Below are 143,820 nucleotides of genomic sequence, written 5' to 3'. Positions count from 1 at the left end.
CGGCGAACTAGAGCCTGCCGGAGACCCTAGCACGAGGATGCAGACTAATCATTCTTGTGAAATAAACGCAGATTGCGGCTTTAACCCTTGCTTTCCGCGTTATTCCTACCGGGTATCTGACACTTGGGGAAACGGGCTGCCACAATATGCAGTTTAGTGGATGCACTTATTACAGTTTTTCTCGATTGTATACACACAAAAAATGGAACTACACAATTCTGAAAACTTGAAGCTCATGTATCAAATGCAAGACTCCAGATGGCTAAACTCTAAGCACAATTCCACTGTTTTTACATTTTTGCTAAGCTCTAAGCACATATCTCATCATTTAGCACACTTGATTCACATGGATCACAATGGCCTTCAAAACGCAACAACTAATTACCAATAAGTCTAACTCACTTCTCGCCTATTCAAACTCAACTGGCAAAACACTTCAATCATGTGTCAGAGCATTAAAGAGGACACAGTGAGCTCTACTGTGTTAATTTATATTTGTCTTTAGGAGGTTGTCTCATATCTGGCTGTAGGTGAGTCTTGAACCTAAGAACTCTAGTGTTTAGCATTGCAATTGGTTGTACTAACTTTAACCCTGCCCAGTCGGTAATGCTAGTTTCAGTTACAAGGTGACAACAATAGGCTGGATTGCTGGGTGGAGCTAAGGCTGCATTTAAAGGCTATCAACGTCAGCTGTAGCGTCAGGACCCTGCAAACGAAGACCCGGGAAACAAAGACTAAGGGAGTCTCTCTGTGGGAGTCCCTCAAGGAAGACTAGGGAAGCCTGGTCTGGTCACATAGTATTGTAGCTATGTGTCGTACTTCACTCATCGTCAGGATTCCCACTCATAGACGACGCCACTATAGATCCTCTGCTCGGCGCAGCAACCCATCCAATCTGTGCCATCCACCGACCCTTGCCTACACTGACCTTGAAGTGATGGGAGGACTCTGAAACTGCCAATCAGCGGGAAAGAAGGCAGACTCCATTTCGGCCTACGCATCCCTTATGACCCTCCACTTCCTGGCCTGACAGAGACTTGGATCACTCCAGATAACTCTGCTACTCCTGCTGCCCTCTCCACCATCTACTCATTCTCACATGCCCCAAGACCATCAGGGCGGGGAGGAGGGACCGGACTCCTCATCTCGCCGAAGTGGTCCTACCAGGTCCTTCCACAAGAACACATGGCCAGATCGGCATTTGAACTCCACGCTGTCACTGTCACCATTCCCATCAAGCTCTTCATTGTGGTGATCTACTGTCCTCCAGGTCCCCTTCGTGAATTCTACGACGAGATGGATGCCCTTCTTAGCTGCTTTCCTGAAAATGGCACACCACTCGTTATCCTTGGCGACTTCAACATCCTGCCAGAGAAGTTGCACTCACCTGATTTAACCAACTTTTTTGGCACCTTTGACTTAACACTATCCCCTTCTCCTCCCACACACAGGGCCGGGAACCTACTTGACCTGATATTCACAAGGTCCTGAGAAACCTCTGCTCTCTCTGTTACCCCGCTCCCCGTGTCTGATCATCACTTTGTTGCTTTTTCTCTCCCCATGAAGTCCTCTCCCCCCTCCCCTCTAGTCCCCACATGTCACCACCCGCCGTAACCTCAAATCTCTCTCTCCCTCTACGTTTGCCTCAACTGTTCTATCTTCTCTATCTTCTGTCGAACGATTCTCTCACCTTTCCACCGAGACATCCTCCACTCTGCTATCCTCCCTCTCATCCTCTTTGGACTCCCTCTGTCCCTTCCACTCCAGACCTGCGCAATCCTCACCCCCGCCTCCTTGGCTGTCCGAATCTCTGCAGACTTATAGAGCAGAGTTGCGGGAAGCTGAGAGGAAATGGAAGAGATCAAACTGTCCTAATGACCTATCTCACTATCTTTTACTTCTCTCTGATTTCACCTCCACTGTGTCAACAGCCAAATCTGCCTTCTACCGGACCAAAATCAACTCCTCCGCCTCAAACCCCAGGAAACTGTTTTCCATGTTCTCTTCCCTCCTCACCCCTCCCTCCCCTCCACCTCCTTCCTGCCTCACTGCTGATGACTTTGTTACCTACTTTACCCAGAAGGTAAAGGACATTAGCTCCTCTTTCATCCCTGCCACCATCCTCCCTCCTCCCATCTCCCCCACTGTCTTTACCCAATTTATCCCTCTCACCTCCGATGTGGTCAACAGAATAATAACATCTAACCATGCCACCACCTGCCCCCTTGACACTATCCCTTCCTCTCTCCTCCAGGCTGCCTCGAGCGACATCCTGCCATTTCTCACCACGCTCATCAACTCCTCCCTCACTTCAGGCATTGTTCCAGCGATTTTCAAGACTGCCAGAATAAAGCCTCTCCTCAAAAAACCGACCCTTGATACCACCGACATCCAGAACTACAGACCGGTATCTCTTCTTTCATTCCTCTCTAAAACACTGGAACGTGCCATCGCTAACCAACTGTCCTCCTATCTCTCATCTAACAACCTGCTTGACCCTCACCAGTCAGGCTTCAAGAAGGCACAGTCCACTGAGACGGCTCTCCTCGCGGTGACTGAGTCCCTCCGTGCTGCCAGAGCCTCGTCTCTCTCATTGGTTCTCATTGTCCCTGACCTGTCCGCAGCATTTGACACGGTGAACCACCAGATCCACCTTGCCACTCTCACCGAACTTGGCATTGCTGAATCTGCCCTTTCCTGGTTCACATCCTACCTGACGAATCGCACTTATCAGGTAACATGGAATGGCTCCTTGTCCAAACCTTGCACACTTGAAACTGGTGTCCCTCAAGGCTCTGTACTGGGGCCTCTTCTGTTCTCCGTCTATACCAGATCTCTGGGCTCTGTAATTACAACACACAGCTTTTCCTATCACTGCTACGCTGATGACACTCAGCTATTTCTCTCTTACCCCTCATCTGACAAAGCCCTGATTGTAACACACATATCTGAATGTCTGGAAGATGTCAGCACTTGGACAACTGCCCATCACCTGAGGCTTAACCTTAACAAGACTGAGCTCCATCTAATGCCAGGGAAAGATTGCCCACACATGGACTTACTGGGTACTGTTGAGAACATCACTGTATCTCCTTCTCCAACTGCCAGAAACCTCAGTGTGGTACTGGACAATCAGTTTTGCTGCACCGCAAACATCACGCGGTGGCCCGATCCTGCAGATTTGCACTTTACAAGATCTGCAGGATCCGGCCCTTCCTCACAAGGGAAGCAGCTCAGCTTCTAGTCCAATCACTGGTCATCTCCCGCCTCGACTACTGCAACTCGCTCCTGGCTGGACTCCCTGCCACTGCGACTAAACCTTGCAGCGCATCCAGATGCGGCAGCGCGCCTTGTGTTCAACCTACCTAAGTTCTCCCATGTGACCCCCCTCTTCCGGGACCTCCACTGGCTCCCTGTAGTAGCTCGCATCAGATTCAAGATGATGGTACTGACATACAAGGCAGTCAATGGAACTGCCCCTGCCTAGCTCCAAGCGTTGGTCAAGCCACACACCCCAGCTCGATCCCTCCACTCAACTACCTCAGCTGGACGTCTGGTACCGCCATCGCTAAGAGAAAGCAAAGGTCGGTCAGCAAAGTCACAACTTTTCTCTGTTTTGGGACTTCAGTGGTGGAACAAGCTTCCTGCCGATGTCAGGATCGCAGAGTCGCTCACCAGCTTCCGCAAAAGACTCAAAACTCACCTGTTCAGAGTTCACCTCGACTCTGCATAGCCACCCAGCCCCCTCCGGCCACCATTGTATGTTGTACGTCCTGGCACTTAATGTACGCACTTATTGTACACACTTATTTATAGTACTTAATTGTGTAGCATCTGCAGTAGCTGCTATCACTGCTGTACACGGGGAATGGGTTGGCTTAGCGATTGTTCACTTCTTATGACAAATGTACTTATTGTAAGTCGCTTTGGATAAAAGTGTCTGCTAAATGCCCTAAATGTAGATATGGTCCTTTGGCCTGATCAGGATTGGAGGTGGGATACATACTGATTTACATGTAGATCTGTTTCACCTCATTTATATTCTTTTTTTTTTTTTTTGGCCTACGAAAAGCTTTTTATGCAGACAGTTCAGCTGAACATTTTACTATATTACAGTAAAACAAAATATATTTGCTTTGTTACCTTTTTGTACTTGTTTCGAACTGATTTCATCATTAAATCCCCCGAAAGACAGTCTGAACATTTTTTTACTGTAGTGTTTTTCATTTTACTTATCAGTGCAATTGCTGTACTGTAAAATATTTAACATTGATGTATTGTCAGAACAATGTTGCAGCATCAACTATAGGTGTACAGTATGACTCTAGGAAGCTGGAATTGGAGTTTAGCCCATTGGAGCTCATTGGATAGACAAATATGCATTGTATCCTATTCTGATATGATTGTGTCAATGCAATACAGTTTTTCTCAATCGTTTCGAAACTATAGCTCAATTTCTCAAAACTCTAAACACAAACATGAGAAGAGTTAACCATTTTGTCAAAATTACACAAATTCTTCTCTAAACTGTTTTTTCCCACCAAACAATAAACTCAGCTATCAAATGAATATCTCTTAGAGAGCATCAATTAAACACTGGTGTGATCAATTTAAAACACTTCCATCAAAATACTATTTACATATGTTTTGACTTTATGAGGCCATGTTACATATTCCAATGTATACAATGGTTTTGAAATAGCTTTATTTTTAAAAGTTGCAATTAGGTGGTACATAAAGTATAAAGACTGCTGCCATATTGTAATACAATACTGTGAATATATCATATAAATATTGCATTGACACAATTATATCAGAATAGAATACAATGCATATTTGTCTATCCAATGAGCTCAAATGGGCTGAACTCACAATCCCAGCTTCCCAGAGTCATACTGTACACCTATAGTTGATGCTGCAACATTGTTCTGACAATACACCAATGTTACCTATTTTGGTAAATTACAGTACAGTACAAAAAGGTACAAGTACAAGTAAAAAAAGGTAACAAAGCAAATACATATTTTTTTATTGGAATACAGTAAAATGTTCAGCTGAACTGATGCATCAAAAGCTTTTCGTAGGCCAACAAAATAAAAAATTAATGAGGTGAAACAGATCTACATGCAAATCAGTATGTATCCCACCTCCAATCTTGATCAGGCCAAATGACCACTTCTACAACACAGTAGAGCTCACAGAGCCCTCTTTAATGCTCTGACACATGATTGAAGTGTTTTGCCAGTTGAGTTTGAACAGGTGAGAAGTGAGTTAGACTTATTGGTATTTAGTTGTTGCGTTTTGAAGGCCAGTGTGATTCAGGTGAACCAAGTGTGCTAAATTATGAGATTTGTGAGAGTTTAGCAAAAATGTGAAAACAATGGAATTGTGCTTAGAGTTTAACAGTCTGGAGTCTTGTATTTGATACATGAGCTTCAAGTTTACAGAATTGTGTGCATAGTTCCATTTTTTGTGTGTATACATTCAAGAAAAACTGTATTTATATGATATATTCACAGTATTGTATTACAATATGGCAACAGTCTTTATACTCTATGTACCACCTAATTGCAACTTTAAAAATAAAGCTATTTCGAAACAATTGTATACATTGGAATATGTAACATGGCCTCATAAAGCCAAAACATATGTAAATAGTATTTTGATGGAAGTGTTTTGAATTGATCACATCAGTGTTTAATTGATGCTCTCATTTGATAGCTGTGTGATACTGGTGGAAAAAAACAGTTTTGAGAAGAATTTGTGTAGTTTTGACAAAATGATTAACTCTTCTCAGGTTTGTGTTTAGAGTTTTGAGAAATTGTACTATAGTTTCAGAAACTGTATTTAAACTATTGAGAAAAACTGTAATTGATAGTTCATTTGTTATTTTCATGACCTCTTACGTAAGAGTAGCACATTAGCAGTAGTAGTACTACTGTCTATTTCTATACATATTGTAAAGGTCAAAAAATGTTTTACTGTGTGAACAATTAATTAAGCAGATATGTAAGTCTGCAGGAGGAGGAACCAGTAAGGACCAGTAAGGACCAGTAAAGACCAGTAACGACCAGTAAGGACCAGTAAGAACTAGTGGAATCACTGTAACACCTGCACTCAAAAACTGCCTCCATCGGTGTGTGTGTGTGTGTGTGTGTGTGTGTGTGTGTGTGTGTGTGTGTGTGTGTGTGTTAGTGTGTGTGTGTGTGTGTTTGTGTGTCTTGTGTGTGTGTGTGTGTGTGTGTGTGTGTGTGTGTGTGTGTGTGTGTGTGTGTGTGTGTGTGTGTGTGTGTGTGTGTGAACGCGTGCATGTGTGTGTGTTTGTGTGTGTCTGTATGTGTGTCGTCACCCGATCACCACGGAGAGGTTGTTCTTGGCTAATTTGCCGCTGGACCAGGGAGCTTATCCTTCTGTGTTTGTGGTTGCGTTTACTCTGCACTCTCCACCAGTACCACCAGCATGTCTGTGCACGTGCACAGGGCCTGTGGTGCTGCTGTCAGCGCTTTGACTGACAGCCCCGACACACAAGAAACCTGGGATTAAAGTTGGACGAGTGTAAACAAACACCGCTGCTTTAAGACGAGGAGAAGCCACCATTTTGCCTATGTTCAGAAGCAACACCACTTTACACAGCAGAATTTCTGGCCCAAGCACTGCCGCCTGTTTGAATCTTTCATGACTCGTGTGTATAGTAATACCAGCTTAGCGTGGAGTAGCTGAATTTATTTCTGAGTAGAAAACCAAAAGATTCTGCTCCCGCCCCTTTCAGCCTGTTGTTCCATCATTTAAGTACAAGGGCGATGGCGCTATCCTTTTTCTTCTGTTGGTGGTTCAAACTCTCTCATAAAGCAGGACTCGGTGGGCATAGCCCTTGCGTTGCGTCAAGACAAGGGAGAGGAGGGCGTTGGATGGCCATGACGTTAACCAAGTGTCAGGTACAAACCAAGGCATGGATCAGAGGGATGGATGGTGCGGACCAACTGGGAGCAAGCAGCTCTACCGGGTCACAGCAGAACCCCTGGGGTTGGCGACACAGAGCCCGCGTGGGGAACCAGCAACCCAAGGGCCGGAGTACAGCCTGTTTCCTGTTCTTCTACTGAGGCGTTTTCATCCTTCCCAACTTGCTTCAATAGCAGCCCTCAGACGGAGCTTCAGAGGGGGTTTAGAGCGTGTTCCTCCAGGGGCTGCTGCTATTCAGTAGGGCCAGCCCAGTGTGGGTTAGATGTTCACTAGGGCCAGTGTGATTTAGATGTACACTAGAACCGGCCCAGTCTGAGTTAGATGTTCACTAGGGCCAGTTTGGATTAAATGTTCACTTGGGCCGGTTTGGGTTAGATGTTCACTAGGGCCGGCCGAATGTGGGTTAGATGCTCACTAGGGCCGGTTTGGGTTAGATGTTCACTAGGGCTGGCCCAGTGTGGGATGGATGTTCACTAGGGCCTGTTTGGGTTAGATGTTCACTAGGGCCGGCCAAGTGTGGGATGGATGTTCACTAGGGCCAGTGTGGGTTAGATGCTCACTAGGGCCAGTATGATTTAGATGTACACTAGAACCGGCCCAGTCTGAGTTAGATGTTCACTAGGGCCAGTTTGGATTAGAAGTTCACTAGGGCCAGTTTGGGTTAGATGTTCACTAGGGCCAGTGTGAGTTAGATATTAACTAGAGGTAGACGTTTACTAGTTAGACGTTCACACACTGACATGTCCCCTCTTCCAGACAGATGATTGTTCCAAGCGAAAATGAACCAAAGGAAAGAAAGACGAGGAAGGTGAGCCAGATTTGAGGTCGTCTGCAGCAGCTTTGAGATTAGAGATCTAGTGTGTGATTGGTGGGAACGCGGGAAGCCCTATAGGGAGAGAGGGTGAGCAGAGGAAGTGTTGGAGTGGACAGGGAGGAGAGCTGATGGTAATGCAGATATGATAGAGTGCTCTCATTCACCAAGGTAACACGGGATATGCACTAATCTCATTTATTAAAGAGCTTTAAGGGCTCAGAATTAGAGGCTTTAGCCTGAGGAGGGATCTAACCTTATCCGTAGTGGAGGAGCGGCAACAGGGAGATTAGAGAGGAATTTATTAAAACAAAGCATTAAATCCACGCTTCATCTAGATGAGAGTTAAATGGTATCGATTTGAAATGCGGCGCCGACGTCTGTCAGGCACTGGTAGCATACTGGGATGGGCTCCTCTGAGTAAAGGAGGGAGGAGGAGGGGGGATTATAGCCAGGACCAGCAGAAAGAGGGTGGTAGCGGGGGAATTTTATTAACATTTCATGAAGCACATAAAACAATTAGGGTTGTCTGTGTGTGCGCCTGCGTGTTTGTGTGAGTGTGTGTACGTGTGCGTGTGTGTGTGTGTGTGTGTGTGTGTGTGTGTGTGTGTCTGTGTGTGTGTGTGGGTGTGTGTGTGTTTGTGTGGGAATGTATGTGTGCATGCGGCGTGTTTGCGTGCGTGCGTGCATGCATGTGCGTGTGTGTTTTTGTGTGTGTTTGTGCCTGTGTGTATGTGCGTGTGAGTGTGCATGTGTGTGTGTGTGTGTGTGCGATCACGGGTTCGTCCCCAAAGGTGTTATGTTTGCCTCATTGGCTAATTAAAGAAGTGACTGGCCCCCACTGGGGGAAATGTCAATGGACCCCCTCAACCCACTCCCCACAGCACCACCCCCACGTCACACCACCCCCCATAGCACCACCTCTACCCTTTAACGCCACCCCCCCCCCTACCCACGAGCCCCCTTTTCGCTGCCTCTCCTTTGTCATCTCTAAAGTGACCGCAGAACTGTTAATAATTTGTCAGTCTCTGTTCGCTTCTTTAAGTGCCCCCCCCCTACACACACACACACACACACACACACGCATGCATGCACGCACACAGACACACACACACACACACACACACAGACTATTCTCTCATGCCTTAAGTGATGGGGATGGGGGGGTCCTTCTTGTAAGGGTCTGCCCCTCCTTGTCTCTCCATTCAGGCCCCCTCCACCTGTCCTCTTTGTGTTCTTCTCTGCTTCTATCCTCTTTCACGCTCCAGGGCCCGCGCTCCGCCTTTTCAATTTGGCCGGCCCAGCAGTGGCCCTTGGAGCCGGAGGGCCGAGGGCCCCCTGAACCCAGCGCTCTCCCTGTGATGTGGTGCCACGTCCGCTGGGCTGCGACGGGGGGCCAGTGTCTGCCAAAGTGAAAGTAAAGGTATCTCTGGGGACCCATCTCTGTAGCAGGACTAGGGGCAGCCTGTCTCCTTATCCTGCTTCCTTCTGCACTCCATTCTTTCCTCTTTTACCTCTCCTTCTCCCTCTCTCCTCCTCCCTCTCACCTCCTCCATCTCTCCTCCTCCCTCACTCCTCCCCCCTGTCTCCTCCTCCCTCTCTCCTCCTCCTGTCTCCTCTTATCTCTTTCCTCCTCCCTCTCTCCTCCTCCCTCTCTCCTCCCCCCTCTCTTTTCCTCCCTCTCTCTTCCCCCCTGTCTCCTCTTCCCTCTCTCCTCCTCCTTCTTTCCTCCCCCCTGTCTCCTCTTCCCTCTCTCCTCCTCCCTCTCTCCTCTTCCCTCTTTCCTATTCCCGCTCTCCTCCTTACTCTCTCCTCCTTCTTCCTGTACCTCCTTATTTTCCAGCATCTTGGCCCGTTGCCATGCAGGTAACACCCTGCAACACATTCACTACTTCCTCTTCTCCCCTTCCTCCACCCTCCTTTCTTCGTCTCCTGGCACCTGGCCAGGCATAGTGTCATGGATGGGTAGGAGGGGGACCTGATTCCTTGGTGCCAAATATGGAATGAAGTCAGGTTGCGGTGCAGCAGGCTGAATAAGGAATAGGATCCTCTTCCTGCTCTGTTATCCCTCTGGACCAGATCCTGCTGTCCCAGGCTGGGGGAAGGTATGTGTGTGTGCAGGTGTGTGTGTTTGTGTGTGTGTGTGTGTGTGTGTGTGTGTTTGTGTGTGTGTGTGTGTGTGTGTGTGCGTGTGTGTGCAGGGTAGAAGTTGAGGTGCAGGTGGTACACCACTAACAGCAAAGCGGGGGGCTTAAAGACTCAGAGACTACCGATCAGCAGAGGAGCCCAAACCACGACTCTCCTGTCTCCTTAAAGGGGCGATATTATGCCTCCAGGTGTGAGTGTGATTAGCCATTACATTACTTTCCCTGTGTTTCAGTGGTAGTCTCCATCTAGATGTATGCTTGATATATCAGTCTACCCAGTGGACCTGAACAAATGTTGCTCATCATACATCTAGGTGGACACATCCATTTGTGATGTCACTAAGGCACAGGTAAGGGCAGATTTTCAAAAAGCTTGTAATGGCTAATCACACTAACACTTGGTGGCATGATATCACCCCTTTAAAGGACATATAACGCAACACATGTTGGTCCTGACAGGCAACTTGTTACCTCACTGTTGACCTAATGTGTCGTCTCTGTCTCTGTTCTCTATGTCCGTGTCTCTGTCTCTGTGTCTGTGTGTCTGTGTGTCTCAGTGTCTCTTTGTCTGTGTCTCTGTGTCTGTGTGGTATCAACATAGCAGTGATGCTGTGTGTTTCCCCCTCTAGACACATAGGGTCCTGGGACATGACCCCCTCGTGGCTCTGCTGGACGGGCCCCTCATAGATCCACATCATTAGGATCATCAGGATCTCCAGCCAGGCCTTTCCTGTGCTCCGTGTTTAGGTCCTGCTCGGTCGTCACCATGGTGACGCACGGTCTGTTAACACTAGAACCGAACATGTTCAAAATGGCGTGCAGTATGGTGTATGGATGAAAAGCTTGATCTCATAAACTCATTCTGAGGTTGTCTTAATGTTGGCATCTGCACATTAATCCATCAAATCAAATAGAATTTGAATCAAATTCAAAAAATGTATTCAAGCGTGGCCAATGGCAACAACCGTTTGTGTAGCAATAGGTGTTCTTGTCCTTTTTCTGTTTTCTTCTGAACCAAATGAAAGTCATTATGACCGTGAGAGTGACGGACCCTCAGAGAAACATCTCCTCTTCTCTGTTCTCCTTCATTCCCTTCAGTCACTGAGCTGGCGTCCCGTCATTCTCTCAAGGAAGAGTTTGGAATTTAAAGTCCCTTATAATTAGGGCTATATTCCCCCTGTCTGCCAGGCGCTGGGGCTGGTGCTTATCAGCAAGAGGTAGGAATTAAGACCACATAGGGAACTAAATAAAAAAATGTTAAGGCTCAGAGACTTAAGTAGAAAATTGGCTTAGCATGCAGATAGAAGAGTCAACAATAGGAACATATACCGCAGCTCTGGTGTGATTGAAGTCCCTGTCTTCCTGATGAACAAAGTGTTTGATTTTGGCCACGGCTTTTACATAAACTGCTAACTTCATTTCACACCTCGGATCTGAGGGTGACAACAAACACTTTAATTAGAGGAAGAGACGGGGGTTGGGTGTGAGTGTGTGTGTGCGTTACTTTAATGTTTCTGAAGTGAAGAAGAGAGTGATAGACGGTAACAAATCCCTCCGCCCGATCCAGACAGCTGAGACAACATGCAGCCAAAATGGCCAGAAATATTAATTCCCCCCTCATGCTGCCATCATATCTCCTCCTCTCCTGTATAGCTCACTTATTCTGCAGCTTAGAATTGTGAATATTTTTGCATATCTTAAAGGGAGAGTGATATCTCGTCCAAACTTACGCATACATTTAGTATGCATCTAAGGTGGATGAGGGTTATGAGAAGGATGTGTGTGTGTGCGTTTGCGTGTGTGTGTGTGTGTGTGTGTGTGTGTGTGTGTGTGTGTGTGTGTGTGTGTGTGTGTGTGCATGTATGCCTGTGTGTGTGTTTGTGTGTGTGTGTGTGTGTGTGTGTGTGTGTGTGTGTGTGTGTGTGTGTGTGTGTGTGTGTGTGTGTGTGTGTGCATGTGTGTGTGTGCCCGTGTGTGTGTATGCATGTTTGTGGGTGTGTTTGTGGGTGTCACTGTTACTGTAGATTGGCCCTAATTAGGTCTGCATGGTGAATCCTTCCATGATGGCGTTGGTAGGATTTGGTTTCTGTGTCTTTATGTTTGAAGAGAAGATACAGGTTACCTAAACCCACCCCACCCTCTCTTGTTTTGGAGGATCACCCTACCTGCCCCTACCTCCTCCTACCACCCCCTACCTGTCACATCCCGCCCTCTTCATTGATTACTTCACTCCCTGTCCTTGTGTTTCCTGATTGTACTCCCTCACCTTGATAGTCTTCACCTTGTTCTTTGTTACAAGCGTTTCCTGAGATATTCACGGTTCCTGGTTTTGTTTCCTGCCCATTTACTCCCGATTACACCATCATCTTATCTTATCCCTGCCGCATTGTTTGCCTGATCTGATTCACTTTGCCTTCAGCAAATAATTGTTAAATATATACAGTATGTATTTATATCTCTCTCTCTTCTAGTGAAGACCCTTACTTACTTACTTAGTTACTACCTAGACCTTGGCCTCCACGTCGTGCCATTGAGTCCTATTGTCCCTGTGGTTCACCCAGCCCTGAACCCACCACCTCCTCCGCCGACCATCAGTATCACTAGTGGTGGTGGTGGAGGTGGAGTGAGGGGTGAGGGGGAGAGGGGGTGAGGGGGATACTATGAAGGGGTGAGGGGGACACTGTGAGGGGTGAGGGGGGACACTTTGAGGGGTGAGGGGGTGAGGGGGACACTGTGAGGGGTGAGGGGGGACACTTTGAGGGGTGAGGGGGTGAGACGGACACTGTGAGGGGTGAGGGGGTGAGGGGGGACACTGTCAGGGGGGGAGGGGGACACTGTGAGGGGTGAGGGGGTGAGGGGGGACACTGTCAGGGGGGGAGGGGGACACTGTAAGGGGTGAGGGGGTGAGGGGATGAGGAGCGAGGGGGAGCTTTATGTTTTCATTAGGATCAGTATCGGGATCAAGCCCTATCCCTTCATCTCCGTCCTCCATCACCCGGGTTCACTCCCCCCTTCCTACCCTCTTTCTCCAACCATCTGTTCTTGTTCAAAAGGGTTCAGTTCTTCACCTGATGGTTGTACGGTGTCTGTGTGTGTGTGTGTGTGTGTGTGTGTGTGTGTGTGTGTGTGTGTGTGTGTGTGTGTGTGTGTGTGTGTGTGTGCGCGCATGCGTGTGTGTGTGTATGTCTGTGTGTGTCTGTGTGTGTGTGTGTGTGTGTGTGTGTGTGTGTGTGTGTGTGTGTGTGTGTGTGTGTTTGTGTGTGTGCGACCCACAGTTTCTCACATATCTAAAGTATCTCTATTCCTCCTAAATAATGCCGTGGTAGTCGGGGCCATGAATTATATTTTCCTTGAGCTTCAATAGTGTCTACCAGGGCAAACATAATTATAATAAAGTAATAATAATAAAGCTATTGCATAACAACTCCTGCAGTCCCGCCAGTGTTGGGAGTAACGCATGACAAAAGTAATGCATTACTGTAATGCATTACTTTTTGCTGTAACGCGGTAATGTAAGGCATTACAAAAAAAGAAAGGTAATATTTTACTCTGTAAAAATCTCAGTAACAGGCGTTACAATGCATTTTAAACCCGAAATTAACGTGTGTTGTTTTTATACAAATTCTCCAACACCACGTGATTCGCTGAGGAGAAATCTGCGCAAATGTTCCTTCCTCTTACTGCTAAAGGAGAAGATCACGGCAGCATCAGAGTTACAGCTACAACCAGCCCGCCTTTCCGTTTCCGGTCAAGGAGCAATGAGTCTTCCAACCGAAATCGATGGATTTACAAAATGCCAAATAAAACACGACAGAAAATGTATTCCGCTACGATACTTACTTGATTTGGAACAACGAACACTACCACTCGATGAGTTAAACATTTCTGAAAACGAACGTTTAGGGTTCTTTTAAGGACACTTTTGTGAATACCCATTGCCAGCCATTGTGAAGCAGGCAGGGGCGATTCGAAATGAGCCAAATACCCGAGACAGGACCAATAGTCAAAATTTCGGTGTCAACCACTCTATTTCATCCTAGACAAATCAGAAAGGGGGCTCAATGTTTTTTTTTATTTTTTTTTTACAATCTACCGTAGTAGGCTCTAGCTCTATTGATTTAAATATGAATACCTAAAGTTCTTTCTATTATAAGATGTATTGCACCATGACCCAAAATTGCGACCATAATATTGTACTTGTGTTAGCCTTAAGCCTAGCTCAGTCAGTATGCCATACCACATCATCTCCTGCTGTTTAATGAGCTGCATTGAACACAAGAAGATCTATTGAGAACACCAAATCCGTATTTCCTTTCCATTTTATTTTGGTGAAAGTAATGTAAAAGTAGTGTAATGCCTTACAATTCAAAGACAGTAATATTGTAATGTAACTACTTTGACAGTAACAAGTAATAAATAATGCATTTCTCTTTTGAAGTAACTTGCCCAACACTGAGTCCTGTACACCAGCTTACACTACAACAACTTGTTTGTTGGTTGTTGAGTTTAGAGCTAGATCTCTAAACTCAACCCAGAGGAATTCAGCCTCCGAGATGCAGTGTATTTGGTTTCTCCTTAGCGTTGGACTTAAAGCGCTGTGACTGCAAAACTTTGTTTACTAAACTGCTGATGGGAACTAAACTGGTCGGTTCAATTCCTCTGGAGATTCCTCCCGGTGAATTGATATAATCTCTATCGACTCATCACGTCCAGACGCCCCCTAGTGGCCAGAGTCCTTATAAGGCACTGAGAGAAAAAACGGGCTCAGAATTAGAAAAGGATGACGTCAAATGGCCCTGTAAATAACAGGACGCTTTTACCGCGAGTTCCTCTCTCTCCCTCTATATAGATATACTCTGTGCTGCAAACGTTCAGACAGCAGTCAACCAAATATTAGGGAAGCAAATCAAGCAATGATAATACTGCTTCTAATTGCAGTTAACAATGTGTATGCCCAAAGGGACGTTCTCTCTCGCTCACAACATCCATAATGCGCTACGTAATCGACTTTAAAGAGGACAAATCAAACCACCAGGTGTGAGTGTGATTAGCCATTTCAAGCAGTTTTCAAAATGTGCAGCATTGTGACATCACAGGTGGACGTGTCTACCTAGATGTGGGACGGGTAGGCTGGTAGACTGATCTATCCAGCACACATCTAGGTGGACGCGCCCACCTGTGATGTCACAATGCTGCACATTTTCAAACCTGCTTGTAATGGCTAATCACACTCACACCTGGTGCATGATATGTCCCCTTTAAGATTCGCTGTGTGTGTGCAGGGCCCTTTCTGGGCCCTGTATACAATTGGTACTGATGGGCCCCCCCGAATTCCTCCTACCAGCCCCCTGCGCTGAATTGTTGGGGGGGGGGAGACGATTGTTAGGGGGGGGGGGGGGGGAGAGAGACGTGGCCTGGCGACAATTGGCCACTGAGAGCAGTGTGCGGCTCCTACCACTAAGGGGTGGTAGGAAATTTGAAAGGAATATATTTTTATTTTGTGTGTGTGTGTGTGTGTGTCTGGTTCTCTGTGCGTACGTGTGTGTATCTGTGTGTGTGTGTGTGTGCGTGCATGTGTGTGAGTGTGTCTGTGTGTGTGTGTGTGTGTGTGTGTGTGTGTGTGTGTGTGTGCGTGAGACTGTGTGTGTGAGTGTGTGTGTGTGTGTGTGTGTGTTGTGAGTGAGTGTGTGTGTTTGCGTGTGTGGGTGTGTGTGTGTGTCTGTGTACCTGGATGTGTGTCTGGATGTGTGTGTTTGCGTGTGTGTGTGCGTGTCTGTCTGTCTGTGTGCACCAGTTAGCATGTCCTTTCTTTTGTGTTCTGTCTGTTTGAGTTCCCTCACCCAACAGAGCTCACAGGTAGATATCACCTAACTACCTGTGGGAGGTGATTCATACATACGTGTGTATAAATAAATATATGTGGATTGAGTGAACATGTTTGTGTCTGTGTGACAGTGTGTAAATAATTGTGTCAACATACATAACACATCTCATATGAGTGAGAGCATCTGTGTGTTTGTGTGTGTGTCTTTGTGTTTGAGTGTCTGAGATTGTGAGTGAGTGTGAGAGTGTATGTGTGTTGTGTGTATGTGTGTCACATGTCTGTGTAAGTGTGTGCATCTATTATGCCATGTCTTTATGTAACACGGTTTGTGGAAGAAGTGACAGGAACTGGCCATTGTACCTGCTAAACACTAGCTTAAATGCTCTCTCGCCGGCGGCCATGTTGTAGCCCCTCTCTCTCTGTTGTCACTGCGAAGAAAAAGCTGACATCTAACCCCAATTTGCGTCACACTAAATACCAGTTTTAAATTACAGCGGTCTCTCCTTACTTTTCCTCTTTCTCTGGTTCTCCCCCCGCGTCTGACTTCCCTCTCAGAACTCTTTGCTCTGTCCTGTGCTCTCATCTCTCCATTTCACTTTCTATTTACCTCCCCCATCTTTCTCTCTTTTACTCTCTTTGCCCACCACCAAGTCCGACCCCATGTTAGACCTTAACACTCCCTCTCGCTGTCCCTCCCTCTCTCTGTCGCTCTCTGTCTCTCTCTGTCTCAGTCTTTCTTTCTTTCTTTCTTTCTTTCTTTCTTTCTTTCTTTCTTTCTTTCTTTCTATCTTTCTCTCTTGCTGTCTCTCTCTCTCTCTCTCTCTCTCTCTCTCTCTCGTGTATATTGACACATCCCAAGGCTGTGGCGCAATTCAAGCGATAGGAGACAGGAGAGAGAGGGAGGGAGAGAGACAGACAAAGAGAGAGAGAGATAATGTGGAGAAGGGAGGTCCCGCGAGCGAGACAACATGCTCGGGTGGCGGAGATGGTGGCGATTGCGAGTTGCTTATTAAGCTGTGTGTGTGTGTGCGTGTGTGTGTGTGTGTGTGTGTGTGTGTGTGTGTGTGTGTGTGTGTGTGTGTGTGTGTGTGTTGTGTGTGTGTGTGTGTGTGTGTGTGTGTGTGTGTGTGTGTGTGTGTGTGTGTGTCTGTGTGTGTGTGTGTGTGTGTGTGTGTGTCTGTGTGTGTGCCTACACCTGCGTGTATGTGTGTGTGCCTACATCCGTGTGTGTATGCATGTGTGTCTGTGTATGTATGTCTGTGTATGTGTGTGTGTTGGGGGGGTTGTCGGGCTGTGACAGGACAGAGTGGCGCCAGGCTGGAGGGAAGACACACATACACAGTGCATACAGACACTCAGACAGACACACAGACAAAAGAGAGCCCTGCTGAACTTCACACACAGGAGCTCGCTGTGGAGGAGGTGACTTACGACACATATTCATGCATAGAGTCTGAACTTATGTCTGCCTTGGTTGGGAAGTCTTTAATATCAAAGTATCTCGAGAGTGAGACTCTGAGGTCCTGAACAACCAGCAAGGCATACAGACCAGAAGAAAGACTTCCATAATTCAGCCTGTGATTTAGATATCCACATGACTCCTCCATCAGACTTCCTAGACAACCACCTTATGTTCTGGTCTGTTCAAGATCAGCCGGGGAACAAAGTTACAGTACAGAATTAGCAAGCTGCAATGTACCTGTCTTTAATGTTACAATGAGTCCTTGTCTGTAAACATGTCGATAAAAACATACAACAAAGACCAGCAACAAAGATTGTTGCTGGGCTGATCTCCTTTGTTGGTGGGAGTCCCAGTATGTCCATCTGTCCGTCCGTCCTGCTGTCAGTCGCTGGGGGGGGACCCAGCGGGGAGGGGTATCTCTCCCATGGCTGCAGGACCGCCAGACAGGCAAGAACTGTCATGACAGGTAGGGCATATCTGACTATGCAGCATGACAGCCTCAAAGGTCAGCGGGGGAGCAGGAGAAAGAGAGAGTGACAGGGACAGAGAAGAAAAGAAAAAAAAGAAAGAAGTAGGGAGAGAGAGGAGAGGAAGAATCTGAGGTACGAGGGCAGGGTTGAGGGGTTGAAAAGTTCAGCGTTGGGCTGGGGTGAGGAGGGGGTCTAGGAAGCTGAACTAGAAGGTGAGCAGAGGGAGGAAGTGGTGGCTGACGACAGAGCGGTGGTGCTCCGGTGCTTTGTGTTTCCCTTCGGGCGGAGTCACCCGAGCTGAGGTGGAGCTCAGAGCTTTCAGACACTTCTCCAAAGCATGTGTCAACCATGTACCCTTTGATCTTCCAGACAGAGGTCCAGGCTCATCGACACAGGGGCTCTGCTGCTGTTATGAACAGGAGAACTGTAATGATTAACATTTGGAGCACTCCAGTTCAAATGTCTAATGTCAAATGATGTTGTTCTGTGTGTTATGGTTTACCTACACAGCTATGGCTGGCAGGATGAGACATCAGTAATAACTCTATGGTTGGAAGGCCCTCCTGAAACAAATCCCTCTTGGTCCATATTCAAATGTGTGCTACATTGGCGCTGCCTCCTCCTCACCTGATGCTCTCTGCAGGTTCACTCATCTAAAAGTCCTTTAAACCATGAAGCAAACTCATGGAGCAGTCTAACGTAAGGAAAGGAGGAGACTGGGGGAGTAGGAGAGGAGTAGAGGAGGAGTAGAGGAGTAGAGGAGGAGTAGAGGAGGATTAGAGGTGTAGAGGAGGAGTAGAGGATGAGTAGAGGAGACCATGAAGAAGAGGAGGAGTAGAGGAGAACATGAAGAAGAGGAGGAGTAGAGGAGGAGTAGAGGAGACCATGAAGAAGAGGAGGAGTAGAGGAGGAGTAGAGGTGACCATTAAGAAGAGGAGGAGTAGAGGAGAAGTAGAGGAGTAGAGGAGGATGCAGAGTAGAGGAGGAGTAGAGGAGGAGTAGAGGTGACCATGAAGAAGAGGAGGAGTAGAGGAGAAGTAGAGGAGTAGAGAAGGATGCAGAGTAGAGGAGGAGTAGAGGAGGAGTAGAGGGGGAGTAGAGAAGGAGTCGAGGTGGAGTAGAGGAAGAGAAGAGGAGTAGAGGAGGAGTCGAGGAGTAGGGGGGAGAAGAGGAGTAGAGGATGAGTAGAGGAGACCATGAAGAAGAGGAGGAGTAGAGGAGAACATGAAGAAGAGGAGGAGCAGAGGAGGAGTAGAGGAGACCATGAAGAAGAGGAGGAGTAGAGGAGGAGTAGAGGTGAACATGAAGAAGAGGAGGAGTAGAGGAGAAGTAGAGGAGTAGAGGAGGATGCAGAGTAGAGGAGGAGTAGAGGAGGAGTAGAGGAGTAGAGGGGGAGTAGAAAAGGAGTAGAGGTGGAGTAGAGGAGGAGAAGAGGAGTAGAGGAGGAGTCGAGGAGTAGAGGGGGAGGAGAGGAGTAGAGGAGGAGTCGAGGAGTAGAGGGGGAGAAGAGGAGTAGAGGAGGACGCAGAATAGAGGAGGAGTAGAGGAGTAGTAGAGGAGGAGTGGGAGGCGCACCGAGGAAGGTAGCAACCTCTATCCAAGCCCTCGGATGAATCCAGCAGCAAGCCCCTCACCTAGGCATCAGCCCAGCCAAGTCCGTCCGAGGCGACTGGACTGTGGACTAATTCCCCATGTTGTTCTATTTCATCCATCGCAGAACAAAGGCATTCTGCTCGTCGGCTGTATGGACTGGAACGCCGGTACGGGCACCTATAACCCCTACGATGGCGAGCTCCTCCTCGCCTCCCTTACCTTCTTTGTTTTGTCGGCTTCCAACCGCTACGTAGCATATTAGCCAGCTAGCTCCTGGCCCGGCCCCAGCACTCCAGGGCACTCTCTATCGGAGGCGTTCCAGGCAGATGGCACTCAGTGTGATTGGCAGAGGGGAGAGAAGCAGGGAGAGAGGAGAGAGAGAGGCAGGGCGAGAGGAGGAAGAGAGGCAGGGAGAGAGGAGAGAGAGAGGCAGGGAGAGAGGAGGGAGAGAGGCAGGGAGAGAAGCAGGGGGAGAGGCAGGGAGAGAGGAGGGAGAGAGGCAGGGAGAGAGGCAGAGAGAGAGGAGGGAGGGAGGCAGGGTAAGGGGCAGGGAGAGAGGAGGGAGAGAGGCAGGGAGAGAGGCAGAGAGAGAGGAGGGAGAGAGGCAGGGTGAGAGGCAGGGAGAGAGGAGGGAGAGAGGCAGGGAGAGGGGAGAGAGAAAGGAGGGAGAGGGGCAGGGAGAGAAGCAGGGGGAGAGGCAGGGAGAGAGGAGGGAGAGAGGAGGGAGAGAGGCAGGGTGAGAGGCAGGGAGAGAGGAGGGAGAGAGGCAGGGAGAGGGGAGAGAGAAAGGAGGGAGAGGGGCAGGGAGAGAGGCGGGGGGGAGAAGCAGGGAGAGAGGCAGGGAGAGAGGCAGGGGGAAAGGCAGGGAGAGAGGAGGGAGAGAGGCAGGGGGAGAGGCAGAGAGGGAGGAGGAGAGGCAGGGAGAGAGGAGGGAGAGAGGCAAGGAGAGAGGAAGGGAGAGAGGATGGAGAGAGGCAGGGAGAGAGGTAGGGACTGCCACAGTGATTGAACATGTGAGGTTGCCAAGGAAGGGCTTGGGGGAGGGAGGATTGGGTCTGGGTCGGGTTGGGGCGGCAGAGGGGGCAAGAGGGCTTCTCTGAATTTTCTGAAAGGGGGTTGCCAGGCATTGACACGCTGGCAAGTTATCCAAGCCGAGTAACGAGCCCTCCAGCTCAATAAATAGTGAGCCAATAGGTGTCTGCTTGGATCAGGGCGAAGGAGGGGAGGGGAGCAACGGTAAACTCTGAGGTGACTGACGGCTCTCTGGAAACCACACAGGGTGGGTTCCCCTTCTCTGAGAAGCAACAGCAGCTCTTGAGATGGAACAGAAGCACGACACAACCCACACCACAACACAACCCACACTGCAATACAACCAACACTGCAACACAACCAGCACAGTGTAGCCGGGGCCGAGTTCATCCAGGGGATATCTGATGGCAAAGGGTGAGAGTTTAACTATCTTTAGACGCATCTGACATTTGGCTGTTTGACATTTTAATCCTTGTTTTAGAATAATGTCCCACGATCAAATCTATGTAAATCCTTGTAGGAATGTATATCGGGTGTATGGTGCTCTGGTGTAGATGGAAAACTAGTTGCAATCAAGTCTCAAAGTGCAGCTTTGCGGTGCTTGGATGAACCAACCGAGTTCTAGGTAGAAGAACTATCGCTGTCATGGTCGCTGCTGAGGAGCCAAGGTTTCTGTGGAGTTCTGAGTTCTGCAGAACCAAAACAGGCGTCAGTAGCACCCCAGGGTGTCGGGGGCTCCTCGTCCACGTCTACTGCCAGGACAACGTGCCATCTGAGGTGAGATCTACGGAGCACGGTTCACGGTGAGTTCACAAACTCCAGAGACTGGGATTGTGCAGAGAAACGGACACGGTGATACCATCGCACTTTGCACAATGTTGTGTGTCATGCTGTGTTGATGTTGACATTGTGGAGAACCAAAGGATATTTATAATCCCCACATTGTCTGGTCAACCAGACAAAACAAGGAGCCACCAGCTCCTGTACCGACGCGTGGCGCCCAGCCCGAGACTTCTCCCCGTTGGCACCTCCGCTGCGATGGACTCTTTGTCTGTAGAGGTTCAACATGGAGTCATCACAGGCTAATGCTAACTGCCAGCCTACCCATCAGAAAACTGAATTCCTAGCATTCCCGGCTCTCCCTCATCAACCTCTAAGCCGTTCTTGCTGACAGAGAGCTTCACTGAGCGATCTAATAACCAGCTGATGCACGCTGTCATGCCACGACTACACTCTAGAAATTCAGTTAAAATGCAACTTATTTGATTTCTTTGTAACATATCTGTGGATGTATTTATATCGTGTGATTTGTTTTAATTTTAATGTTTGCAAATTGGTGAGTGTGTAGTTGTGTGTGTATGTGTTTGTGTACTTATGCATGTGTACCTGTGTGTGTGTGTGTGTGTGTGTGTGTGTGTGTGTGTGTGTGTGTGTGTGTGTGTGTGTTTGTGTGTGTCTGTGTCTGTGTGTGTGTGTGTGTCTTTGTGTGTGTCTGTGTGTGTCTGCATTAATGCCCAGGCTTACTCTATGTGTTGACTTCTCAAAACAGAACATAAAGCATAAGTCAGGAGCGACCAGGGGATAATTGGCAAACACATGAAATCCAAGCAGAGGGTTTGTGTGGGCGGCTGGCGGCTTGGGGAGCAGCCCAATGGGAGCACTGTTTTTTAGCTGTAGTTTTGCTTGAATTATACAGAGTGGCTGGGAAGGAAGTTAAGGCTGTGAGTACCTGCTGTGACCTATCAGCTGGCTTTGGGCTGTCATCTTGGCATCCTGGCCTGGGATGCTCGTTTGAAAACTCTTCAGCCTTCAGATACTCAGCACCTCAAACCAAAGTGGAATGTTGAATTCCAGAAACGTTGAGGGCTGTGCATCGCAGCGTGTGTTCCTCTAAGTGTATTTTTAGCTTTGCTTTTGACTTGCAAGCGCCTCCTGGTAGCTGCAGCCAGCAGAACGTCTTTAAGAACACAATACAGTTCATACATTACAGGTACATTGCAGCTAGTGATTGGATTCACACTCATGTTCGATAGAGAGTCTGCAAAGCAAGGGTTTGTGTGAAAAAAAAATTTTTGTGTCTGTTTGGTTGTGTTTGATCAGTGAGTGTGTGAGAATGTGTGAGTCTATGTTTGAGTATAAGCATGTGTAATTCGTTTCCCTCCCCTGTCCCGGGTTGTGTGTCGGCAAGTGATTGACAGCTAAAGCGTAGTGCAGGCAGGAGAAACAATGTGGAGGAGGTAAGGCGAGACGCGGGGAACAGGCCCAGGCCGCGCCGGTCCTGCCTGGCTGGGCGGGCTGAACGGGGCGGGGTGGAACCCGCTCTTTGTTGAGCCGCGGCTCTGACAGGTCCGTGACGTCAGCTGTCAGCCTGGAGAGCCATGTAAAGTGGCGCCGGTGGTCTCAATGGACCTTCATTATTATTTCCAGCTGATGGGGCGTCCCGTGTGGGGGAAGGGGCCTTCACCCTATTATTCATTATCCACACGGAGACGCAGAAGTGCGCTTGTGTGTTGGTGTCTTTTTTATTATGAGTGTGTGTTTGTTTGTTGGTATCTGTGTGCTTGTTTGTGTGTTTATGTCTTTGTGAGTGTGTATGTCTGTTTGTGTGTTTGTGTGTATTTATTTATGTTTGTGTGTGTATGTGTGTTTGTGTCTGTTTGTGTGTGTGTGTGTGTGTGTGTGTGTCTGTTTGTGTGTGTATGTCTCTCTTTCTATGTGTTTTATGTCCACAATGTCGAGTGGTGCTAAACATCAGGCCGCTGCTGGCTGACCAACTGGTTGTTGTTGGCAGGCTGGGGCCCGCTCAGCCCAGGCTCAGAGCTGCCTAATCACGCATTGTCTGTGGCAGTGAGGACTTCATGAAGGAACGCTCAAATATTCCTCAGGGTCTAAAGAGTTAGAAGCACCAAACTCAGTGCACACAAGAGAGCACAAGTTGACAAGGTCAGCGTTTGACACGTTTCCCCTCTCTACCCGATCTCTAGAATTACATTACATACATACACATTATATATTAGTTTTCTCAAGGACCATCCACATCTCCTGTTTAATGGATGTTCATTGTTTTTAATGCCATAGCTTAAGAGATAAGCGGCAGGGTTAGGGGTTCAACTCCCCGCCGTAGATTAGTGTGTTACAAGTCATAATACATCGATCACACTCACAGCAGATGGAGGGGCTGAATGTGGAAAATAAAATGGTCTCATGGTGATAAGTTGATCTTCACGTCGCAACACCTTCACTCGGAAAATTAGGAATCATTTTCTTAATGTTTGAAGTCTGTATAGTGATAGGGACGACACCACATCAACGCGGTGCGTGTCTTATGGCGCGTTCATCTCGTCGGGAATTATTGGGAAAACATTTTCGCGACATCGGAAAGTTCTCGTCAACGACACCTCATGATGCTCTGATGATTCTACTTCCGTTCCGCAACTTGGGCCAGATCTTTATAACAGAGTTGCCCAGTTTGTGATGTATGGTTTACTAGTGATGCGCAAGAACATTGCGGAACATGAAAGTTTTACTCAATATAAAATAATCCACCATTATATCACATACTTTACTATTGATTGACTTTGTAACCGTCTGTTGACATCGACTTTGCTCAGTATTAAACGTTGTGTACTGGTAAACCAGCACTAGATAAGATCAAGTGTAGCCTTCCTTACAGTGGCAATACAATGTGCTTCTCATAAAAGCAAAAGGATAGTGGGGACAGCTGGGTCCAGTTTAATGTCTTTTTCAAAGATGACATTAAGTATACAAATAATTTCATCATGTGATTAACAACTAACATGTGTATTCTCTTAGTTACAAGTGTAATTTAATACATATGTTGGATGATCGCTCTGTTTTTTAACTTTGAACCTAAGTTGACATTTGTTTCAAACTCCCCGCCTAGTCGGGACGTTTGAAACACATATGCAGGATGAATGAAACAGCATATTTTAAACAGAATCTATTGACCTTACTCTTGTTTATATGCAACATACCGGACAACATACTAGTGTACTCGTCATTGCTAAAATTTCACATAATTTCTCATAATATAAATAGGTCAAAAAATATTTTTGTCCTGTGCGTAATTGTCAAGATACACATTTCGATTAAAACTCACCTTTCTTCTTTTATACCAGTTGGACGACTACATTTTCATTTAATTTACTTATTTCCCTGTCCTAAGTCATATTTAGGGATACATAGTTGAACATCCTGTTATTTATTTGAAACAAACTGGTGACGTGCGGGACGTCGTCCCGACAGCGACTACTGGCACTTAAACTTTTTTTGCCTCTTAACTTCAAAACTCTGACATTGCACACTTTTGGACAGGTTTAAGTACTAATTTATCTGTTGTATTTTCATATTATTATGCCATGAAACAAAAAACACAACTGTTTATTACAAAAAAACTACTGACAGAAGATTTTTCTTGCCGCACTCAAAAACAGGTTCGCGGGGTTAAGAAAATTTAAGAAACTATAGAAATTTGATCTGAAAGACTTGCGTGTTTTTTGAGGAAATCGCTGTGTTTCAATCGTCCCATGTTTCAATCGTCCCGTGTTTCAATCGACCCGGCTCTCCCCTAGGTGAAAGGCTACAAGAAAATAAAGGCGTGCAAACTTGAAACTGATCCTACTAAGTTCTGTTTAGTTCTGACTATTTTTTATCGTATAAAAAAATCCTGCTGTGAAGAACTTTTAGATTCCGAACGCAGTGCACATGAACGGTCAATGTCGGGATCAGGCGTAAGCGTGAGCGTCATCACTGAGGAGGCGTGTCGTTATTACCAGGATCGTGAACGCGCCTTTAGACATATCAGCAGGCTCGGGGCATGTTGGTATATTCATTGGGCATATAGCTCCCTCCAGTGGCCAGACCAAGAACGGAGGGGATCTCTGTTCCTCTGGGGCAGGACTTAAAAAACATCATTAGTAAACTACAGATGGATGCTCAAGTACCTTTTGTAACCTCGTTTGGTCGATCTTTTATCCTTCATTTGTCTTTATGTAAGGCTGAAATGGGAGAGAAGTCCCCCTAAACGTGTTGGTTGAAGCTTGTTCTCATTCATCGCCACATCCTTGTAGTATTACGTGCTGATGTTTACACAATAACTAGGCAGCAGGTGGCCATTGTGCCACTGAAACCGACCATAATAAGCCATATCACGCACTGCCTTTCTTGTATTGCAGCAAACCACAAAAATACAAATATATTTGGGGTGTATATAATTGACAATTCTAATTTGAATCTGAAGGTTCAGATCCAGCCACTAGAGCAACTTTTGGAACAAATACCTGGACTACCTACTTTATTTTTGTGTACACACACACACACACACACACACACACACACACACACACACACACACACACACACACACACACACACACACACACACACACATACAAGTCGTTTTCTGGAGATTCCTTTACACATACCTGCATGTTGGTCTGAAGGTGCAGAAGGGGAGATAAAGCACTTGGTAAAGGTCCATCCTTGTGTTGTTCCCTCCTTCTGTCTGGCCAGGGTTAGGAGCCAGGCCCTGATCACACATCTAACGTGCCACTGCCAGACTCTTTAAGTACCACCGCGGGCTGGGCGCCACGTCGCTATATTCCCTCTCCAGTTCACAGAATCCCTGCCGACACCCTCACTACCACCAACGCCAGCCCCCCCGCCAGCACACTCTCTGCTCCATCGGGGCCCAGACTTCACGGCCCCCACATGCTGGTCAGTAATGACACAATAAACAGGCTGCCCGTTGGCTGATGTGGGAGCTGTCATTAAACAAGGGGAACGCAGCGGAACGCACCCACTGACATTACAGTCTGGAGCAGAAGACAGGAGCACAGATGTTCTTATTACGACTATTGTTAGTGTTTACTGTCAACACTCGCCTTCTATGAAGGATGGGCTTCTTTTGTGGAAATTGTTTTCACATGGAAGTCTTATTATGGGCAGCAATACTGGAATCGGTTTATAGGTTGTAATCTAATATTTACACCCTGATTAAGACACGATATGAGGGGTCGTTCACACCCGATAGCACTAGTCTAAACAAAAGGTAAGCATTCCCTCTAACCCGGTGACCAGGTTCATCCATTCGCTCATGTGATCATGTATGTAAAACAGATTAGAATCCGTGTCTATTCACGTCCTCTTAATCGCATTAGCAGACTAGACCGCGGCGTGGGGCGGAGGGGGGTGAGTCCAGGTGAGAGAGTGAGAGGTAACGGTGTGGCCCGTTTAACTGCGAGGGAGCAGCGTGTGCACCTGCCCACCAGCTCCAATAGCATCGAGCCCCCGTGTTCCGCAAAGCTGCTGGTTCTGCAGAGCTTCTGGGTTCGCAGAGCTGCTGGGTTCTGCAGAGTTGCTGGTTCTGAAGAGCTGCCGGGTTCTCCACGCCAACCCCACTCAGGGTTATCCAGTCAAGCTGCACCGTTGGACATTATAGTTGACCAGCATAGCCGGGAAGATGTTGACTCTGCTGACCGCGATGTATTTGGTGGTGCGGGCGGCGAACTCGGAGGTAAGAGCGGTTCGCTCGTGAGCAGGGCGAAGCATGCACGACACCCGGAGGAACTGCGCAACGCGCCAACTCCGCGTTTCAAAGGAGGAACCGCAGAGTGGCCGTTGAACGGTACCCGAAATGTAGGCTGTGTTTGAATGAGGCCTGTTTCGTCAGCGGACGCCGAATGCGAACAAACGGCCGAGGTTTCAGTGTCATGTATTATATATAAGTGTTGCAGTGTCATGTGGTTCTGAAACGGGTGCAGACTGAGCGGGGCGGGGAGAGCAGGGGGCGGACGGGGGGAGGCTGTGGGGGCCCCGTCGGGGCTGCAGAGGCGCAGGACCCTGGACAGCTCCTCGGCCGGGGGGCCCCTGGCCCCCCTCGCGCCTGAAGCAGCAGGACACATTAGCTCTCTCGACGTTGCATAACCTTGACGCAGTAGCCTGCTAGAGGCCAAGGCTAACAGAGGGTTAGCGAGCGGCCATTAGCATGAGAGCAGCAGGGGTCAGTGACCATGACCCCAGGAACCAGTCTGAGCCTCTGACCTGCCTATGTCCTGGACTGGGAACTGCTACACAGAATATAAATAGGTCAGCATTACTGATCAGAAATAGAATAGAAATGTGAAAGAAGGTTAAGAATGATAATGTCCAGCAGGACCAGTGCTTCCTCCCAGCAGTGAAAGCTTGATTCAGTCTCCAATGATCGAGATAACTTAGCTACGCTGCTGACTAAAGATAGCATTCCTTTGCAGACATTTTGTTGGCAAAAACATGTGGTCTAATAAATAACATCCTTCTTAGGATCCAAGCCTTTAGGATTAAGGCTAATAAATTAGACCGCATTGCAATACGAGTGTTTACACATAAAAAACATTTCAATGAAGCAGAAATAATGAAGGAAACTGGGCGAGGCACGGGAGATGTCATACAACGACACATCATAATATAAACACTCCTACACAGAAGGACGCTAGTCATCTGGAAGAACGTCTTTATATTGATCAAAACAGCAAAATTATGCTTTAACAATGAGTGAAATAGTATTGAAGCACTGAGAGGCTGAGGCCAGTTGACGGTGCTCCCAACCAGGGGGCAGTAGAGGCTGAGGCCAGTTCACGGTGCTCCCCACCAGGGGCAGTAGTGGCTCTGCTCTCAAGCTTCTGCAGAATCTGCGCTATCAGAACACACGTACCAAATATGGTGATGTGGGTGTGACGTAGCAGAGGAAGATGGGCGGCCGCTGGAGCGGTGCTTCATGGGTGAATGTGTTCATTTCACCAACTGTAGCTTTTAAAAGGGCCTGGTCGGTAGCAATAGGGACTACATATCCCACCAGGAGGCGGCCCTGGGCTGATCCACCGCATGACATTTCAATAGAAGCATAGAGGTGACCCTGTTTTAGTCCGCCAACAGACAACAGCTTTTGCAGACCTTCCCAGCTCTTCGACTTCTTGCAAAATGGTAAAATGATTTTCATTACTTGACCTGTTCGACTGTTACAGCTGTGTGTGAGGACATTGAGGCATCATGCGGTGATGTTTCTCGTGGTTGTATTCTGAGGAGAAGGGGTCACATTGGTGGAAGAGCTGCTAGCCATAGCCGTGAGCATCACTTCATCACCCGCAGCCTTCTTAGATCGGCTCTGCTCGGTGTAGTGATGCGATCAACTGTGTGTTGAGCTGATCGATACCAGGGGCCGCAGTACGGCGGAGGGGAACGAGCGGGTAATGAACCTGAACCTTGAAGATCCAATATCATGACGTGATGCACTAACATCATGCAACCTTCATGTTATAGTGCATGCCTCACGTCGTGTACTATAACATGCAGCCTCTTTCCTGCGGTCCTGCAGCGTCCTGCTCATCCAATATTCAGAAAATAAAGGATTGATTTGGTCACAGATTTGATTATGCCATCGTGGCAGGTGTCGTGGCATAATTGATGTTTTGATTGATGTGAATCAACCCTATCTTTTTTTTTAGGAACATTGCATTATCCAATCACAGTGGCAGCTGGCTAACTGCCGCTCACTGCAGCTTCCGCAAACTGTCTCAGCCTGTTCTCGATTGTAGTCACCTCGAAAGTAGGCTTCCGTCCAACGATGCCTGTATTTTAACCTCCGCAGTTGGGTAGGACATTGTATTGTTTGATTTGACAATGGGTCTGTTTTTATAATTTATTTCAAGGCCGAACCCATCCGTGTCGTGGTGACTGGCGCAGCCGGCCAGATCGCCTACTCCTTGCTGTACAGCATCGCCAAGGGAGATGTCTTCGGCAAAGACCAGGTACGAGTGTGGAATAAGCATCAATGACTACTCATCCCAACCACTGTTTGTGTGCTGCGCCTAACAACAGGCCTTTCCCTCCAACTTGTTTATATATGTTTGGGTCTGTGTTACCATCACCAGCCCATCATCTTGGTCCTTCTCGACATCCCCCCCATGCTGCCGGTCCTGGATGGGGTCGTCATGGAGCTTCAAGACTGTGCCCTGCCACTGCTGAGGGGTGAGCCTGTCTGTCCCTCTAAGGGGGGAGCCTATCTATCTCTCTGTTCCCTTTGTTTTCTGTCTGTCCTCCCTCTGCTGAGGAGGGAGCCTGTCTGTTGCCTGTCTGTCTGGTGTTGTCCCCCTGCTGTGCTCAGGAAACCTTTTCTTTTTATCTAACAAAACTAGAGTTCATGTGTGTTGGTAGACTGTTCCTGGTCTTGTGTGTGTTGTTTAACCTCCACTACAAGGTCTCCCTCTAATGGGCTGTGATGGTGCTTTGGAGGGAGTTTCTGCCAGAGGGCTTCCCATTGGCTGGTTGACATTGCTCTGTGGGTGCAGAAGGCCAATGGCATTGTTATGGTGTGGAATAACAATGGAGGGAGATTTCAGGGGAATCTCCTTCACCACTGAACCCTAACTAAAGTCCATGCTGATTGTAGCCTGGCTCAACAGCTAATATTACAGTGTTTATTACCACTGCAACTAGCAGGTATTGAAAGACTTTTCAATCTTGTTGTATGTTATCTGAAAGATAGTGCATTTAGTGACTGAGTCATGTTATTGGACATGACATTGGAGTGAAAGTAGAAAAATAAAACCTAGGCCATTTAAGATAAGTGGAGATAGGAAAGTGTATATGTCCATACTTACGCGGGGTTTGCATTGAATGTATTAGGATTGTAGGACTCCAGATGTCCTGAGGATAAACGACTTGTTAATGAACGTATGAACAAATTGAATGCTCATAACATTGTATATATAGTTTGACTCCATTGTAGAAGTGTATATTTACACATTAAAACTTCATTAGCCTGATATCGAGTCTCAGCTGACAACATCTCTCCTATCCCCTCCCCCCCAACAGAAGTCATCCCCACTGACAAAGTGGAGGTCGGATTCAAGGACTTGGACGCGGCCATCTTGGTTGGCTCCATGCCCAGGAAGGAGGGCATGGAGAGGAAGGACCTGCTGAAGGCCAACGTGGCCATCTTCAAGGCCCAGGGGGCGGCGTTGGATAAGTACGCCAAGAAGACCGTCAAGGTACCTCTAGTGGAGGCTTTAGGACTCATTCAACATGACATCTGTAAAAGGCTCAGGAACAATTCTCTTGACGCACTTAAATTAAATGAATGAGAACCCTGTAAGATTAGTAAAATGTTTTGGTCTAAAGAGTTTGCGGAAGGGTTGGGTTTGTCTCCATGATTACGACACCTTTCCGATGCAAATATTTAGCCAATACCGTTGTTGTGCATGAGTGAAGCGTTATAACAAGCAATGTTTTATATGGAATGAACCAAACACTGTAGTACGATACGTGTCAGAGAAGATGACCTGCTCTCAGACGCATACCTGAACATCCACCACAGTAGTCCTACAAGACGTATTACATACCTGCGAACTTGTCGCTTTTCGGCGCAATCGCCGTTTTCTTGGTCAATTGGGTCATTCAAGTGAATCGCGTAGAACTGGAGAGTTTTTTTTGGGGGGGGGAAAGGGGGGAGGCTGCCCTTCATATGCATGCCATGCAGGCTAGAATTGCGAAACATTATTGGATAATTCTTATAATTGACTTTTCTCTGGGCCAATCGGAATCTCAGCACTTGCTTCAGAATCTTGAAGGACACAGCGCCAACTGAGCTTGCCTTTGGATGAGACGCCTGGCTACCTCGCAAGTCTGATGGAAACTCTTAACGTCAATTTGAAGTAGGGGTGTACAGTATAAATGGTATAGTAGTAATTTGTGCTACGGTATGGATTTTGACGTTACCGTGAGACCGGTGTGACCGGTAGACAGTGTTGTGTGTAACACGTAACAAAGTAAGTCATGCGTTAATACAGTAACCTAACTACTTTTTCATGTAATAAGTTAAGTTACGCACAACTACTAAAAATATGGTAACGAAACATAGTTCCTTTTTCAATTCGGCGTAACGTTACTTTTCCCAGGGACAAATTTGACAGCGATACTGCCTTCTCAGGCAGTATGCTTGCGCAATAGTCCCTTCACATGAGCTCTCATTCCACACCGTACGAGACAGACGCTGGTAGCGTGAAGCTGTCTCTGCATATCAGACATTGCTTCCGCAGGCATTTTCCAAAGCCAGTCCTTACGACAAAATGCCAGCGGTAGAACAAGACGACAAACGCTGTCACTGTTTACCTGTGTAAGGACATGGTTCCCTTTCAAAATGTCGATAGGGCTTTAAAGAGATGGTCAAAACACTCGATCCCAGGTAGGCTACACGTTACCTGCCTGCACACACTTCCGCCAAATTGAGATGCCAAAACTATACGGCAAGGTCAGCAAGCAAGTGGAGAAACAAATCCATACTATTAAACATAAGCATTTTTCAGAGATGGAAGTAACTTGAGAAAAGATTTTTAAACAACAGCTATTTGTTTGCTTGATACAATTAACGTTAGCTACCACTTTTTTGATGTGATATAATTTACAATAATATTGTATTTTTAGGACCGAGTCAATGCTGAGTACTGCACGAACGTAGACCTTGCATAAAGTTAGTAATTTCTAACAACATAGGGCTATTTAGATAAATAATCTGGCAAGCGTGTTGTCCTAGGCTAATACGCCAACGGCAAATTTCTGTATAATAAAGGGCTACATTTCGCATCCAAGTCTGTCATTTGAAATCTTTCCATTGTATCGTGTGCTACAACCTCCGTAATAAATATTCACACGAAATCCCGCCCAGGGTAGCTCAGAATTCGAGTAGCCGTATATCTCGAAACACCTATCAGTCCTTGGACCGATGATTCTCTCTCCCCCCCCCCCCCCCCCACCCCACCCACACTGTCACCCATTTTAATCTGAGGAGTTTGCAGGTCTGGTATTAACACCTTTAAAAACAGGTTTGGTTCACCTCCCCATTAAGGGCTTCCTAATGTGAGGATTGCTTCGTAATCCTCTGGTGTTGGAATGGAAACCCAATAAAGGCTATTATGGGATGGAGCATGAATAACCTCATTAACCCTGCGTGTTGTTGACCCTGCCCAGGTGCTGGTTGTGGGGAACCCAGCCAACACCAACTGTCTGATCGCCTCCAAGTCAGCTCCCTCCATCCCCAAGGAGAACTTCTCCTGCCTGACCCGTCTGGACCACAACAGGGCCTCCTCCCAGGTACATGTCTCAGGGGCCAGGGCCTCCTCCCAGGTCTCAGGGCCGTCTGACTTCAGCGTGAGAAGTCTAGATATGGAGATCAATTGAAAGCGCAGATATACTTTTCTATCTGTATAGCTGTAGTCAAATAATAATTTATTTAATTTTGATTTGTAGCTTGATAATTGCAAGCGGTGCCAGTTTATCTGCCAGCTGCATATTAAAATGAATACTGCACCATGCTTCCCAATGACTCGGGGGCAGCATAAACACTGAACAGTGGATCTCAGGGAGAGAACCATTTTCCTCTTGTTTTGAATTACTATTATATTTTGTATTGATTTGTTTCATTCATCTGCCCAAAATGTTTTGTTGCAGTTTAGGTGTGTGTGTGTGTGTGTGTGTGTGTGTGTGTGTGTGTGTGTGTGTGTGTGTGTGTGTGTGTGTGTGTGTGTGTGTGTGTGTGTGTGTGTGTGTGTGTCAACCATTGGCCGTGGTGCAGCACCAGATCAGGGTTCATCGTCCCGTCCTCCCGCTCTTGTCCACCAGGTGGCGATCCGCTGCGGCGTGCCTGCGGACAACGTGAAGAACGTTATCATCTGGGGCAACCACTCCTCCACCCAGTACCCCGACGTGCACCACGCCAAGGTGACGGTGCAGGGCTCCGAGGTGGCCGCCTACGACGCTGTGAAAGACGACGCCTGGCTCAAGGGAGAATTCATCTCAGTGAGTGACGAGGCCTTTAAGGGCCCACACCCAGCCCAGACTCAACCAACTGCCTTTTCCGACCACTGCGTTTCCCCTCGTCTGACCCGGTTGGCAGAAAGTTGCATTGAAACATATCACGAAGACTAATGCCGACTACATAGTAGCGTGTACGTTCTGCACGAGATACAATAAATCTCCTTAAAATTGGGTGGCGCTACTCCAATGGCGCTAGTCTGCCCCTCCCACACACCGCGCTGATTCGCTGGTTGTGTGCTAGCAGCACACAAGCAGAGTATCCAATGGTTCCAATCCTCAGACCGCCAACGCTCTAAGGCTTTGCATGTTGAATCGGACAAGAGACCGTCCGCGCAGTTTCAAAAGCTTCCAACACAGCTGAACACACGGAACAGAGCCGTTCCCGAACTCGTCCAAGTCTGCCCAAGCGTTTCAGATGGCCAATGGTTGGGCCATTGTGTTCCATGCTTTAAAGCTATGGCCCACTACAGCTGCATGGGGGCCTTACTTCTTAACGTGGGGGTCCTGGGAGGAGAGGTGGGTCCTATGGTCCACTAAAGGACATTGGGGCCCCACTTCTTAACGTGGGGGTCCTGGGAGGAGAGGTGGGTCCTATGGTCCACTAAAGGACATTGGGGCCCCACTTCTTAACGTGAGGGGCCTGGGAGGAGGAGGAGGGGGGGGTCCTACTTGGGTGGTTCGTTTATTTTTAAATCTTGCTCACAAATCTTACCTACAACTTTAAATAATAATTATGGGATTGGCTAGGACTTTGAGGACATTGCATGAGACGAACCAGCAAGGTAGATTTGATGCAACTATTTTTAACCATTGATACCGAGATGGATCAACTGGGCCTACACTGACTAACGTTGTTGATGTTGTCTGAACCAGTGGAGCTGGCCTCCACTGGTGACACTCCGTGCAGACGTGTTGACTGAGTCCTCCACCCTCCTGTGTTGGTAACCCCTCCTATCTGCTCTTCTTCCTTGCCACGCCCTCTCCCTGGCCACGCCCCTAGACGGTCCAGCTGCGTGGCGCTGCCGTCATCAAGGCCAGGAAGCTGTCCAGTGCCATGTCTGCCGCCAAGGCCATCTGCGACCACATGAGGGACATCTGGTTCGGGACCAAAGAGGTTCGTCCCAGAGGAAACATATCGGTGTATCTGTGTTTATCAGTTAGAGGGTTAAACATACCTCCTATAAGAAGTGTATCCATGTTTATCTGTTAGCGTTAAATGTACCTCTATAAGAAGTGTATCTGTGTTGATTATCAGTTGTTGGAGGTTTAAAGATGAACTGAACTGAAATTTTAAGTTTAGTTGATATAACAGATGTATCTTCTCATTGGTACAATAACTAAAAATGGCTGAACTTGCTAAAAGGGATAAAATTGTACGGTGAAAGTGTTGTTTATGTTACGGGGCGTCGCCGTGTTGGATTTCAACAATCAGCTACGTCACTGGCATGGTAACCTACTCCTACTCTGCGGCTCTAGCAGCCATAGCAGTTAATGAGTCAGACTCTGAGGCTCGCTGAAATGGCTACAGAAAAGCAAACAACCAGGTCTACAGGAGGATCATACTGCATCGCCCCTGCATTAATGAATTATATAGGGCCAAGGCAGCTGGAGTAATCATACATTTCCACAGGCTACCTTTTGAATAGGAAACCAAACGGCTGGCAGCCTTAAAACTGGCTAACCCTCTGATAGCCCCTGTCATGTCAATCTCTACAAGCTAGCACTCCGACCATAAATTATATGAACTGTTCCTCCGACGATATCACAGATCTATGTTTCGAAGCTGCTAATTAAACCACGGCAGGTCTGTAAACCATGGACCTATTGTAGAATGGATAGCGGATTCCAAAATGGCGGCCATTCATTCCTATGAAAACTGCTCAATGTCGCAGGGCAACATTAAGGAGAGATTTGCTTCTGCATGATGGGAGCCTAGCCACGCCCTAGTTCATGACGTACCGGATGCAGAAATGTTCTTGTTTTCTAGCATTGTTAGCATTGTAGCATCATAAGCGATGTCTGAGCGATCGTAGTCGCATTGTTTACCGACCATGGAAGTATAAGTTAACTTCATAAATATAAAAGATTGCTCCATATAACATATAACACCAACAACATAGTAAAGGTATGTAGGCCTAGAAAAAAATACTGTTCAATGTTATTGCATAAGAAACAGATTCCATCCAACTATTTACGAAAAATGCAATCAATTATTTATACACAAATAAATGGTTACATATCGATCAGCAACGAGCTTAGAGTAGCCTACCCACATAAATAATTGTAATACACCAACATTGTTAACTGTCATACATAGCTAAACAAGCAAATGAAAAAATAAATACTAATTCAACTGAAATGATTATTAGGCTATTGACAATATTATAAAAAATATATCGTAATGCACCCGTTCTTTGTCTTTGGATCTTTTGAATAAATGGATCAATAAATGGTGAATTGCAATGATCGCAAGCAGAGGAACGTGAGTCATTGAGCAGCAGCTGAACCAGTCTAAAAATCCCTTTATCACTAAAACACTTTTAGTGATAAAAAGTCACCACAGTGCCTAAAAACCATCAACGTCAATTTACCTCATGTTGAGTAAAAGGAAAAACCTCGGACACGAGAAGTTAACGGAGCCGTGCACTAGGCCCTCTCGAATGCCGGGCCGAAACAACATTTGTTTCACTACGACTCCTTTCAGCTGCACACCCCTCCTTCTCCTGCAAAAAATAATAACATAAAACGGCTAATAAAACGCTTGAGGTTGTGTTTTGAAAAGAGAAAACATACTTTTTTTAGTACATGGCATAAAGATAATTGTGAGCCTTTGATTGATATCCAGACATTTTTTGCGGAGACACATTCCTGTTCCCCACTTGTATTGGAGTAAACGGAGGTATCTACTCCTCGGCCCCTTGAATCGAGGGACCCGTTCACAACCCGCTTAAACAGCTGCGATACCAGGCTTGGCCGCTGAGCACTGGTGGATTGCGGAAGTATGCACTGTTCCTGGGGGCTTGCTGTAAACAGAAGTTCCACATATGTCCCTCTCTACTCACCCTGATGTTCGCCGACTAGCCAATTTGCTGATGCAGAGGGAGTTACACTCGAAGAAGTAGTTTCATAGTAAGATGTATCTGTGCAATATCCTTCTGTGAAATATCCATCAACATCCACCAGAAAGTAAACCTCCAACCTCCACCTAAAGTAAACGTGAATCCGCCTCGCATCTATGCTCATCATTTTGTATCTCCCAAAGTGCATCTTTTAGGCCCCTTCCACACGGAGCAGATTTTTTGGTGAAACCATGTCTTTAATAACCATGTTATTAGGCAGATAATAAACCATGTTCTTTAACAGGTCCCAAAAATGGTCCCAGGGTGGTTTCAAATAAAACCGGACCCTATGCGGTTTCGTGTTAGGATTCGTGTGGACCCTTGAAGCGACGTTAGAGTTGCAGTGAAAGTTACAGGTTTTTTTTGTATCATTTTTGTAGCTTTAAATACAGCCCCTTGGTCAATTTAATTACTAACTGTACATTCAAAATTATTTCTACTCGATCTTAAAGCTTTAACAACTGCTATCTCCTCCTTGACTTGAATGTTTGTATACAGTGCGCAGGCTGGATGCGCGCAGGCTTGATGCGGCCCACATTTTTTTGTGGAGAATCAGCGCCTTGAATATGTAGGTACTACAGCGTTTGCATAGCTTGATGCGTTTTCTCAATGAGTCCGTCTTTACGGAGATATTCCTGAAACGCATCAAATAAAAACGGAGGGGGAAAGATCGCCTTGTTACTTGTGGTTGCTATTTATGGGGCGCTCCAGTGTCTCCGCTCGGACGTCTCTTAGAGAGAGCATGGCCACTTCCAAAACCTCTCTCTCGCCGCACAGCATCCGAAATGCCCTATGCATGGTTATGCAACCTTATCCCACCATTAGATGGTCAAGGTTGACCGGGACCTCTCGGCAGCAGACCGATTCAATGGCAGTGTCCATGCTCCGGCAGCACCCACACGCACACAGGCACACCAACATGATCCGAAGGTGGAAAATCACTACTTTCCGCCGTGGAGTGTAGAAGACGTTTGCGTGTCTGCAGCAACGACCTAGTCCTACCATGCCAGTGACGTCATCGAAATTGCATTTTCTTTTGTTGCTAAAAGAAAAGCTATATATTGATTTTTTTTTTATGCAAAAAATATGTTTTTTTTTAGTTTCATTTTTTTATAATGGTCATAACTAACACGTTATCGATGTTGATTATTTCAGTTCAGTTCATCTTTAAGGCTGCAGCCTTCTATCAGAGGAGGTCTTTGAGAATGTAATGTCTGCTGAGTATGATTGGCTGAGTGTTGTGGCGTGGTGTGTAACGGTGTCTCCTATCACAGGGCGAGTTCATCTCCATGGGCGTTTACGCCGGGGGCAACTCCTACGGCATTCCTGAGGATCTCATCTACTCATTCCCCATCCAGCTCAAGGTGATGCCCGGGCCTTTTAGGGGTCCCTGTGTTTTACTAAACTGAAGGCCGAACTAAAGGCCGGGGGTGGCAGTTTGATGCCACTATGTTCTTTTAAAGGAATGGGGAATGACTCGTGACTGGTTAGAAGCATTCCTCAGTGTGTGGGAGGCTAACGCTGTTGTTCCCCCAGAACAAGAGCTGGAAGGTCGTGGACGGGCTTCCCATCAACGACTTCTCCCGGGCCAAGATGGAGGCCACAGCCGCCGAGCTGGTTGATGAGCGCGACACCGCCATGGCCTTCCTGTCCCAATGACTGTCGCCTGGGCAACAACAACAGCACTTAGACCCCCCCGAGTCCCCCGTCTCCCGGCTCTGAGGACCCCCGCTCCAACCTCAGCAGCCCTGTGTGTCTCCTCCCCGGTCCTCGTTTGTGTATGTGTGTTTTACTTGGCCTCCTTCTATGGTTTTGAGGAAGAATCAACGTTTGACTGTCCTGTCCTGACCTGGGGAAACTGTCCCTTTCTTTGGTAGAGAACACCCAATAGCTGTCCAAGAGCTGTGATTGGAAAATACTATTCAACAATAAAACAAAACTGATAAAACTACCAAGAGTTTCGGATTGTTATTGTACAAAATTTAGTAGATATTGGGTTGAAAGCCGCTTTCCACAAGCTGTCACATCTAAAGTCTCCTGTATTGGATGTAAGATGGTTTTATTTGTCATGGTTGAATGAGTAAATCCTGTGAGTACTCAACTGGTATTTCATATCGCTAAGGCTACTCTACCCTCGGATTTTTGTTCCAACTGCATTCAGAGCCAAGTAAGTGGCCTAGTAACCAATTATTAGGTTTTACTGATTCATAAAGTCTTTCCCGCCACACGGAGGCGCCTGAACCGCTCCCAGCCGCCTGGATCAAACAGGTGGTTGAAACCAAAATTTTCAGTTTAAACTTCGACTGTGACAGATTATAAAATGTATCTTAAGTTTATCATGCCATTAATCAATTTCGATTTAAATAATTTAGGATGGGCATTTATTGCCAGTAGGAGCAGCTCGTGCCCGCGAGGGCGACATTTTTAAACATGCACGTACTGAACTATTTCTGCCGACTTCAAACGACGTCACGTCCGCTCCTGCTAGATCTCTGGGAGCTGCAGACGGGCGTCGCTTCACAGGAGCTGCAAGGTCTGCAAACTTCTAGGTGTTGGAATGTTTCTGGTTTCTGTCCGTTAAGCCATGCCGTGTGTATATTGACTTTAACTTTATTAACATGCTCTGGACTTTATTTTTTTGCATGTTAACGTTGGCCAATAGAAACGTGTGTGTGCATGTTCTTCTGCTATAGCAACGTGAAAGCAGATGAGCCCAAATGGCCAGAGGCGGACCTATAGGTCAGTCCAGTCCTCACACATCCACTGACAGACCGGTGTGTGGCTCCGTGGGTCCGTGTTGTGATTCAGCCGACATGTGTTGCGCGTGTGTGGAAGAGTCGCGCCTAGCGCGATTGGATAAATATTGAATGAATAAACACACCAGGAACTACAGTGTTTGACGTCAGGCCAAACAAAGGGGCGTGCTGTCATCTTATCTGTGATTGTCCGGAGCCTCGCCAGTCTCCCGGGCAGCCGCGCATCTGTGCGCCCGTTTCCAGGCGCTCTTTACGGTCTGGGACTCATTGACATTCCGATTGATCTGCCGAGGATACCGATCGGACTAGATTCTAGATTTAGCAAAGGGACTGACTGAATTTTAATAAGGTTATCACCACCGAAAGGCTTTGGAAATACACGAATATTTGTTATTATTTGGAAATATATTTCCCCTCATCATCATTATTGTTTTAAAATGTCACTCACTGTAGCTGGTAAGTTTTAAGACGTTTTTTTCAAATGATGTCTTTGATATCTTTGTTTTTTTACACTATTGTTTTTCATACCTATTCCTGTGTTAAGACCAACTTTAACTCCAGGTTTAGACTTATGTCACGCACCAGAGTTGATCACACATCTGTGATATAGACTCAACATACATTCTTCCTACACATGTAGGCCTAACGTATTTAATAAAGGCTGTATGCAGGCCTCTATAACAGTTGAATAGTACAACTTGTTACAGAAGAACGCAATAGAAGCTTCTCACTATTAAGATGGGTTTTAACTCTCTGCTAGAAGACTTGATTTGGTACGACAGCCCACTTCATTCCAATACAAATGACTTATAACTCACCATTACCATATAACTAATTAAGGTACTTGGGTTAATATCTCAGTCACTTAAAACACCAGCTACACAGGTTGGACCTTGTGGTAAATAAGTATGCGGTTACCAATGATATGCGTTTGAATATCTACTTTGGTGTGATTGTGATTGTAGTTTCGTGTTGAGCAGACAAGTGTGAGTCTTAAACCACTTCCTCTTTTGTTAAACTTCTTTTCATTTTGATACACTCAGGCCTAGAAAACAACGCTGGTTTCCGGGCCTGGTCTATTTTCTTCTTTCAGTTTTGCGTGGTGCAGGTCTGTTTGAGTGTCTAATTAAAATGTTCTCTCCTCCAGTCCTCGCCGGACCGGGCATGACAGAGTTCCAGGAGCAGCTGCGGCAGCAGCATGAGAAGACCATGCACGAGGAGCTGGAGAAGCTGCTGCTGTCCTCCACCGGCCCCGAGGCCCAGGTGGGTCTAGACCACCTGTTCTCCATGCTGAGGGCCAGTCTGACCCCTCACTAAAGCTAAACCACCTCCTCTCCATGCAGAGGGCCTCCTGCCCCCTCACTAAGGCTAGACCACCTCCTCTTCCTGCTGAGGGCCAGTCTGCTCCCTCACCAAGGCTAGACCACCTCCTTTTCCTGCTGAGGGCCTCCTTTTCCCTCACTAAGGCTAGACCACCTCCTCTCCATGCGTAGGGCCAGTCTGCCCCCCTCACTAAGGCTAGACCACCTCCTCCTCCTGCTGAGGGCCAGTCTGCCTCCTCATTATGGCTAGACCACCTCCTCTTCATGTTCATGTTGACTGGAGCAGACCGGCTGCTTGGGGTCTGGTTAGAGTTACAGGACAACCCTTTGATTCATAACTTGGAGCACATTAAAAGTCCTCAGCATTCTTAAGAAGCACGGTCTTTGACCTACAGATCATCCAGTTAAAATGTATACATGAAACACGTCTTGTTTGTTGTTGTCGACCTGAGGTTGTGTGTATCTAGTGGGTCATCGCCCCTTGGTGGAGGCGGTAGCTGCAGGGGGTCATTGGTCTGAGGACTGCCGTACTATCTGTTAGAGTCAAGAACCCCCAGGTTGCTACAGCTCACACAGACAGGCAGACAGACAGACACTGCTATCCTAATAACTCCTCATCATGAGTTTTTACTATTCATTAGAGTAATAGAGGCATGATCGCCGGAACTAAACCCACCCACTACACATGGTGGATCCGGCAGTTGGACCCTGTGATAAAAACATATTAGTATATGCTACACGCTAATAAAAACAAATACACCGCTAATAAAAACAAAAAAATCCCGGCAAAAAGTGTTATCTTGTTTTTTTTTGGAGTGTTCACGTGTAGTATACTAACAATTATTACACCTCTATTATATCTAGCCTCTATTCCCCACTATTCACTTTGCCTTCGGCGAATTATTATTAAATAGAGTTGAAGATCAACACTCCTATAACATGTGGTCGATGCTGACTCTCTATCCCTCTCCCTCGCTCGCTCTCTTTCCTTCGGTCTTTCTTTCTGTCTCTCTGTTGCAGATTTCCAAGAAGGACTTTGAGGGCTTCAGATGCATCTTCCACAGATTCCTCCAGCGGACAGGACCTTCAGTTGAGTGGTCCAAGATCCAGAGACCTCCAGAAGACCTGGTAGGTGACCAGAGTAGAGGCTGGTTCCTTCCCCCACACAGCTCTGAGGTCTGGGCTTGAACCCGGTGGTCAAAGGTCAAAGGCCTGATCCCTAGCTACTCGTCTGCTTTGGATAAAGGGTCTGTTTATTAAATAGTGACCATAATAGATCCAATTAGAAACACTATCTATAAGATGTTCATTTGGTAATGCGGGAGATGGGGCAGCGAGAACAATGAAAGTGGAACACCATTTATGTAGCTTATGAGTCAGTAACATGAGCTAAGGTTGGTCGACTTCCTCTGAAAACTGGGATAAAAGCTTTCATACTCACACACACACACACACACACACACACACACACACACACACACACACACACACACACCTCCCAAAATAGCTGGGCTAACAGAAGGTTCAGCCTCAGAATAGTCTGACCTCTCTAGAATCCCAACTGGCTCTCGGCTGACATTTGTCCATAACCCCCAATCCAGTGACCTTCAGAGTGATCTGCCAGTGTGATCAGCGCAGTGTGATCTGTACAGTGTGTTGGGGTCCGTGTGTTGAGGTCTGTGTGTGCTCCAGACACTATAGACATCCATCTGGGATCATTTGTAGTAGTAGTAATTAGTGATCGACCGATATATCGGCCGGCCGATATCATCGGCCGATATCAGCATTTTTAACGTGTATAGTATTGGCCAATATTTATTTATTTTTGCCATGATTTACACAGTTCAATAAATGTCAATTTTTAAAAATTGAGACATTGTAACATTTGTTATCATCATTGTGTAATTTTTATGATGTCAATTGAGGGAGGCTTAGCCTGGAAATCCAGACCCACATCTAGAAAGCTGTAGGGTCTGGCAACGAGTAATGAAAATGGCCCAACTCGAGGGGCGGCACCAAGCATGCATTTGAAAGTATCACTGGATAACACACATTGGATAACACTATGACCAATCAGAAGAATACAAGGGGTGACGTATCCAGACCAGTGGAGCTAACCAATAGATAAGACTCTTGCCGTATCCGGTCAGTAAAACAGCAACGCTTTTGGCCCGCCTATATTGATACATCGATGTGATTGATTAATGTTCTGGGCCAGGGGATGCCCAGAGTATACACAAGTATATTGCTCGTTCCCAGAGTGACTCGCTGAGCAAATTGAAATTATGCTCTCGCGAGAACCCTGGATTTCCAGGGTATTATCGGCTCCAAATATCGGCTCAAAAAAATCGGTATTGGCGTATCGGTTATCGGCTAAGGATGATGAAAATAAATCGGCCCTAAAAAATCTGTATCGGTCGATCCCTACTTAATAGAGTAGTAGTAGTTGTAGTAGTAGTAGTAGCAGTACTTAATATATATGGAAGGAAGCCCCATTTGTGTGTGTGTGTGTGTGTGTGTGTGTGTGTGTGTGTGCGTGTGTGTGGGTACGTACAGACCTGAACACACTGTAAAGATCCCTTTATATATATATATATATATCTCTGTTATAACCAATATCCTTAAGAAACATGGTAGAATGGATTTGTAGCAGGTGAAGAGAGAAGTCTCCATCTGGCTGTCTGGTGTCCTCTCAGACCCGGAGCTGAGCTCCTCCAGGCCTGGGCAGAACACCCTGGTTTGACGTGGGATCAGAGCCACACACTCTATAATAAGATAGTCCTCCTGAGTCATGAGAGATCCTCCACTGGAGCAGGTAGACAGCTCTAGAGCAGGGCGGCCCCATGGTCTGACAGCTCTAGAACAGGAGGGGCACGTGGTCTGACGGCTCTAGAACAGGAGGGGCCCGTGGCCTGAAAGCTCTAGAGCAGGGAGGCCCCATGGTCTGCCAGCTCTAGAGCAGGCGGGTCCCGTGGCCTGACAGCTCTGGAGCACGCGGGTCCCGTGGTCTGACAGCTCTGGAGCAGGCGGGCCCCATGGTCTGACAGCTCTGGAGACAGGAGCAGCTTCCTGTCTCTGCACCTACGGTGGAAACTGAGCTTCTGTAATTGTAATCCAAGGGGCAATTGGGCTTTGAGTTTTAGTTTCTTGTAAATTCGTGTCAGGGTTATGTATTGTTCTCTACCCTCTAACAGACAAAATAAACAGTAAAATATAAGCCTATGTACAAGTATCCAGACATAACTGGATTTATCTGCTAACTGCCAGTAAAGTATAACGCCGCGTTCACACTGTACACGTCTGTGGACGGATGACGGAGGGTGTGTCTTAACGTATGGGGGACGCAATCTGATTGGCCAACGGATCCGTCGCTGCCTGAAAAGTTGAACATTTCTCAACTTTTTGACCTAGGCAACGGAGCCGACAGAACGGACGGACCCACAATGCATTTGGAGAGCACCCCATGCAAGTCAATGAGATCCGTCAACGGACGTGTGCAGTGTGAACGCGGCGTAATACCTAGATCATATATACATATGACTAAAGATATGTTTTTTAGGATTCTTTTTTTATAAAGGTTGGTAGTAATTCTGATGAGCTATTACACATTGTAAACCTTATTTCTTAACTCAGTAATTAACATTAATGGTGAAACTAGCCAGCCCAGTCTGATAAACAAGGTTGACTTCTTTAGAAAGCTGGAATACAACACACACACACACATACACACGCACACGCACACGCACATACACAGAGCCCGATATCGAGCACAGCTCCCAAAATACCCGGGCTAACATAAGGTTCAGCCTCAGAATAACCGACCTCTGTAGAATCCCAACTAGCTGGGGCTAGGAGCCTCTCAGCTGACATTTGTTCAAATGTATTGGATCGAAAATATATTCCAGTGTTGTAAACTATCCAATCCAATCCACTTTATTTATATAGCACAATTTAAACAAACACAAGGTTCCCAAAGTGCTGTACAACAACAAGATAAGAAACAAGATGAGGGGCTCAAGTGGATAAAAATAATAAAAAGTAATAAAAAGATAAAAACCAAATAGAATCCAATAAATAAAATAAATAAAAATACACTGCCCACATAACACATCTACATAACATCAACGCATCTACATTACATCAACACGCTACCTGGAGTTAAAAGCCAGAGAAAAGAGAAGAATTTTAAGATGGGACTTAAAAAGAGACAGTGAAGGGGCTTGTCTGATGTGAAGTGGCAAATTATTCCACAGTTTTGGAGCTGCAACGGAAAAAGCTTGTTCACCTCTAAGTTTTAGCCTGGCTCTGGGCTCTGTCAGGAGCAGCTGGTCAGCTGGTGGAGCAGTTCGGAGAGGTTAGGTGGAGCAAGGCCATTCAAGGCTTTAAAAACAAATAAAAATATAACCGCAAGCGGTGATTAGCGGGGTCCGAGCAAAATTAAAAGTCAAGAACACACTAATGGAAGATATATAATTATGACATATAATTATGAAGGAAAGATGTTGATGAAGATGTTCCACTTAATGCAATACTGTGCCTCGGCTTTAAGTTGAGCTGCAAAGCAATGGCCGAAAGTCATGTTCAGCTTGTTCATAATGCTATAATCAGGATTCAAACTCTCAACCAAAGGATCACCAATACAAGGCATTTTCCCGTTGAGCCACTGACATTCCTGAACTGCATGAAGCCTCATTCACATGGTAAAATGTTGATTGATAAGCACACATTTCACAAGAGAATTAAGGGCTTTCCTAAAATAGAACAGATCTGAAAATTTGCACTGTTAATGGTATCCACCTAATGATAGCCGTATGGTAGTTATACAATAACAAAATGGTCATATAGGCAAAATGGGACTGTGAGACTGGACGTTTGGATTTTCTATGAAATTGTGGGAAAAGTAAACATTTTTATAGCAGAAGACCAGGGTGAAAAAGATGCATCTGATTTTAGAGATTAATATGATGAAAGAATATATTGAGTCCAGGTCAACAAGTTTTTGACTTAAGGTATAGGCTGCAGTATGACTTTTACAGAATTTGAGGGGAAAAAAAACGTTAGTGAAACAATAGGGGACCAAGCAGTTTCGCTGCTCGGACCCCTAATAGTTTTAAATTGAATTCTAAAATGGACAGACAAACAGTGGAGTGAAGCTAAAATAGGTGAAATGTGCTCATACTTTCTTGTGCTAGTTCAAAGACGGGCAGCAGCATTTTGTACCAGTTGCAGACGAGCAATGGAGGACCCGCTAACCCCCATATAAAGTGCATTGCAGTAATCCAGCCGGGTTGTCACAAAGGCGTGGATTACTGTTTCAAAGTGCTGTCTCTAAAGGACTGGTTAATTTTTTGCCAGCTGCCTCAACTGGAAAAGGCTAGACTTCACCACAGCTTTAATCTGGCTGTCAAATTTAAGGTATGAGCCTACTTTTACCCCCAAATTGGTCATAATTGGCTTGTTGTACTGTGCTAAAGAACCCAGATCAACCAGGGGGGTCACAGAAGTGCCACCAAACTCCATGACTTCAGTCTTTTTTTCATTAAAATTTAAAAAGTTAAGAGACATCCAGGCTTTAATATCATGTAAACACTCTAGCAATGGCTTAAAACTGTAGGCGTCTGACTTTTTAAGAGGGACATAAATCTGGACGTCATCTGCATAGCAATGAAAAGAAATGCCGTGTTTCCTGAGAATCAAACCAAGGGGGAGAAGATAAAGGGAAAATAAAAGAGGGCCAAGTACAGAGCCCTGTGGTACCCCATATGAGAGGGGAGCAGTGGAGGACACAGAGTCACCAAGGCTACCACAGAAGGTTTGATGTGACAAATAAAACTTGGCTTGCTTATAATCCCGTCATTTTATGAAAAAAGGTCAAACAAATTGCAACAGAAGCAAACTCAACTGCTTCTGTATCCTCAGTACGTCCTGAGTAAGGTAGAAAAACGCCCAGAAGAATCCCATTAGGGGAAAGTTTTGAAAAAGACCCAAATATAGCCTATTCATCCGCCTATTAATTATTTTTCTCACGTGAATAGGGTAAAAATGTTAACCATTAGATATCACCATATCAATTACTGAGTTGATTACTCACATCAAGACAAACGAAAAATATATTAAAAGTATTTTGAAATTGTTTGTTAACATGAGCTAACGGTGCATAATCTAATTATGTATGTTCTAATTTGCATAAATACCACAACAGATCTAAACATTGGGTATAGCCAGGTGAAAATGTATTGTAGAATTTGTTGACATATAACAATAAAATACGTAATGTTAAGGTCTGAATGGAACCCATTTAGGCTACTCATGTGCATTAATACATAGAGGCAGGAAGAAGTACTTTAAACCAGCCTTACAACAAATTATTTAAAAGAAAATTGTAATACATTTTTTGTTAGTCTTGATGTAAAATTTTCATGGTGATATCTAAAGGTTACAATTTTTACCCTATTCACGTGAGAAACCAATGAATAGGCATATGGGTCTTTTTTCGAAGCTTTCCCCTAATGGGATTCTTCGTGTTTTTTTTCCTTACTCGGGACATATTGAGGATACAAAATCAGTTAAGTTTGCTTCTGTTGCAATTTGTTCTAGGTTGACCCCCATTTTGGCTTAAAATGACTGGACTATTAGGGCATCAAACACGGGCCTGCATTACAGCAAAACTATGACACTAGTTTGAAGATTGTTCAAATGTCTTTTAAAGACATAATTTCTGTCCGACTGCAGTACTGCAGTAAATGCAATATATGTTGATACATTTTTATATTTTCCTTTCATTGGTCTTATGTTTGAAGTAATCATGCATACTTATCTAGCCGTGCCTAGTCACAAAATTAGTTTCTTAATAGGGCAGCCACCCCAACATACAAAAGTATTTTAGAAGTAGGGCTCAATATCAAATGATTTTCTAACTGTAGAAAACACAGAAATCAGCAAAGTAAAGCTGGTCTGATCATGGTCTGAACATGGTCTTCAACATTTAGGTCTGATATGGTCATTTAACTTCATACTGTCATTAACCCCAATGAGACACGCTCCACCTTTGTGACTGGACTTCCTCTGTCCTCCCCTTGCCCAGATCCTGTCCTACGAGAAGATCAAGGCCCAGGGCCGGCCTGAAGGCATCACCAGCAGCCTGAACAAGCTGGTGGTGCTGAAGCTCAACGGGGGGCTGGGCACCAGCATGGGCTGCAAGGGGCCCAAGAGCCTGATCAGCGTCAGCAACGACAACACTTTCCTGGACCTCACCGTGCAGCAGATAGAGGTGGGGGTGGTGCAACAGCCTTATTAAAGAGATGTGTAGAAGGGACTAGTCTGAGAGAAGGATGTGCAGGGACCATCCCTGCTGAAGCACATGTTCTTAGTGACTGTTCTGTGCAGCCTTGCGTAATACACATTTCACCACTCAGACAAACAAGATTCACACAAAGCTGTGTTTTGTTAGACTAAGATGAACCTACTCTGAATATTTATCAAGAAAATAGAAGCCTTAAGGGTTGTGTAGGTAAGATTTGAGCTTTGTATAGAGAGAGCAGAAAAGAGTGGAATTAACGATTTTGAAATTAAACCTGCAAAACGTCCCCTCCCTGCAGATTAATTATCTGCAGTAATCAAGGAAGAGATACCCTGATTGGTCAGAGGTAACCTGGGGCCGGTCTTAAATCTAAATTTGCGCACACAGAGGCAGGCTCATCAACTGGAAACCGCTAATCTTACAAAGCATGTCACTACACACACTAATAGTTGACGGATTGCCATCCCTGACTAATTTGTTCACATTAAAGCTCTCAAATCTTTCCTTCAGCACCTTAACCATTGTTTCTGTGCCACATTCTACCATGGAAATGAGAAGGATACATTTGAGAGTACAGGAGCTATCCCTTACTTCTAGAGGGACCCAAACATTGACGTCTCAGGCTACCCCACTCTGAATCCATCTATCGTTTACCGTCTCCTCAGCACCTAAACAAGACTTTTAATGCTGACGTTCCCTTGGTGCTGATGAACTCCTTCAACACCGATGAAGACACCAAGAAGATCCTGCAGAAATACACACACCACCGTGTCAAGATCCACACCTTCAACCAGAGCAGGTCACTCTCACACACAGCACTTTGTCTTTCTCTCCCTCCCCTTCATTTAGATTGTCTCTTCCTCATGCTGATACATTTAATCACTCTGTGTACTGCAGGAAGAACGTCCCATGCAGCCAAAGCCATGCTTTGCCCCTGATCATCTCCCTTTCTCGTATCATTCCACTCGCGTATTCAAACCAGGTACCCGAGGATAAACAAGGAGTCCCTGCTTCCGATCGCCAGTGACCTGGGCATGAAGGGGGAGAACGCCGATGCCTGGTACCCCCCGGGGCACGGGGACATCTACGCCAGCTTCCACAACTCGGGCCTGCTGGACACGTTGCTGGCCCAGGGCAAGGAGTACATCTTCGTATCCAACATCGACAACCTGGGGGCTACTGTGGATCTCTCCATCCTCCACCATCTGATGAGCCAGCCAGCCAGCCGGCGCTGTGAGTTCATCATGGAGGTCACTGACAAAACCCGCTCTGACGTGAAGGTAAGGGCAGCCCTGTGGCGCTCTGTGGCCAGACGCCGTTTGATCTCGGGTTTTATCCATGTTCGGTTTGTTCTTTCTTGTTTATTTTTTATGTTCCTATCAAGCGATGATCCTCGAGGGTGTAGTAGGTGTTACAGGTGTCTGGGATAGTAGATCATACGACACCATCTCTATTGGATGTCCTCTGGTGCAAAGCTCTGCTGTAATCATCTGAAATGCTTTGTTTAAACACGATAGTCAGGGAAATGATCAAGGTTCATCAACAACAATGGAATCAAATAAACAGGAACTAAATATGAAAATGAAAGTGAACATCCTTGGTGTGTGTGGGCCTGACCACTGCCTGACCCCCCTGCAGGGAGGTACTCTTATCCAGTACGAAGACCATCTCAGGCTGCTGGAGATCGCCCAAGTGCCCAAAGACCACGTGGACGAGTTCAAGTCAGTCACAAAGTTCAAGATCTTCAACACCAACAACCTGTGGATCAGCCTGCCCGCGATCAAGAGGCTGCAGCAGCAGAACACCCTGGACTTGGAGATCATCGTCAACCCCAAGGTGAGGACCAACCCACTACAACACTCATAGCCGATAGGCCACCGGCTTGGCAGCCGCTGGGAGGCAGGGCTTTGGATTCTACAGGGTCTCAATGGGGCTGCCTCTAAACCAGTACTAAAATCAAAACGGGAAGGGTCATGTGTGGTTGCAGCGGCCGTTCACTTAGTTTTTCTCAGAAACACTCTGGAGAGGCTTACATTCTCAGAATAAGGGCCATGCAGCAGGGAGGCAGCAGACATAGGGGGCTAGGATCATTTTCACTGGTAGGGGAACACCCACTAATCTAGACATTCCAGCCCACTAAAATACAGATAACAGCAACTCTGCTGGCTTAGGCGGCAGCACAAGATTAGATGACAAGCATGTCCCAAATGTGCCAGTCCAATCCAACCTGATGACTTAATCCACAACCTTAATGAAGGGAGGAGTCGGACGAAGGCGGGGCTATGATTCACCTGGCAGCACTCAGGTGGCTGTGGTTGTGCAGGTTTGGCCCCCTAACCTCGCCCTCCTCTCGCCCACGAGCAGAGCCTGGACGGCGGGCTGAATGTGATCCAGCTGGAGACGGCGGTGGGAGCCGCCATCAAGTGCTTCGACAACGTGCTGGGCGTCAACGTCCCGCGCAGCCGCTTCCTGCCCGTGAAGACCTCCTCGGACCTGCTGCTGGTCATGTCCAACTTGTACAGCCTGGAGGCAGGCTCGCTCACCATGAGCAAGAGGCGCGAGTTCCCCTCCACGCCGCACGTCAAGCTGGGAAGCTCCTTCACCAAGGTAGGGGCCGTGAGGATTAACCAGAGAGCAGAGCAAGAGTGGAAGGTCACCGTGAGGTCATGGTACAGTCAGGAGCGTGTGTGGAGGAATGTGCTGTGGGGATGTTATCAAATGCTAATGGCACGAAGGAGCATGATAAAACCTAACCAGCTGGTTGTGTTTGAGCTGTAGCCGTGGAGGCTGTCTGGCAGGTTGACAAGCCCTCATATTAGCCCAGGAATGCAGGTAGGAAGTCCAAACAGGGAGGGCTGTATTTAAGGCGGAGCTCAAACGATGACACCAGATGGACCCTAAAGGGTCAGTTGAAGAAGGGTTTGTGTGTTGGTGTGAACCCTATTGTTGTAGACCTGTAGAACAAAATCACATTTTCTCCCCTTAACCTGGAATGGTGACGGGACTCTACGACGAGCTCAGAGAGGAGCCCATAACGACGTCCCTGGGGCCTCGCTGGGGCGCTGGGCACTAGGCGCTAGCTGTGGCTCTGGGCGCTAGCTGGGGTGCTAGGCGCTAGCTGGGAGGAGCATATTTTCACATCACCTATGTTCAACCTTGGCTGACGTTTCATCCATGCTGGGCACTAGCCAATCACATCCCAATCCAATATTGTGTCCACGAAACACAATAAATAAAACATGGCTTTATTGATTAATAAGCTCTACTGGCGATCATTTGTTGACAGAGCCGGTTCAGCCTGGCCTTGCGCCCACAGCCAGTCCCTAGCACCCAAAGCCACTCTCCAACAACCACAGCTAGTCCCGACGCCCACAGCTAGTCACCAATGCCCACAGCTAGTCCCTAAGACCCACAGCTAGCCTCCAACAGCCACAGCTAGTCTCCAACGCCCACAGCTAGTCCCTTACACCCCCAGCTAGCCTCCAACGCCCACAGCTAGTCCCTAAGAGTCACAGCTAGCCTCCAACACCCACAGCTAGACCCTAAGAGTCACAGCTAGCCTCCAACAGCCACAGCTAGACTCCAACGCCCACAGCTAGTCCCTTACACCCCCAGCTAGCCTCCAACGCCCACAGCTAGTCCCTAAGAGTCACAGCTAGCCTCCAACGCCCACAGCTAGTCCCTAAGAGTCACAGCTAGCCTCCAACGCCCACAGCTATTCTTAAATGCAAGGCCTAGGGCTTGAGTGGGCGCCCTCACTTCATTAATTATTTAAGAAAGGTCTCTAAGACAAATAGTTTGAACGTGTGATTCTTATCGAGAAACATCATTCGAGGTGTGATAAAACTAAAATTATATGGGAGTGAACGCTGCTTGATTGGTCATGGCAGGCGTCAGCTGTGGCCGCAGAGGCTAGGTTAATAATCAACACAGTTAATTAGGAAGGGGAGAAGTGGTCACGATTGTCTTGATGAAGGGACGCTACAAAGAACCAGTGTCTAATTCAAATTCTGACAAGTGTAATATGCTGGCACAGAATGTATGGTATAATTTAACTAATACACAAAGGGGAGTTGATCAATTGTGCTAATCCCAACATGCAGATAGACGTTGGTTTACGAGTCCTCAAGGAAGTGTGTATCAGACATTTCTCCTCCTGATGGGAGCTCCTCTGCTCTGTGGTTCTCCTGATGGGAGGTCCTATGCGATGTGGTTCTCCTCCTGATGGGAGCTCTTCTGCTCTGTGGTTCTCCTCCTGATGGGAGCTCTTCTTCTCTGTGGTTCTCCTCCTGATGGGAGCTCTTCTGCTCTGTGGTTCTCCTCCTGATGGGAGGTGCTCTAATCTGGTCTCTGTGGCTCCAGGTTCAGGACTTTCTGAAGCGCTTCGAGAACATCCCGGACATGCTGGAGCTGGACCACCTCACCGTGTCCGGGGACGTCACCTTCGGAAAGAACGTCTCCCTCAAGGTACACAGCTCCAGGGGTCCTGGCTGGGAGAACGGAGGCGTTCAGGACTGACCTATCAAAACCCATGTTTACCGACTGCTGGTTTCTGATAGGTTCAAAGTCATTAACTTGTCACTAGCGGTAACCAGTTGCTCTTTAAGGTTTAGAGAAAATGTCTTAACTAATAATCTGACCTGCGCACGGTGTGTTTTCTAATTATAATCTTGAATATGTATAAATAGGTTAACCTCTAAATTAATGTTTTGGTATGAAAACGCCTTTCTAAGCCCTGGAATGGGTTTACACGCACGGGCACAACATGGTAATGTTCCTCACATTATAAGTGAAGAACGGTGTTCGGAATGCGTCGTTAGTTCATTTATTTTATCCCAATGTTTCCCAGGGAACGGTCATCATCATTGCCAACCACGGCGACCGGATTGACATCCCGGCCGGGGCTGTGCTGGAGAACAAGATTGTGTCTGGTAACCTGCGCATCCTGGACCACTGAGGCCTCTGAGGCAGCCTGACCTACTTTAACAAGAAGACCTGGAGGCGTGTACAGCATCTCTGACAAATGTGACAGGCCGGAAGAAAAGTGAAGCGCTTTCCTACAGTCATAACATCTTATTTTCTTTTGTCTGCTGACTGACTGCAGGCTTCTCCTCACATGTAGAGTGGCCTTCAGAACAAACAGCCAAAGAACACTTAGTACACTTAGTTGCGATGTCTGAGCCTTACTTTGTACCAGATCCTAAAGTAGGACGAAAATAAAAGTGCAAGATTTGTGAGCTGTGTTTTCTTAGTGGGGGGGGGGGGGGGGGGGGGGGTGGAAGGGTACATCATTATAGAACATGTGAAGAACAAGAAGAGGTAAAGGTGGCTGCCTAAAGGTTGTGGGTTCAGAGCCTACCCGCAGGGTATGATTACCGGGCTCAAACAGCCCATCATGACAACGTCGCACAACATGCATATTGAATGTGCTTCTTTAACAGCACATGCCACATGGTTTTCTAATTGAGTGAACAATTGCGATGCATTTAAAAGATGTATTCATGGTCTGAGACCGGAGCCCTTAACAGAGAGATGGGATGAGTCTCAACAGTTCCATTCATTTATTTCATTCAGAAAGGTTTGGGAGTATCTCACACATTTAAAAATCCTCAGGCATGCCGTCCTGTTGGTTGCATTCTGCTCACACACAAACAGGTACAGTAAGTACTAAACCGTACGCTACCACAGAGAGGTGGACACTTATCAAAAGTAGGCACTTTTGAAGGAGAAAGTCATGGCTGTTAGTTGGTTGAGCTCGGGTCCAAAAAGTCCAAATGAAACATTATTTGGGTTGAAAGCTGCTACTCTGCCTGCACTCACGAAAAACAAACAAACGCAGATCCTGTCCACTTTAAAACATTTTAAGACAGTTGTCGTCATTATACAGACTTGCACAAGAATTAAAAACATTACAAAAAGACGAGAGCTCATGTTCACATGCTGCATATTGAGAGTGGGTCCTTTCCATGAGGAGACCATCACAGCACCAGCGCACACACGCGCTTGCACATCATGCATACTTATCTAGCCGTGCCTAGTCACAAAATTAGTTTCTTAATAGGGCAGCCACCCCAACATACAAAAGTATTTTAGAAGTAGGGCTCAATATCAAATGATTTTCTAACTGTAGAAAACACAGAAATCAGCAAAGTAAAGCTGGTCTGATCATGGTCTGAACATGGTCTTCAACATTTAGGTCTGATATGGTCATTTAACTTCATACTGTCATTAACCCCAATGAGACACGCTCCACCTTTGTGACTGGACTTCCTCTGTCCTCCCCTTGCCCAGATCCTGTCTTACGAGAAGATCAAGGCCCAGGGCCGGCCTGAAGGCATCACCAGCAGCCTGAACAAGCTGGTGGTGCTGAAGCTCAACGGGGGGCTGGGCACCAGCATGGGCTGCAAGGGGCCCAAGAGCCTGATCAGCGTCAGCAACGACAACACTTTCCTGGACCTCACCGTGCAGCAGATAGAGGTGGGGGTGGTGCAACAGCCTTATTAAAGAGATGTGTAGAAGGGACTAGTCTGAGAGAAGGATGTGCAGGGACCATCCCTGCTGAAGCACATGTTCTTAGTGACTGTTCTGTGCAGCCTTGCGTAATACACATTTCACCACTCAGACAAACAAGATTCACACAAAGCTGTGTTTTGTTAGACTAAGATGAACCTACTCTGAATATTTATCAAGAAAATAGAAGCCTTAAGGGTTGTGTAGGTAAGATTTGAGCTTTGTATAGAGAGAGCAGAAAAGAGTGGAATTAACGATTTTGAAATTAAACCTGCAAAACGTCCCCTCCCTGCAGATTAATTATCTGCAGTAATCAAGGAAGAGATACCCTGATTGGTCAGAGGTAACCTGGGGCCGGTCTAAAATCTAAATTTGCGCACACAGAGGCAGGCTCATCAACTGGAAACCGCTAATCTTACAAAGCATGTCACTACACACACTAATAGTTGACGGATTGCCATCCCTGACTAATTTGTTCACATTAAAGCTCTCAAATCTTTCCTTCAGCACCTTAACCATTGTTTCTGTGCCACATTCTACCATGGAAATGAGAAGGATACATTTGAGAGTACAGGAGCTATCCCTTACTTCTAGAGGGACCCAAACATTGACGTCTCAGGCTACCCCACTCTATTTCTCTCACACTCCTTGCATTTAAGAATAGCTGTGGGCGTTGGAGGCTAGCTGTGAGGGACTAGCCCACAGCTAGTCCCTAAGAGTCACAGCTAGCCTCCAACACCCACAGCTAGACCCTAAGAGTCACAGCTAGCCTCCAACAGCCACAGCTAGACTCCAACGCCCACAGCTAGTCCCTTACACCCCCAGCTAGCCTCCAACGCCCACAGCTAGTCCCTAAGAGTCACAGCTAGCCTCCAACGCCCACAGCTAGTCCCTAAGAGTCACAGCTAGCCTCCAACGCCCACAGCTATTCTTAAATGCAAGGCCTAGGGCTTGAGTGGGCGCCCTCACTTCATTAATTATTTAAGAAAGGTCTCTAAGACAAATAGTTTGAACGTGTGATTCTTATCGAGAAACATCATTCGAGGTGTGATAAAACTAAAATTATATGGGAGTGAACGCTGCTTGATTGGTCATGGCAGGCGTCAGCTGTGGCCGCAGAGGCTAGGTTAATAATCAACACAGTTAATTAGGAAGGGGAGAAGTGGTCACGATTGTCTTGATGAAGGGACGCTACAAAGAACCAGTGTCTAATTCAAATTCTGACAAGTGTAATATGCTGGCACAGAATGTATGGTATAATTTAACTAATACACAAAGGGGAGTTGATCAATTGTGCTAATCCCAACATGCAGATAGACGTTGGTTTACGAGTCCTCAAGGAAGTGTGTATCAGACATTTCTCCTCCTGATGGGAGCTCCTCTGCTCTGTGGTTCTCCTGATGGGAGGTCCTATGCGATGTGGTTCTCCTCCTGATGGGAGCTCTTCTGCTCTGTGGTTCTCCTCCTGATGGGAGCTCTTCTTCTCTGTGGTTCTCCTCCTGATGGGAGCTCTTCTGCTCTGTGGTTCTCCTCCTGATGGGAGGTGCTCTAATCTGGTCTCTGTGGCTCCAGGTTCAGGACTTTCTGAAGCGCTTCGAGAACATCCCGGACATGCTGGAGCTGGACCACCTCACCGTGTCCGGGGACGTCACCTTCGGAAAGAACGTCTCCCTCAAGGTACACAGCTCCAGGGGTCCTGGCTGGGAGAACGGAGGCGTTCAGGACTGACCTATCAAAACCCATGTTTACCGACTGCTGGTTTCTGATAGGTTCAAAGTCATTAACTTGTCACTAGCGGTAACCAGTTGCTCTTTAAGGTTTAGAGAAAATGTCTTAACTAATAATCTGACCTGCGCACGGTGTGTTTTCTAATTATAATCTTGAATATGTATAAATAGGTTAACCTCTAAATTAATGTTTTGGTATGAAAACGCCTTTCTAAGCCCTGGAATGGGTTTACACGCACGGGCACAACATGGTAATGTTCCTCACATTATAAGTGAAGAACGGTGTTCGGAATGCGTCGTTAGTTCATTTATTTTATCCCAATGTTTCCCAGGGAACGGTCATCATCATTGCCAACCACGGCGACCGGATTGACATCCCGGCCGGGGCTGTGCTGGAGAACAAGATTGTGTCTGGTAACCTGCGCATCCTGGACCACTGAGGCCTCTGAGGCAGCCTGACCTACTTTAACAAGAAGACCTGGAGGCGTGTACAGCATCTCTGACAAATGTGACAGGCCGGAAGAAAAGTGAAGCGCTTTCCTACAGTCATAACATCTTATTTTCTTTTGTCTGCTGACTGACTGCAGGCTTCTCCTCACATGTAGAGTGGCCTTCAGAACAAACAGCCAAAGAACACTTAGTACACTTAGTTGCGATGTCTGAGCCTTACTTTGTACCAGATCCTAAAGTAGGACGAAAATAAAAGTGCAAGATTTGTGAGCTGTGTTTTCTTAGTGGGGGGGGGGGGGGGGGGGGGGGTGGAAGGGTACATCATTATAGAACATGTGAAGAACAAGAAGAGGTAAAGGTGGCTGCCTAAAGGTTGTGGGTTCAGAGCCTACCCGCAGGGTATGATTACCGGGCTCAAACAGCCCATCATGACAACGTCGCACAACATGCATATTGAATGTGCTTCTTTAACAGCACATGCCACATGGTTTTCTAATTGAGTGAACAATTGCGATGCATTTAAAAGATGTATTCATGGTCTGAGACCGGAGCCCTTAACAGAGAGATGGGATGAGTCTCAACAGTTCCATTCATTTATTTCATTCAGAAAGGTTTGGGAGTATCTCACACATTTAAAAATCCTCAGGCATGCCGTCCTGTTGGTTGCATTCTGCTCACACACAAACAGGTACAGTAAGTACTAAACCGTACGCTACCACAGAGAGGTGGACACTTATCAAAAGTAGGCACTTTTGAAGGAGAAAGTCATGGCTGTTAGTTGGTTGAGCTCGGGTCCAAAAAGTCCAAATGAAACATTATTTGGGTTGAAAGCTGCTACTCTGCCTGCACTCACGAAAAACAAACAAACGCAGATCCTGTCCACTTTAAAACATTTTAAGACAGTTGTCGTCATTATACAGACTTGCACAAGAATTAAAAACATTACAAAAAGACGAGAGCTCATGTTCACATGCTGCATATTGAGAGTGGGTCCTTTCCATGAGGAGACCATCACAGCACCAGCGCACACACGCGCTCTTTAATCATCAGTACGAGCGGCCGGCTCCTCTGCATCGCACAGCTTAGTTCTGCTGATCCTCTAAAGAATAAATGGGAATATAAGACACTTTTCCGAAACCCAGACTACGACTACAGCACCCTCTCTGAACTCCACTGGTTACTGCAACAGCTTTTCCTGATTCGGTCAAATTGGTGTCAGGCAATATTACATGATGCGAGCCTCTTCAAATTACTCGGGAATCCTCAGCCTCAAGTCTGACGGTGATTGCATTGAGCTGTATTTGGTTGGATTTCAGTTTTGGGGTTCCATTTCGAAGAGGGGTGTGGACCCCTCAACATGGACGATACCTTTAGTTTACGCTCTCAGAGACATCTCGTGTCCAGCTTGTAAAATAAATTGATTTGTAGGTCCAACGGGTTCCTCATAATGCAATAGTCTCAGCCTCCCAGAATAAAAGTAAGGTCCCTTCATTAAAAACCAACCAGGTCAAATACAACCCTGTAGCATCAGGAACCGTTTGGAACACCTCCTAGTGTTAATATACGCCGACAAGACCATCATCCCCATTGATTTGAAACCAAACCGTTTATTTGAACAGCTTTTCAGCCAAGGTTGACTTTATGACCCCCGCAAAAAAAGTATAATTGAGATTTTAAAAATAAATTATTGAAGCCATTAGTTCAACCGATTGTGATGCATCCCCTATAAATCAACCTCAGCAGCCCCTTTAAGAAGTCCCAGACATTGCATTGCTTTACTCCCATAGCTTGAGTTGTATTGCACGTGTTAAGATGAGGTGACGTAGACTTGGTTCAAGTTCTCTCCAGATCGAGCATGTTTCTGAGGGGGGGGACAAACCAACCCGTTTGAGTCTCAAAGTGTCAACGAACGGAGTCAGTGACTCACAGGTTGATGGTCCAACATCTCCCCCCTGCCCGTCCCCCATCCTGCTCCTCCAGTGTGTATTGGGGGGGGGATAAAGGCAGAGGGAGGGAGTGTGGGCTCTTGCTGCTCTTCCTCCTCCTGGTGGTCATCACCTCTTGTGCTCCCAGATCTCCAGCATGCTCAGGTCCATGTTCTCCAGCGTGCGCAGGGACAGCAGGTTCTCTGTGTAGAAGGCCACGTCCACCATTACCAGCCTAGCCAGAGGAAAGGGGGAAGAAGAGCAGCAGTGAGGATAGCATGGTTTCTATGGTGGACATTGTGAACCAAAAACATTTTGTCAATGTTTCTAAAATAAGACTAGCTGGTTAAGAGACTCAGATTATATTCTATCATTATGGAACGGATCCTACAATCTTCAGGAGCAGTAGAGAGGAGGTTAAAGGTCAACATATCTTCAGGAGCAGTAGAGAAGAGGTTAAAAGGTCAACATGTCTTCAGGAGCAGTAGAGAAGAGGTTAATGGTCAACATGTCTTCAAGAGCAGTAGAAAAGAGGTTAAAGGTCAACATGTCTTCAGGAGCAGTAGAGAAGAGGTAAAAGGTCAACATGTATTCAGGAGCAGTAGAGAAGAGGTTAAAGGTCAACATCTTGTCTTTAGGAACACAGTAGAGAGGTTAAAGGTCAACATCATGTCTTTAGGATCACAGCAGAGAAGAGGTTAAAGGTCAACATGCATTTTTTCAGGAGCAGTAGAGAAGAGGTTAAAGGTCAACAGGTTAAAGGACACCGGAGTAGAGGGTTTACCCGTGCTGAGGCCCTCCGTCGTTGACCACGCCCAGGCGGGCCAGCTGCCTCTTCAGGTGCATCTTAAAGCTGCCGTTGATCCTCCAGAACAGCGTCTGGTGGGGGGGGACAGGCCTGTGATCACACCGTGTGCAGATGGAGGGAGGTAGCAACCATCTCTTTATTTACTCTAATTATTTATCTAAATTTAAAATGTGTAAGCAAGTATTCTTGTTTAATGTACATGAAATACTGAACCCCTGAGTAATGTGGCTGTCTAAAGCTAAAAGCTGAATGGGCAGGTGTGTGTGTGTGAGCGTGGGTTTCTGAGCGTGCGCACACTCTGAGCGTGTGTGTGCAACTCCCACCTGGGTCTGCTGCTCCGGCAGCAGCTCTGAAATGGCCTCGTGCATCTTGGATACCTGCTTACAGACGTGGCGGAAACAGGCCGAGGGCATGGGGGCCTTGACCTCATACTGGGGGGGGGTCACGACAAAATATCATCAAACAGGCCGAGGGCATGGGGGCCTTTACCTCACACTGAGGGGTCACGACAAAACATCATCAAACAGGTGCACAGGCACAACATTGTGTCTGTGCATGTCTGTGTGTCTGTGTACCTTTGATAGGACCTTCTCAAACAGGCTGTCCATGATCGCCACGAGCTTGGCGGAGATCTCCGCTATGTGGTCGTTGTAGTCCTGAAAGCACCACACACCATATTAAATAACAGCATGCTTTGGACTGAACTCGGGTCCTATTCTGTTCTGTGTGCAGCCCCAGAGCTGTGTCTGCAGCACCTCCTAGTGGGATTGTGTGGATGTGTCCCCAGCCTCATGGCCCTGGTGTGCACGAGGGGCGGTGTGGGGGTCCATGCTTCGGTTACCTTGGTGATGTGGTCAAAGTGTCGCAGGACGCTGTACTGCTTGGGCTGGAGCTTGGTCTCAAAGTGAGTCCTGATCAAGGGAATGTAGTGGACCACCAGCTGGAGACAGCGGGAGGCCAGCGCTGTGGACACGAGCACACACACACAGACACACAGACGGGCACACACACACACACGATCAAGTCATCCAAAAAAAAAAAAAATCCCCAGAGTCAGTGTTTCCGTGGCGACAGGGCATACCCAGGTTCTTGGTGGTGATGGTCTTCAGGCCCACCACCTGCAGGGCCCCGGCCCCCAGCACCAGCTGGCAGCTCCGCGAGTTGAAGTGCTGCCGGCAGAGGAGAGAGGCTGCTTTAAACTCCTTGAAACACATCAGAGGACACCCTGATCTGGGGGGACCCAGGGGTAACCCCTGCCCTCGCTCACTAATGGTGCGTTTCCACCGAGCGGTGTGGTACAGTTAGGTGCTGTACGGTTAGCATTTCCACCTCCAAAAGTGGACTGGGTCCGGACTTAGAGGCGGTTAGCCGTACCTATTCTTCGGTACTCCTCAGTTGGGGTACCCAGCGGTCTGAAAGGGTGCCGAAATTTGAGCTACACGTGCCGTATGTTGATTGGTAGACAGAAAAGTCACTTCCGTGCGACAGGGGGATAAACACAAACAATCACAGTACCCGCAAGATATTTCTGGACAACGGCGAAAGTTTCGTTTATTGGAGAAAATGTCACGCAAAAGTTTACCGTCCTTCTTGGATGCTCTTTGTTTAATGTGTTGCGTACTTCTTTTTCATTGAGTTTATTAGCAGGCTACACTATGTCGGGCTGCTATGATGTCACGATGCTTACGCAGCTGCCGCAGCTATCGCAATCTGGCTTAAACCCCGGCCTACTATAAAGGTACTGTTGTCGGTGGAAACGCGAGCCGTAACTGAGTTGCACCTAACAGCACCTAACTGTACTACACCTACCGCACCTGATCGTAGCGGACCTAACCGCAGCGCTTGGTGGAAATGTGCCATAAAACACCCAATATCTCAGTCCAAAGTCACCTCATTGTAGCGATTTTGCCCCACAGCATTTATCGCCATTAAACATAACCTACATCACCTCCTTCTCTAGAACTCCATGTACTGGACGGGGTGGGGGTCAGGACGGGGTCAGGACGGGGTGGGGGTCAGGACGGGGTCAGGACGGGGTGGGGGTCAGGACGGGGTGGGGTTAAGGACAGGGTCGGGGGGGGGGGGGGGGGGGGGGGTCAGGACCGGGTGGGGGTCATACTGTTGTTCTCCACTTCATATTACCCACAGGTATGTTTTTATTATATTCCATTGAACCATGGTTAATCTATCACGCAGTCCTATGAGCGGTGCGTTTGTTCATGTTGTGTTTGGGGAGCTTTGCTGTGTTTGAAAGTGTGATTTGCAGTGTTTTGAATGTAGTTGCTAGCGGTTGTCGCTGGTGAGCTGGCAGAAGCCGTTGGCTTCGTTGGTTGGTGTGCATGTGCGGGTGGACACACAAGTAGAGATGTGATATTTATACTACCATCTATTTGTATATATGCTGCTATTTATTTTTGATATGGAAAATTATTGATGTATTGGATTATTTATCGTTTTATTATATTCCAAAGTCATGTAGATATATTATTAGAGTTAATATCACTTTGAGGCATGTTTCAGCGTTTATGCTATGATACTTATACTGTGATGTTTGTGCTGTGATATTTATGCTGCCATCTAGTGGGGCCTTGTACCTGCCCAGATTCCCCTAGATCTGGCGCCGGTAACATATGCTTATCAAAAGAGATCCACACTGAACACAGTAATAATCTATAAATGACAATAGAAACAATAGGAACTGTAACAACATGAATGTTAACCCTGTTGGGGCCCAGGAGGTAAGTTCACCTTGAGCAGGTCAGCCAGCCTGGACAGCAGGTCTGTGGTGATGGAGGGGATGTCGTTGATGCACTGACAGTACTCCAGGAAGATCCTGATCAGCATCAGCACCGTCCTGTCAGGGAACAACACATCAGCAGGGATTCAGGACTCTAACAGAACAGCACCTCCTCATCAGAGGACTAACAGAACAACACCTCCTAATCAGAGGACTAACAGAACAACACCTCTTCATCAGAGGACTAACAGAACAACACCTCTTCATCAGAGGACTAACAGAACAACACCTCTTCATCAGAGGACTAACAGAACAATACCTCCTCATCAGAGGACTAACAGAACAACACCTCCTCATCAGAGGACTAACAGAACAACACCTCCTCATCAGAGGACTAACAGAACAACACCTCCTCATCAGAGGACTAACAGAACAACACCTCCTCATCAGAGGACTAACAGAACAACACCTCTTCATCAGAGGACTAACAGAACAACACCTCCTCATCAGAGGACTAACAAAACAACACCTCCTCATCAGAGGACTAACAGAACAACACCTCATCAGAGGACTAACAAAACAACACCTCCTCATCAGAGGAATAACAGAACAACACCTCCTCTTCAGAGGATTAACAGAACAACACCTCCTCATCAGAGGACTAACAGAACAACACCTCCACTTCAGAGGACTAACAGAACAACACCTCTTCATCATAGGACTAACAGAACAACAGCTCCTCATCAGAGGACTAACAGAACAACACCTCCTCATCAGAGGACTTACAGAACAACACCTCCTCATCAGAGGACTAACAGAACAACACCACCTCTTCAGAGGACTTAAGGCCGGTTTATAGTCCTCCGTAAAGTGCTGTACGTAGACACGGAGTGCCCTCTCTGTAGCCAGAGAGCCTGACGGAGAACCTATTTACATGGTTTGTAGTCAACATACAAGATCGATCGGGCGGCGAATTGCATTGCGTATCCGACATCCCGACAGAGAACACCTCCTCTTCAGAGGACTAACAGAACAACACCTCCTCATCAGAGGACAAACAGAATAACACCTCCTCATGAGAGAGCTAACAGAACAACACCTCCTCATGAGAGAACTAACAGAACAACACCTCCTCATCAGAGGACTAACAGAACAACACCTCCTCTTCAGAGGATTAACAGAACAACACCTCCTCATCAGAGGACTAACAGAACAACACCTCCACTTCAGAGGACTAACAGAACAACACCTCTTCATCATAGGACTAACAGAACAACAGCTCCTCATCAGAGGACTAACAGAACAACACCTCCTCATCAGAGGACTTACAGAACAACACCTCCTCATCAGAGGACTAACAGAACAACACCACCTCTTCAGAGGACTTAAGGCCGGTTTATAGTCCTCCGTAAAGTGCTGTACGTAGACACGGAGTGCCCTCTCTGTAGCCAGAGAGCCTGACGGAGAACCTATTTACATGGTTTGTAGTCAACATACAAGATCGATCGGGCGGCGAATTGCATTGCGTATCCGACATCCCGACAGAGAACACCTCCTCTTCAGAGGACTAACAGAACAACACCTCCTCATCAGAGGACAAACAGAATAACACCTCCTCATGAGAGAGCTAACAGAACAACACCTCCTCATGAGAGAACTAACAGAACAACACCTCCTCATCAGAGGACTAACAGAACAACACCTCCTCATCAGAGGGCTTCAGTGCCCTGCTAACTGGGCAGAAGTGGAGTAGGGGCCTATACCTACCCAACAACGGCATACTTCTGGCCATCCACCAGGAGGTAATCCCCAGGTTTCCTCTCCTCAGTGATCCCTGAGAACAAACCAAGAGCACCGCCGCACACCTTCAGCTTATATACATATATAGATATTTAGATAAAGAAGTGGCTGTAGAAGTGTATCAATTGAAATGCTAGAAGGGATTTAAGATTTATTTAAAGTGGAGGAAATACAATAAGGGAGGACAAAAATACCCATGATTAAATAAATAAATGATAATGATATATGGAAATGTGTTTTAATGTAAAATAATGTACTGAACTGTTCTATGTTATTATTAAATATATTTCACGACATTACCGTCATTTATTTCCAAATACATATTCCTGAATGGTTTCACAACACCACACTTCATAGGCCCAATCCCAGTGTCCGGACTCACAGACTTTGCTGCGCGTTCTCGCAAAATTATTAAGGCTTTAGGGCTGTCCCAATGTCGAATTTCAAAGGGCGTGAGGGTTTGAGTCCACACTTACCAACACTTGCATTTACAAAAAAACAAAAAGAAAACAAAAAATGAGAATTGCCAAACCGGCAGGCGTCAGCAGCATCTTTGTCATTAAACGTTGCCAAGGTAACATGTGCTCTCATGAAGTGCAGTCCCAATCGCATATATACCTATCTGAGCCCATGTGGCCTCACGCACTCAATCACTTAGCACCTGAGATCAATTAAGTCTGTGAGTCCTTATTCCTTAGTCCTCAGGGCTCACTTTGGGATTGGGCCATATTAAACCAATGCTGACCCCTCAGCAAAGGTCAAAGGTCACCTGGGGGCTTGCGCTCCGGCAGTGCGATCCTGCCGTCGGCGATGGAGTCTACCAGGTGCTGGAACTCCACCGGCACCTCCGCCTGCTTCCAGCGCTCGTTGTCCAATAGGAGGCTGCGGAGGAGAAGAGTGCCAACATCACGTGACAACCAATAGGAGGAGAGGTGGAGGAGAGGATCAGAGCACCAACATCAAACCAAATAGGAGGCTCAGAGGGGAGGAGCACCAACATAACAACCAATAGGAGGCTCAGAGGGGAGGAGCACCACATCACATAACAACGAGGAGGGGAGTAGTGGAGTAGAGCGCCAACATAACAACAAAGAGGAGGATAGGAGGGGAGGAGCACCAATATAACAACCAATAGGAGAAGAGGAGGAGAGGTGCAGAGTGCCAACCTAACAACCAATAGGAGGCTCGGAGGAGAGGAACACCAACATCACTTGCAGAGGCGAGCAGAGTGCCAATATAACAAGTTCATTCAGTTGGTGGTAGGGCTGCACGATATTAGGAAAACATGCGATAACATTATTCTATATTAAGATAACGATATGACTTGCGATATTTAATATTTTTGTTCACTCTACTTGTTGCCAACATAGACTGATGCAGAAATTAAAAAAGAAATGCATTGTTTCCATTCCAACATTATTTTTATTGGGAAAAATGCAGCTACACCTGCAATGCTGGCCATAAGTCACCTTGCCCCCTTAAACATTTTCTGATACTGTAAACAAAATGAAATTGTCATTGACATATCACTCTGCAATGTCTCAACCTAAACTGGTAACCTCTTTTCAAACCTGGTTTGAAAAGAGCCAATTTGTTGAGCCAATAAGGTGTTGCAGAACAGGGTCTGGGGGGTTAAGGTTGCTTAAATGATGACATTAAAACAACATAAAATAATAAAATGATAGTAATAAAACAATGATATACCTTTATGGTCAGTTCTTGGCCCAAAAAAACTAACACAAGTAACAATCAGCAACAATGTAGTTAAACTAAAGTGTTGAACTGGAGAACAAACACTGCGCGTAGAGAGTCGTGCAACGGGTCCACGTACCCGCATAAAAGTTGCTAAAACAGGCGGATTGTGACGTCCCTAAAATTCACAGGCGGGGATGTGGGCGGATAAAGAACTCCTTACGGCGGATGGCGGATGAAAACCAAAACAGTTTTTTGGTTTGCTGAAGTAAAAATTGTAAAAAAAAATTGAAATATTTGTATGTCTAAATAATTACCACATCGCAATATGGGGGGGACATTAAAGAACCTAATGTTACGAAAGTAGCGTATGTGTGAGCGCAAGAATAGCAGTGTGCGTGTGTGAGTGACGTCAGCGAGTGAGCGCTAGTGTGTCAGTCTAGTGAAGTAACGAACGTGTCCGGTTGTGTATAAATTAAAGTCAAAATCGGTGGCCGCTTCACTCCGCTACACGGACCATATTCCGACCAATAAGCAGAGCCACTGCCGGTCAAAGTGAAGGGTGTTACCCCGGAGAGAACATCGGCCCTGGAGGGAACGTCTCCCCTATGCTCCTCCAATGGTCTGGGAGCTGACAGCAGGAAAGGTGTAACAGAACACTAACCATCTCGTAGTTAGAGGGGGAGTGCAAGAGAGTCGTGCTCCAATAGTGCGAGATAAAAATAAAGCACATTCATTTGAGTGATTTTAGCTTGTGTGTGATTTATCGCGGGCATGGGTCGGGTAACGGGCCACATATTGATGGGTCCGGGCGGGTGCAGATTTAATTTTGATATTATCACGGGTGACGGGTCGGCTCTGGTGCTGAACTTTGCGGGTGCCGGGGGGGCGAGTCTCAAAAAAATGGACCCATGCAGGACTCGTAGACTACATTTTATCGAAGTTTAAGTCATTTTTGCGGTCTATCGCAAGCGTTGATAGCGCAATGATGATACATTTTCGATATATCGTGCAGCCCTAGTTGGTGGGCGGCCTCAGCGGGGCTGAGGGTAGGCTTGAGAGGGTTGGAGGAAGGCCGTCTCCATCAGTCTAATCAGTGAGGGAGGCAGAGTATCTGGGTGGGGGGCAGCAGGAGACAGTGTGGTGTGGGGGGAGGGGGTTACCTGAGGTTGGTCTTGCGCTCCTCGTGGAAGCGGTGGACAAAGCGGTTGGCCTGACTCTGCAGCGCCCCCCGCAGGGACACGCTACGCCGGCAGCACAGATCCTCCGTGCTGCGGGCGAAGGCCTCCACGGCCTGGGACAGGCCCACAAACTCCCCCGGGCTGAGGCGCTCCAGGGAGCCATCCTGGGGAGGGAGCCGTTAGAACCGGGCCGGACGGGGTTATCACAGTGAGGCCTCAGACAGAGGGAGCCGTTAGACCCGTGCTGGACGGGGTTATCACAGTGAGGGCTCAGACCGGTGTGGTCTTTATTATACTCATAGTAACGTCTAGGGTTAGGGTGATACAGCATGCTGCCTGTGCTTGGAGGATTGCTCCAGCTTTTGGTGGGAGTGTGTGGATGAAGGCTGGTTAAGGAAGCCTCACCTGGCCCAGTCTTACTGGACTCTGGGTCTTGGTGAGGCTGCACACCTGTTGCACATTGAGCAACAGGACAAGTTCATTACTACAACTTTTACAATGAACCAGATTTCTAACATCCCCACCCTGAGTCTTTTGTCTGGAGTCGCCCAGTAAAAGTCACCTAGTGCTGTGTGTAGTAGGGACCTAGGTGGTGTGTAGCAGGGACCTAGGTGGTGTGTAGCAGGGACCTAGGTAGTGTGTAGCAGGGACCTAGGTGGTGTGTAGCAGGGACCTAGGTGGAGTGTAGCAGGGACCTAGGTGGAGTGAGGCACGTGTGTGGTTGCATGGGCCCGTGTATGGGTGCCTAGCCCGTGTGTGGGTGCCTAGCCCGTGTGTGGGTGCTGGTGCCCCTGTGTGGGTGCTGGGGCCCGTGTGTGGGTGCTGGGGCCCGTGTGTGGGTGCTGGGGCCCGTGTGTGGGTGCTGGTGCCCCTGTGTGGGTGCTGGTGCCCCTGTGTGGGTGCTGGGGCCCCTGTGTGGGTGCTGGGGCCCGTGTGTGGGTGCTGGGGCCCGTGTGTGGGTGCTGGGGCCCGTGTGTGGGTGCTGGGGCCCGTGTGTGGGTGCTGGGGCCCGTGTGTGGGTGCTGGGGTCTGTGTGTGGGTGCTGGGGTCTGTGTGTGGGGGCTGGGGTCTGTGTGTGGGGGCTGGTGCCCCTGTGTGGGTGCTGGGGTCTGTGTGTGGGTGCTGGGGCCCGTTTTTGCTTACCTTGGCTCGGGCCATGAGGACCTTGACGCAGCGGTCGTGGCTGAGGTCGGAGGCAGCGTACAGCAGCTCCTGGATGTTGTTGGCCACGCGGCCAAGCTCCAGCTCGCTTGGCATCATGTCCTCCCCCGACCTGCAGGGTCACATGACACACTGAGCGGGCGGTGACAAAGGGCAGCCCAGTGGGACCAACCAAGCAAAACCTTCAGCGGAGCAAACACTGTGAGCGCTACACTGGGGTTGACCTGAATGGACCTCTTGGGAACAGCCGTATGAGTTCAATGCAGGCTGCATCTGTCTGCTGAATGACTCAGAGTGACCATGACTCATGGAATGGGGCTGATACAGTGGCAGTGGGCTGGCCAATAGCACACCATGAGATGAATGGCTACACTGGGCACCAGCAGGATTAGTTAAAGAGCAACACATGACATTACAGCCTTAAAGCAAAAGTGAGGCAAGACTAGTCTGAAGCTGGGTTTCTCTTAATAGCACCAACTATGTGCGCGTGGTGGACTTGTGCGTTGGCGCATTCGTGTCCAGGGTTGAAAATAAAATAGGGGTAGCAAGATCAGTCTGTCTTTAAACAGCCAGTGAACCCATTTAACTTGGTAATATGTCTTATAGGGTCGTCAACATAGAGAGAAATTTGAGCTTTGTGGACACTCGTAGTACAACGCCACGGTGTGTGTGGCTGGTGAAGGGCCAACTGGACACATAGAGTAGGTGTGTGGCACATTTCATAGGACATTACTCTTTATAACACTCGCACACAACGACGGTACTAAAAAAGTAACAAAAAGTTGGTGTGGATCGTTACCATGGGGATAACAAGCCCCCTCTTTCCTAAAGCTCAGTGTTTTAACTCCAGCTGAAACAGTGGGGTCAGTGGCTCTTTAACATCAACCTCTCATTCTAACCATCACACTCCACACGGTTAATCCTTGCTATAATTATTGCCAAGGAATGGCCTCAATGTGCGCGCTCCCTGCACATAGCTCTAGAAAGCTAAGCTCCACCTTTGTTCCTTAAGGTACGGCCACACTGAACGCGTTAGAGGCGTTGAAAATCGGCATTTTTGCATAGGGAACCATTGGTTTAGGCGTGTAGATGCGTTACACGCGCTAAAGCATCAAAAAATTTTACTTTTGATGCGCCTACGCATGACGCTTAGCCGCGATAGCCAATCAGCGTTGAGCTTGACCCGATGTCACTGGCAGAGTGACGGAGGTCACACAGAAGCAGAAAGAACATGAACGACCAAGACATCGTTTCAGTGTGTGCTGAAATGATGAGGAGGTGGTGAAACTCACCCAGCTGTGCGCGCCTACAGAGGATGTCATGCACTAGAGTTTATTCACTGCCCGAGCCCGAGCCGCGGGCCGGGTCGGGCTGATATTTCCTACAACTATCCTCGGGCCGGGCCTTTGATCGAGCGTTTGTGTTTTTTTTTTAATCATTGCTTTATTGGCCTAATCTGAGGAGAAATCTATGCCATAAACAGAAATATTATAGGCCTTTATTACACGGGTCTTCTCAACGCCGTGGAACGCTCCGTTCACTTGCATGGGTAGTAGTCCGGTAACTTGTCAACCCCAGCGTCTTCGGTAGCTAAGCGACGTCAACGTCTTTGGCGGACTATTTCTCTGCTAATCAACACTACGAATGCTGGTAACAAATAAATTGTAAAAAGACACACCATGTGAAGTAATTGTTTCGTTTTGGCAAGTAGTCGTGTAATAAGCGGGATAATGTATAGAACGTCGCCGGTCATTATCGAAAATAAGCCCCTTCAGGGCGAGGCAAGACACCTCCGCTGGGCGGGCTCATCTAGCTGCGTAGGCGCGTTAGGCGCATTGGACCATTTTTGTGACGCACAATGATCAAGCGTCAGTTTAGGCGCGTTACGCACGTAATCTTACGCGCGTAACGTGTTCAGTGTGGCCGTACCTTTAGAACCGCTTCTACAAACGTCTCAGTGGCTACAGAGTAAACCAGCAAGCTGATCAGTCACTTACAGGCCGATAGCGCCCCCTGCTGCGATGATGCCTTGGTCCCTGCCGGAGGAAGACTCTGTGGTCCCCGAGGCAGAGTCGCTTGAGACCCTATCCGGCCCCACCGCTTCTCCCTGCTGGGGCCTGGGGCCCCCCTCCGGCTCAACCACTCCTCCATGCTGGGGCCTGGGGCCTAGGCCGGAGCTCTTCTCCTGGGGGCCCCCGTGGGCCCGCTGGGCGTCGCTCAGAGCGTCGCTGATGAAGAGGCCCTCGTGGGTGAGGTAGGCCAGCTCGGCCTCCCCGGGATGTGACTGATGGGGGGGTGGGGACGCGGGGCATGAGGTGGGGGCCGTGGTCTGCTCCGCCAGCAGCCGGCTCTTCTGGTTGGAGTCCAGGGCCTCCAGCACCACGTTCCTGATCACACTCAGCGTGGCCTGCAGAGAGAGGCAGGAAGTTAGCCTCACACGGCCTGTAGACCCTGGCTGGGGAGCTAGAGGGGCTTACAGGACCTCAGTGTTAGCCTCACGCGGCCTGTAGACCCTGGCTGGGGAGCTAGAGGGGCTTACAGGACCTCAGTGATAGCCTCACGCGGCCTGTAGACCCTGGCTGGGGAGCTAGAGGGGCTTACAGGACCTCAGTGTTAGCCTCACGCGGCCTGTAGACCCTGGCTGGGGAGCTAGAGGGGCTTACAGGACCTCAGCGGTCTGGGGGGTCAAATCATCAGTACGGTCTTTCCTGGTTTCATAAAACCAAAATGATTTGGCAAAAAAATACTTTCATGCTTCACTCTTGTCCACAAACACGATGACGCAAGGAGTATTAATTCTAAAATACCAATGTCCAATATGTTATTGTTGACATTTGTGGAGGAGAGATCTTCATTTGGAACAACAAAGTCATCTTTTCAAATGATATCATTAATAATGAACGCTGTGGTTCAACATAATGGCTTCATCACCAGAGCGCTGTCTGGTCCTCATAATTCTGGAGGATCTTAGGATGTTGTCCAGTGTCTTTCATTCTGAGAATATTAAAGGGGACATTTTATGAAAACAAAACTTTTCCTGGGATTTGGGGTGTTGTTTTGGGTCTCTGGTGCTCCCACACGCATACAAACTTTGAAAAAAGTCTGTACATGATTTTTTGAGTGAGATATGCATTTCAGAAAGTACCCCGCCTACAGTTACCAAATAAGCGAGTCAGTTTCAGCGCCCCCTCCTACGTAGGAAGGGGGCACATTTGAATATTACCTCCCACTTTCCAAACCCCACTCCAATCAGAGCATAGCTAAGATTTTGTGGACCAGCGGACGAGCGCTGGGCGGAGATGTTCGCGCCTTTCAGAAGCGTGGATATTCCATACAAAAATAGATGTCTAATTTGTCAGTTTGCCATGTGACTGCCAGGCAGGGAGTCCGGCGGAGCTGCCGGACTACCGCCGAAGCTCTGGCGGCAGTCCGGTAGCTCTGGCGGAAGTCCAGCAGCTCCGGCGGGGGGAGCTTGGCGGCAGTCTGGCAGCTCAGCTCCGGGAGTACAATCCCTTTCTCCTCCATGTCGCGGTTCAATATGTACAGAGAGAGTCAAGGCCGAAGTTCCTTTCCCCCAATTCTTCTCAACCATGGCTGAGATAACCCCCACTACGAGTCTTTGCTTGTTGTGGAAGTACCAGAGATGTCAGACGCAGTCTTTATGATTCATAATATCATCCGAGGCACACATAGCTTTTGGCCGTGATATAAGATATAATATGATATAAATACCTATAGATAATATATTATTATTATTATGTTATATTATAAGATATAGAGCTCCGGGACTCCGCAAACAGCAACAATCCCTTCTCCTCCATGCTGTGGTTCACTCTGACAGCTCATAGGTCAATGGGCAGCAGCTCATTTGCATTAAAGCTACAGACACCAGAAACAGCGCATTCTGAAGGGACTGAAACAGAGGGGAATAGTGGTAGGCAAGATTTTTTTTCCTAAAAGCTATTTCCAGCAAACAGCTTCAAAAACAGGTTTTCTGGAACTCATATACTATGTTTACTTGTTGGGAAAACACCATAATATGTCTCCTTTAATACATTGATTGTTGACTAGAGATATCTAACCAAGAGTAAATAATGTGATGGTTAATCCAATCAAACCATCTCATTATAAGTATGTCTATGTATACCATATTTAAAAAAATGTATGCAAAAAAAAAATAAAAATATATATCTCTCTCATCGTATTTCAGGTCTTGAGTCTTTTAGATGCGTTACTAAGTTTCTTCATTATAATCGTCACTATTTTTCTCATCTGGGGCAGAGCAACAGATCCTTTTCAAGGTCACCGTGGGACAGGTGTGGCCCATATCACCAGGTCTGCTCCTCTTATGCACCAGGGCCCAGTAGACCACACTAGTGGAGACCTCACACAGGAACCATCCTGGCTTTCATCGGGTTTCAGAGAGCCTGTGTGAGGGTGGATGGAGAGGAGCCGGCTCACCTTCACCCTCTGGAGGAAGAGCAGGAAGCTGCTGAAGACGCTCTGCAGAAGGTCAAACCACTGGAGGAAGGTCATCAGACGCATCTGGTCCGCCAGCCTGCGGAAACACACGCACAGCGCTTCAGCACAGGCTCTCATGTTGTGGTGCTCAACATGATAACCATGTGGGTACTATTTTATTGTAATAATCATGGTGTGGTTGAATGCTAATCCCTCTTTTACCATGGATACATCTACACTCGGGATAGTTTCATTCAATAATGTATTTCTGTTGAGTTGATATTATCTGGTAGGGTGGGACAGACTTATGAGGAGGGATGTCGGTGGTTGAGGGATAATCATGCGCTTTGATCAGTGTATGTTGTTCCTTTTTTATTGGCTAAATAAGAAATGCTATCAAACATTTGAAGAAATTCAGTTGAACATTTGCAACTGAACCTAAGCAAGCCTCTGGAACAGACAGATTTCGTTTGTTTGCAAGTTCCTGGAAGTTGTGCAAACTGATGGACAATGATAATCTACTTGAGATGCTCACTGCCTTGTTATATTTTGTCCAATGATCAGAAGTTCCCTACAAAACCGGACACAGACTGGTAGTCCTACGACAGATAGACCATACCCAGTGTCTGTGTGTCTGTATGTGTGTACCTACTTGGGGACGACGTCTGTGTCGATGTCCTGGATGTTGACCACACTGTCCACCACACACTGGAAGACAACACATGGGCTGAGACTCATCCTGGTGCCCTGTCCACTAGAACCCCTCAGCCGATCATTTAATTTCAAGCAGTTTTCAATGGCCTGAGCTTCATCCCAAATCCCATAATAAAAATATGCATTTATAGCCTGATTGTTGATTGTAAACGATACAATTGAATCATTTCCTGGTGCATCATAAAGGGAGCAGGATGTGAAGGGGTGAAGGGAGGGACTAATGTCTGCCGCACAACAGAGGAATGCAGCGGCACGCTAGTGGTGGGGCTCCTCACCTGTGTGATGATGCCCTTGGCAGCCTGGATCATCTCCTCGTTGTAGATGTCCAGGAAGTCCAGTTTCCTCTGACGCAGCAGACCAAACACCAGGGACTCCAGACGCTCCTGGTACTCGTACACACACACAAATAAAAGATACATAGCATTTCCTATATTTTTTATTTTAGTTATTTTAAACCTGCACAATGTACCATCTCTACAGCAGCTATTTACTCCATTAGAACATATCTGAACTAGAATGTTTCTCAAGAATAAAAGGCCCCCACATGTCCCAGCTATAACTGCAGTGTTAACTCAAGCCACTAGAGGCTGCTATTGGGAACTTGGGTAGTGCAGGTTTAACTTAATCAGTAGATGGCCGATTAGATTTTTGAAGATATACCAAGCTTTGTTTTTGACATGGAATCACAAGAATAAATTAGATTGAATCAAACTGAATTGTATTTTGAACAGTTGCATTTACAGAATAATCAGATGACTTGTTTTCATCAGGCTGACCCATTACAACGGAAACACCAAAAACAACCCAACATGCATTTAAAGATCGTCAAATTTACCACATTGCCATTCGACTAGACGATAAATTAAATACAACATGATCACATCCCTTCATTTATAGACAGTGACAGATTACTTATGCTTCCAAACCCCACCTTCTCTGAGACGGCATTCAGCTGATGCCCCTGTTGTGGTGGTGGGCACATGGTCAGTTTGAGACACAACACTAACCTAGCAAACACTGAGCTAACCTAGCAGACACTGAGCTAACTTAGCAGACACTGAGCTAACCTAGCAGACACTCAGCTAACCTAGCAGACACTCAGCTAACCTAGCAGACACTCAGCTAACCTAGCAGACACTCAGCTAACCTAGCAGACACTCAGCTAACCTAGCAGACACTCAGCTAACCTAGCAGACACTCAGCTAACCTAGCAGACACCCAGCTAACCTAGCAGACACCCAGCTAACCTAGCAGACACCCAGCTAACCTAGCAGACACTTCCACCTGCAGCAGGGAGCAACACTACATCACTGGGTTACCTTCTCCAGGACATGTGGCTCCTCTCTGAGGCTCCTGTTCAGGTCGCTGCGGGTGTACATGCTGAAGTCCTCCACCATCATCTTGTCGATGAGCTTCTCCAGCTCACACAGCTGGGAGCCAAGATGTCTGAGAGGATATAGTAGAAGAGAGAGGGGAGGAGAATGGGAAATAAGCAGGAGCTCAGCACATGACCACATCCACCGAGTTAGAAGACCTCAAGACGACGAGATAAAACATTCTTATCTGCACATCGTGCACAGTTGCAGTACCAAAGAGTCCACCTGGGGCTCCACGTCTCAATATAATACACATTTTGAAACTGATTATATATTTTTTTCATACATTAATGAGCAGCCAACAAGTGATATGAAACAACGTTCTTGCTTCAGTGATCCGTCTTTCCATTAACAAATGAAGACAGTCATGGTGGGCTCCAGCTCCCCCATGGCTCTGTGAGTCCAGTGGTGTGGAGGTGGTGGGGGTCCCTACCTGAAGCTGTGGATGCCCTGCAGCTCCTGCTGCAGCACCTCCTTGGTGGTGGCGATGAGCTCCAGCGCGCCCACGAACTCAGAGGTGGCGAGCAGCAGCTGCACGGTGGGCTGCGTCTGGTGCACCGCCGCCATCAGCTTCAGCTTGTCGTACAGCCGTGCACAGTTTCCCCGCTCCAGGGCCGTGCGCAGGAGGCTGAGCGGGCCCCGGCACATGACCCGCTCCATGGCGGCAGTGCGGCCCCGCAGCACGGCCACAGCGCCCTGCGTGCTGCGCAGCCGGTCCTGCAGCTCGTGCTGAGACGACATGGCGTGGAAGAAGGCCTCCGAGCGCAGGGAGATCTGCCGGGCAATGCTCACCTCCACCACATCCAGGTAGTGACTGAGCTGGGGGCGCAACAGGGCTCTTAAAGGGCTGATATCATGCTTTTTCCCTTTTGTTTAGACTGTTATATGACATATGTATACATATTTACATCTGCTAAGCTAGAACAATTCCAAGCCAGGGGGAGTATTTGAACACTGAGAAAGCCCCTCAATAAGTGGTGAAACAGTTTGTTATGGTTAGCATTGGGCGGTGCTGAAGTGCATAAGCCGCGCCTCCAGGCTACCCACAATGTGTACGACTTCTCGGGGAGTTGAATTTGCCGCGGTATGAGCAAAGCGTTCCTCCGATCACAGCAGACTGGGCTACTCGGAGGGGGGGCCTTATTGCAACATGATACAAAACAGACGTTTTTGAAGGAGGCTGAAGATGGTTTCGCAGAAAATGTGCAGTGTGAGAATAATAAGGGGTATTTCTAACACACAGTCATGTAACCCTATTCTAGTAGTAGCCCAAAATGCAATTATTAACCCTAAAAAAGCGTGATATGGGATCTTTAAACACCGCCTCCATGTGCCAACTCATAGCTGGATCTTACCAGAATACTCATATAATTACCCATATGATGTTGTTTGGGTTTTAGATTTCTAAATATATCTACTGTGTGAAAGCTGGATAGCGTGTTCCCTGACAGGGGTTAGTCTCTCTCAGCTGCTCCCATTGATGGTGCCCTGTTTCCCAAACACTCTGAGCAGTCCATGAAGATGCTTGCACACCGCCAAAACAAACACCGCCCAATATCAGAAGGTTTGCTGTAGTTGGCCAACACTGACACCTACATGTTCGCCAGCTAGAAGCTTCACCGGGCAACAGCCCCAACCTGGCCTGATGTCTGAGGAGCCTGATGTCTATCACATCGAATTATTATCTTCTACTCATTCACTAACACAACCTTTACAGACTGTAACCTCACTGATGTCTACCTACCCATGAGGTGCATGGCCCATCTTCATGACACCATCTGATGACACAACTCACAGAGCTGCTATCCTCACTCCCTACTCAAAGGCAACGGGCTGCCTTGGTTCCGTTTCCACAGCCCAATCAAATCAGAGGGTTCTTACCTACCATCAGATCATCTAATGATTCCTACCTTCTCCTGCAGCAGTCTGGAGGAGGCCATGTCCCGGCTGCTCTTGCACCCCCCGGCGCTGTTGAAGTGGGACCAGGGCAGCACGGCGTTGAAGGTGGCCGGGTCCTCCAGCGCAAACTCAGGCCTCATGAAGATCTGCCGTACACAAGACGTTGGTCAGTTGGCATAGACAAGACATGGCAAGGGCCTGCAGTGGGCTCCTGTGTCTCACCAAAGGTGGGGTGGTTCCTGCGATTACATTTTAGCGTTTACAAATCGCATGTAAAAAAAAAGGAAAGACTGGTATCTGGGGCTGTCGCAGGTCCGTAATAATCATTTGGAAGGCTTCCAAAACATTGGATGGCTTCCCTGTGTCTATGTACATCCCCCGCTACATATGAGAACTCTGCCCACGCTCTCATTGGTCAGGACCAGACCGCTAGCATTCCATGAGCTAGAGAGCTGGTCCTGTGTTTTGGGGGAGTGGATTTGGGGGAGGATGTTTTCAGATGGATTCTTTCAAAATAAAGTTCCCTCTGGCTAGCGGCCTACCCTAGCTTTAAGACCTGGAGGGTGATTTTAAGACTCACCGCAATAACACGAGTCCAGGGTGAGTCAAAGACACAAGTAGTGTGTGTGCAAGACCTGATCCAAACAAAGTCATAAAATAGCGTGACAAGGAAGTTGCCCTCTTACCTTTGGGACCTGTTCCAACTCAGCCCTGGATTTTTCTAGAAAGAGAACGTGAGATAGAGAGCGCGAGAGCGAGAGCGTGAGCGTGAGCGTGAGCGTGAGCGAGAGAGAGAGAGAGAGAGAGAGAGAGAGAGAGAGAGAGAGAGAGAAATGAAGATCCATTGGCACATTGAAAACAACACCCTTTTCACAGAGGCATCGTCGTAGGACAAACACAGGTGTCACTCAGAACTAATTATGGGTCTGCCACTTTCATGCATAGACCTATGGACAGACCTATGGACATAGACCTATAGACAGACACCTTTGGACAGATCTATGGAAATAGACCTATAGACATAGACCTATGGACAGACCTCTGGACAGACCTACGGAGAGACCTACGGAGAGACCTACGGACATAGACCTATGGACATAGACCTATGGACATATACGCCACATTGTGCTTTGAATCATCACAGCCATATTGGAGAGGCAGACTGGCAAGTGTACTAGGAAGCTGCAGCCTTCCCTGGGTAAAAACTATATAACGTATGCATTTCTGAAGCTGTTCAAGAGTGGCTTTTACTCAAGGGTTGTGCAATATGTGGAGTAAAACAGCTGTGTGGAGTAAAAATGTTTTATCATATTCTCTTTCGCATTACTTTACTCAGTGGTTACTAGTCAAGACATTACTTACACATGGTGGTAAAACCAAAGTTAGTATTTTGTAGCATTTGAAACTAACTAGTAGTTAGTACTGTGTGCAGTGTTGGGAGTAACGGAATACGTACCGGCGTTACGTATTCAGCATACAAATTATAACTGTATTCCGTTACAGTTACAATTTAAATTGTTGGTATTTAGAATACAGTTACATTGTTGAAATCAATGGATTACATGACGATACTTCTGTTTCACGAGTTTATTCGTGCTTTCACACCAACAGCATTTAGTGCGCACTAAACGAGTTTGGTCCCTTGGTTCGGTACGTTTGCGGTGGTGTGAATGCAACCACCTCACTTTGATGCGAACCAAATCAGCCGGCCGAGACCTCCCTGAAGAGCTGGTCTCAGTTCGCTTCGAAACAAACCCTGGGTGGGGGTTTGGACGTAACAGGCACCCGCTCAGCCGCATGAATTATGGGAATTATTGTTTGATTAGCGGTAACTCCAAGACTAGCAGCACATTGTCGGACAGTCAAATGAAAATGGTGAAAATGACACCCACATAAAACGTATTCTGGAAAACACACATAAAAATGCTGATGCATTTTACCATGCATTTATTTATGATTATTTACTTTCACAGACTCTTTTTATTTTACGGTGATTTTTTAACACCTATGCACTTAGCTCAGTGATTTTTTTTTTAGATGTAATAGCAAATATCTTTCGCATAAACATACCCTTACAGTCTTTGTTCCTCTAAAGCCAATTATATAATATAGTGCACTTTCAGGGAGACTTGGGCCTAACACAATCAGCCAGTTTGAACAGAAAAACACACCAGAATAGGCCTGTTTAGGTAGCAGGATTTTATGCCGCATTCCTTCACTTATAAAATGCAATTCAATGTGGAATACGTTACATATTACATTTTTGGGCATGTATTCTGTATTCTGTAACTGGATACATTTTAAAAGTATCCTTCCCAACACTGACTGTGTGTTAACTAATGACTTGGTAAGGACTTCTCCCCCAGACTTGGTAGCAATGGTATGCAGAGCATGTGCTCCGAGCCCAGGTATATAAAGCAGCAGACCATAATTAGCCTGATGAGGGACACCTGGCCAGTCAGACCATGGAAGAAGGTTCATTGGGAACATTTAAGAGAGCAGATCTCGTTAAGGTTTGCTTGGTTGAGTCATTCATTTTAGTGGCGTTATGCCTGTACCAGAGTCGCTACCATGGCGACCAGTATTAAATGATGTATACCGTTGTTCTGGTTGATACTGGAGACGGCCTCCACTCCATCTTTGTTGGGACAGATCGCCTTGCAGCGCTCGTGGATCCTCTCCCTCTGCGAACATACAACATCGGGGTTCACCCCACGTTCGTTATGAAACACGATAACATCAGTGTTCACCACAGGTCCGTTATGAAAAACGATGACACAGTGGTTCACCCCAGGTCCGTTATGAAACACGATAACACAGGGGTTCACCCCGGGTCCGTTATGAAACACGATAGCACAAGGGTTCACCACGGGTCCGTTACGAAACACAACACAGGGGTTCACCCCTGGTCCGTTATGAAACACGACATCATCGGGGTTCACCCCGGATCCGTTATGAAACACGTAGTGGGAAGGCTATGAAGGAAACACAGACTGAGATCAAACAGGGCATCCAGGTGTGTTCTGGAGGTGAAGGTTTGTATGGGACCCTTATCGGGCTCACAGGAGTCTCCAGAATCGTACTTTAGAAGGTTTGCCAACTGCGGCATGTGGACTGTTATTACCATCATAATGGGGAGCACAACCATTTGCCTTCCCTTAAAATTAACCTCTGGAACATCATCATGTAAAAAATCCAAATGAATATCATTTCCAAAACAACCCCAATGTTGCTGCAACGTTATTGGCTCGGTTCCAAAGGGCGGCGTGTACCTGGGCTGTCTCCTGCAGGTATGGGCCGAAGTCCTCCCTGCTGATGTTAGGCAGGTAGAAGGAGGGCATGACCTCCGTGTCAGCGAAGTCCAGGCCCCAGGACTTGGTAAAGAAGTCGGACTCGCGCTTGGCCAACCGCGGGTCGTTGAGCGCAGCCGGCAGGTTGACCTTGGAGCTGTACACCGTCCAGCGGCCGTGCTCCGACACCACCGACGGGCCCTCACGCAGGCCCCGCGCCTCGCCTGGGACCGGAGAGACGGACACGGCCACACGGTGTTGGAGGGGTGTGTGCGTGTTTTGTTGGAGGTGTGTGGTCAGAGGGTTGTGTGCCTGTGTGGTTGGAGGTGTGTGTCCGTGTGGTTGGAGGGGTGTGTGCGTGTGTGGTTGGAGATGGGTGGTCTGAGGGGTGTGTTTGTGGTTGGTTTGGAGGTTTGTGGTCGGAGGGTGTGTGTGTGTGTGTGTGTGTGTGTGTGTGTGTGTGTGTGTGTGTGTGTGTGTGTGTGTGTGTGTGTGTGTGTGTGTGTGAGAGAGACAGCTGGCTAACCGGCGGTGGGCTCCTTGGGGCAGACGTCGGGCAGCGATCGGCCTGGGTGCTGCCGTGGCGGCGAGGAGGCGTCCCGCTCCTTGCAGTAGATCCCGTCTCGTCCCCCAGCCCCTGGGTGGGGCGCTGTGGAGGAGCCGTGGCCGGACGCCATGGCATCGGAACTCCTCCAGGAGACTAGCTGCACGCACACGCACACGCACACGCACAGGTTTCATTGCGGTGGTCTTCATGAGGTGTCTGAGGTGTATAACCATCTGCTGAGGGCTTCAGAACGAATGCATTGAGCAGCTTCAATGTTTTTTTAACAGTAGGCACTATGAGCGATCCAGGTGCTCCTCTGCTGCAGTGAAGTTGGAGCGTGGGACACAGAGCACATACTAGAGAGGAGGAGAGAAGAGTTGGACCCAGGCATCTCTGGGTTGAAAGCAGTTGAGTTCTGTTTGCAAGGACAGTTGACCACAGCCGGTCAGACCATTATAAATCATGGCGGATCCTAGATGGAACGGTCCTATATGCACCAGCCAAGTCACATCTCCACTGCTGGAGAGGCAGCAGAGATCCTAACTGTGTACTTGGATGATGTCCCTCAGTGGCTGCAGAACAGTCATACTGTGTTGAACAAAAATAAAAACAGTTTCTCCATTGGAAAACCGGGAAGACTTTCAAAATCAGGATTTGAAAACAGTGATGATCAACTGACCACCGAGTGCTTAAAATGGGTACTGCAGTGAAAATCCACAACATTGGAGAGCGCTGTCTCCGCCCCCTCTTCCCCCTAGTCGAGTCAAGCACAACACAAGCCGTTCCCAACTTTACAATTTGAGACAAGGTAGTTCATTCTATTTCAACAATAACAAGGGACGAATCCTACGCAGTAAGTTTATCAACGTATACGTTCAAGTATACATTAAGTTAATGTATTACTGTTTGCAAATAATAAACCAGCTCATGTTGCATCCGTCTTGACATCCTTCTGGGCTCCAAGCAATCTCCCTCTTAAAAACGCAGCTTAAACATTTCCAGGTAATGACGCTTGTGTGACCTGTTTATTTGTTTCATATCTGCCTACACCGAGTACTTGACAAGACACGTCACAGGCCCAACATAAACAAACGCTACGACATGCAAATTATCTTTTAAAAGGAGATCCTACGGCCTGGAGCATTGTTGCACAATTTTTATTTAGTAATGTGAATGTATTCCACAAAGCTCCTTTAAGAAATGATGGGCTTAAGCACCACCGTCCAGATTCAGACACCTCCCATCTTTAAACCATCAGCCAGTGAACAAACAAGCCTGGGCAGCAAATATTTATCACATACTAAAAATATATTCTACTTAGTTTTAAGAGCTTGACCCATTTTTGTTTTCCTAAATCAGTCTTCAAATATACCAACAGTCACCAGTGCATGGCCGACGGAAACTGTGAAACACCATATCGTAGATCAGGGTTAGGGCTGTAAACTCTGGAACACGAACAGGAACCAAAATAATTTGAGATATAAAATATTTTACAATGAAGGTTAAGTTTAAAGGTTAAAAGCAAACCATAACCAATGTTTAGCTCTATGTATTGCGTTTTTTATTGGGGGGGGGGGGGGGGGGGGAGTGTTTTTCCATATAATGCATGGTGGTTGTATGATACTGAAAGCCCCTTATTTGAATTACACCACAGACGTAAAGCAATAGCTATAAAATCCCTATGCATCAGTTCCCTGCCCGTATTGGAATTATGATAGTTTTCATAATCCCCATCAAATGAAATAAATAAAACTTAACACCTAAAGGCTTTAGACAAACACCAGAACACAGAGAAGAAAGGCAACATATGCTATTTGATCACAGGAACAGGAACAGAAACAAATACGTGCAGATTCCCAAAAAAGAGTGCCCCCAAAAATAGAAATATTAAAAGGAACTGAAGACTAAAAAACATTTTCTGAGTAGGGGAATACAAACTGGTGTCCAGCACTCAGCATTACGCTAAACCTTGAGTCCACACCTGACACATTAGGTCACCTGGAGGCCTTCGCCTTAGTATATGAAACTTTAGGGATGTAACAAAAAAGCACTCTTAGAACTAGTTAGTGTACATTTTTGGTATTTCCATATCAATGCTTGGTGAATATTGTTACAGAGAACGTTGTCGTTATCAGACTGGTGCCAAGTAAGGGCCTTCTGTGCTTGGCTTTGTAATAACCACATCACCTGGCCCTAATTACAGCTAATTAGACCAACGACCCAGATGTATACCGTTTGATCATTTCTTAGGTATACACATGTTCTCTAGAAACATCTTCCAATGGCTCTCATCAGAATCAGACTGAGACAGTAAGTTCTTCCATCATGGCAGGTGAATTCATGGATTTCTTTGTGAATAAGATTCAATCGATTAGAGAGGAAATTGATGCTTGCCGTGCAGCTTGTCCTACACATCCTGTGGGGCAGGATGGGGTCCTGCCTAGTAGGATGGGGAATTCTGACGCAACTTTCTTGGAGTTCAAGGCAATTCCTCTGGTGGAACTTGAAAAGGTGATAAAGGCATCGAAACCAACAACTTGTATGTTGGATCCTCTCCCTTCCAAGGTTCTTAAAGAACTTCTTCCAACTGTGGGGCCTACTATCCTCTCGCTTATGAATCTTTCGCTTTCAACAGGAATTGTTCCCTCCAATTTCAAGGCTGCGGTGATAAAACCGCTACTCAAAAAGCCTGGCCTAGATCCTGACTTAGTCAGGAACTATCGGCCTATATCGAACCTGACCTTCCTGTCCAAGGTACAGGAAAGGATTGTAGCAAAGCAAATCGTCGATTATCTGACGAGGAACAATCTCTTCGAACCTTTCCAGTCAGGGTTCAGGAATTTCCACTCAACTGAAACTGCTGTTACAAGAGTTGTAAATGACATCCTTCTTGCCTTGGATAAAAATACAAGCTCAATGCTTGTGCTGCTGGACCTGAGTGCTGCGTTCGACACGATCGACCATAGCATTCTTCTTCACCGTCTTGAGCACTATGTTGGTTTCGGGGGTACGGCTCTTGGTTGGCTTGAATCGTACCTCACAGATAGAACCCAATTTGTGCTCCATGAGGGTTCAGAATCAAAACACTGCAAACTACGCTTTGGCTTACCACAAGGGTCGGTCCTTGGCCCATTACTTTTTGCAATTTATATGCTTCCCTTGGGCGACGTTATCCGCAGCTTCGGAATTAGTTTCCACTGCTACGCGGATGACACCCAGCTCTTCATTCCAGTGGATTCAGGGAACTCGCCCCAGATCCAGAGGGTTGAGTCCTGTCTAGCTGCGGTGAGGGGCTGGATGTCACAAAACTTCCTCCAGCTTAACACTGGGAAGACAGAGCTGATAATTATCGGCTCGAAGCTAGACCGGAGAGAGTTTGAGGATGTCTCACTGTGGTTGGATGGACTCGCCATCCTACAGAGTGCATCAGTCAAGAATCTTGGGGTCCTGTTCGACCCTCAACTGTGCTTCAACCAACATGTTAGAAGCATAACTAGAATTGCCTTTTTTCATCTGAGAAACATTGCAAGAATCAGACCAATGTTATCTGCAGCGGATGCAGAGACACTGATTCATGCATTTGTTTCATCAAGACTGGATTATTGCAATGCACTGTTCTCGGGACTACCAAAATCTACCACAAAAAGTCTACAGCTTGTACAGAATGCTGCAGCTAGACTGCTGACCAGAAGGAGAAGGTTTGATCATATCACACCTATTCTCGCCTCTCTGCACTGGCTACCAATAACTTTCAGATCGGACTTTAAGGTGCTACTGCTAACCTATAAAGCCGTGCATGGATCTTCTCCATCCTACCTGAAGGACCTGATCATTCCTTATAGTCCTTCTCGGTCCCTCCGGTCTTCGGGAGCTGGCCTTCTTTCACTGCCGAAGGTTAAAAAGAAATCGGCTGGACAGAGAGCGTTTGCCTATCGAGCCCCCTTCCTATGGAATAGGCTGCCACAAGTGATCAGGGAAGCTGACTCTGTGGAGCTATTCAAAGGAAAGCTCAAAACGCACCTCTACGATCTTGCATTTGGAACATAGGATTGTGAAAACGATTGTGAAAATGCGAAGTGAAGACCACTCTGGTTGTTTGTGTTTTGTTAATGCAGTATACATTCCCGCTATGTACTGTTCCGTTCTAATTCACTATTCTGTCTGTTCTAGCATGTTGCGGTGACTGGACTGGATGCCTGGACTCTCCTCATGGTCAACCGGCCAGCACCACATCACCATTTTTGTGCATGTATTTACCTGTATGTCAATTATGGCACCCATTGCACTCCTGACCATCCCTGGAAGAAGGATCCCCCACTATGCGTTTCTTCTCAAGATTTCTTCCTTGCTAATTTCAAGGGAGTTTTTTCTTGCCCTTGTGGGGGCTTGGGTAAAGGGGGGTGTCATAAATATTTGACTTGTTAAGCCCTTTGAGACTGTAATGGTGATTAAGGGCTATACAAATAAAATTGAATTGAATTGAATCTCAATCCACTGATAAATTATGACCATATCGTCATGCCGACCATGCTCCCGACATTGACACAAAATAATCTGAGACATGGCACAGAGAGAGACTGGGACTGGTTAGACATTACAACCGACAGGTCTGTAACATGCCCGACTGGGGAGGGGGGGTAGCTGAGGAGATAGGTTGGTAGTACGGCTGGGCGATTAATCTATTTTTGATCGCGATTTCGATATTAGCGTCAAACGATCACACAACTAATATAATAGATTGCTTGTATGTCTTTCGTCGTTTTTTGGATTAAATGTTTTATAGAAAGTGCAGAACAGCTGGATACAGATCTGTATATTATTTTAGATTTGAACATTTTCTTGACCATTTTGTGTATTTTTTTTAAGGCGAAATTTCAAAGTTCTCACTCAACAAAATCAAATTATTGGGTTAGTCCGACTATGATTGGATTATTAAGATGCATTTATACAGTTTAGTCTGACTAGGGTTAGGATCAAATCCGGTTTCTCATAGCCGGATTAATGGTGTGTTCCTGAATCCTCGGACGCCAGGCTTCCTAATGTAGCTAACAATAAACAACGACCAGCCAATTTCATAACACAATCACAAAATCGAACGGGAACGATATAAATGCTCCGAAATCGGAAGTAACGTCAAAAGTGCAACTCGGAAGGCTGGCGTCCAAGGATTCAGGAACACACCATAACTTCGGCCACATCGGTCAAAATAAATGTTTTTTTCTTCCGTTGTGTTTACGGTCTTTATTCACTCATTGCACCGCGGCCGAACTGACGGGGATATTCTTGTTTTATGAATCTTAAAAACTACGTCGGGTTCTCAGACTCTCTGGTACTTCCACAACAATTAAAGACTCGTAGTGGGGGTTATCTCGGCCATGGTGGAGAAGGAATTGGGGGGGAAAGGAACTTTGGCTTTGACTCTCTGAAGTCCAGATTGAACCGTGACATGGAGGTGAAAGGAATTGTTACCGTATGCGGACTCCCGCCATAGGAGCTGTTCCATCACCGGAGGAGCTGCTCCGCCGGAGGAGTCCGCATATGACCAAGAGGTGGGAACAATCGAGCGTCGGAGAAATGACATGGACCCGAGGTGAACTGACAGCTGTCTACTGAAAACATCTTTCTGGAATGCCACCTGAGTTTGTTGATGCTGATGACGTTAAGAGGTCAGTCGGTGTCTCCATACCACGAGTTGAAATGGGTAGTAGTGATGGGTCGTTCGCGACCGAATCAGTTCAAATGCACGAATCTTTAACAAGAACGAACCAAACTGATTCTTCTCTCGTTCGTTCCGTTCGTTCTCAGACTCGACTCCTCCCCAGACCCACTAGTCGCTGACTCGCTCTTTGTTCACTGACTGTGAGTGGTAAAGAGGGAAGAGGCTTAGTGAGCGAGCGTACGATAATACGATTCAATATCAGTGAAATGGTAAATGCATGCTGTCTTTGTACTTTCTGTGTCATGCCAGATGAATCAAACACTTGAATGTCTCGTCAATCTGTCTCGTTCTTTCATGGTTCGTTCTCCACCCGCACCCCCACCATCATTGCTAAATCAAGTATATTATCTTGCTGATATGTTAAACATCCAATAATCAACTACACCCCCCATCCCGCTGCGTTTGGTTAAAGTTGTAATGTTGTTTTGATTGATGACTGACTTCCACGATCGTTTGAGAATGAGAACGAGGGAGGAGCTGAATCTGACTGACTCAGCTGAGATCTGTGTATTCCATGATTCAATCCACCACTACCGGAAACTTGACTGAACGAACGAACAAACGATTCTGAACGACTCTTCTTGGCGAAGTGACCGACGCCACCTATCGTACCGGGGTATCTGTGCGTTCACACCAAAAGCTGTAAAGCGTTTTGAGCGATAAACGCCCATTCACTTTCTATTCTTTCTAGACATGAGCGATAAAGCGATGGGAGCGATAAAACGCTTGAGTGATAGCTTTAAAGCTGTAAAGCTGCATATGAGAGTTGAAAACAGCTCAACTCTATGCAAATGAGCTAGTAGCGTTTCGGCTGTAAATGACCGCCAGCCAATCAGAATGTAGATGTCTCTCGCTGTCGTGGGTCCCAGTAAACAGACGCAAGATCTTTATTTCCTAGTTCCTACTAGTAATGCGCGATATAAACGATATACGATATAAACGATACAAAAATGGCCTACGATAGAGATTTTAATTATATCGCTCTATCGCGATAATGCATGTTGATGACGCAAAACACAATGTTTAATTTTTGGTTTGGCGCAATTCCTTTTCACATTCCAATTTTCGCAACAGTGCCAGAATTCGTCAACAAACCTGCATGTGTGCAAAGAACGTTAACCCATTTGTACCGGCTGCTGTGCGGCGCATTGTATCTACTAGATACAATGTTGCTCCGTGCAGCCGGTACAAATGGGTTAATGGTAAACACGCATTGATGCGCAATCCGGTCTTAAAGGTAAACACGCACGGATGCGTGATCCGGTCTGAATGGGTTAAATCATTGGACAAAAAAGGTCTGGGGCGTTGTAAAGCGTTAAAGAAAAAAGGGGGGGGGAGGGGGAAGCACCGGTGAAAGTCAACAATCATGGATATCCAGCGTGATATACATTGATCTGCGGACTGGTCTAACTCCTTCTCCCTCATCCTGACTCGGAATGTGTTAAATGCATCGGCATTTTTAAGTTATGCTTTCCAGCATACTTTTTACTTGCTTTTGTCGGACCGTCGGGTGGTGGCTCAACATGGAGCAAAGAGGAGACGGAATTTCTTTTGGATATCGGACCCAAATATCCAAAAGACGTTCCGTCTCCTCTTTGCTCCATGTTGAGCAACGTCTCCGAGACCACCTCTCCGGCTGGGTCAACCTCCTTTTGATGGTTAAAAATATCACGTAATCGACAAAAATCTTAACAATCAATGATGATCATCAATTAATCATGCCCATCCCTAATTATCAGTACAGTGTCTGTTCCTTATCTAGAAAGACACCCGTTTTTCCTGTTCTCTGCATCTTGGGTGGCATTTAAGAACCAAGGACTTAAACTAAGTGTAGTGCCTTTTAGAATGGTTTGCACTAAAGGAAAGAAACCCAATACTAATTTTATTTATCTGCAACATTATATTGTATGATTACAGTGTTTCACAATAAATGTTCTCGAAATCACATACTATATTTCTCTTTTTTTTAAATACATTTAGCAGTTTGGCTTTCCTTAGGGTCTATGTAACCTGTTCTGAAACGGTTATTTTATTATTTTATATCGTGATATATATCGTTATCGCAAGAGGCTGCAATGTATATCGCAATATGGATTTTAGGCCATATCGCCCATCTCTAGTTCCTACCACACATTTGTTCCTTCATCATGGTGCGTGAGAGAATAATTGTGGCTATTGCAGGGCATCGTATTTGTCCGCGATTGCATAGCCAACGTGGTCTTATTATAGCCTGATCATTAACTAAAAAACACATAGAAAGAATAAAGCATCCAGCATATGATTTCAAGAAAGTATGAGGCCATACGCAATCCGCATTACGCAAAATGGATGGTCGCACAGTGGAATGCTGATGGAAACCAGCGGACGAGTGGTGGGTGGAGTGGTCCGCATTTCAGAAGCAGGGAGATAACGCACAAAAAAATATTTCTAATTTGTCAGTTTGCCGTGTGTCTGCCTGGCACAAATGCTCCCGTTGAGCGGATCTTTTCCATAATAAACAATACTATATACACACACACACACACACACACACACACACACACACACACACGATAGCGATCAACTAAGGTATAATCTAGTATATAAGAAATCGCTCCATTAATTAGTTATTCAGTGTTTCATGTATTTATGCTTATTATTATTTTTCTATTGACCAAACTTATGACTATCTTGTGTTTTTGTGGCTCTGCATTAGCAATACGAGCATGTAGGCAAAAAGCGCGGCTCCTTTAAATGGAAAAGCAAATTCGCAAGAGCGATATGAGCTAAATATTTGTGACATGCTTCGGCCAATTCATCGATTTTCTCACTGCCATGTATAATCCTACAATTGCAGTTGTCCAATTGAGGTGCATAGTCGAACTATGGTTTTTAATCGGTGTGCACTGGCCAGTACAGCCTCAACCACCAAACTCAATCCTCTAGCTGAAACACATGTCATGTGACAACTAGCACAAACACTGAAATACCAACCTTTAGTGCAACCAGAAGTACCAGCCAGGTCATTATTATTTATCATCATCGTCATTTTTTGAAGATTGCAGTACAGCCCCACTCACCATCCAAGAGTGTCCATCATGGACCTATTATAGAAGTCCATCTCCAAGTCCCCATGCCTAGTTAAACCACAGTTAGTCCTAGAAGCATTGGTCATGGACCCATTAGCCAGAAGTGGGTATGAATCAGTGAGATGCATGAATGAGATGCATGAATCAGTGAGACACTGATTCATGCATTTGTTTCATCAAGACTGGATTATTGCAATGCACTGTTCTCGGGACTACCAAAATCTACCACAAAAAGTCTACAGCTAGTACAGAATGCTGCAGCTAGACTGCTGACCAGAACGAGAAGGTTTGATCATATCACACCTATTCTCGCCTCTCTGCACTGGCTACCAATAACTTTCAGATCGGACTTTAAGGTGCTAGTGCTAACCTATAAAGCCGTGCATGGATCTTCTCCATCCTACCTGAAGGACCTGATCATTCCTTATAGTCCTTCACGGTCCCTCCGGTCTTCGGGAGCTGGCCTTCTTTCACTGCCGAAGGTTAAAAAGAAATCGGCTGGACAGAGAGCGTTTGCCTATCGAGTCCCCTTCCTATGGAATAGGCTGCCACAAGTGATCAGGGAAGCTGGCTCTGTGGAGCTATTCAAAAGAAAGCTCAAAACGCACCTCTACGATCTTGCATTTGGAACATAGGATTGTGAAAACGACAGATGCGAAGTGAAGACCACTCTGGTTGTTTGTGTTTTGTTAATGCAGTATACATTCCCGCTATGTACTGTTCCGTTCTAATTCACTATTCTGTCTGTTCTAGCATGTTGCGGTGACTGGACTGGATGCCTGGACTCTCCTCATGGTCAACCGGCCAGCACCACATCACCATTTTTGTGCATGTATTTACCTGTATGTCAATTATGGCACCCATTGCACTCCTGACCATCCCTGGAAGAAGGGATCCCCCACTATGTGTTTCTTCTCAAGATTTCTTCCTTGCTAATTTCAAGGGAGTTTTTTCTTGCCCTTGTGGGGGCTTGGGTAAAGGGGGGTGTCATAAATATTTGACTTGTTAAGCCCTTTGAGACTGTAATGGTGATTAAGGGCTATACAAATAAAATTGAATTGAATTGAATAGAAGTCATCTGCTTTAGCGGGCGTGGGGATGATAGCTCCTCACCCATGTGATACATATGATACACAATGTAACCTAACTACTTAATGAAGCAAAGTAAATGAATGGCAACTGAGAAAACACAAGCTAACTGACAAGCTTTTTTATAACAAGCGAACAGTTATACAATTAAATAGGACTAAGTTTAATGACGACCAGACAGCTTGCTGTTCTCCCTGTGAAGTAAAAGTGCACCATTGGACCTGGAGATCCACTGAGTGAATGCTAATGTTGTCAACAGCTAGCAGGGTTACACGTAGACTGTCAGTGGAGAGGCTAACCCTGGAGCTACCTAGCTCGCTGCTAGCCCCTCCACTGCAAGTGAGGCGTTAGTTCAGGACTCATACTTCACCGGTCTGCCACTGCCTATTTCGATATCACGGCGGGGCTTCGGTCTCATCCGTACCTGTCGTCTGGATCACAGCGGTAGTTAAATCTCCTGTTCGACATCACAGAAATACAGGTCTGACAGGAGGAGCACACAGTAAACTACCGGTGAATTACCCATGATGCACTGCAGCATGGCGTGTCTCCCTGCTTCTCTCTCAACATGCCTCACTACCGCTCCCTGTGGACCGCTTCCTCCCTTCACCTCACTACCGCCCCCTGTGGACCGCTTTCTCCCTTCACCTCCTCACTGCCTCACTACCGGCCCCTGTGGACCGCTTCCTCCCGAGAAAGGCCGAGCTCTCTGAGTGGCCAACGACGTGCGTCGCGACGTAGGTCCCATTGGTCGCGACGTAGGTCGCATTGGTCGCTGTGTTGGTCGCTCGTCTGGCTGCTTATAGTCGCTGTGGTCGCTGGCTGGCTTGGTCGCTCAAAGTCTATGGGCGGTCCTCAATCAGTTAATTTGCATGTTATTAACGGGTTTTTTGCGACAGTTCAAGTACCAGATAACCATGCTCTCTGGCGAAAGCTTCCTACAGGTCTTTATTGCAAATATTATTTTTCTATTTTTCTATTGGATTACAGTTTAAAATTATGAAATTGTTGGTCTCTCAGTATCAATAAAATATATTAGTTGTAATTTGGGGCGTATTCAAATAATGTATTTTATATATATATGTAATATATAGCCTATTTGTTTTGTTAAATGTCATTAAGCCTAATAAGGTATATTATGCACAAAGTTCTTCGTTATAGAGTGATATATTAGTTGTAATTTGGGGCGTATTCAAATAATGTATTTTAGATATTATATATAGCCTATTTGTTTGTTAAATGTCATTAAGCCTAATAAGGTATGTTATGTACGAAGTTCTTCGTTATAGAGTGATTTCCTTTAATATAAGTGCAACCAATGAATTGGAATGCCATAGTGGTACCAACGGTAGTGACGTCAGGTTTGAAATCATAAAGGACGTTGAACGATTCTCTCCACGGTCGGGGATGTTTTTCCTCTTTTAGTCAAACTTATTGACGCAATCGGCCTTTCATTTTAACATTTTTGTATGATTTAGTACGATGGTATGAAAATTATACGACGTAATGACGGGCTGCGACGCCTGGCTCATATCGGCTGGCTAGCTGCGACGACTGGCCAGCGGCTGGCTGCTGGCTCTGGCAGGCTGACCGACTAGGTCGCGACCCTTTTGGCGGCAAATAGGTCGCAACCAACCAGAGGTATGGCTGATTGAGCGACCTGTGGCAGCCAGCCATTGTCACCATGGCTGCTACCACAACCAAAAGCCTATGTTATCAGTTAACATCTCATTGAACAGAATAAATATACGTGCGTCAGTATAATAAAAACGTACATACAAAAATGTATAGCTTAGATATTGATAGACCAATAGGCCTTTTTTATAATCTATATAAATAAATAGGCCTATTGGTCTATCCATCTATGGATAGACCATCTATGGATAGTGATGTGTCCAAATTTATATTGATTATATTGTATAGCCTATTGGTTTGTTAAATGTCAGACTTTTAAAATATCCTATGAAGAAAGTTATAAACCTAATATACTTTGATATAAGTGTAGCAAAACAAATAAAAACTTAACTCTAATTCACAGACCCAATACTGTAAAAATTAAAGTAAAAATAAATATATAATGTGTCACAAATCATAAAAGTCAAGTTGTCAAATGTTTAAACCAAAGAACAAACTATGAAAATTGAAACGAAAGTTACAATTTTCTAAAAAAAGTGTAAATAATAATAGTAGGCTATATTAATAGTATAAATAAACAATTCGAAGGGGGCCAGTGACTATACAAATCTATAGTATATAAAAAGTGTGTGTAAAGTGGCGCAATCATCAAGTATATGTTAACTCTGAATGTTTTGCAGCCAACAGACCAAAAACCTAAAACTGTTATACTCTGATATACAGCATAGGATTGAATCCAACCACTTTCCATATTATCAGCGTTATATTCCTGGGACCAGGGAGCACAATTCAGGAAGGTGGAATGAATAAATACGCACGTTTTGCCAATTCAGATCACTCGTGGGGTTGCTTTTATTCATCTGAAGGATATACATTATAAAAACATTATAAAAACGAACCCTCATTCCCCCCCTCCCTCTCCCCTTACATCACTCATTCCCCCAGCCCTGAACAATTAAGGCATAATGGCTGCAAAAGAGCAAAAAAGGCCTGCAACTCCCCCCTTCTTCCTCTTCCAGCATAGCCTGTATAGATAATGAAAACAAAAGAAAACAAAAGCATACTCTTGATGTGTTGTCATCTGTACATGCTGCTCTTTTGTTGCAGACAGTAAAACATTTCACTGCTTCATGCAAAATATGCGTATTACTTTTTTATTTTTTATTAGCAATAAGTGACTGAAACAAGCTACCATGTTTACAAGTGCAGCAGGCATACCCGGTGTGGAGTTCTTGTAGACCTCTTGGCACTGCCTGCAGGTCTCCAGCACGTACATCCATCTGAACTCCTTCCAGTATTTGCTGGAGTGCATACTCCATTTGACACCTGTAAATCGCATTTTTGAGATTCATCAAAGTGCCAAACTAAATACTATGCTTTTTTGGTGAAGCACTCGCTGGTGACCAGGTGGTTGAACTCAGAGCAAATTCACCGTCTCTGATGTTGCACTCTCTTAGCTGGTGTGATAAGTCCATTGACATTACTGAAGGCATAACCCTGTTCTACTTTAACCTCTTCATCCCGAGAACGCCTGTATACAGGTGGTCTCGGGATATACAAGGCGCCCCTCCCTAAATCACAGACCTTGTCTGTCAGAACAGTGTTTATTTACATCTGACTTACACCTAACACCTGAAAATACAAATCCTACAAACATGTATTTGTTGTTTCCAGAGGGGCTACATTTATAATAGTCAGTTTGTACTTACTTTGTCTTGAAGCTTAGAGCTGCTGTCAGTGTCCATCTTGACATAAAAAAAAGCAAAATGGTTGTTGCAATTCAAGACTATAAAAATGAATAATTGACAGGCATTACTTGGTTTTAAAGGCCCACTAAAATATTGAATATAAAAGATAATAAAAATAACAGTTTAAAACATTTTCTGTGTAATATAATGCTGCAAATGAAAGGTGGTTACCTGTCCATTTTTTCTGGTGGTAAAGGAATGACCGTTTCTTTTAGGAGTACACAATCAGCTTCATATCTATTCATCCCAAACTGAACACGAAGCCACTGGCTGATGACCTAAAATATAAGTCATCAAACATATAAACAAATAAATCCCGGCAAAAAGTGTTATCTTGTTTATTTTGCTCCGTGAATTTGTCTCCGTGAATAGTTGGGGCTATTCCCCACTACTCATTTAGCCTTCGGCGAATAATTGTTAAATAGTTTTAAAAAATGCATCACTGGTGATTTGTGCTTACCTTCCATGGTCCATCCTTGGTAAATGCTGAAAAAGTCTTGACAAACTCATTACATGTTAATTGTAAGATGTGAAGGTGTCAAGAAGCCTTCAACTTTGGCCTGGCTCAACTGGGACAATTGCAGGGTCAATTGAGGGGCAGGGGGCTGATTTGTAGGAGTGGCCAATTGTATCAGTGGCCACATCAACACAGACGACAAAACAACTGTAAACTGTCATACAATTGTTAATCAACTATTAATATATAATCCATCACTGTATTACTAATTATAATAAACGCGCCTATCGTGGCCTATATATATCTAACCAATATATTATTTTATGTAGGCCTATGTTTTTATTATATTGACGCACGTATATTTATTCTGTTCAATGAGATGTTAACTGATAACATAGGCTTTTGGTTGTGGTAGCAGCCATGGTGACAATGGCTGACTGCCACAGGTCGCTCATTCAGCCATACCTCTGGTTGGTTGCGACCTATTTGCCGCCAAAAGGGTCTCGACCTTGTCGGTCAGCCTGCCAGAGTCAGCAGCCAGCGGCGGCCAGCGGCGGCCAGCGGCCGGCCTGTCGTCGCAGCCAGCCGATACCAGCCAGGCATCGCAGCCCGTCATTACGTCGTATAATTATCATACCATCGTACTAAATCATACAAAAATGTTAAAATGAAAGAGGCCGATTGCGTCAATAAGTTTGACTAAAAGAGCAAAAATATCCCTGACCGTGGAGAGAATCGAACACCAGCCTTCTTGATTACTAACCTAGCGTCTAATATCACTGTATAACGAATAACTTTGTGCAAAGTATACCTTATTAGCCTTAATGACATTTAACAAAACAAATAGGCTATATATTATATATATAAAATACATTATTTTAATATGCCCCAAATTACAACTAATATATTTTATTGATACTGATAGACCAACGATTTCATAATTTTAAACTGTACTTCAATAGAAAAATATAAATATAATATTTCCAATAAAGAGCTGTAGGAAGTTTTCGCCAGAGAGCATGGCTTTCTGGTACTTGAACTGTCGCAAAAAACCCGTTTATAACATGCAAATTAACTGATTAAGGACCGCCCATAGACTTTGAACGACCAAGCCAGCCAGCGACCACAGCGACTGAAAGCAGCCAGACGACTGACCAACACAGCGACCAATGCGACCTACGTCGCGACCAATGGGACCTACGTCGCGACGCACGTAGGTCGGTAGGTCGGTAGGTATTTATGGGATTGGGACAGCACTTCACGAGAGCACATGTTACCTTGACAACGTTTAATGACAAAGATGTTGCTGACACATGCCGGTTTGGGAATTCTCATTTTGACGTTTTTTTGGTTTTTTTGTAAATGCAATGAAAACAATCGGCTACAGCAATTTATTGATATTGGAAAATATATTTTTTACTTTTGAATACTTCAGTATAAAGGATGTATTGAATAATTAAGGTGATTATTGGCCTACATATACTAATCATAAGTCAGTATGGGCTACATTTGGCTGAATTATAAGTAGTAAAATGAAGAGCCGTTTGGGAACCAAAAGAGCAGGCTCTTGTTGGTGAGCTGATCCAAATGATCCGGCTCACTAAAAAAAGGCAGAAATTCCTATCTGGTCGCGCAGGGTGGCGAAGTCACGCCTTTTCCGGTAGAGCCAGAAGCCAGTCTGTATATGCCCCGGATTACGCAAATGTTGTTTGTGGATTTAAATGATAATTTTTTATGTCAAGAGTTTGACCGTTTATTGTGCAATTGTTCAGTTAAAGGCTGTAGAGAAAACACAATGAGAAAGACTACATGTCTCGTATGTGCCGTCACGCTCCCTGCGACTGGCGTGGACAAGACCGACAATCTCCCTATCGGCATAACTGAAACTTTCCACATATCCCAATTTATAATGGTTTTCACCTCTTTTGATGCTTTTATCCTCCCCTTGGAAAAAACCTAACATTATCAAACTTCTTCACGAAAATGTTTGGTTTATTTGCATGAAAAATTATCATTTGTTCATCATCATTGGTTCTCACAGTGCGGCCGGCGGGCCAATGGCGGCCCGCAGAAACATTCCTGGCGGTCCGAAATGAAAAAAAAAAAAATATATATATATATTTTATTATTATATCAATATTAATTTAAACAAAAATAAATAAATATAAAGAGAAAAGTCGAATCTCTCTAGCTTTCAATTAAATCCTTTTACATTTGTCAATTTTAATCCGACTGTTCATTACTTTGAAAGGATGAACCTCAGTTTCGTGATTTAGACCTCACTTGACCTCACTCCCAGAGGTCCACGGTGCAATGTTTTTTTTCACCGCTGGGATGCTGAGGCGTTTCCTTTTGGCGGCCCTCAGTCAAAATTTGGGTTCCTAAATTTGCCCTCAGCTATCAAAACTTTGAGAACCCCTGATTTAAATCCACAAACAACATATGAGTAATCCGGGGCATATAAAGACTGGGACCAGAAAATAATTTAAAAATAAAAATAATAAAAATAATTACTTTCTCTCCATTGAAACCCATTCACATTTTTCGGTCTCATCGGGCCCATGGGCTCTACCGGAAGGGGCGTGACTTTGCCACAGACGGTAGCATCGTCTTGTTGTTTACCTTCCTAATTTCCGGATTTCCCTATGGTCTCCGCGGTAAACGTCACAACACTTTGAACTGTGGGTAATTCCCTAAGGAGAAGTCTGCACTGATGCAGACTCACGGAAAGGTCTCGGTTAGTGTGGACTCAAACCCTCACGCCCTTTGGAATTCGACATTGGGACAGCCCTAAAGCCTTAAAGGGGACATATCATACCACCAGGTGTGAGTGTGATTAGCCATTACAAGCAGGTTTGAAAATGTGCTGCATTGTGACATCACAGGTGGGCGTGTCCACCTAGATGTGTGCTGGATAGTGAGTCTACCGGCCTACCCAGTGGACTTTAGCAAACGTTGCTCATCTATCCGTCACACATCTAGGTGGACACACCCACCTGTGATGTCACAATGCTGCACATTTTGAAAACGGCTTGTAATGGCTAATCACACTCACACCTGGTGGTATGATACGTCCCCTTTAATAATTTCACGAGAACGCGCAATAAAATCCGTGAGTCCGGACATTGGGATTGGGCCGTGGACTCTGCTGGTTTCACACCGCCGCGCGGCAACTCGCCGCCTCCATTCATTTCAATGAGTGAAGAGTGGCAGAGGGGAGGCGGTTACAAAAGAGCCTGTAAACCAGGAAGCGGTTGCCGCCCACATGAACGCGCACAGATTATGTCCTACCGCTCAGCTTTCCCCGTGTTGAAACTTTCGGCGGCAGCAGCAGCAGCTGCTTTTGAAAACGTCAAACAGTTGTTATTACATGACATTTTCTCGAAGCAGTTGACATTCTATTTCTAAGTTTGGCTTTATACATGGCAATTGGAGTAATTTAAATATAAGGATTTTGTACAAAGAAAATAACCGCAGCCATATGAATATCAACAGGACTAAGTGGGCAATCACGTTTATTTATTCCTCAGTATTACATTTTTATAGTTTTTTTTGCATAGGTTTAAATGAAACCATACAAACCAAATGGTTAAACTAACAAGTCATAACAGTTAATGTAAGTTAACCAAGATTACATTTTTTTTTTTAATAAAAGTTCAAGTTAAAAGCTGGAATGTTGACTGAGGCCTGTTCCTCCTCACAGGTACTTAAGGCTTTTATTTAAATTAGTTCCGTATTGTCCGTATTCCCTGCTTATTATTAGTAGAAGTGGTTCACAATGTGTTGCTGATACTTTATTAAATTATAGGTCACCCTGATGTTACCAAAGATCCTCATACATTGATTTAGCATAAAGGTAAAAAATCAGCACTTGAAAACGTTGCCTGGACAAATACTATTTGACTGACAGTCAAGAGAATATAGTGATGTCCTCCACAGATGAGCAGCGGCAGCAGAAAGTTCACTTCATGTTAGGAGAGAAAGAACAAACCAAGACCCTTCCACAGATTCTTACGCTATGAAATAATGCATACGGTCGCTGCTGGCTTTAGTGCAGAGCTATGAAGGACCCCTCCATCTGCTCCACTAGTCCTGGGGCACCTGCATCAAAGCCCAGGAGTCTCGCTCTCTGCTCCACTACTCCAGCAGCCTCTCCCTTTACTAGTCCAGAGGCCCCTGGAAGATGAGCCTGACGTAGCCGCCGCGCTCGGCCAGCAGCGGCAGGGCGCAGAAGGGGCAGGCGGTGTGGAAGGTGTGGGTGCCGTGGGGCAGCGGGATCTGGCTCCAGTAGGCCGCCGTCTTCTCCGAGCACACGTGTCCGCAGGGCGAGAAGGCGTGCGTGGGGGCCGCCGCGTCCACGTAGAAGCCCGCCTCGCAACCAAGCCACAGCGGCACGTAGCTGCCTCGCGCCCGGCACATGGGGCACTCCCACTCCTCTTTGGCCCCGCCGCTGGCCGCCTCGGGGCCACCGCCCCCGGGGCCCGCCCAGCCGTGGTAGCCGTGCACGTGGCCGCAGCGCAGGTAGGCCCAGGGCCGCTTGTCGTCCAGCACCTCGCTGCGCCGCAGGCTGGGGAAGGCCAGCGTGTTGAAGCCCACGGGGCACTGGGGCCGGCCCGCATTCAGCTCCTGCCGCAGCGCTTCCAGGTGCTTTACGGTGGGAGTGCCGGCCAGGCCCTCGGCCGTGCGCCATAGGAGGGTGGCGCCGCACAGGTCGATGAGAGAGCCGTCCACCAGCTCCTGGGACTCCGCCTCCACCTGGACGGGGGAGAGGAGGGCGCAGGGGGGCACTAAGATGAGAGGAGTTCCCTTCAACACTGTATGGAATACACGGAACATGTGTGTTGCTTTATTAAATGTCTTTATAAACATGCAGGGTGTTGCCACAGCTCCCACCCTCGCTTATTTTTCTTTTTTATATTTATTAATTAGCATCATTAATTGATTGTATTCTTTCTTGTTATAATTCTCCGGAGGGCAGAGGATTGCTGCCGGAGACCCTCTGACCCACCATCTTGCCCCGGTGCTGGGCAGACCGGGTCTCCCTCAGGGTGAAGACACTGCCGCAGACAGAGATCTCTCTCCACAGGCCCGGACCAGAGTCCTGGGTGAAGCCATGGTGCGGGTGCATCACCAGCACGCCATTGGTGGTGAGTCCGTCCATCTGGCCATCCGGCGTCCTCCACTTGGCCGCCTTCTCCTGCAGACAACGCCACAGAGAGAGGGCTCATTAAAGGGGAGGTGGCTCGTCCACTCAGTGGACGGTACTCTAAACGTGTGAGGATTACAGGAGACCGTTCAGAGCCAGGACTCTCTCAAAATATGTCTAAAAATATATTTTAACTTCTGGTCCTCCACCAACGAGACCCTAAGAAGAGGTTCTCTGCTCCTTGTCCTTTAACCCCTCTGCTCCACCAACGAGACCCCCCCATAAGAAGATGTTCTTGGCTCCTTGTCCTTTCACCCCTCTGCTCCAGCACTGAGACCCACCCCTAAGAAGATGTTCTTGGAGGAGTCAAAGCCGGCTGCGTAGATGCGGGCGGTGTACGGGGGATTCCTCTGGCAGATGATGCGGCAGGCGAAGCGGGAGATGGTGCTCTGGATGGACAGCCGGCTTGCCGGCCCCTGGGAGCCACCGGGAACCGTGTCCGTCACCACCAGGTCGATGGGGCCCTCCGTGGAACGGCCCACCTGAGGTCACAGCCATGTACAATATATCAAATACATGTCTGTTCCTGTCCCCCAGTGGGGATACATGGTACCTCACCGGGCCTCATATGAACAGAATCTGCTTAACAGTCACTAGATGTTCAGCTTCGGCTCATAAGCTGCAGGTGGATAATTTGTATCAGGGGAACATATAAGTGAAAATAATTGTATACAGTCTGGCAATTGTCACTCATAGAGCAAAATATGTTGGTAATTATGACAGTTATTATAACATTGGCATAAGGTCCAGTGAAGTACTGGTAGTGGTTCTGGTACCAGTAATGGTACCTGACCCTGGGCCACTCAGTGGATCTACATGGTAGTCTGCTGCCTACCACTACGACACAGGTTTGAGTCCCACTAGTGGGCCAATGCTACCTGTCATCAACCCCCTTCTTCAGCCAACTGAGCCGTCCTTAAAGGCCCATAATGCGATATCAAGCCACTGAGCCGTCCTTACAGGCACCGATGAGCCCATAAAGCGATATCAATCCACTGACCTGTCATTAAATGCACCAATGAGCCCATAAAGCAATACCAATCCACTGACCTGTCCTTAAAGGCACCAATGAGCCTGTAAACCAACAATGGTTTATGGGCTCACATCATTCCACTGGTAAAAGTAAACAGCGGCGGGACAGATACCTGGAACATGTCTGTGCTGCCGTCGTGGGTGTACTCTACCACCACCGTCTGCGCTCTGGAGAGGGTGTAGGAGATGCTGTGCTGATCCTTGTTGCTGATGGCCTAGGGACACAAAGACAGTTGTTTAACTCCGTTGTTACATAAATATGTTCTTTATACCAATAATAACCACAAAGAAGAATATGGATGTTCCCACGATCTGAATCTGGGTCATTACATTGTCACATGTGAGAATTTACAATAATTATTATCAGGGCATGCCAATCATTTTACATATCTGACAAAAAAACACGGTTAAGAAATGTGGTACTTGATTGATGACCTGCGTCCCCAACACAGAAACGGTACAATCTTGTGGTATAATAAGGCAACATATGTTTTCTTCATATATGTACAGGGTGCGATTTGTGAAAAAACCAGAGGGGGGGATAATTTTGAGAAACATTTTAAAATGTTTCAAAATGAAGACGGACCCTGTGTATTTTGGTTGTTAATTATTACGATGTAATGGTGAAAATACTTTGGGTGGGGGGGATATTTTTTATCCCCCCCATCCCCTAATTCAGCAGAGGGTAGGAAGTGTAAACCAGAGGGGGGGATAATCCCCACCATCCCCACCGGCAAATCGCACCCTGTATATGTATACTGCATTGCGTCAACAAGACATGATACGTTTGAATCTATATTCATTTATTCTTTGCTAGTCGTATAAAATAAACTGATTGGAAATCAAGACGATTTTTCCAGGATAGTAAGTCCAACGTTCCCCTCTTTGACGGGACAGTTTCCGAGTGACCACAACATGTGGTCTAGCTAGCCCCACCTTGGCAGCCTGGGGCGTGCAGGAGGCATGCACCACGCTGGGCTTCACCCCGTTGGCCTTGGCCCTGCGGCACAGGGCGAAGCGGCTTCTTCGTCTCCCCTTCTCCCCCGTGGGAGAGAGGGAGCCATTGTACCTACAGAGAGAGACAGAGACGGGAGAGAGGAGAGAGAGAGAATCAAAGAAAAAGTTAACATGTATAAATCTTACTTGCTTGGCTGACTACTGACTCTTATTTACAACTTACATTAGATGTAACAAACATAACATTCCCCTTTATATGGTTGCAGTAAATTCCACTTCTGCAAGTAATGTATCAGCTTTTTGTCAGCCTGGTCAGAAGACTTAAAGGGATACTTCACCGGTGGAGATATGAAGGTTATATTAAGTAAATAATTCTATGTATTATAAATGTGCAATTTTTTTTTTTTTTAAATCGGTTCATCCTAGCCTGAGAAAAGGCAGAAAGTGTCTCTCTGGCTCAAAAGTAAGAAATCCTCCAACTATGACAGTGCACTACGACAGACCTCATCTCAATCTACATTGAGGTGAGGTCTGGGAACCATACGTTAATTTTCTCGTATTTGAGGCGTGGTTTACGATTGCCCGGAGCCGTTTATTGAAATAAGTGTTTATCTTATACAGTAGGCCTACTTTTGTATCACAGCACTTGGGTGAGTAAACAAATCACGACAACCAACATGAATTTGAAGTTTTATTCATAAAAATATATGAACTATTTCCAAAAATAAAACGTGTAGGGTGCGTTTGCTAGAGTCAAAATAGTCACAGCTCATCTTGAGCATCTACTGTCTCCTGGTAGCCACGGTGCTGCCCATCTTGGGCTGGGTAATTAGCTCTGATGGCCTGGACAACACAGGAAGCCGATACTGTCTAAGAAAGAAAGAGAACAACATTAGCAAAGCAAGATAAATTATGCCTTGACTAGCCTATACAGCATTACACAGACTTCAAGCTAACTAACGTAGCCTATGCTCTGCCAATAAGATCGGCTACTTTCGGATAACTACATTGTCACGTTCCCCTGGACTCAAAACTGTTGTAGCCAATGTGTTAGTAAAAAAAACAAACACTTACTCTATGCTCAGACGTCTGCTTCTCCCGGCGGGCTTTGGCTGGCGTTTCCAGTTCACTTTCTGGGTCCGGAAATGTATCCAATACCCAACTGTTCAGATGAGGCGTAAAGCCTGGGTGAGAGTTTAGACACATGGTCCCGTCCTCGCCAGATTCAGCCATTTATTCTAGAAGAAACTGGCATTGCTGAAATTCGCTGCGGCACAGGGACTCTGTGAACAGAGCAAACCGGCGCGCTCAGGCTCCTCGTCCTCAGCAACAGGCAAGGCAAGGCTTGTTCAGCTGCAGCCGCAGCAGCCTCCTCCTCTATTTGTGTCAATTCTTTCTGGCTGTATTCTGGCTCGTACTAATAGCCCTGAACGTCCGTGTTTCACATTGCAAATTTGTTCTCCAGCTAAGTGGTGAAGAAATATGGAAGTAAATATGTGCCATCGGATTTGAAAATAAAAAGCCATTGAATTCTAATTCTTAGCTTTATTTTTCAATGTTAAAAAATTCAAAATCAAATATTCAACGTTAAAAAATTCAACGTAAATATTTTCAATGTCCCCAAATTCAACATGCCAAATTCAGCTGAAAAATTCAACGTCTGAAAATTCAGTGTTAACTTCCGGGGACCCAAGGAAGAGCAATCAATCCTAGATGCTAGATCGTGGTCAGGCAAGGAGAGCAGGAATAAGAGCGTCACTTGCTGGTTCTTTCTTTCTTGATACAAACGTTAATTCTAAACAGCATTTTACACAGTAGCCTATAATAGGAAGTGCTCAAAGGTAAATCAACGTCATTAGCCACTGACTGTAGCTTTTTATGGGGAGAGAAGCCACCGAACAGTGGGACCGTATGGGGCGCTGTTGCACATTTTCTGCAACATGCACGAGTTTGACGCGTAGAAAGGCATGAAGTCGTTCACGTGCGGAAACATGCCCAAGCGTTTGTATCGTCATCGATCACTCAGATTGGGGGTATTCTTTGTGTGACACCGGATGCACGTTAAGTGGCTGGAGCAAAACGGTTGATATGCCTCTGTGGTGGCATAACAAGAGTGCAACGAGTGCGCAGAGCCAACATTATTCCGCACCGAGTGACATGATACAGATATGAGGATGACAAATTAAAAGCAGGTTGCTGTCGGGCGCCTATTCCCGAGGCACTCTCGTTTCACAGTCGGCAGTGGGCTTCAGCATCACATCGCAGATCGCCACAGCATCACACCAATCGTATGCAAGTGACCTCGGCGGATTGCCCCAAATTGGTGCCCTAATAAATTGGGCTCCTTGACCCACATTACTCTTACGTTGCATGTAAATCCAGCCAAGTCACTGCAATCACACACACACTTCACATACAGGCATTAGTTCATCGTTTACTTCATACTGCAGTAAAAATAACAAAAAACGGTGTGTCTTATAACAAAAACACTACTAACTAAAACGTAAGATCCCGCCCCCCCCCCCCCCCCCCCCCCCCCCCACCTTGTTATTAAATGTGCTTAATAAATACATTTGATTCGATTTGATTAGCATTTTGCAGACCGATACAATGGAAAGGGCGTTTAGTAAGGTCCACCTCCGTTGCTTCTCTCCCCATAAAAAGCTAGTCAGTGTTTAATGATGTTGATTTTCCTTTGAGCATTTCCTATTATAGGCTACTGTGTAAAATGCTGTTCAGAATTAACGTTTGTATCAAAAAAGAAGAATCGAGTGACGCTGGTTCAGATTACACGATTTCAGCCTGATTTTGCCCCGATTCGTTCGTCGCAGACAAATTTGCGAGTCGTACACGATTTTGAAAGGTCGGCGACGAGACGAGGTCTTGTAATGTGACATGCTTGCGATCTGCGATGTTTTCGTCTGCGACGTTCGAAAACCCCACGACAAAAAGTTGGGCATGTCAGGATTTTTTGGGGAATCGCATGACGTATCCATTGTTAACACGAGGGAACCCCGCCCCCAGTTGTCTGAGGTAGCCCCACGAACAGCTGGAGCTCACGCGCAGTGTTTACTAACTGACTTCACTGCACTACGCTGAGTACACAGTAACTACTACAAAAATGAATACGATCAATAGCAAGAAGAAGAATGCTAATAAAGAAAATTAGAACAGGAACAACATAATGGAGACAACTTTGGTTGAAATGTGGCAGCAACGTGTCCACGAAGGAGTTCCACGATAGGGTGAAGGGATACAGCCTGGCGAGAAATAGCCAACGCCCTTGACCTACCCGGTAAATTTGGAGCCAACAGCTGTTGACGTGCTAATAGCTATCATAAACTATCATAAACCTCAAACCGCCAGCATAATGCCTAGTGCTAGGTACTCGGGATCCATTGTTGACGGTCTGTTGCGCTCATGTCAAGCGCAACGCAACTACTGTGAGGAGTTGCTGCATTGAGCAGATATAAAAACTACTGAAACCTTTATGACAAAAATGTAAAAAACATTTATGTCAGTTCTAAACCGTAGATTTTCTAAATATCTTGCAAACGTGAATGATACAAAGTAGAGAGCATCGCACCCTCGAACCTTGTAGTGTGGCCAGTCTTCTGACGAGACAAGGCCCGATTTCCTGGCTCTGTGATCGTATAGTGTGACGTGTTAAATCGTGGAGGAATATCTGAGAATCGTGTAGTCTGTACCAGTCATTATTCCCGCTCTCCTTGCTTTACCGCGATCTAGCATCTAGGATTCTTCCTAGGGTCCCCGGTTGTTAACACTGAATTTTCCGACATTGAATTTTGCAGCTTAATTTGGCATGTTGAATTTGGGGACGTTGAAAATATTAACGTTGAAATTTTTAATGTTGAATGTTTGATTTTGAATTTTTAACATCTAAACCCTCCCTAGACCCCCGTCTCTCATAGCCAGTTCCCTCCCACTCGAACACGAACCCATAATGTAGTCACTACAACGCGATATTTATTGCATAAGATTTGCTGGTGCAGTGGCAAGGTCTTTTGTGTTTTTTGCACTCAAGTGGTCGGCTGTTTTAACTTGCAATTGATAGTCGGTGGAGTCAGTCTCTTGTTGACACAAAGTGACTTTTGGTCATTCTTGCTTTGCTTGAATTCTGCAATAATTGTGAGGGGGGGGGAGTGCATGAGTTTTGGTCAGAAAACGTTTTCTTCATAAAACGTGCCAGACAGATTTTGTATACATTTTATTCCTTAGTAATTAGCTACATGGGTATGCCGTCTTTCAGAACCTTTCATTACCGGCACTAAAGAGAGAAAAAATGAGTGCATCCTCATTGTATCCAGCACTTCTGCCATGGTTCCAGAAAATGGAAAACAAAATCAACCGCGCAGGTCGCTTGTTATACTTGTCATCGGCGGAGCACTGTCAATCACGCACAGCCCGGTCAACGGCACATGTGATTGGAATGTACGTCAGCAGAGAGCAACCAATAGGTTTAGAGCCAAATGGTCCCGCCCCCAGGAACGTTTTTTTTTTTCCTTTTTGCAGATTAACGATTTCAGACCTTTGACTGTCAGGAGTTTCAAAACGAATGCGCGATAGAACACTGCCAATAATCACGTGACTCAAAGCTTACGCCTGTGTGGTCAAATCTCTGAAAAGTCAGTGCTGAAAAGTCAGTTCTGAAAAAATACATTGCAATGGTGTAAATTTACACCTTTACAAGTTTTTAAAAATAAATATTCAACCTTTCAAAACTCATTTCTCAATGTATGAACACCTGTTTGCAGAATCCCACTTACAAGGTTTCAAAACCGGGAAACAATGAAATACACTAGAACAGTGCCAGATTTGAAACTCTGAAAATGCGCTGGTGACATTTTTTAAACTTTGAAAATGTGTTGGTGAAAATGATGAAGAAGATAAAATAGAACACAAAATCATGTTTGCAGATGTTTTAATTTTTTTTTCAGGCTATAATCTATTTTTTCAGTGTTGCTAAACCTTCTCACGAGAGCCAGCCAATCGTATGCTGTTCTAGGACTGAGTCTAGGACGCTCTCGTTGAATTTTAGTCAATGAGAGACAGAAATCACCCGGTTTCTTGGGGAAAAAACAAATGGGCTTAGTGAGCGAGCTATCTATTATTCACATTGGCCATCTGTTGCATGGAAGTATTTAAAGGATACATTGTACATAATTATAGCCTTTATATCACATTTTTCACAACCTACCAGCTCTCGTTGTGAAGACTAGTCACGCGCCATTCGTTTCAATGGGAATCGCGACGGTATACTTTTAACATAAAGTGTACATATTTATCATTTGAAATTCGTCCCAGCCTTTATAACAGATACTATATGGTCTATAGTGTAGCGACCCTGGGACAATTATAGAGTTTGTGTGTTATGTGTTGCATTGTATTTCGTTGTCCGTTATGCCAGTTGTTCTATGTGCACGCATTGGAATGTTCTTCTTGTCAATCAGTGTCGGGGGCGAATCAGCTGGGGGATATGGGGTCAGAACAGTCTCATTAATAATGAATGCACAGAGAAGGATTCACAAATGTATTTTGTGATTTATATATAAATTACTCTCTTCTCACAAATACATTGCAATGCACACACACATGGATATCGGTATGTATAAATGTAAAATAAATCCATAAACAAAAATAAGTTTCACAAACACATTTCTGATCCACACACAAATGTGTCTTGTTTTAAATAAATGTAATATAAATCCATAAATATATTAATTAAAAAATATTTGCAATTTTCATCAAAATGTATTTGGATGTTGTTACATTTATATACAAACTGTTAAACTTGAATTTACAAGCTGCTTTTCATTTGTGAACTTGTCATTTGTGTGTGAACAAGGTCTGTATTTATATGTGGATTTTTGAGACGCTCCTGACGTGGCTGGATTCACAAATGCATTTTTTTCAACAAGGAACTATCTGTAGCCAATCAGATGCCTCCCTCGTTTCGGCTAATCACATGACTTCAGTGACTGGGTTTTTAGATTGTCGGTGCCATTTACTACTTTAACGGCACCGACAATCCAAAACCCAGTCGAAACTAGATGGAAAAAGTATGTAGTTAAAAACTTGACGCAGCTTTTACTTCTTCGCCACCTAGAGATTGTTATGTACGATCATTCAAAAACCCCGTTATTTCCCATAGACATTTGACCGAGGGAACCGGGAGGCTCGGAGGCTGGACTTATTCTTCAGAGGTCGGGACTGCAGTCATGTGATTGGCTGAAAACGAGGGAGGCATCTGATTGGCTACAGAGAGTTCCTTGTTGAAAGAAATGCATTTGTTAATCCAGTCACGTCAGGAGAGTCTCAAAAATCCACATATAAATACAGAACAGTCACACACAAATGCAAACAAGTTCACAAATGAAAAGCGTCTTGTTAATTCAAGGTTAACAGTTTGTATATAAATGTAACAACATCCAAATACATTTTTTATGAAAATTGCAAAAAACAAAATGTATTAATATATTTAAGGATTTATATTACATTTATTTAAAACAAGTCACATTTGTGTGTGGATCAGAAATGTGTTTGTGAAACTTATTTTTGTTTACGGATTTATTTTACATTTACACATACCGATATCCATTTGTGTATGCACTGAAATGTATTTGAGAAGAGAGTAATTTATATATAAATCACAAAATACATTTGTGAATCCTTCTCTGTGCATTCATTATTCAGTCGCTCCAGAAAAACGTGATTATGCAATTGCATAATTCAACGCATAATCAGCCAAAGTCTGCATATTCATGCAGGGGCCGCATTTTTTCAAATATGCCGCACTTTCACTGCATAAATTGCAGATCTCCGCGCAAAATATGCGGGGCTTGTATGATTTCATATCCCCGCATTTTCTTTCGAAAAAAAGTCACATACATCTTAGCAGAAAGTTAAAAAATGTTGTGTTTACTTCACACAAGAGCAGCCATTTCCCCCTGCTGCCATGGGAACGTTATGAAGTGACGTAATTACGCGACGTGGACGTCATCGGAAAACTGAATTTTTCGCAAGTTACCGAATTTCTTCGCAAGTTCCCCGCAATTTTTGCAAGCTCCCGCAATTTCATCACATAAAATTGCATAAATATGCCGCATATTTTATTTTTAAGAAAACGTTCCGCATAATCAAGGATATTTGGCCGCAACAATCACAAAAAAACGCCGCATTTTTCTGGAGGGACTGATTATTAATGAGACTGTTCTGACCCCATAGGGTGAGGGCCTTGGGAGAACAGGAAGGTGGGGGCTTGCACGTTGAAGGGACCGGGTTGGGGGGTTGCCCGGGTAACCGGTTGATGTTAGTGTGGATTTTTGCCGTTGGTTACGGGTTTCAGTGACCTGGTTTGTTACATTAAAGTTCCTTCAAGTACTCATGACTGGACATCGTTATGTCTCCGGCGAGGTCATTACAACAGCATATAACCGCGTTGTCTGATTACAGTTTAATTCATTTTTTACAACCTACCAGCCCTCGTTGTGAAGACTAGTCACCGCGCCATTCATTTCAATGGGAATCGCAACGGTCTATAAGTACATATTTGTAATTAGAAATTCGTACCAGCCTTTATACCACAGATACTATAGGGTCTATAGCATATAACCGCATTTTCTGATTACAGTTTAATGCATTTTTCATAATTAACCAGCTCTCGTTTTGAAGGCAGTGTTAATTTTGGCAGAAAGATTTAGTCTTGGGCTGCACAGGGTTCTGTTTATGAGAGCCTAAAACACCCGGGACCCTCACCATCATTGCTAAATAAAGTCTATTATCTTGCTGATATGTTAAACATCCAATAATCAACTACACCCCCATCCCGCTGCATTTGGTTAAAGTTGTAATGTTGACGTTTGAGAATGAGAACGAGGGAGGCGCTGAGTCTGAGAACCGTGCATTCCATGATTCAATTCACCGCTTCCCGAAACTCGACTGAACGAACGAACAAGGGAGGGGCTGAGTCTGACTGACTCAGAGAACCGTGCATGATTCGATTCACCGCTACCGGAAACTCGACTGAACAAATGAACGAACGAACGATTCACGAACGACTCTTCTTGGCGAACTGAATGACGCAAACTGAATCACGGAAACAAATCACTAAATCCAACCCTAATGCAAGCAAAGTTCTCCCGAGATGACGTCAAACGCGTCATTTGACGTCATCTCGGGAGAAAATTAGATCAGGAAAGCTGGGCCATGGGAAGCTTGGGTTCGATTTTTTTTTTTATATTACAATAGCGATTTTATAATGATACAACGCCAGTTCTGAATGGGTGAAGTATCCCTTTAAAGTCGCAGAAATCAGGAAATGGAGAGCTCTAGTTTTCAAATTCATAAGTAATGCAAAAACAATAAGGGATTTCATTGCGACCTCTAACCATTAATAAACGTCTGAATTTGATCCACAGAATGCATTTACTCAGACCTTTAACCTTAAAATGACCACTCTCTGGAGATGTTGAGGTTGCGTGGTACTATCGCCCTCTACTGGTAGATTTGTGTGTTGGTTCAACTGGTATCAGAGGTCTGGTTTGTTCAACGCCCTCTGAGGGTGGTTGAAGAGGAAGCGCTTAAATTAATGATTAATGTTTGATTTCCTAGTACAGCAACAAGGAAAAAGACCTTCTGGATGATCCAACACTGAACTACGTCTCTCACTCACACAGAACTAGGTCTCTCACTCACACCAAAGAACTAGGTCTCTCACTTGCACACAGAACTATGTCTCTCACTCACACACAGAAGTATGTCTCTCACTCACACACAGAACTAGGTCTCTCACTCACACACAGAACTAGGTCTCTCACTCACACCACAGAACTAGGTCTCTCACTCACACACAGAACTATGTCTCTCACTCACACACAGAACTATGTCTCTCACCAACACACAGAACTATGTCTCTCACTCACACACAGAACTATGTCTCTCACTCACACCACATAACTATGTCTCTTACTCACACACAGAACTAGGTCTCTCACTCACACCACAGAACTAGGTCTCTCACTCACACACCCAACAGGACTCGGTCTCACTCACACAGAGAACGAGATCTCACTCACACACAGAACTAGGTCTCTCACTCACACACCTGAAAGGACTAGGTCTCTCATTCACACACCACAGAACTTGGTCTCTCTCACACACCACAGAACTAGGTCTCTTACATCTACAGATAATGCTAGTCCCTCCCTCAGTGGTAGTGGAACATGGGATTGAGTGATGTCAAGCTCAGCCGCGACCACTCTGCTTTTACAGGCCTTCAATCCACTCAGTCAACCTTCCACTCTTCAGGAGTACTAAAGAGGTGTGGCCATTTTCTACATATTCTCGTTATTGTCCTCCACGTGGCATTGTTTGAGCTCACTCTCAGCAATGGAGGAGAGGGGCTCCCCAAGAGGGCTGTGTTCATGAGCTAAATGCAAACAATAAAGGGCAGAGAAGAAAGCGTTGGAAACCACAGCAGCCATTACTGGACAGACAGTCTAGTCTCTGGTCCTCCAGGACCGGGCTCCTGTACAGGAAGTAAACCCACAATTACTATTGCTCTCGTGGCTCCATTCGCTCTGACTCTGCATTCGGTTTCAGAGTTTCACTGACATGTGGGTGCTTAAACACTGAATTCGGTTTCACTAGAACATACTGTGCTAAATCAAGTTCAATTCTACCACGCTAAATATGCTCCTATACATTGTCGAACACCAAAAGCAAAGATATGGAAATGGGGATGATGAAAAAAAGGTTTAAAGTTCATTCTAGCATCCACCCAGTTTGGTTATATTGTAATGGGGTTTGTCAAAGAGTAATGAGTGTATTGCATATGTGGCTGTGTTGTATTTGAATGTGTGCAGATATTTATTTTGAGGACGTTCAAGGCATGGCCATATTATCAGAACTCTACACCATAAGGTCTTATAGATGTCTTATTATATAAAAGGTAGATGTCCTGTTCTGTCTGATCTTCAAAAATCTTCAAGTGGCCTTCGGAGAACTCAAAAGGGAACCAAAGGAACAACAAATAACACCAAGAGGTTATCAAACAAGATATTCATGAACGCACATATATATACTATATCCATATAAAATCGTTGTTCAGGCCAGACTGGATGCGTTACCCCATACCCCAGCAGGATGAGCTCCCCGTACGGGACGGGTCCTTTGGTGGATGCCAGGGCCGTGGAGGTGTTCTCCTGGGGGGCTGGGGAGAACATGGGGGCTGTGGGCCTGGATGGAGGGACTCGGAGAAGCAGGGCTCTCCCCCACAGCGGTCTCTTCTCCCGGACCTCCTGTGTCCTCAACCACGTCTAGCCGACATTGCGCTCGCTTGGCACCTGTCATCACCTGTTGGCGTGGTAATGGGAACATTAGCTCTTCGTATCAGCGTCATTATCCTGGTACAGGAGGTCAAAACAGCACTGAGCGGTTGAGTATAGCAGACCAAGGACTCATATTGATACTACCTGCAGTGCCCTACATAGGACACTACTTCCGGTATCACCATTTAGTAGCGGTTGGTACGTCAAATGGGTACAAAACTGCACAACTCAATGCATTATCGGTACATGACACACCGTAAAATAAGAGCAAACTGATGCACACTAATGTCCCCATTTAAATCCCATGATGCGTAGCGTTTTCATTGTCATCGGATTCGTCCAATAGAGATGGCCGGGCGCGTACAGGTTCATATGTTATTGAGCCTCAGACAGGGGGACATCGAACACGTGTCTGGTTGTTTATGCAACCGGCCCTGAATTTCCAGCACATTGGAGGCAGAATTCCCCATTTCATTCCCGAAATAGTGTACTATGTAGTGTTCACTACATCAGGTATAGAGAATTAGAGAACAAGTGAAGTGAGCCAATTAAAACACAGCCAAGCCGAATGTTTCACTGAGCAATGAAAACTGCACATACACAGTGTGATAATATGAATGACTGAAGGCTGTAATTAATTTTCATTGCTTTTTAAATCCAGTGACTTGTGTTCAGTAAAATACTTTTAAAACAGGGCTTATGGGACAATCGGACCCCACAAAACAAAGCGTTGTTTCCACTGGGCGTCTGACCACTGGAGGGGCCGGCCCCTGACCCAGCCAGAGGCCGGCCACTGGCTGGGTTAGGGGCTGGGAGGGTGAAGCTCATTAGGACAAGGTACGAGCAGAAGGGCCAACAGGGAAGGGCCAATCGGTACGAGCAGAAGGGCCAACAGAGTGGCGAGAGACACATGTCTCTCCTCTGCCAGCTGGAGCCTCCTGGCTCCCGGCCAGGTCTACCGAGGGCCCCGGCCAGCTCCACAGAGGGCCCCACGGTTCAGACAGAAGGTCGTCTGGCTCCTAGCGATGCTTTATAATTCATCAGCTTTAGTTACACGGACAACAATACACTTTGCTGTAAATAGTTAGGACAGCAGATCGTATTAGCAAGGTACTCAATAACAGAACATAGTGGCCGTCATATCTGACTTACATTTAAATGTTTTACATTTATTCCTTTTGAATTTTTTTTCCACTTTATAGGTATTTAACATAAAGACTTTTGTCTGATTATCTGAAACACTGGCTAAAACAAAACCAAACCTTCAATCACGGATCATGGTGCTATTTTATAACTGCACTTTAATGAAATGAATGTATGATGCAATGAGGATTACTTGTATTGGCCATTTTATTTGGCCATTTAACCAGAGACCTTGGTCGCAAATTGGCCTTGGCAAGAGACAGTACATGCAGCCCATTGTGTCACTATTTAAACCTGTTCATGTTTACTATTTTATTAAATACTATTTATTTACTATGTCACTCACAAATAAACAAAAATACTAAATAGCAACCAGCTGGAAGGCCTACAGACGTCCATCTATGAGAGGAAGAGAGTCATGTGGCAGGGCAGGCCACACAGACCAGCCTATACTTATGTCTCTGCACTGTGGCCTCCAGGCAACATAGAACCCTCTTCAGATGAAACACAGCTCTACAGAAGACTCCTTTTCACAGCAGCCAGACCCCTATATAAACAGGACCGTTGACCATGGCCAGAACTACTTGTCCCGATGCCCAGGGGGGCGGAGCAGAGATCAGGAAAGATAAGGGTTTGGACTCTTGGCCGTCTTCCCTATACAACAGTGTCAGAGAAGGACCTCCTTCCACCCAGCGCCCCCTCAATACTCACATACATGTGTACACACACACATTCACACATGTATATTTATTTTGCTATGAATACAGCCAGATAGCAAGGAGTGGGACCGAGACCCGTTCATGCTCTGTAACTGGATAAGAGAATCTGGTAATTGGTGGGGGGTGGGGGGTCTCATCCAAACAAACAATGGGGTGGCATGTTTGAACTGACCACTCTGCAACAAGAGGGCTTTTGTCCAACGCCTTCCTCTCGTGACATTGACTTAATCGCCCTTAGTCTGACTGTGTGTTTGTGTGTGTATGCGTGTGTGTGTGTGTCTGTTTGCGTCTTCGCCTGAGTGTGTTTATGTGTATGTTTGTATGCGTGTGTGTGTTTCTGTGTTTACATCGGTGCCTGTCTGCATGCAAGCGTCTCATGCGTACTTGTGCATGGGTTGTGTATGTGTGCATGCGTGTGTGTGCCCATGTGTGTGTGTGTGTGCGTTGGTATGTGTGTGTGCGTGGGTCTCGTGCGTGTGTGTGTGCGTTTTGGATTCGATTGCCAAAGTGCCGAAAGGGAACACCACAGTTTGGGCACTTAAGGGAAATGTTGAGAGTCCGATAGCATAGCTGTGCCTCACACGCGTCATGCTTATTCTGAACACAACCAGGGGCCCTCACACATCATCAACGTCACAGTGATAACACCTTGTTGGAACCTTGATGGGACTGGGATTATGACGTTAGAGCCTAGAGGGACGGTAAGGGAACCATGGTAGAGGCCCATGGATACTCTCTGTAGGACACTGGAGGATCACTGGTGTTGTTTTGGAGGTTTAACAGAGGAGGTTCACGGTTGAGCTCTGAGCTTCAGAGTCTGACTCTGACGTTGGCTTCCCCTCTGGACCCCAGTCTCCAGGGACCCGGACTGAGGGGCTGGTCCTCCCAGGTGGGCCGGGTACCAGCTCAAACAAAGGCCATGCTGGCAGTTTTCAAACACAATACTAACAATAGGTTGAACCTCATGAAGAGCTCCTTCTCTAGAAGTGTGCCAGTGTAGGGCACCTGTCCCTCTGACTGGGGCCCCATCAGTACCACAGATTGGGGCCCCTACAGTCCCTCTGACTGGCGCCCAACCAGTACCTCTGACTGGGGCCCCACCATTCCCTCTGACTGGGGCCCCACCAGTACCACAGACTAGGGCCCCACCAGGGCCACCAGTCCCTCTGACTGGGGCCCCACCAGCCCCACAGACTGGGGCCACTCTGAAAACGCATCGAGCTGTAGAAACGCTGTAGTACATATTCAAGGTGCTGGTTCTCCACCAAAAAAAATGGAGCTCATCTTGCCTGCGGCTATCCAGCCTGCGCGCTGTATGCAAACATTCAGTCGAGGAGGAGACAGCAGTTGTTAAACCTTTTAGATTGAGCAGAAATACTTTTTAATGTACAGTTAGTTATTAAATTTACCAAGGGGCTGTATACGTCGCCAAGCTGGTGGGGGGGGGGGGGGCGATGACGTCATCGTTTGCGTTTCAGGCGTACACACGAATCCCAAAAATGAAACCGCATAGGTCAGTTTTTATTTGAATCCACCCTGGGACCTGGTTTCAGAAAAGTGTGTTTTCGGGCACCAGATCCGCCGGTGTTACAACGAATTCTGAGACCCACCGAAAAGTGTGACCCCAGGGGGCAGGTCTTTCTTTTCTTGATACAAACGTTAATTCTAAACAGCTTTTTACACAGTAGCCTATAATAGAAAATGCTCAACGGTATATCAACTAATTAAACACTGACTGTAGCTTTTATTGGGAAAAATGCAACGGTGATGGACCTTACTAAACGCCCTATCCATTGTATGGGTCTATTAAATGCTAATCAAATCTATTTATTAAGCACATTTAATAACAAGGTGAGGGGCCGGGGGGAGATCTTATGTTTTGAAATGAAAATGTGCAACAATGCCCCATGGGATCACACTTTTCGGTGGGTCGCTGAATTTGGTGTCACACCTTGTTCGAACCACATGCGTCCGTCGTCGGATGGGGGCTTTTTGACGTATCCATGTGTTCTTCCGGGTTGTATTACAAAGGCGATTTCATTGGACAGTGTCCTTGCGTATATTTGCATAACGCAGTCTGATTGGCCAACGGATCCGTCACTGCCTGAAAAGTTGAACATTTCTAAACTATTTGACTCACGCCTTGTTCACACTACATGCGTCCGTCAACGGATGACCGAGGGCATGTCTGACGTATAGAAGACTAGTCTCTGTAGAAGCATACTGCAGCCAATCAAATTGCTTCCCACTACAAAGCCGATGTGTGGATATAAATACAAAAGATGACACAAACAACAGGTGGCTAAAAACAATCCTATCATTCAACATTTCTTTAAAAAAATATAACGGCTGGATTTTTCCTCATTCTTCCTGCTTGTTATTGCTAAATGGATCCAGGAAACGCGTGGAGTGTATTTGCATAACCGCGATCTGATTGGCCGACGGATCCGCCGCTGCCTGAAAAGGTGAACATTCCTCAACTTTTTGACGCAGGCCACGGAGCCTAATGGGCGGACGGACCCATAATGCATTTCCCAAGCGCCCCATGCAAAGTCAATGAGATCCGTTGATGGATGCTTGTAGTGTGAACAAGGCGTCAGGCCACGGAGCCGACAGAACAGACGGACCCACAATGCATTTCGCGAGCGCCCCATGCAAAGTCAATGAGATCCGTCGATGGAAGCAGTGTGAACAAGGCGTGCGGATCCGTCTGGACGGTCAGCCCAAACGCACAAGGCTAAAGGCCTTTTTATGGTCCCATGCTCCCGCAACGCAATGACCGCGAAGACTCTTCGACGCAGTCGTGAATGTTTATGGTTCTGCATCGATTTTTAGTTAGTGGACCAATCACAGCCCTTGCTGCTGCTTCGCCTCGACGGAAGGTTACGATTTTTGGGAGGCGGACTTCTGGCCTTTGCGGTGGACGCAAGAAGGGTCCGCAATGACGTAAGGGGTTCGTAACCCCCTTGCGGTCCATGAATGTGGAACCATAAAGAGCCCTTTACGATTTTTGGAAGACGCACGTCAGGTAGGGCCAAGTGGACAAGGGCAAAAATAGTCACCTTCCTTCGCGGCGACGCAGCAGCAAGGGCTGTAATTTGTCTGCTTACTAAAACCCGACGCAGAACCGTAAACGTTCACGACTGCGTCGAAGTGTCTGCGTGGTCATTGTGTTGGCCTTTGCGGCTCTTGAAAAGGCCTTTGCGGCTCTTGTTTCCAGTACCCTTATGGTGGTGTGTGTGTGGGGGGGGGGGGGGGGGGGGGTTATGCCGGATGGCGATAGCCGCAGGTGACCTTATAGCAGCCCGACACAATGTAGCCTGCTAATAAATCCAAGGAAAAAGAACGCGCACAATTAACAAAGGCGTTTGACGTCCAAGAAGGACGGCAAACGTTTGCGAAGCTTTCGCCTTTGTCCAGAAATACCTCGCCGATAATGTGTTTGTTTGTTTGTTATTATTATCCCACGGTTGAAATCGGATTTACTCTAGAGTTGTGACGTTCACGAACGAACCAAATCTATTGAACGGCTCTTTAACATGAACGATGGGAACCGAGTCGCCGTTCTTTTTTCTTTTTCGTTCTTTTCTCTTTCTTTTATCGCTGTCACGTTCACCGCATGCGCACACAAGCTCCTCCTCCTACTCCACTGAGACGAGAGCATGCAGAGTGCACTCGTGGTGGAATGTTGATATGCAAGCGGTCAGAAGCGGGAACACGCGTTTGTTTGTTTCATGTGAGTGAGTCAGCGGTGGAGGCAGAGTACTGCAACTATGAGGCAAAGAAAGCGCAGCAGCATCTCTTTCTAAAAATATTGCTTACTAAGATTTGCACTAATGTTACAAAGGACAGTTCAGGAGTCCTCTGCAGTGTTATACTTGAAAGAAACTTGTTTGTTTTTCTATTTTAATATATTTTTAATTTTTAATTCTATTTTTGTATTGAAGTTCATTGTTCATTGCCTGCTTAGTTTTTATTGTGCTACAATTAAAAAGGTGACACTTCGACACATTGTATACAAAGATCCAAAATAGTGATCTGTGTCAAAGCAGAGGGATATAGCACCACCTTGTGGAATGTTTACAATGAATGCAGATCAGACATTCAAATCTAGTCCACACATGTTAAATTAAATTATAATCAATATTCAAAATATATCAAACTCAGATATCCGATGTCTAAGTCTGAATAATTCTGATCCAAATCTTACCCTATCATTCCTCTCAGTGATTATTTCCCAGATAAAACGGGTTACCACTAGGCTAGCTTCTTAAAAATAAATTAATGAGCCAGTCTTTTGAACGGCTCTTTGAAAAGAACGGCTCCTCAAGATCCGGTTCCCTTCAAAGAGACATAAATCCCATCTCTAATTTACTCATATTTATCTATATGACGCTACAACTAACAACAGAAATGAGAGGAGAAATCGTCACAAGAAGACCTGTGCTAAACTGATTTGGCGCCTCTAGACTTTAGGGGGAAAAACGTACTTGGGCACGGTACAGATGGCCTAGTGTGAGTGCGCCCTCTCTCCAGGAGCCCTCACAAGGAGTTCGCCAGTACTCCAGAAATAATAACGACAACGGGCTCACAATATAGTAGCATTGCATTTATGGAGAGTAGGGCCTGTTTGAGTGGTTAATTAGAGAAGGGAGTCTGTGCTCTGTTCGACACATATATAGCCTATATACTACACATTTATTATATAGCGATGTAGTGTTGTAGGAGTAAAAAAGTTGTTTTTTTATCATTATTACTACAACACTACATAACTAGGCCTATATAATAAATAAATATATAATAGTACATCTTGTAGTATATATATTACCATAACGCTGCATTTCCGTTGCATTTCCGCTGCATGACAGTTGAACGAATCGTCGAATTCTTAGATAGGAACCAAAGAACGAAACAGAAGCCAGATGCTCCAGCGAGATGATGCGTACAAATCAGCTTGTGTTGCCGGAACAATAGCCCCCAGCTGGGCTGGAGCCGGCCGCCCCCGGCCGGCTCCAGCCCCCCTGGAGTCCCGCTGACAGACCGGGGGACCACCGCACTCAACGCGCACAACACCGCGCTTTTACGTACAGTAGAGAAATACAGTACATCATTGATAAAAGGGAAATACGTGTGTGTGTGTGTGTGTGTGTGTGTGTGTGTGTGTGTGTGTGTGTGTGTGTGTGTGTGTGTGTGTGTGTGTGTGTGTGTGTGTGTGTGTGTGTGTGTTTCATTGGTAACATAATACCTAGGGGCAGGTTTGCGTTTGCCGTTTGAAGCTGAATAAGTTCACAGTTTGGACAGAGCTCGGAAGTAAACATAGCCGTAAATTCAAATAGCGGAAACGATCAACGCACAAATAATATGAAGTCTCTTGATGATACAATTACACAGTGGAAAGAAAGTTAAGCAGACCTTTAAGACGAAGCCCTTGTCTTACCTATCGGCTGGCCGGGAGCATCGTGTTGCGATACCTAACACCGGGGGCTCGACTGCCTACAGACAGCCGGATACCATAGAGTTAAGGAAGCTAGAGCCACCAAACGGGTCTTTTGGTTGTGTGTCTCGGGCCAAAATGTCCAATATTCTTCCGGCCCACTGCTCGGTTGGGACTGGGATCGATCCTCTTCTTGTCCTTGCTCTGTCTTCTATACCCCTTTCTCTGACACGCACTCACACGTACACATTCAGCCACGTGACCGCGTAACCTGACACCCCCAGGCTTATGCCACCCTGGGTTGGTCATCTCTCTCATCCATATGGAGGCACTCCATTTACCCAACTCTTTAGTAAAGGTCTATACAATATCCAACCTATATTATTATAGATAGATGGATAGAGAGATAGACAGACAGACAGACAGACAGACAGACAGACAGACAGACAGACAGACAGACAGACAGACAGACAGACAGACAGGCAGACAAAGAAATAAATAGATAGACAGAAAGACAGGCAGACAGACAGACAGACAGATAGATACACAGACAGAGAGATAGATAAACAGACAGACAGAGAGACCGATAGATAGATTGATAGATAGATAGATAGATAGATAGATAGATAGATAGACAGACAGACAGACATTGGCACTATTACATATTATATTCAGCTTTTGGTATAAATTACAATAGTTACCCTCTTCAGACACATTCATGTGTTACAACTACTCATAGCTACTAGTGCTGAAATATTCAGAAGGTTGATATTGCTAAAGTTGTCCTCTGTCTTGGTACCTGAACATGAGTTTAACCAGCCTACCTCTAAACATGTGTACCTATGTGTGTATGTACTGAAGTAGACTACAGGCCTACAATACAAATAATCATTGAAAGCATGATTTTAAAGTAATACTGCTGGTCCCATTTGGTCAAAGCGAATAGACAATAGAAGAAGAAGCTCTTTAAGTGAGTGGCCATTGTAATGCATAAGGCAGCATTCTTCCCCACAGCGCTGTAACGTCCTGAGAGATGGGCCATTATTGGGTGGATTATGAATGGTGAATCAGGTTGACTCGGACAAGGAGAGCTGTTACGCTATTGGGCTTGAACTTTCACACAGCTCATAGTTATTCATGCTCAGCTCCCTGACCACTGAATACATCGCATTCAGATAAATGGCATCTTTCAGGCCCGCTTCATCTCGTTGGGTTCATATACATAAGGAATCCAACTAGAAATATAGTCAATATATAGCAGGAATCAAAAATATATTGCTGCAAGAATCTGAGGCTAAAACAGTTTTATGATTTCTTCATAATAATTGTGATCACAATAATGGGAGGTAAAATTAGTGTATGTTTATGTTTGAGTTACTGATGACCACCAGGACATCATTGTAGAATACCTCATTGTTCATAGTACAGAAATATGTAGCAATAATAGCCTACTAAAAGTATAAAGATTCAAATTATATTTATTTTATTACATCTTAGCGTACAAATTCAGAAGAATATGATTCTTATGCTTGGTTCCTAACATATCAGCAACAATACGATGACAAAGTAAGTCAAAATAAGTCAAAATGAAAGTATGTAAAATAGATCACAATAATAAATTCAAAAAGTAGGTAATAATAAGTAGAGAAACCAAAACAGTGATAAGTAATAAAGCTCACATTGAAGAAGGCCCCCAGGATCATGGTCCCACAGCCAAACTCTTTCAGCCACCTGAGGTGAAATAGGCGTTGATGTGCTTTTGTCACCCCCTGGTTGGTGTGCTCGTCCAAGGGGAGATCATTGGTGACGTGGGCCCCCAGGAACTTAGCGCTGTTTACCCTCCCTACAGCAGACCCATCAATGGTGATGGGGTCTTGTGCCTGTCTATTCCTCCTGAAGTCCACCACATCTCCTTGGACTTGTTGCTTGAGGTTGTGTTGCTGGCCGTACGGAGTCGGCGGTCCACCTCGCCCCTACAGGCCGTCTCGTCCCATCAGAGATCAGCCTGGTCACGGGCATGTCATCGGCGAACTGGATCACTATGTTGGAGCTGTGAGTGGCCAAGCAGTCGAGGGTGAACTGAGAGGAGAGGAGGGGGCTCAGGACACAGCCCTTGAGGGCTCCTGGGCTGATGGTCAAGGGGGCGGAGATCTTAGAACCCATCTTCATCACCTGTTTTCCATCCGACAGGAAGTCAAGGATCTAGTTGCATATGCTGGGATCGATGGCTGTGTCCCTGAGCTCTCTGTCCAGTCTGGGGGGGGGGGGGGGGGGGGGGTCTATGGGGTTAAAGGCTGAATTATAGTATAGATATATATATATATATATATATACAGTGTTGGTCAAGTTACTTTAAAAAGTAATTAGTTACAGTTACAAATTACTTCTCCCAAAAAGTAATTGAGATAGTAACTCAGTTACCACATTGTAAAAGTAATTAGTTACTCAGCAAAGTAACTGTGGCGTTATTTTACATGTTCTATAACGCTGTTACGTTCTATAACATCTTTAACGTCAAAGATGTTTATATTAACTGATTGAAGAATAAAAACACTATATACAGTATTTTAGAACATTTGGTATTTATTTGAACTCAATAGATTGCAGCCTGCCATATGATGCATTAAAATAAAATCATATAGAAAATAAATATTGAAAATAAAATTCAAGTGCAAAATGAGACACACATATGTAAACTTGGGTAAAAAGAAATAAAGGGAAATCTGGCCATTAAGTAGTGCAATTCTCTGTACCTGTATACCATTGCACAATAAACAGAACACTATCCAACTCTTAAATATTCAGTACAGTAACAAAACTAAATATTGAAAATAAAATAATATTCACACACTTTGCACTCAAGTACAAAACCAAATACCCAAAAAAGTAAACTTGGGTAAAAAGAAACAAAGGAAAATTTGACCTTTAAGTAGTGCAATTCTCTGTACCTGTATACCATTGAACAATAAACAGAACACTATCCAACTCTTAAATATTCAGTACAGTAACAAAATACAATGTTAAAAATAAATAATATTCAGCTCTTCACACTTTGCAATCAAGTGCAAAACTAAAAAACACACATGTAAACTTGGGTAAAAAGAAACAAAGATCTGGCCATTAAAGGTTGGGTATGGAATTCTCTTTTTTGGCCATTTTTGCAAAATTACTTGAAACCCTTATCATAACCCACTTACAGCCACTGAGTTAGAAGTACTGACATGAAAATTAAACAAATCAATCATCTGTGGAACGGGCAGGGCTCGAAAAACTCCAGCCAATGATTTCCAGAACCACCGAGTGGCATTGGACAGTAAGTCCGTCAATCAAACGGTCGTACTGCACTCCCCCTCCCCCGCTCCCCGCGAGTGAACCCTTCATGCACGTACTCAAAGCTCGTGGCAAGCTTCTGTTTGTTGTTATCCTGCGGTAGCTACTGGAGCTAGCTAACTAGCTAATCCACATTTGGAGTAATCCTAGGCCCTGCTTTCCAACGTTGGCGGCAACTGAAGGACGAGAAAGGTCTAAAAACCGATGCTTGTGTGGCATTTTTTTCTGCTGGACAGGTGAGAAGCCGATAATTGCTGAATTATTACATGTCATGGAGTATTTGTGTCATTTACACGACAGTAAAACCACAAGGCTAACGTGTCTTTATGGGATCTAGCCGTTAGCATATGGATCTGGCTAACACAAACAATTGCAGTGTTGTGGTCCTGGCGATTGACTTGTAATTTTTATAGTTCATAAGTCTGTATTTTACTATGTAATGTATTTTAAATCAAGCGCCTTCGGGCATTTGTGGAACAACGACGTTCAGTTGTTGGGTAGAACTATGTATGTATGGAGAACTAGTGCTAGTGCAGTTGTTACACATTGCTCTGAATCCTGCAGTTTTGAATAGAAGAACGCTGGAAATACTCCAGGGCTGGCTTTTTTTTTTTTTTTTTTTACAGTTATGAGAAAATCAGCTCAACCCCTTTCAAGAGTGGTATGCGACCCCCTCCTCCTGCTCTGTCAACAATTTGCTCGGGGACATCTGACAGGTGAGTGCACTGTCTGACCAGTGAGTCTAGAACACTTGAAACATGATCAGGAAAGTAAAGGCTGCTCTTACTAAACTATACTTTGTATGCATTATGCCAAGGCCACCCCTTGAGTTATTATGGCATTGAACTTGTGAGAATGTTGTGAGATTTATCTTGCCAGAAAGCTTGCTCTGATTATGTCTGTTGTACATGCGTTGTGTTGGTTGGAATGACCGTTTCTTCTGGCATATCCTGCCAGGGCAGGTTGCCTCCTGCTGTCTGGCCCATTGTTGCTAGATGGTCCAGCAAGAATACACTTCCTCTGCTGATGCCACAGGGAACAGTCATTGCAACACTCTGGTGGATTGACTCATAAACACGCTGTGTTGGTTGACAGTCAAAACGGTTAGGGTATTGCCAGGAAAGGTTACCTGTATGTACCAAAAAAAAAGTGTCAAAAGTCCTTTGATATTAATGTTTTGTCGAACATGTCTAGCCATGTGTTTCTGTGGCATTGACATTGTGGTAATACCATGCCCTCATTTATTGTCGAGTCCATCTAAATGTATTGCCTACTAGTTCATATAAATAAGATGTCACATTAGTACAGGTTTTACCACTCCAACAAGTCCCCTTTTTGAAAAAAGAACACATTTCATATTTTTAATGGATACAATTTTTTCTGCTGACCGAATAATTTATTATACAGAAAATTCAAACAAATGTGGTCAAGATGGTATTGTTTTCAGGATCTGTTTGTTTTTTGTGTGAATAAAACTTCCTATTTTTTTCATAGTGGTGAGAGTTTTTTTCTTAGCAGGGTTGAAGAGTTGCACGAGAGCTCCTACCACGAGGTTCCTGTTGGGGAGTTGGATACAAGGTAACCTTACACAAAGACATTGTTGACAGTGGTAAGGTTTCCAAATAACTGTAAGCTTAGATATGTTCATTTTATTACATAAAGACTCAACCTTTCCTGCTCATACCTTGACAGTTTTTATTGATTAGAAGTGTCATATGATGCTCTGATTATGTCTGCTCTGATTATGTCTGTTGTATATGCGGTTTGTTGGTTGGAATGACCGTTTCCTCTGGCATCTCCTGTCATCTCGTGTCAAAACGGTTAGGGTACTACCAGGAAAGTTTTAGTCTTTATAAGGTAATGTACATAGACACATTTGCCACTAAGGTGATAGCTAATATGATGTCATACCGCACCACCCTTATCCCCTTTAGTATGTCGTTGCTGGATCTAAAAACCAATTCAATCAATCCAGAAGAATTCAACAAAATTGTCAGTTCCACGTACTCATATTCACATGGGTTAATGTAAGGTGCTTCATTAGATTTGAGTTACTTGAGGCAGACGTGGATACAGTTTTTTTTTTTTCCCTGGGCATAGCGTGCATGATACATACACATTCTTGCCTTTAGTTTCCATGAGTGAGAAGTAGTGCCGGTATTCCCAGATAGAGAACGCTACCTTTGAATTTGCTCGCTGTCTTGAGCTGTAGTCAGAGCGTTCAGTGAGACAGCGTGAGCAGGGCATCCGCCCACCCAGCCAATTGTAGTAACGCGCCACTTAACATTATCAGTAACGATAATGGCGTTGCAACGATGAGAAAAGTAATTAATTCGATTACTCCGTTACTGAAAAAAGAACGCTGTTAGTAACGCCGTTTTGCTTAAACGCCGTTACTCCTAACACTGTATATATATGTGTGTGTGTGTGTGTGTGTATATTGAGGGTGACTCAAAAAATAAGGAAGCTGCTAAATCCACTCAGTTATGCTCTATTTTTAATGTATTTATTTGAAACCCCCTGGCTCTGCTCTTGATCAATGTATTTTCTGTATTAATGACTGCTGCTTGTTCTTCCTTGTATCGTAAAGATTTAATGAAGATTTATTTAAAAAAAAAAAAATTATATATATATATATATATATATATATATATATCATTGAGCTGGAATGCTGGGGCTTAAGAGGGCTAGCAAAAAGACATGGGCGAGGAAGGCTAGGGCTAGCAAAAGACAGGCAGGATCTGTGTGATCGCCTGGAAGCGTAGCACGCATAGACATCCTGTACCATGGACGGAGAATCGAACGCTACTGCCTACTGGCGCTGCTGAGACGTGGGGGCACCATCTTGGAATGGTGATCTGCTCCACTCAGTGCAATCCGTTTGGCAGGAGCAATGAACTGTCAGCGCATTTAATTAATCATACCTCACTGAATAGTACTACTGATTTTCACGCATTTTTTTGTGATACGTGTAGCTATGATAAAGGACACATGGTTTGGCGTGTTTTATTATTCATAGTTGGCTTAACAGTAATAGAATATTCTTATATGCTATAAGTGACCAGACGTCCGAGATCAAAACTGGGAACAAATCCCTGAGAAGGGGAAAAAAACCGGTCAGCTATTTTTAAATCGAAGAAACAATGTATGATTAGGCTATATATACATATATATCCTACATAAACAATGTATGAATACATTATATATCTATATATCTTACCTTATAGACTATCTCTGACTGTTGCTGCAGCAGCAGAGTTTATTCTGTCTTGACACTTTATATTGATATTTTGTATTTACTTTTATTAACAACATCCTTTCCTTAAATTATTATAATGTTTACACTGATTGTTTTATATGTATTTTTTTAATGCATGTCGCTTTGGAATAAAGCGTCTGCCAAATACTTGGAAAAAAAAAAAAAAAACATATATGAACACCTGAAAGTTTTTATATCAGCTAAAACCACCAATCTGTTTCACTGGATTCAGATAAAACCAAATTCTGTCTTACCCAACAATGTTAGTATTTGAATATTGTTACTTGAATGACTCCATTTATATCATGGTTACATTTATACTGTTAAGAAAGTATTGTCTTATACTTTGCCTAAATGAGAATGCGTCATGATACAAATCTGCTGATGGAATGTTTATTTGTGGATGGATGGATGGAATGGACTGGACAGGTGAGAATTGATACAGGAAATTATTAGACCAGAACGAGTCAAAATACAATAAAAAGCAGCCAGGGTAAATGCAGACTGACCATTTACAGTGTTTCAAAAATAAGAGAATAAAATACAAAAGAATTATCATGGAAAATAAATCTATCGCATTAGGCCTGATTATCATGAATTAGGAGTGAAATTCAAAATACAATAAAAAGCAGTCAGGGTAAATGGAGACTGACCAATGTAGTGTATGCAAGGCAATGTGAATGTAAAAATGTGAATGTGTTTTGCATAGCTTCTTTCTCGTGCTTCCTTTATGAAGTTCAAGAGAGGCGAATTTGGCAATGTGGTGCAGCCTTATCTTATAAAACACAGACACAATTAATGATAAAAAGTCAGAATGGTGGTTGTCGATGCCAAACTGTGTTCCCCACGCAGAAATACATCCTCTGTTCCAATCTCCCCTCGGACTTAATGCTGCTCCCTGGCTCCCCATCCCCTCTTCAAGATGGCGGACGCATTTCTCGCGTCCCAGCAGCCAATGCTGCGTCTATGTATAGGATGTTTATGGTGACACGGCCTAAGAGACAGGTGGAAGGTGTTGGACTGGATTGGAATGTATCCTAGATGAGGTGGATGACCCTTTTCCCACCCTGGTTTTGGTTTAGGCGGTAAATAAACCACTCTGAATGTGAACTGCTCTCTGTGTTGTGTCGTTTTATCTATTTAACTTGGTGGCCTGGAAACCCCACACCCAATGGCCCTCTACAATATATATATGTGTGTGTTTTCTCCCACATTGAGAGAATAAAATAGCCAAAACAACATGGACATTGTGGGGGAATGGCATGTGAAGTGTGTTATTATGTAGTATTTCATACATATATTCTTACAGGCCTTTGATGCAATATTTCCTTCTTGTCTACAAGTCCTATATTGTCCCTCAAACTGCAGACCTAGTTCATGCGGGTTTACCGTATTGGAGCACAAAAATTAATGAACTACACATTGAATGGGGGCCTTCTATGTTCAAGGGTCTCTATAATAGGTTATATACTCAATCCTATCATGTCCTAATCAGTTGCCTAACTAAGAATATAATATCTGAGAATTGTTTGTGGGGTCTTACCTACAATTTGAAAGGGTTGGCCATGTGGAAGTGTAGGTGGACATGTGTGCCGTAGGTGTACCCGAAGTGGATTTATGTCGTAGTGCCACCTCCTCTCCTGAAGCCCCGCCTCCTCCGTAAGCGCCAAATGCAGGCAGCGACCCGGCAGAAGCACGCTGTGGAGGACGCACTGCGGAACAGCCTACTGAGCGGGTAACGATGAAATCTTGCTATTAGTACAAAAAGGTTTTTGGCCAATATTATTAAGATACAAACGTAAGCCTTTACGAAACTTTAAAGCGACTTATAGATGGCGTTTTCAAGAAACCGAAAGTATATCTAACTAATTTTACGCGCGCTTTGCCCCACGTTATGAATGGACATCATTGGCATCATCAGGCTTTCTACTACTGGAGACCAGGAGGTTTATATTGCGTTTATCAGTCGAAGCCTACCGCCCAGTATAAGTCAGGTCCATGTACTTTTGTTTGGAGTATGGGTATTCAAATATATTGACTTGTACTCAGATATGATCACCTTATTTAAATTAATAATTGGCCTGATCAATAATTTGATGGGGCTTTATTAAAGATACACTACTAAATAAATCACTTGATATCTGACTTTAATCGGACCACTCTGGCAATCAGTCGAGCACATGGTCTTGAAACAAGCTGGTAGTAGGGTTGGATTTAGTGATTCGTTTCCGTGATTCAGTTCGCGTCGTTCAGTTCGCCAAGAGGAGTCGTTCGCGGTTCGTTCGTTCGTTCAGTTGAGTTTCCGGTAGCGGTGAATCGAGGTGCTTGCACACCGCCTCGCTGCCGGAGGGTTCAGCGCGGCGGTGTGAAAGGCTTTTCAAAAGCGGATGCGGCTGCCGCCAAAAGTTTCAACCCGGGGAAAGCTAAGCGGTAGGGCAGAATCTGTGCGCGTTCACGTGGACGGCAACCGCTTCCTGGTTTTCAGCCGCTTTTGTAACCGCCTCCCCTCTCCTCCGCCCTTCCCTCATTGAAATGAATGGAGGCGGCGAGTTGCCGCGCGGCTGTGGGAAAGCAGCTTTCGACTCAGCTCGTCCCTCGTTCTCATTCTCAAACGTCAACATTACAACTTTAACCAAATGCAGCGGGATGGGGGTGTAGTTGATTATTGGATGTTTAACATATCAGCAAGATAATAGACATGATTTAGCAATGATGGTGGGGGTCCCGGGTGTTTTAGGCTCTCATAAACAGAACCCTGTGCAGCCCAAGACTAAATCTAGCTGCCAAAATTAACACTGCCTTCAAAACGAGAGCTGGTTAATTGTGAAAAATGCATTGAAACTGGTACGAATTTCAAATTACAAATATGTACACCTATAGACCGTTGCGATTCCCATTGAAACGAATGGCGCGGTAACTAGTCTTCAAAACGAGAGTTGGTAAATTGTGAAAAATGAAATAAACTTTAATCAGAAAACGCGGTTATATGCTATAGACTAGAGATAGACTGATATGTTTTTTTAAGGGCCGATACCGATTATTAGTAGTCAAGGGGGCCGATAACCGATATTTGGAGCCGATATTAATTAACAGAAAAAGGGAAAAGATTGGTGTCAAAATTTTGAATAATACAAACTCCATTCATGAAGTTGTTTAATAAACACAACAGCTTATCAGATTTGCAACAACACAATTTAAACAAATAAATGGCTCACTAAATTTTTCCTGAACTGAAATATTAATCTTTTACTTATCTTTCTTTAAAGTTCAAACAAAAACAAAGTTAACAAATGAAGTTAACTGAAAATTTAAATAAATAAATTTTTCCCTAGTTAAACAGCCATTATTGCCCAACAGTTTTCTCTCAGACAGACGGTGCTTTGCTGTCAGCTGCAGCTTCTCCTGTGGCCTGCACACACACGCAAACACACTATTCTCCAGCCATCCCCTCATCGTGCTTCCCTGCAATAAAACTAACTGAATTTTTTTTTTCTCTCTCTCTCTCTCTCACACACACACACTTCTTACTTTTATCACTGACTATTTCCCTATCAATATTATCAGCAACCTTGTTTCAAGTGATTAAACCGTTAAAAAAACACTAAACACTTCACTTTAATAATCAGTGTTTATCATAGGAACAGACAGCTGCTGCTAACGTATTGGGCCTCACCGTAACGTTAGTAGTCGTGAGTTGTAGAGTTTCGCTACAGTCTGCTGAGCGTCTAGAACCAGAGAAGGAGAAAGCGGACCGCTGGGCTAATGTTACGCTAAAAGCTAATCAGCCTTCACCTTAAAGCCTAAAGGGCTCGAGGGGCTCCGTGGTTACGCAGTTGGATAGCGCATTACGCATTTGTAGAAGTATAACCACCGCTTAACGTGCTTCCCTGCAACAAAACTAGACTTAATTGAGTTTATTACGTTTTTACTCTCACTCACATACAGACTTCTACTATTACAGACTATTTCCATATCGATATTATCAGCAACCTTGTTTCGAGTGATTAACAGGCATGCCTGGACGCCGGACTGCGAGCAGAGCTGCCGCTTATGTTTATATAACGTTAATGGGCTCACAGTAATGTTACTAGTAGTTGTGAGTTGTAGAGGACTGGGATGTTTATTACAATTTCGGGAGAGTCTGCTGCCTTAACTTTCCTCGAAACCAAACCAGACAAAACCTTTTCTCCTCTCCGCCGTGTGTCTGAGCACTGTGCATGCACAGCTTTTACTACGGCTGTTACCCGTCGTAGCTCTGCGTGTAACCAATCAGATGGTGCTGTGGGTGGGACAATGCTGGAGACAGCGTAGTGACAGCAGACAGAGAGGCGCGGCTGCATCAGAGCTAATATAACCCAGTTTTAAATTGATCTCTTATCGGCCATTGGATCAAAAAAGAAAGGCCGATGCCGATATGCGTCAAAATGTCAAATATCGGTGCCGATAATCTGCCCGGTCGATAATCGGTTGATCCCTACTATAGACCCTAGAGTATCTGTGGTATAAAGGCTGGGACGAATTTCAAATTACAAATATGTAAATGTTGAAAGTATGGACCGTCGCAATTCCCATTGAAACGAATGGCGAGGTGACTTGACTTGAGAGCTGGTAGGTTGTGAAAAATGAATTAAACTGTAATCAGACAACGCGGTTATATGCTATATACCTTAGAGTATATGTGGTATAAAGGCTGGGATGAATTTCAAATGATAAATATGTACACTTCATGTTGAAAGTATACCGTCGCGATTCCCATTGAAACGAATGGCGCGGTGACTAGTCTTCACAACGAGAGATGGTAGGTTGTGAAAAATGTGGTATAAAGGCTGGGATGAATTTCGAATTATAAATATGTACAATTTATCCTTTAAATACGTCCATGCAACAGATGGCCAATGTAAATAATAGATAGCTCGCTCACTAAGCCCATTTGTTTTTTTCCCCAAGAAACCGGTTGGTTTCTGTCTCTCATTGGCTAAAATTCAACGAGAGCGTCCTAGACTCAGTCCTAGAACAGCATACGATTGGCTGGCTCTCGTGAGTCGTGACGTCTCTCAGTCGGTCCCTCTTCACCACTAACACAATGAGTGAACGAACTGTCAGCGAGTCAGCGACTAGTGGGTCTGGGAGGAGTCGATTCTGAGAACGAACGAGACGGACGAGAGAGAGGAACCAGTTCGGTTTGTTTGTCTTAAAGATTCGTTCATTCGAACTGATTAGTTCGCGACCGAGCCAACTCTAGCTGGTAGTCCTCTGATGTCATGGTTTCGGGAAGGTATGACTCGGAGAGAGGTTAAGGTCAACACGTGGTTCATTCAGAGACACATGGTGAACCTCTGGAGGAGGTTCAGCCCCTTCTGGACCCGGGTTTGGTACATCCCCGTCAGTGGGGGTGGGATGGTGATGAATCCTTGGGTCTTCTCTGTCGTATTCCTTTAGAAAAGGTAATCGAAGCAGGATCACTTTCAACTCACTTTATTTGGTAAAGTGTCGTTATGGTAACTATGAAGCAAAAGGAGGGGAATTGTATATACACGCGTGGAGAGACACTGATGTTGTCTTCCTGAATCCTCGGACGCCAGCCTTCCGAGTTGTTTGACGTCACTTCCGGTCTCGGAGCATTCATAGCATTCCTGTTGTTCTTTGTGATTGGGGCATGAAATTGGCTAGTCGTTGTTCATTGTTAGCTACATTAGCCGCTTTAGCAAACCAGCCCGAAAACAAACAACACAACTTTACCTTGAATTGCACGTACAGCTGGTGACCGGAATAAAGTAGCAATGTAATCAAGTGTGTAAGAGCATTTAAAATGACCAACGTGGTACAAATATAAAGAAAATAAATCTCTTCACGGGCCCAGCCATTTTCTTGAGTGTCATCACTGCTCTCGGTCTACTTTCAGAATTCCGAAAGATGAAGACAAAAAGGGGGCATGCCTCCGTGAAATGCCGAAAGAAAGCTGGGAGATCTTCGATTTTTGTCTCGGAAGTCTGGCGTCCGAGGATTGAGGAACACACCATAAAGCGGTCATCAGTGGTGATGAGCTACCGAGTGTTTCTGCCTGTCCTCCCGCCTGCACGCTGTTTAGATACGGAGTAGGCGTGGCCTATATGACGTAGTACGTGCTCTGATTGGCTATGGTTTTGAGAGCCCGCCTCCCGTTTTCATCATGTGTGATGGTGCTCCCATCTTGTGGCTATGTGCAGTTACTACAGCTTATATGTTTGGTCCTGCTCCCCTTGTGGCTATGTGCAGTTAATACAGCTTATATGTTTGTTGTTTTATACAACGGTGTTGTCTAGGCCCCTCTGTGTGAGAAGCAGAAACCAGGAAGAAAAGCTCTGAAAAATTTACATCAACACTGGACCATTTTACTAATTAAAAAACCTAAGAGGCCACAAACCTAAGAGTATGCGATAAAACTTTCTGTTATGGTCGTTAAGTGTGTGGAAGGCAACTATTTTGGCATCAAGGCACCCAAAAAATGACATTATAATCACACCTAATGAAAGAGCTTTTCACCAAATCAGCGCTGCCTCTCGAACCGGATCTGGAACAATGGCGCCATTTAGCGAACTGGCCCGCGTTCACAAATGTTTGGAGTGGAACTAGAGGAACTATATGACTATGCCCCCTTTCCACCGACAGCTAATGAACCAACAGTGAAATTAACTGTATGATTGACTATTGTAGGACCATTGTGGAACTATTGTAAGACTATTGTGGAACGATTGTAGGACTGTTGTTGACCGATTGTAGGGCAATTGTGAAACTATTGTAGGACTATTGTTGGACTATTGTGAAACTATTGTAGGACTATTGTAAGGATTTCCCATAGGGAGGCAACCACATTTTTAAATAAACCCAAAAACTCCCCCAAAAGCCTGTACCCACATTCTTAAAGGGATACTTCACCGGCGGAGATATGAAGGTTATATGAAGTAAATAAATCTATGTATTATAAATGTGCAAACAAAATTGAAATCAGTTCATCCTAGCCTGAGAAAAGGCAGAAAGTGTTTCTCTGGCTCAAATGTAAAAAATCCTCCAACTACCACACTGCATTGCGCTGTGTTAGTGTCTAACAGGCAAGGCTTGTTCAGCTGCAGCCTCCTTCTCTATTTGTGTCAATTCTTCCTGGCTGTATTCTGGCTCGTACTAATAGCCCTGAATGTCTGAATCCAACAATAGATTTTCAAAATCCACTTCGGCTGTTTCACATTGCAAATTTGTTCTCTAGCTAAGTGGTGAAGAAACATGGCGGACATTGGGTTTACATCTCGTACGCGAGTTCCCGCCCCCCCTCATTCCTTATTGGTGAGCTCACAAATTTGCGGAACCAGTGGTTTGTAGTCCTCGGCCCTTCTAGCAGGCAAGCAAAGTTCTCCCGAGATGACGTCAAAAGCGTCATTGGACGTCATCTCGGGAGAAAATTAGATCAGGAAAGCTGGGCCAAGGGAAGACTGGGTTAGACTGAGGGAATTATTTTTTTTAATATATATATATATATATTACAATAGCGATTTTATAATGATAAAACGCCGGTTCTGAATGGGTGAAGTATCACTTTAAAAACGAACCCAGAATATGGCCCTCCTTATAAGCAGACTTTGCGAGCGCATTGATTCTAATAGTGACGATGTTGTGGGTTACACATTTTGTTTGGGTAAAAAGGTACATTGAACCATGTAGCCCATACTCTTTCCAATATGAAGAGCACTCAACACCAGTCGCTTTAGTTTTGGACCTGAATAAACAGAGTGAATGTTTCATTGTGAATATTGAAGCTATAGGAGTCAAAAGAAAGGTTGTCTGTTTCTCATTGTTCAACATTCTTATAGAACAGCATTTAGATATGTATTGCAAAATAAAAATGTACATACTATTGGAGTTGTAGCTCCTAACTAGCTTTGTATAGTTAGGTGGCCTACTGAATATAGTAGTAGTAATAGTAGACTAGTAATGTGTGCATTACTTCTGACACCAAGGTTACTATGGCCCCGTTCACACGGAGCCGAAACGGGCGAAAACGATCCGGTTACGTTTTATGTGGTTCAGGAATATCTCCGTAAAGACGGATTCATTGCGAAACCGCATCGAGCTGTAGAAACGCTGTAGTAAATATTCAAGGCGCTGGTTCTCCACATAAAAAAGTGGAGCGCATCAAGCCTGCACGCATACAGCCTGCGCACTGTATACAAACATTTAGTCACGAGGAGATTCAACCTTTTAAATTGAGCAGAAATACTTTTTAATGTACAGTTAGTAATTAAATTTATCAAGGGGCTGTATTTAAAGCTACAAAAAGAATACAAATAAAATAATAAATAAATAATTCAACGCAGCTCTGACGTCGCCCAGCTGGTGGGAGGCTAATGACGTCAACGTTTGCGTTTCAGGGGTCCACACGAATCCTAAATTCACACTACATACGTCCTTAGACGGATGGGGGCTTTTTGACGTATCCATGTGTCCTTCCGGGTTGTATTACAAAGGTACAACGATTTCATTAGACAGTGTCCTTGCGTATATTTGCATAACGCAGTCTGATTGGCCGACGGATCCGTCGCTGCCTGAAAAGTTGAACATTTCTCAACTTTTTGACTCAGGCCACGGAGCCGACAGAACGGACGGACCCACAATGCATTTCACGAGCGCCCCATGCAAAGTCAATGAGATCCGTCGACGGAAGGCGGTCTTGTGCGTTTCGGCCGACCGTCCAGACGGAGCCGGCGAATCCGGTGCCCGAAACCGCACATTTCTGAAACCATGTCCGAGGGTGGTTTCAAATCTATCCGGACCTATGCGGTTTCGTTTTATGCGGTTTCACCAAAAAAATCGGCTCCGTGTGGACGGGGCCTATGATTGTGAAAGTGAAGTTACATCACGCCGGGAGCTCTCTTTGGAAACAGAACCAACAGGAGTCGTTTTAGGTGAAATAAACATTCAAAACGTAATACTTTAAAGCTTGAGGTACTTTTACAGAGAGTATAATTTAAAGGGTCCTTGGATGGATACAATATTATGTATTATTAATTATTATTAATCAGATTAAGTATTGGATGCTGGAAAAACCAAGACTTCTAACTTTTGGTATCCTATTAAAACCATTTAAAGTATACATATTAATATGAATATGAATATTCGATTATTTCTGCAACTATGCATTGTCATGTGGTGGTAGACAACTTAATTTGGTTTCATTCATCATGGACCAGCATTAGCCTAAATCTGCCAAATTAATTTGATACATTTCATTGAACATTAATCTCATGACATTTGTTTGTCCTAAAACCTGTGTAGGAGTATAAAGAGCCGGAACAGAGATGTTGAGTCAGAAGAACCCACCAGTGGACCGGTGAGTGTTCTATTTCAAGGATTCATTACTGTCTCAATAAGTGATTTATTGTTCAGCTGCCTAATCCCTTATAAAGCAGTTTTGTTTTGCTGACCAGTTCTTCCCTTGTGTTGACCAGGGGGCAGGCCACAGCCATCATAGTCTTCATCTTGGGTCTTGGCTCTTTGCTGCCATGGAACTTCTTTGTGACAGCGTCTCTGGTAAACTTCCACACACCACACACCCTCACTAGTACCTCAATATTACCTCACTCTGACTGCAGAGCTCACACTCCTCAACGTCACTCCTGTTCCCTGGAGCTATTGCAGCTCAGACAGAAAGCTCAAAAATACCAGGACTTGAATCAGCATCCAAATAATAATGAGCATTACAACTACCACTTTATTGAACCACAAAGTTAAGAAAGAAATATGGCTAAAATGATTTTAAACCTGCACGATGTAACTACATGTGTACGACGACATTCTGAAGGATAAAACACACCCATAAACAAGTCAGTCCAGCCTGGGACTCTCACTATGAACCTTATTATACTGCTCCCCCACCTGGAAGTGTAAGCCAAGTGCAATGATGCTTATGGAGCTGCATTGACTCATCTTTATAGTAAATAAAGCATGAGGATTAAGCAATTACAAGGATTTTAAAGCTAAAGTATGTTGTTTGTGTTTCCCGTGGTTACGGTCTCATGAAAATTCTTGTGCATAGGCGTCAATTTTGCTGGGGACGAGTACCTACCAGTTTTCGTCAAGTTTCATTTTGTACCCACCACTAAAAAAAAGGAAAGAATATATATATATATTTTTTTTTTGTATAACTAACCATTGCTAGCCTTACTTATCCACGGTTTGCGTTCATACAGTGTAGGGTATAGTGGAGATGACGATGGTGGCGTCGGTGGAGTCAGTCTCTTGTTGACACAAAGTGACTTGTTTTGGTCATTCTTGCTTTGCTTGAATTCTAGAATAATTTTGGTGGATGCATGAGTTTTCGTCAGAATGCCTGATGTAGATTGGATGGATGCATGTTGTGAATTGAGCCAGCACTTCTGAAAATGCACTTCCGAATGCGTCTCTGTCCCCACCACATTTCAAACAAAACTGACGCCCATTTACTTGTGAATGATTCCATGGGCCTTGTGTTTGTGGCTGCAGTACTTCAACGAGTGCCTGAACGTGACGCAGAACAGCACCCAGCGGGCCCAACCTGAGGACTACAGCTTCAACAGCTGGATGACCTTCCTGTCCATGCTGCCCCTGCTGCTCTTCACCCTGCTCAACTCCTTCCTGTACCAGTGGTGAGCTGATCACCGCCTACAGCCGGCTCTATACATCCCTCCACATCTACTCTTCGTGTCTCTGCACCAAATGGTCATGAGCCCAACGAGCAAGATATACACGGGAAAAGATGTTGCAAAACCCTTCAAATGCTCTGCTTTAAAGCACACGGTGCATTGCAACCAAGACACTGAAAATTGAATTGGGTGCGTTTGTTTTATTCAGATTTTACCAATCCTAGTGGTGTTAAGCAGTGATCCAAGCAAAGAAGAGTTTTGGCATGAATGTGTCAATCACAGACGCCAACACAGCATTGTTTTAATCTCCATAAATGGTTTTGAATCCTAATAGACCACCAATCAGACCCCCATACCGTCTGAAACCCTGTTTGACTCTTGTGCAGGGTGCGAGAGCGGATTCGCGTGGTGGTCAGCATGGTCGCCATCCTGCTGCTCTTCTCCCTCACGGCGGCTCTGGTCAGGGTCAAAATGAACCCGGACACCTTCTTCTCAATCACCATGGGAACCATTTGGTTCATCAATGGTGAGGTTATCACTTTAAACGAGTGCCCAGCTCAACATTGCTCATAAATGGTTTCTGTTAGATTAAACACGTGTGTAGTGTGGCTGCATCTCCTTGATCAAATAGGACTCTGTTGAAACGTGTTACGTCTGTCCTGAGACAGCTTTGTTACAAAAAAATCCAAAAAGTTGTTTGGACCCCCCCCCCCCCCACCATTTGCCAACAAAAATATTAGTGCATGACTGGTATACTAGTCCAGCTATCTTTCCATTGCTTCGCAATCAAATCTGAACCTGAACTAAAGGGGCGTTCCAAGGGGCCATGCAGTAGAGACCCCTGAAAACATTTTATAATGGCTCTCCTTCAAGGTGTCAGTGTGTGTGTGCGTGCTTTCGTGTTTGAGGCCCTCGTGATGCCGCAACATCTAGAATCCATGCTGAATTTGCGTGGTGTAGTTACACCCTGAATGCTCCCTCTCTGAGGGTGGTCCCAGTAGGCTGACAAGGGGTTGTGTGTTCAATATGTGTATTGACAAGGGGTTGTGTGTCCGTTGTGTGTCCTGACAAGGGGTTGTATGTCAGATGTGTGTCTTCACGAGGGGTTGTGTTTCCGTTGTGTGTCTTGACGAGGGTTTGTGTGTCCGATGTGTGTCCTGACGAGGGGTTGTGTGTCAGCTTTCAGCGCAGTGCTCCAGGGCAGTCTGTTCGGGCTGGTGGGGCTGCTGCCCCCCCGCTACAGCACCCTGTTCATGAGCGGCCAGGGGCTGGCTGGGATCTTCGCCGCTCTCGCTATGCTGTTCTCTGTTCTGGGTAAGTAGCCCCCCCCTTTGGAGCCCGACCTAGCCTGATGCTAGCTAGGGGGCACTCTGATTCTCCACCTCAAAGTTCTCAAACAGTTTCAAGGCTCACCCTGGTGGATGCTCACCTCCAAAACTGTTCCAGTCAGATCACAGATTAGGTTGAGCTTCTAACCCCCCCTGCTAGTCTCTCTTTGACGACCTGATGTCAGTGTCATTGGTCTAATATTATTGTGACTGTATTATTGTGCATGTATTATTGTGCATGCAGGCGCAGGCGCGCTTGCGCAATAGTCCCTTCACAAGCTCTCATTCCACACCGTACGAGATGCTGGTAGCGTGAAGCTGTCTCTGCATCTCAGACATCGCTTCCGCAGGCATTTTCCAAAGCCAGCCCATATGACAAAAAGAGCCAGCGGTGGAACAAGATAACAAACGCTGTCACTGTTTTTTCCTGTGTAACTCGTAAGGACATTGTTCCCTTTCAATATGTCGATAGAAAGGGCTTTAAAGAGATGGCCAAAACACACACTATCCCAGGTACGCGTTACCTGCCCGCACACACTTCAGCCAAATTGAGATGCCAAAACTATACGTCAAGGTCCGCAAGCAAGTGGAGAAACAAATCCATACTATTAAACATTAGTGTTTTTCAGAGAGCGAGAAATTATTATACCGTACAGCCCTACATTCCAGCTATGTCACTCGCTACGTGTCGTCCCTTCATGCACTCTGTAGGCAATGCAGACATCAGAACTGCTGCCCTGGGGTACTTCATCACCCCGTGCGTGGCCATGTCAGCCATCCTGGCCTGCTACACCCTGCTGCCCCACCTGGTGAGTGGGCCTCAAGTCATCTTCTTTAAAACTAACTCTTAAGCGTCATTGGACCTCTTGCTCAAATCTATAGATGTTGGACTACAGAAACCATGACTTGTATCAGCATTAGTCTAAATGGCTCTGGTCATTTTTCTTGTTTCTTACGCAATGTGCTTCACTCATTGCTTCCTGCACACCTCAATCAATGCAAATGTTTTGTCAACAGGAATTTGCTCGTTTTTATCTGAATCGAGATGAGACGGTTAATCAGGCGTTTGAAAAGATGCCCGTTGAAAGCCTGGGTGGGTCTCATGATTATTCTGGACGTCATATTTGTATTTGTCAGATGATCTCAGATTGAATTCTGACTTGTCCATGTGGTCAAGCTGATGGATCGCTGACTGGACTACTGTGTTGTATTCTGTAGACAAAGAGTTCCTCAAGAAGTCCAAAGACCCAGAGTTTCAGGTCCTGCAGGACCTCAGGCAGCCAGAGACGCAGCAGCAGAGATCCTCTGTCTTTGCTGTCTTCAAAAAGGTGCCTCCTTGGTTGTGGTTTATCTCTAAACCAATATTGTAAATTAGCATTTTGTATTTGATTCTAAGATTCTATTTTAATATAACTTTTCTTGTCGCTCATTTTTATACGTACCATCGAGCGAGTAAAAATGGTATTACAGAGCTGTTAGAATTCAGATACTTCTTGCACTATAGTTCTCCACCACAGACGTTGTACATTGTATAATTCAACAGCGCAATTCAACGCCCCACAGCCCCCCATGATAAGGACTGTGGGGCCCTGGTGGTATGTATACCCCCCCTCTGTAGGCCCTAACAGGCTGTTTCCACCCCTCCAGATCTGGGTGATGGCCGCCTGCGTGACCTGCATCTTTGCCGTGACCCTCTCTGTCTTCCCCGTGATCACGGTCCAAGTGAAGACTGTCTACAGAGGCTCAGCTGGATGGGGTGAGAGGAGGCAGAAGGCTGCTCTTTAGGGTTTAAGGCCTGTTTGTCATCGTTATGCATCATTAACTATGAATGGTATAATGAGGACTGTTTAAGGTTTAAGGATTCCACTCTTAGTGCCTTCAAAACTAGCTAACAGCTAGCTGTTGTCTGTTTTTGTCAATTGTGTTGAGAACCTGCGTAAGAAAGACCATCTCTTCACACACCCAAAATAATTATTAGTATTAATTGTTGTTTCATTTCAATGATACTCACAGAACAGACAAACAGATGATTGGCAGGTTAGAATGAGCGTCTTTTGGTAGCTCTGATGTGCATAGTTAGGGCTGACCTTATAATACTAGCATAGCTACGGCAATTATTTTGCATCAATATGAGCTTAAAAATGTAACCCTAACTAAATAACGAAATATTAAATGGTATTTAGTTATTGTTTTGACTTTTTGTTGTGGATCAGACATTGAGTGGTCAACGCGCTGTGCTCTTGTCCCTCACAGACAAGGTGTTCACCTGCGTCTGCTGCTTCATCGTGTTCAACTCCCTGGACCTGGTGGGCCGCAGTGTCCCATCTCTGGTGCAGTGGGTGAGTGTGAGGGCCTGGCTGTATGTCTGAGTCTCGGCCAATCATGGGCCGGCCTTCATCACTAAACTCTCGTCCACTCTCCCACCCACCTCCCTCACTGATTGCATCTCTGAAATAAAACCTGGTTCACCCTCAACTTCCTCAAATTAAATAGTTGGAAAACTGAGGTTCTCGTCATTGGTACGAAATCAACTTTATCCAAAACTAACAGATTTTCACTCACCATCGATAACTACACCGTCTCACCCTCCTCCAAGGTTAAGAGTCTGGGTGTCATCCTGGACAGTACACTATCCTTTCAATCCCACATCAATAACATCACCCGGTCTGCCTACTTCCACCTACGAAACATCAATCGCCTCCGCCCCTCCCTGACCCCCCACACTGCCGCCATCCTTGTCCACAGCCTCGTCACCTCCCGTATAGATTACTGCAACTCTCTCATTCTCGGCCTCCCTCACAAATCCCTCCATAAACTCCAACTGGTCTAGAATTCAGCTGCCCGCATTACACTCGAACCCCATCACTCCACCACATCACCCCTGTCCTCCAGCAGCTCCACTGGCTCCCGGTTCAGTTCCGTATCAAATTCAAAGTTCTCCTGTTAACATTCAAGGCCATCCACAACCTCGCTCCCTCCTGCTCCCTCAGATCCTCTTTCTCCATACACCTGTCTGTCCCTTCTGCCCGTCTCACCACCATGGGGCACAACAAATTCAGCCGCTTGTCTCTGGAATTCATTACCACCCGAACTCAGAAACATTGATTCATTCCTGCATTTCAAATAACAGCTCAAAACACATCTGTTCAAAACTGCCTATTCCACCTGATGCCAATTACTATGTCTGTTGTTGTTATTATTATTATTATTATTATAATTTATTTCTCTTTCTTATTGTTGTTTTTTTATAATGACTTTTGTGTATCTTTGAACGGTGTCCTTGAGTGCAGAGAAATGCGCCTTCAAATAAAAGTATTATTATTATTAGTTTTTTTACCTCTTCCTCCTTCTCCCTCTCATCCTCCCCTTTCCTCCCTTTCCCCCTGTTCCTCTTACTCCTCCTCCCTCTCCTCCTCCTCCTCCTCCCTCTCCTCCTCCTCCCCCCTCTCCTCCACCTCCTCCTGCTCATCCTCTCCTCCTCCCCCTTCTCCTCCACCTCCTCCCTCTCCTCCTCTCTTCCTCCACGTCTCCTCCTCTTCTCCTTCTCCTCCTCACACAGCCTTCCAAGGAGAGCCGTCTCTTCCCGGTGGTGGTGTTTTCCCGCATGCTCTTCGTCCCGCTCCTAATGGTGTGTAACATCCCCAACTCCCGGCTGGCCATCCTGCTCCCCCACGACGGGGCTTTCGTCCTGGTCATGGTGCTGTTTGCCTTCTCCAATGGCTACCTGGCCAGCCTCTGCATGGCCTACGCACCCCAGTGAGTACGATGAGCTCAGCCGCTCCCTGCTGCCCTGAGATCAGTTGTCTTTATGTCTCTCTGTGTCCGTCTCTCTGTCTGTCTCTCTCTGCTTGTCTCTCACTGTTTGTCTCTCTGTCTCTGTCTCTCTGTGTCTGTCTCTCTGTATCTGTCTCTCTCTCTCTCTGTCTGTCTCTCTCTGTCTCTTTGTTTCTCTGTCCGTGTCTCTGTCTCTCTCTACCATGCCGGGAAAAAGGCATGCGTAAGAAGAGCATATTGGCAGTGTAAAACGTCTTCTGTCTCTGTCTCCGTGTCTTTCTCTCTGTCTATGTCTCTCTGTGTCTGTCTCTCTGTCTCTATGTCTCTCTGTCTTTCTGTGTCTGTCTCTCTGTCTTTCTGTGTCTGTCTCTATGTCTCTGTCTCTCTATCTCTGTCTCCCTCATAATTCAGTTAACTTTGAAAGCGCAGTAGTGGAATAAGAAATAAATCCATTGAGTTATTTCCTGTATGCTATGCAAATGTACTTTCTCTCACTGTCTGTTTCTATCTCTCTATCTCTTTCTGCCTCTCTCAGGTTGGTGCGTTCCAGAGACTGTGAGACAGCAGGGGCCCTGATGACCTTCTTCCTGGCCCTTGGTCTCTCTCTGGGGGCCTCCATCTCCTTTCTGCTTGGCTCCTTGGTTTAGTAAAGGATGTGTCTTCTTAATTTACTTCTACTTTTTATGTTCATGTGCATCAACATGTGGGCGCTAAAAAATAATGCAGCAACAACAAAAAGACGATCAAAGGTTTATTGGACTGCTGTATTTTGTTTGTGCTTTAATGCATGGTGGAGTACCCTTGTGAATTCAGTACTGCTGCCTGTTAGTTCTGACTTTGACTTGAACTTCAAGATGAAGTTGTGCACTTGGGTCATGACACGCATGGCTGCATTTTTTACTTTTTCAACATTTTATTGGATATTTATGTGAATTTTGTATAATTTTGATAACATTTTTATTTTTATTTTTTATATAATACGTTTGAATCGCATTTATATAGAAAAAACATCAATAAAACAAAGCTCTAATTATTGTGTAACCTTTACTATATAATAAGGCTTTCCATAGCAAACTAACATAAGTTTAGGATCATTCAACTGTGATGTATCACATTCCTCCCTATAGCAATAGAGCAGGGAATGAACCGGGCTAAATGGGGCCCACTACATGATTCTCTGGTGTCTGCAACTTGCCTCCCCACACCCACAAGGCCTGAACATGATTACTTCAGGGGCCAATACAGCGACAATCCAGCACTGTGATAATGAACGCTAGGTTGGCATGTTGACATAATTCAACGTAACAGTACTAGCCACACGTAAACACAACTAGGTTGGTTGCAATCTGCTACCTCACCATTAGAGGCCCCCTTATCCTACACACTTACCCTTTAAGTGTTTTTGATATTTTTGTTATGTGTGGTAAAGGTGGTAGTCATTGCACATGGTGCCGTATGGATCCAGTAGGAGGTACGGATCGGGCTCTGAACATCGTTTCTGTCTCTCGTTGATGTGGAAGACACCTGGAGGTGTTTCTCACCTGCCCGAGCACGGTGAGGCCTTGATGTGCGTGTAAACTATGTTAGTACACAGAGGTCACAAAAACTGCACAGGGCAGCTTGATGAGAGTGGCTTTTCAAGGCAGGGGTAGATCTATTTCAATGGCCTGGCCTGGCCTGGAGTAGACAGCATGGATTGAATGTACAAACTGTCTTAACAGAGAATTGACCCAACCAGTTGCATCATGGGCATTTGTCTATGGAATAAAAGAGCTTGCTAGCTGTTTAGCTAAGCATGCAGGAGCTCTGATTCCACCACAGCTGATAGCCCATCTGGATCAGGCTAGGGGAACGGGAAACTGACTTGCACTCTATTACCCGAGCAGCTAATACCGCCAGGGAACCAGTGCCCTTGGTGTTATTGTACTACCAACTCACACCATCTTGGCTGTGGGCCCATCACTTCAGAGCTACATATGTCATCCTACAGGGGACAGGTTGGCTCATCTCTGACCAGCAGTGACCAGTGGAGGCGGCCTTAGCTTGGCATCTCAGCCGCACCACCGTCTCTCTCCAGGGGGTCGTACCCAGAGTCCTGATTTTAGTGTGCACTTCTATAGTCAGTTGGGTTGTGAATCCCCACGGCTGTGGCAGGAGGTGCAATAACGAAGCAGCATCAGGCTCTTTGGTTGAAGGATACAATGTTTCTGGGCCAGCGCCTAAGACAAGTAAAGCAGCTAAGGTCGAGGTTCATGATTGTCATGACCATGAAGGGGCAAGGTCTGCCGCTCTTACTCATGTCTGCCAGCTCATGTTCAAGCTCGATAGTCCGCCTCAACTGCCCCCTGTTGGAGAAAATATGCACAGTGTGACTATTGAGGCTGCAGAAAATATGTGTCTTAGTTTTTATAGGATTAACATTAGATTCTAGATGTCTTTTAAACAATTCTGCTATTGATACTCTGTAAGCCACACACACATTGACTGTCTGTATCCGGTGAGACTGCAGAATCTTCTTTGGCGTTATGAATGGTTATATGATCCGAGATTAATTGATAGAATGAAGATGAATCACCATTTCAGAAGAAAATAAGCCAAACAGACACTGCTATGGTTACACTGTTGTTATACAAATGACTGTGAAGGCCTTTAAGTGCAGTCCAGGCCCGAGCCCTTAGTGCTTCTGTCTGGGCTCGGTCTTCAGTGGGGACCTCTCTGACCTCTTCAGCACCGTTTCCTCCTGGCTTCCTCCCTTTCTTTGGCATGTTTTCTTTCTGCCTGTCAGAAAACATTTCACAGTTTCCATTTGTTCTGAGGGAAAGGCAGACTGTAGGGCTTTGAGCTTAATTATGGTCGAATCCCATTTCCCAACTGGCCTCAAGGTCTTGGCCTTATTTCAATCCATCTAAGCTTGGGTTTCATTGGTCACAGCATGTTGGAGGACTCTGTGGTGTTCGAACGCACAATGTGCCTCAAATTAGAA

General features: G+C 45.6%; 6 protein-coding genes across 7 annotated transcripts; 4 read left to right on the top strand and 2 right to left on the bottom strand.

Annotated features, from left to right (window-relative positions):
• Positions 1-28,181: 28,181 nt before the first annotated feature.
• Positions 28,182-38,230, top strand: LOC307070433 (malate dehydrogenase, cytoplasmic-like). Its single transcript, XM_079728889.1, has 9 exons — positions 28,182-28,279; positions 29,005-29,103; positions 29,227-29,323; positions 30,170-30,345; positions 32,321-32,443; positions 32,972-33,148; positions 34,167-34,280; positions 37,560-37,649; positions 37,822-38,230. Exons 1-9 carry the CDS (start codon positions 28,277-28,279, stop codon positions 37,942-37,944), a joined length of 1,002 nt encoding a protein of 333 aa, XP_079585015.1. The 5' UTR covers positions 28,182-28,276; the 3' UTR covers positions 37,945-38,230.
• A 544-nt stretch (positions 38,231-38,774) lies between these two features.
• LOC307070428 (UTP--glucose-1-phosphate uridylyltransferase-like) lies at positions 38,775-52,886 on the top strand. The gene is made up of 10 exons (XM_079728884.1): positions 38,775-38,818; positions 40,189-40,304; positions 41,384-41,491; positions 47,448-47,633; positions 48,329-48,462; positions 48,646-48,943; positions 49,302-49,499; positions 50,028-50,270; positions 52,026-52,130; positions 52,513-52,886. Exons 2-10 carry the CDS (start codon positions 40,206-40,208, stop codon positions 52,618-52,620), a joined length of 1,479 nt encoding a protein of 492 aa, XP_079585010.1. The 5' UTR covers positions 38,775-38,818; positions 40,189-40,205; the 3' UTR covers positions 52,621-52,886.
• A 1,146-nt stretch (positions 52,887-54,032) lies between these two features.
• On the top strand, positions 54,033-56,606 carry LOC307070436 (UTP--glucose-1-phosphate uridylyltransferase-like). Its single transcript, XM_079728892.1, has 3 exons — positions 54,033-54,140; positions 55,746-55,850; positions 56,233-56,606. The coding sequence occupies exons 1-3, from the start codon at positions 54,060-54,062 to the stop codon at positions 56,338-56,340; spliced, it is 294 nt and encodes a 97-aa protein (XP_079585018.1). The 5' UTR covers positions 54,033-54,059; the 3' UTR covers positions 56,341-56,606.
• Positions 56,607-56,935: 329 nt separating this feature from the next.
• On the bottom strand, positions 56,936-90,339 carry vps54 (VPS54 subunit of GARP complex). The gene is made up of 23 exons (XM_079728878.1): positions 90,242-90,339; positions 79,921-80,098; positions 79,377-79,618; positions 78,704-78,788; positions 76,791-76,825; positions 76,116-76,250; positions 74,639-75,024; positions 74,149-74,275; positions 73,105-73,212; positions 72,768-72,823; positions 72,116-72,212; positions 69,652-70,061; positions 67,637-67,766; positions 66,476-66,657; positions 64,390-64,502; positions 63,588-63,654; positions 61,832-61,937; positions 60,165-60,252; positions 59,925-60,046; positions 59,659-59,739; positions 59,407-59,514; positions 59,060-59,154; positions 56,936-58,510 (listed from the first exon to the last, which is right to left on the bottom strand). Exons 2-23 carry the CDS (start codon positions 80,069-80,071, stop codon positions 58,405-58,407), a joined length of 3,030 nt encoding a protein of 1,009 aa, XP_079585004.1. The 5' UTR covers positions 80,072-80,098; positions 90,242-90,339; the 3' UTR covers positions 56,936-58,404.
• Positions 90,340-97,167: 6,828 nt separating this feature from the next.
• LOC307070427 (E3 ubiquitin-protein ligase pellino homolog 1-like) lies at positions 97,168-118,711 on the bottom strand. Of its 2 annotated transcripts, none has more exons than XM_079728883.1 (7): positions 118,501-118,711; positions 111,008-111,226; positions 100,832-100,964; positions 100,009-100,110; positions 99,145-99,345; positions 98,666-98,854; positions 97,168-98,412 (listed from the first exon to the last, which is right to left on the bottom strand). In XM_079728883.1, the coding sequence occupies exons 2-7, from the start codon at positions 111,094-111,096 to the stop codon at positions 97,819-97,821; spliced, it is 1,308 nt and encodes a 435-aa protein (XP_079585009.1). In that variant the 5' UTR covers positions 111,097-111,226; positions 118,501-118,711; the 3' UTR covers positions 97,168-97,818. The 2 variants fall into 2 exon arrangements, with proteins under 2 accessions (XP_079585009.1, XP_079585008.1); XM_079728882.1 differs by lacking the exons at positions 111,008-111,226; positions 118,501-118,711 and adding exons at positions 101,619-101,722; positions 101,927-103,334.
• Positions 118,712-126,757: 8,046 nt separating this feature from the next.
• Positions 126,758-141,861, top strand: LOC307070429 (equilibrative nucleoside transporter 2-like). The gene is made up of 13 exons (XM_079728885.1): positions 126,758-126,821; positions 134,390-134,444; positions 134,563-134,644; positions 135,596-135,738; positions 136,122-136,261; positions 136,915-137,049; positions 137,775-137,872; positions 138,081-138,156; positions 138,282-138,391; positions 138,711-138,819; positions 139,317-139,402; positions 140,623-140,819; positions 141,373-141,861. The coding sequence occupies exons 2-13, from the start codon at positions 134,413-134,415 to the stop codon at positions 141,482-141,484; spliced, it is 1,320 nt and encodes a 439-aa protein (XP_079585011.1). The 5' UTR covers positions 126,758-126,821; positions 134,390-134,412; the 3' UTR covers positions 141,485-141,861.
• The last annotated feature ends 1,959 nt before the right edge of the window (positions 141,862-143,820 follow it).

This window comes from Pollachius pollachius (assembly GCF_949987615.1).
Source record: "Pollachius pollachius genome assembly, chromosome: 2".
Lineage (NCBI taxonomy): Eukaryota > Metazoa > Chordata > Actinopteri > Gadiformes > Gadidae > Pollachius > Pollachius pollachius.
This window is presented reverse-complemented; position numbering and strand designations above follow the sequence as displayed.

Bases quoted from the DNA above. Each gene is read 5' to 3' on its own strand.
- LOC307070433 (XM_079728889.1), top strand. The intron at 29,104-29,226 runs GTACGAGTGTGG...TACCATCACCAG, and splicing joins ATGTCTTCGGCAAAGACCAG to CCCATCATCTTGGTCCTTCT. The intron at 30,346-32,320 runs GTACCTCTAGTG...GACCCTGCCCAG, and splicing joins ACGCCAAGAAGACCGTCAAG to GTGCTGGTTGTGGGGAACCC.
- LOC307070428 (XM_079728884.1), top strand. From the start codon at position 40,206: ATGACAGAGTTCCAGGAGCAGCTGCGGCAGCAGCATGAGAAGACCATG. The intron at 41,492-47,447 runs GTAGGTGACCAG...CCCCTTGCCCAG, and splicing joins AGAGACCTCCAGAAGACCTG to ATCCTGTCCTACGAGAAGAT. The intron at 52,131-52,512 runs GTACACAGCTCC...AATGTTTCCCAG, and splicing joins GAAAGAACGTCTCCCTCAAG to GGAACGGTCATCATCATTGC.
- LOC307070436 (XM_079728892.1), top strand. From the start codon at position 54,060: ATGGGCTGCAAGGGGCCCAAGAGCCTGATCAGCGTCAGCAACGACAAC. The intron at 54,141-55,745 runs GTGGGGGTGGTG...CTGTGGCTCCAG, and splicing joins TCACCGTGCAGCAGATAGAG to GTTCAGGACTTTCTGAAGCG. The intron at 55,851-56,232 runs GTACACAGCTCC...AATGTTTCCCAG, and splicing joins GAAAGAACGTCTCCCTCAAG to GGAACGGTCATCATCATTGC.
- vps54 (XM_079728878.1), bottom strand. From the start codon at position 80,071: ATGGCGTCCGGCCACGGCTCCTCCACAGCGCCCCACCCAGGGGCTGGG. The intron at 75,025-76,115 runs GTAGGAATCATT...TTGCGCCCCCAG, and splicing joins CCAGACTGCTGCAGGAGAAG to CTCAGTCACTACCTGGATGT. The intron at 59,515-59,658 runs GTACACAGACAC...ACCCCCCCCCAG, and splicing joins TTGAGAAGGTCCTATCAAAG to TATGAGGTCAAGGCCCCCAT.
- LOC307070427 (XM_079728882.1), bottom strand. From the start codon at position 102,085: ATGGCTGAATCTGGCGAGGACGGGACCATGTGTCTAAACTCTCACCCA. The intron at 101,723-101,926 runs GTAAGTGTTTGT...TTTCTTTCTTAG, and splicing joins AGCAGACGTCTGAGCATAGA to ACAGTATCGGCTTCCTGTGT. The intron at 100,965-101,618 runs GTGACTATTTTG...CTCTCTCTGTAG, and splicing joins GTAGATGCTCAAGATGAGCT to GTACAATGGCTCCCTCTCTC.
- LOC307070429 (XM_079728885.1), top strand. From the start codon at position 134,413: ATGTTGAGTCAGAAGAACCCACCAGTGGACCG. The intron at 134,445-134,562 runs GTGAGTGTTCTA...TGTGTTGACCAG, and splicing joins AAGAACCCACCAGTGGACCG to GGGGCAGGCCACAGCCATCA. The intron at 137,873-138,080 runs GTGAGTGGGCCT...TTTTGTCAACAG, and splicing joins ACACCCTGCTGCCCCACCTG to GAATTTGCTCGTTTTTATCT.